Source organism: Nannobrachium achirus, assembly GCF_963921795.1.
Source record: "Nannobrachium achirus genome assembly, chromosome: 10".
Lineage (NCBI taxonomy): Eukaryota > Metazoa > Chordata > Actinopteri > Myctophiformes > Myctophidae > Nannobrachium > Nannobrachium achirus.
Window position 1 is genome coordinate 1507972 of NC_137819.1, and position 144179 is coordinate 1652150.

General features: G+C 42.5%; 6 protein-coding genes across 15 annotated transcripts; 2 read left to right on the forward strand and 4 right to left on the reverse strand.

The window, feature by feature from the left end:
• Positions 1–36279: 36279 nt before the first annotated feature.
• On the forward strand, positions 36280–50724 carry LOC308292345 (uncharacterized protein; the record flags this gene model as incomplete). Its single annotated transcript, XM_080734658.1, has 10 exons — positions 36280–36291; positions 36801–36946; positions 37629–37763; positions 38506–38563; positions 47485–47556; positions 47746–47883; positions 48279–48341; positions 48896–49201; positions 49616–50151; positions 50647–50724. Exons 2-10 carry the CDS (start codon positions 36863–36865, stop codon positions 50722–50724), a joined length of 1470 nt encoding a protein of 489 aa, XP_080590784.1. The 5' UTR covers positions 36280–36291; positions 36801–36862.
• Positions 50725–54571: 3847 nt separating this feature from the next.
• Positions 54572–55903, reverse strand: LOC308292346 (zinc finger protein ZPR1-like; the record flags this gene model as incomplete). The annotated part of the gene is made up of 1 exon (XM_080734659.1): positions 54572–55903. The coding sequence occupies one exon, from the start codon at positions 55901–55903 to the stop codon at positions 54572–54574; it is 1332 nt and encodes a 443-aa protein (XP_080590785.1).
• A 9823-nt stretch (positions 55904–65726) lies between these two features.
• Positions 65727–66170, forward strand: LOC308292644 (ubiquitin-conjugating enzyme E2 D4-like; the record flags this gene model as incomplete). The annotated part of the gene is made up of 1 exon (XM_080735040.1): positions 65727–66170. One exon carries the CDS (start codon positions 65727–65729, stop codon positions 66168–66170), a length of 444 nt encoding a protein of 147 aa, XP_080591166.1.
• A 7858-nt stretch (positions 66171–74028) lies between these two features.
• On the reverse strand, positions 74029–94509 carry LOC308293241 (UDP-glucuronosyltransferase 2C1-like). 8 transcript variants are annotated; one of them, XR_013962441.1, is made up of 10 exons: positions 94124–94506; positions 93102–93410; positions 91774–92079; positions 91310–91609; positions 90297–90602; positions 87076–87393; positions 86225–86530; positions 80255–86126; positions 76595–76670; positions 75694–75835 (listed from the first exon to the last, which is right to left on the reverse strand). XR_013962441.1 is itself a non-coding variant. In XM_080735678.1 (9 exons), exons 1-9 carry the CDS (start codon positions 94203–94205, stop codon positions 80314–80316), a joined length of 2226 nt encoding a protein of 741 aa, XP_080591804.1. In that variant the 5' UTR covers positions 94206–94506; the 3' UTR covers positions 76471–80313. The 8 variants fall into 8 exon arrangements, 4 of the variants coding, with proteins under 4 accessions (XP_080591806.1, XP_080591804.1, XP_080591805.1 ...); XR_013962443.1 differs by lacking the exon at positions 75694–75835 and having other exon boundaries at positions 76471–76670; positions 80255–80318; positions 85833–86126; XR_013962442.1 differs by having other exon boundaries at positions 76595–86126.
• Positions 94510–95953: 1444 nt separating this feature from the next.
• Positions 95954–106197, reverse strand: LOC308293317 (scavenger receptor cysteine-rich type 1 protein M160-like). The gene is made up of 13 exons (XM_080735779.1): positions 105987–106197; positions 104804–105124; positions 104208–104513; positions 103745–104044; positions 102797–103102; positions 101803–102102; positions 101111–101416; positions 100717–101010; positions 99649–99954; positions 99255–99566; positions 98804–99109; positions 98422–98721; positions 95954–96706 (listed from the first exon to the last, which is right to left on the reverse strand). The coding sequence occupies exons 1-13, from the start codon at positions 106054–106056 to the stop codon at positions 96681–96683; spliced, it is 3453 nt and encodes a 1150-aa protein (XP_080591905.1). The 5' UTR covers positions 106057–106197; the 3' UTR covers positions 95954–96680.
• A 6960-nt stretch (positions 106198–113157) lies between these two features.
• LOC308292423 (microfibril-associated glycoprotein 4-like) lies at positions 113158–120048 on the reverse strand. 3 transcript variants are annotated; one of them, XM_080734754.1, is made up of 3 exons: positions 120004–120048; positions 117723–117897; positions 113158–114031 (listed from the first exon to the last, which is right to left on the reverse strand). In XM_080734754.1, exons 2-3 carry the CDS (start codon positions 117880–117882, stop codon positions 113394–113396), a joined length of 798 nt encoding a protein of 265 aa, XP_080590880.1. In that variant the 5' UTR covers positions 117883–117897; positions 120004–120048; the 3' UTR covers positions 113158–113393. The 3 variants fall into 3 exon arrangements, with proteins under 3 accessions (XP_080590880.1, XP_080590878.1, XP_080590879.1); XM_080734752.1 differs by lacking the exon at positions 120004–120048 and adding an exon at positions 119445–119535; XM_080734753.1 differs by lacking the exon at positions 120004–120048 and adding an exon at positions 119438–119486.
• Between the last annotated feature and the right edge of the window lie 24131 nt (positions 120049–144179).

Sequence of the window (144179 nt, forward strand, 5' to 3'; positions counted from 1 at the left end):
AAACAAACAGCCTTTGCGATATTATCGGCGAGGTGGCTCTGAGTGGTTTATGATAGTCAGTCACTCATAAGTGATAAAGTCTGTTTCTGGCGAAAATGTAACTAACATTAGCGTTTTCTCACCATCAGTTGATTCTTCATATCCATATGAGTCAAACCGCTGAGATAATTTGTTTATAATTGGAACACAGTTCTTATATGAAAAAGGTCAATGGGAATTCAGAATGGGGGAAGAAAACCGCGAACCAGGTAGGATGTGTAAATTACGTCACACTTCACTAGTCTTCCAGAGTGACTTACAATAAGCAAGGACAAGGAATTGAACCAGAGTTGAACCTTAATTATGAACTTATTATTAGCTGCTTAATATTTGCACTCTGTTGTACCTTATCCTCCCTGCAGGCTTGGAGCACCTGGTGGAGTGCAGCTGTGAGGACCAGCCTGACAGACGCTTTTATCTCTGCATCATCTGCAAACTCACTCTGAGCCACACTAAGATCATCAAACATCTCCTCAGCTTTGATCACATCCACGACTACATTGTAATTTGCTACGACACTCTTATTCCTTGCGCCAGCAGAGCACATAAGTCAGGGACGTGCTGGGCCCCTGATTCAGCCCGGGAAAAAGAGTTGCAGAGGCCCTCATTGCGCGCTATAGAGAGAGATCTCTCTCTATAGCGCTGCTGCTACTCAAAGATTTGCAATTTCAGATCACGACAAGTGACAAGCCAGTGGGCCAATTACATGAGTTATATTTCGTCGTTGTCGGGTGGAAACCTTGTATGTCCAAAACCGTTTGTGTTGTATTAAACTAGTGAAAACAGCTGATCTACAAGCACACAGTGCTTGTAAATCGGCTTGTAGATATTTTGATTTTTTTCCTAATAACAGGCCTATACAGGCAGCAACTCAAACAGCATTTAAGGGTTGACTCCTGGCCTGCTATGACCCTATTGCAGCGGTCTGCAACGTTTTCAGGCCAAGGACCCCTTAGTCGAGAGAGAGATGAAGTAGGGACGACTGTGTGCTACAAACCAGGCAGTTGGTTTATATTAGCCTACTAGTAATGTAAACCAACTGCCTGCTATAATTTACTACCATAGCCATACTTGGGCAGATGGGTCGTTCCTTCCCGTACAGTATGTACACGCACAAGCATAAGGAAATCGGTCCACAGTCCACACTCCACAGCCTGCACACCACAGATAGAGATGAAGTAAAAAGAAAAACACACAAATTCACCCCAATTGTGCTTGAAAATCCGATTTTTTGGTTTGAACAACCATGGGCTCAGTTGAAATGATAATAAATGAAGAGGAATTTCTGGACGTCAGCATCCAACACTACGATTTAAGGTGAGAAACGGAGAAGCCTGGCCTAAACCACATCTCATCACATCACATACATCTCAACGATAATGTATTACCTTTTTGTGCTGTTATATGTTTAATATAAAAGTAGGCCAGCAGACTAGATCTACAGTAGGCTAATAGGCGGCCTATCTTCTTAAAGTCTGACTCTGAAATGACATGTAGGCCTTTGTAAGCTATTGCATTTAATGGGCACCATCGGCACATAAAGTTTTGTATTAATCATTTTGAAAATGATTTAAACTAGTGAAAACAGCCGATCTACAAGCACACAACGCCTCGCACCGCAAGGCGTTGTGTGCTTGTAGATCTGCTGTTTTCACTACTTTTGTGCGACAGCCTTGTATGATGAAGCAGAGCTTTGCTTTGCGAAAAAAAATGTACAAATTTGAAACTTGGAGATACAAGGTTTCTGCCCGAATGGCCGGCCTGGACCAACCGGGAATGAACCGGCCGTTCGGAATTTATCAAGGGTCCTGGAAGGTCCTGGAAAAAAAACATGGACCAAATTGTCAAATTGCAGAAATTGTGAAAATAGCCGATCTACATGCTCACAACGCCTCGCAACGCAAGGCGTTGTGAGCATGTAGATCTGCTATTTTCACAATAGAAACGTGTTATGCAAAATTCCTCAACTCTTAGTGCTCGTCAGGGTGCCGGGGTCCCCAGTTAAAACATGATTATTTCGGGGGTCACGGCCTGAAAAGGTTGAGAACCACTGGCATACACTACCTGTCGTTGGGCATTGCGCATAGGAGTAAGCGACCTGTTATTGAGCTGAATTATTGTTATATAGTCCTGGAAATCGGGTTAAATATTCTGGAAAAGTTTGGGAAATAAATTTGTAAAAATGTGTGGGAACCCTGTAAATAACAAGGTGCAAGTTGGCATCGCGTCCGGCTGCACCGGCGATATTTACGCGTCTGCCACCCACATACATACAGACAACAGTACTTGCAAGCTCTGCTGGCGCACAAGTAGGCCATACATGGCCACGAGTGCACATGGTGCAAGTTGGCACCTCAACAGAGTGCAGTCTAGTTGTCTCCTATAGTTTCAGCAATTACTATTTCTTACCCTGTCCGCCGCCTGTCTGTGATCTATTGAAAAATAATGTCTGGATTGCCATGAAATTTGCTGCCCAACAAGGAGAAATCTATTGATTTTGATGAGCCTTTCCTCTTGTTCCATCACAGGCCACTGAGGCCAGACTTTCAAGTGAGCAAACTGGGGAGATTCTAAGGCCTTGGAAGAATTCGTACTAAATTAACCTCAATGTTGTTTGTGTTTCCAGAATGCATGGCATCCCCGTACTCTGATGTACAGCTGCTATGAATACGACATCATGTTTCACGACATGATGCAGGATTTAGCAAAACAGATGGAAGGAATCCATGGAACGACCATCACTGATATGAAGGTAGGTGGAGGTCCCAATTAAATGTGTCGTTACACCCCTAGTAGCCTGGTAAACCATCTCGGTCTAGGTGAATTCACATTGCCATGTCTCTTCTTCATACTGACTGGCATGGGTTTCCTGGCTACAGGTGGTGTCTGATATTTGTAATAATTGTAAGGACTTCTGTTGTAGCAAGTGATCCTGGAGCCTGCTTTGTTCTCATCAGTGGAAGGGACTTCATACGTAGAGGGTAAGTTTTAAATACAATATGTTGGGCGACCAAATTGTGGGTTCACACGGGATGAATACTGTACCTGATGAATTCCGTTTCCAGTCCAGTTCCATCAACCTTTGGATTTTTGGGGTGAATGGCTGTCCAGGGGTCCTTTAGGGTGTTCCAGGGTTCCTTTAGGGTGTTCCAGGGGTCCTTTAGGGTGTTCCAGGGTCCTTTAGGGTGTTCCAGGGTGTCCCCATGCAGCTAAATGAAAGTTTGGCCTGTAACTCAAGACTCAAGAGTGTAGAAATGGAACCAAAAGGAACCAAATGGACCCGTTCCATTTGTACATTCTCTGACTTAAATTAAACATTGCTTTTATCATATACAGTTAACTGGGCACCCAGAGATAGAAGTTTCATTAAATGGGGGTCCGTAGCCCATTTCATGTCAAACTGGGGGTCCTTGAAATTAAAATGGTTGAAAATAAACAACTCCTAGAGCTGTAAAAATCTTCTTTGAAAATAACTCCAAGAGCTGTAAAAATCTTCTTATATGAGGGTCCCTGGCATATCTTTTCAAATGGGGGTCTGCGGGCTAATAAGTGTCAATTTCACATGAAAACGGTTTTCATCCATGGCACCCCTGAATTACACTGTGAATTTTTGGAACCTTACATCATATTGGAGAAATATCTGTTTCCATCAGAACTGACTGAAAATTACGTTTAACCACTTGAACCCCAGCATCCCTATTCTGGGGGGAAAGTTCACCAAAAATAGCCGATCTACAAGCTCACAACGCGTCACATTGTGACGCTTGTAGATTGGCTATTTGATGAACAGAGTTGGTTTTAGATGGAAAAAGTACTCTTCTTATTATTCTGCGGCACCCCTGGAATAGCATTAGGGCACTCTTTGGGAGACCCTGCTCTAAAAGATGTCAATATCATAGTTATATGTTATACTTTTTGATTAACTGACCATTTTTAGCCTTGGAGATGCTAGAAGACTGGAGGAAGGAACGCAAGGAGAGCAGCTTGATAACTAGCATCACACCAGGAGAGAAGCTGGGTAAATATTACACTTTAGGAATAATATGACATTATGCTTTTTTCTTTATTTTATTTTTACGGTTTTTGCAACCCATTTTTTTTCACCCGGTGCCAACTACCTAACCTGTAGTCCTGGTTCCCTCGCTCTCCCCCTGCCGCGCCAGGGGAATTGGGGAGCACCTGGCTGGCTAGGGGGAGATAGTATAGAAACCAGGACTACTGCATGTTTTTGTGAGGGCATATATACCCAAGGAGACACGGGGAGAACATGCCAAACTCCACACAGAAAGGCCCTATCGCCAACCCCACCTAGGGTGTGGGCGCTGATGACGCGGGTGGAGGAACGCGCCCCCAGCGCCCACAGCATCCCCCGTGGGCATTATGCTTCTGTAAGGATCTGTCCCGTGTGTTCTATGTAAGGATCATTAGTCATAATCACTGAGTATCCATTGTATCCATGTGACCTTTGAAGTTCACATATATTATATCACACATAATGGTGTATGATAAATGCCTTTATCATACTCAAAACATGATATTGTTTTCTAAACCTTTTCTATTTGCCCTTCTGCATTTGTTACTATTATTTTCCTATGTACCCACACACATAATAATAATCAACCTACACATACATGTGCAGGTGCTCGATCGAATGTTTTCACCTGTTTAATCATACCTTGTCACCAATAATGTTTTCATGTGTCAAGTTGCGTTGTCACCAATAATGTCTTCATGATTATCAAGGTGCGCTGTCACCAAAAATGTTAAAATCTTTGCCAATGTGATATTTTCTACAATTTTTTTTTAAAGTTTGGGTTAAAGTTCACCCCCAAAAAATACTTATTTTTTATAAATCACTCACCCATTATTACCAGCTTGCAAAGGGCAAAATCCTGGTATTTCAATGTCCCGCTGTTTCAAATCCCCAGTACTCCGGTTAGGGTTGGGTAAGGGTTAGGTTTAGATCTTTCATGTAGATCTGCTATGTTCACAATAGAACCGTGTCATACAAAATTCCTCAACTCTTAGTGCTCGTCAGGGTGGGGGTCCCCAGTTAAAACATGATTATTTCGGGGGTCACGGCCTGAAAAGGTTGAAAACCACTGGCAAACACTACCTGTCTTGCGCATAGGAGTAAGCGACCTGTTACTGAGCTGAATTATTGTTATATAGTCCTGGAAATTGGGTTAAATATTCTGGAAAAGTTTTGGAAAAGTTTTGGAAATTAATTGGTAAAAATGTGTGCGAACCCTGTCAGTAGTGTCTTGTTAACATGTCAGTACATGTATATGCCATTTGACTGGCTGTGGTCAGGAGTTATTATTGATGGTCAGTGATTGGATGTGGAGTTTACAGTCCTTCCACACACCTCACTGATACTACCTGGACACTGAGGGAAGCAGATGTGACGACATCAAGAGTGACAGCCAGGATGCCACCAAGATCTCACCAATCAAAGAAGACATGAGATTGTTTGTACCAGACAGAACTGCACTGTTACTGCAATGTTATTAATATTATTATTATGTATTTTTATTTATTTTTGAAGCGATGAAAGCCGCTTCCAAGGAGTGGCTTTGTGTGTCCCGTACATGTCCATATATGGTCATTCCAGTCCAGAATGAACAGGTTTTATCTGTCCCGTACATCCAGAATATGTGTGTCCCGTGCGTCCAGGATTGAGGATTGGTCAAGCTTCACATAATAATTTGGCCCTCCAGATAAAATCAGTCATTCATTCAGAATTCATAAAAAATATAGAACTGAAGCACATAGAAAGTATAGATCTAGAACACAGAATATATAGATCTAGAACACAGATTTCATAGCTCTAGAACACATAGAATTATCATTCACCGCTTCACTTCGAACCGAGGTTTGATTTTTGATTTTATCCCATGATTTTTGTAACCCATTTGTCCTGCCCATTGTCCTGCCCCTCTCCACACCCATTGGTTGCTGTGTCTTGGTGGGACATTCGGTGGGACATTCCATCCACTGCCATGTTAATTCTGTTGCTTCATACTGTTATTCTGTGTGCTCAATTCTAATTTCAAACTTTGTTTCAGTCAATTGGAGCTGTTCAGTGGCAGCATAGTGAATCAGCATGTTTTTAAATGTTTTTATTTCTCCAAAAATTGTGTTTTAGCTAATTCAACATAAAAAAGGCGGAACCAGGGCGGGACAAGGCAGATAGAGCCTGCTGGTTGGTCAGTCAGGGACCAACCAGGAGGCTAACAAAGGGTGTAATCCTGGCTGCTACACTCCCTCTGCCAACCTGGGCAGACCTCATGCTTCCTTCTATGCATGAGTCCAAGCCACTTCCTTTTCACCTGACAGGTGAAACGCGTTGTGAGCTTGTAGATCGGCTATTATCAAATAGCCTAGGTGTAAAATAGGGCTAAAGTATGCTTCCTTACTATTACATTTGTTATACATTTGCTATATAAATCTGTAACAAGTGCTTGGAGGTAGGGCTGTCACAATTATTACATAATCGTCTAATCGTGATTATTTGACATTATCGCAATTATTTTGTCATAATCGTTATAATCGTGAATGTTGAAAAATGTCAGAAATAGTGGAAATAGCAGATCTACAAGCTCACAACGCGTCGCGATGCGACACGTTGTGAGCTTGTAGTTCGGCTATTTCCACTATCAATGTTATTTTTTAAGTAGTAAGTTGTCAAATATGTCAGTAATTTCTTTGTATATTTAGGTTATGTGTCATATGCAACTTCAAAGCCTAAAAGCCAAAAAGAAATGTAATTGCCAACGACAAAAACACAATTAAATCGTTAATCAGTGACAGAGTGACAATTAATCGTCATGTAAAATGTCATATCGTGACAGCCCTACTTGGAGGTGGTCACCTTCACTCTACCAATGGAAAATATACCCTACTGGTGTCGGCTAGAACAAGTGGTACTGTCTGAAAGCCTCTGGCCAATGAGGGATCGCCTCTTGGATGAGCGGTAGATGTTCTCACTTAGGGTTTGAATCCCGGATAGGACATTAAACAGCTTTAACTCTGTAATCACAATTTGTCAATTGTTGATCATGATTATTTCTTTCTTTTTGTTTATTTATCTTTTCAATGGTTCAATGAGTGGAGTGAATATATACCGTATGTGTATCTACATGAATATATGCATACAGTATGAATATAATATAAATGTGTTAATATATATATGAATGAGTTGTACTCTATCTATCTATCTATCTATCTATCTATCTATCTATCTATCTATCTATATACTGATATAGGCAAACTTTAATTAAATGTTTCACAATTACTTAATTGTGAAATCCAGATTTTCGATTTACTTGATTGTGCATCGCTAACACACGTAACAAGAGAACGAAGTGAGAGAATCATCACACAAACACACACACACACACACACACACACACACACACACACACACACACACACACACACACACACACACACACACGCACACACACACATTCCCTGTTCTCAGATCCTCTCCTTTGGGGAATTGTTTGGGTCTTTTGTTGTTTTCTTCAATGTTGCCTGCATTCTTTTCAGTTCATGTCCCTGGCAAGTTGAAAAGCACCTCTCATGACCCAGTGTCCGTGAAAGAACGTGTTGTTGCAACAGAGAAGGAAGTGGCAGCACAGCGCTCTCACATTGAGACAGGTAAGACTTTTGAATTTGTTTTATTTGGGGGTCTGAGGCCCCCAAATAAAGCAACTTTATTATTATTGCGGGATCGCTATAAGGCGATCCCACTACTGTTATTCCCAGGCAATTTTTCGGTCCTGTTTTTTGGCACCTTACTAGTCCTTCATACTTTCACATATTATTATTCACATACAACCACATATTAGACCCTAGCAACCGTCTATTAGTCCCTAACAACCTATATATACGTATATATATATATATATACGTGTATATATATATATTTCTAAAACGGCTAGTTCCATTCCTTGATTCTGATTGGCTGGGTGCCATGGTATACCTGAGACTGTAACCCATACCTTGAATCAGTTTAAATCAAAGCCAGGTGCGTTATTTCTTTCCACTGTGCCGTGAGGCTGAACTAGAGAAGCGAGCGTTTGATTTCCTCTCAAATCCTGCCGTGCGGGTGCTTCTAAGCACCGCCCGCATGCATAGGACAGTGACTGAATGGCTCCGGGCGGGGCTTGTAGAGGCAACAAGCGCCCTCTATTCTCCAGGCACCACTCGGCTGTTTAGCTTAGGTTGCTATGCTAGCGTTTTTGATGTGATACATAGCAGCTAAATCTGGATGAAAATAAACATGTGTATGGATCGAATATGGTTCTTAACTTCTTAACATGAGACTGATCTAACACAAGTGTTGTTTCCCTATTTTTTTTTTTTTGCAAAAAGAATGACGTGACTTTGTAAACACACACACTGGCTTCCGTAAGTCCCGTTCCTGCTGGTAAACGCAAGGAAATGTCTCTTCCTGGTGGCGGAGAAGTGTACTTTTTTCTTTAAATAATGCAATGCTATGATATTCATGTTGCAATATTGTGACCGTTTTAGAAAAGCAATAAGCCACGCGAGGCTTGTGGTTACCGGGGGAGTATACACCGGCTGAGAGGGTCGAAAACACTCGGCTGCGCCTCGTGTTTCCCAACGCCTCTCAGCCGGTGTATACTCCCCCGGTAACCACTCGCCTCTTGTGGCTTATTGCTTTAATATATATATATATATATATATTTTTTTTTTTTCGGACCCGGACCTGTTTCAAAAAAATATTTGTGGACCCTCAAGATTTGTGTTTGAGGACCCCTGACCTAGACCCTAGCAACCACCTATTAGACCCTAGCAACTGAATATTAGACCCCAGCAACCGCCTATTCCCCGGAGTTTCCCCGGTAGGACGTAGCGTGTGGAACGAACAACACGTTATTCCAAACAGTTCCTTTCCCCTCCATCAGGCTGACCAGGGGGAGGCAGTATAGAGACCAGTATTGCTGCATGTTTTCTTTGTGAGGGTACCTACCCTAGGGGATACAGGGAGAACATGCAAACTCCACACAGAAAGGCCCTTTTGCCAACCCCACCTAGCGTGTGGGCACTGATGATGCGGAGGAAAGAACATGCCCCCAGCGTCCACTGCGTCCCTTGCAGTGTTGTTTTTGACAGCAAATTTTGATTTAGTTTTAGTCATAGTCTTTTGAATAAAATGTCATTTAGTTTTAGTCATAATTTAGTCACCTGAAAGGTTTTAGTTTTAGTCTAATTTTAGTCGACTAAATATAAGATTTTAGTCGACTAAATCTACAGTTGATTTAGTCAACTGAAATGTATTTTGGCAGGCCTTTATGACATTGTAATGACTGATTTTACTCTTGGTTGCGTGCTGAAAATAGCCGATCTACAAGCTCACAACGCTGCGACGCGTTGTGAGCTTGTAGATAGGCTATTTTCAGCACGCAACACCTGAGAGCTACCAAACATAAAATTACTCTCTTCTCCACTAGTCCCTCCCTAACATCCCCGTCTAGTTTTTATTTTGTTGACGAAATTGTCAATATATTTAGTCTTAGTTTTAGTCATCACAGCTTAGTTTTTATTTTGTTTTTATTTAGTTTTCGTCAGTGAAAAGAACACAGTCGACAAACATTTTTAGTCATAGTTTTAGTCGACAAAATCAACACTGGTCCGCCAACGTTTAAAGAGCTCTACAGAAAAGCATGAGTGTGCTTTTCTATGGGGGTTCTATCAGGGAGGCAGGCGTCAGGATTTAAAATGAAGCAACACAGAGCAACATGTTCTCCATAGGATTCCATTCTATTCCCCCAAACTTTTACGTTCGATTTTCTTACATTAATAAACATTGTCAGAAGTACTTTATGTCGCTAGTTTAAAGCCTCGTTGCAATCACCATGATATGCGTTTTGTGAAAATATGGTCCAATTTATGTTATATTTGATGTTAAAGCAGGGTATGCTGTAGGAGGGGCTTGTGATCATAAGCTTGTGATGGTTCTTTTTCGTGTGCTTTATTTGGCAAGCTCAACACCACATTCTCCCAAGTATGCCTGCGGTTGCATGTGACCGTTGGCAGCCAATAGCATTCGAGATGGTACCATTTCTACCAAATGAACGTTGATTTCTACAATGATGGCGGCACCCGTACAAGGGACAAAAAAAGCGACATTTTCGCAGCATATAAAAACCAATGGCTTAACACCGTCCATATTTTTTTTACAGTCTATGGGTTCTATACGTAGCCTAGGTGAGCTATCCTTAGTCTGACCCCTCCTCCGAGACCAATTTGCCATGGGAGACCCTACCCTATTTGTGTCTTGTCTGTATACTGTATTTGTCCTTTAGCTTTCTGTCATCCAGTTAAGAGAGAGCGGTGTGAAGGGCCAAATTACAAGAGTTGGTCAAATGACATCAACGCAATCAAAGAACATCATATGAAATCTTTAATACTTTTCTCTTTTTATTTTTATTTTTTTTGCACAGCAAAGCGTCCAGTAAGGTTTTGCAAACTAAGCTGCCAGGTGAATCTGAATTATATTATCTTTACCACATTGTACTTGCTTGCTTCTTCCTATAATACTGTACAATCAATGTAATAATCCGGTGGACTAACGATGATGCTAATATGATCTTATTTTGACTGTTTGATCAGGTCTGCCATGTGAAATTAGAGACCACATCGCAATATTTTGCTCACATGGAAGGAAGAGAACACAAGCAGGTGAGCCATACTTTCATAATGTTGTGAATGTACAATATATATAAAAACATAGTCTTTAAGTTACCTAGTTTCCCTTTAAGACGGAACATACGACAACTCATCAATAGCTCAGCAGTCACGTACACACAATAGATGGTCTCTTGAACAAATGTCAAGTGCTCGTTACATGTTGCTCAATAATCTATGCACAGAGACATTTATGTGACTTCTGTGATGTGTCCAAACCAAGGGACGTCTTCTTGGAACCAATGCAATATGGTTCCTTCAAAGTGAAACACTACACCAGCCAAATGATCACTGTACTGTGTCTGATCATAACACCACAAGTGAGAATTATTATGAATGAATTGGCTTGTGTCTGTCTGTCTATCCACAGAGAATGAAGACAATCTTCATGACAGAAGGTACTGCAGTATATTATACCCTGTTATCTCATACTGTATGTGACCTTAATGTTATATTATCTCATGATCTGTTGTTAACCACATGTAATGTATGTGACATTAATGTTATCTTGTTTATTCCTAACCCTCTGTTCTACTATCACAGCAGATGAACTGGATAAACCAGGTATTTATTTATTATTATTTTATTTGTTCTATTCTATTTGTTGGACTATTATCAGAGATACTGTGGAGAGGATTCCAAAATGATATATTGTAATAATGGAGGAGTGCTGCTTAAACTAGCCGCCAATCAGATGTCTGAGTTTAATTGATGCTTGCTTTTGTCTTAGTGGTACACAGTTCTGTATTGATGAATGAATGGCGGTTCATCGAAAGAGAAGAACGGTCTGAACCAGTCATCGGTGAGTTGGGCTGCATTATGTCTTATTGGTTCATTTCATGTGAAGGATCCCACATCATTTTTGTGTAGTTAAATTGTTCCACAGTCGGAAACATGCGTTACTTTTGTCCTTGAATAATAATGAATACAAGTATTTTCTTTTGACAAGGCCTTCTTCATATTGTGATGTGTGTCACCACCCGTGCTTCTTACATGCCTCTTTGCGTGTGCACGGTCTGCCAGTGCACGTTCCCTGCATTCAACCTCAGAGACCATCTGGTTGATCCACTACACATCAAACACACTCTGGTGAGCCCTGCTGAACCCTTTACTGTACCTGGACAATTGTTTCTGTTGATCTTTGGTTGCATGAACAAAGTTCATTTTGCACAAGTTTATTTTGGTGTTTTTTTTATTTATTTTTTTAGAAAATGCTACCTTACTCTGCCAGATGGTGGCCACCTTCTGAGCTAAATTGCTTTTATGGCAGATTTCAGACCCCCGCCCCCAGATTCTGCTTCAACCATCGTGCCGGGGGTGGTATTACCTCTATCTTTCATACTCTATTTGATTCAATGTGTGCTCTAGATGCACCAGAATCCTGCTCGTCTACCATTTGCCTGGAAGGGAAGCGAGTGTGAAAAGCTCCTAACATCCTTGGCCTGGGAGGAGGAGAAGGCTCAAGGACCTGAACACATGGTGCTCAAGGTGAAATGACAAACAAAGCACATTGAAAGTCATAGATCCTTATGTAAGGCTGCGCTTAACAAGTGCAATGTATAGTCAGTGTATTTGACACTTTTTTTCCCCTTATTTTTTTTCTCCAGATAATTGATATACCTACCGTTTTTATGCTGTTAAGCAAGGACTATTCACATGGTGAGTACTGAACTTGTAATCAAACATACTGGGATTAGTCAGGGAGGGACTATTGGATAGCAACTTTTCACGTATTCCACATACAGTATTTCGGAACTTTTCACTTATTTCACAACTTCCTGCAATTTCACCTCATAAAATTACATAAAACCCCAGCATATTTCATTGCAAAATCAAGGATTTTAGCTCACATAATCAAGGATTTCTGCCTGCGTTTTTCTGGAGGGTCTAATATTGGAGGCCCACATCCACCCACCCTACTGACACTCTTCTAGTACACTGTTTTCCTCGTCTGTACATTGAAATGTTTTATTTTTTTATTATGTTTCTTGGACAGTCTGTGACATGCTGGATGAGCACTTCTGCTATGAATGGCTACTGGAAGGTTAGTGTTGTGCACAACATGCCTCCCTTTCATTCCCATCTCGTTCAGCTAAATACTGTTTGTTTTCTTATGATATTTTCTGTTTTTGTGTGTATGCATAGTCCCAAAGTTGGTCACAAATCTCACAGTGAAAGGAATTTCCACACTTTCTTTAGTAGTTTCTTATGAACTTTTTGAATAGGTAAGCACAGCAGCAGTAGTCTATCAAGGGAAACGGATGCGTTTCAGCAGGTCGGCCTTCCTCAGCGTTTGGAACTGGGCCACAGGCCTCAGCTGGGTGAGTAGAACCTTCACTGACAGCAGCAGTGAGTGATTGTGTGTGTTGTGTATGCCAGTGATTCTATCCTCGTTAATATAGCTTAATGCTAATGTTTAACCACTGTAAAACTACATATGAGCCGGCAGTTTACCCATTGCACAGTTTGACATGTAATGTATAATGCATAAGCAGTGGCATCAGTTCAGAAAAAGTCTCTTGCACACGCGCGAAGGCGCGCATGCAAGACACCAGTCATGTTGCCATACCTTAGCAACAGGCATGATACAATTATTTTAAGATAATTTTTTCCCCATTTCTACGGTTTCTTGGGCTGGATATGGCAGCCCGGAACGGTTGTTCAAGTGCAGCTAAACTTTGCATGTTAGTAAACGTGCCACAATTAACAATAATGCTGCATACCCTGCCATACCCAATTGACGCCCCGGTGCATAAGACAAATTAACTAAATAGAACACCCTTGTACACTGCACAGTTGTTATGTGTAGACCACGTATTGATGTAATGGTATGTCTTTTTCCCTACCAGGTCTGCAGTTCATGGTTCTTATCCAAACCAACAGGGGGCCCCCGTCAGGATCCCTATGTTTACTCTGTGAGAGGAAACTCCATAAAGTTGAATTGTCCTCCCACGTATTCCGTTTTGAACACATCAAAGCATTTCTGGTGAGTACAATAATCAAATAGCCATGTTTCTCCTTTTTTAAGAAATAGTGCCAGAGGAAAATGTGAAGGTCCCACTCCACAGCCTCCACAAAAATTCCACAATGTATTTATTTATTTGAAACATAACAATCGTTAATTGACTTTTAAATAATTATGGCACTTATGTTGTTGGTGTGTGTGTGTGTGTGTGTGTGTGTGTGTGTGTGTGTGTGTGTGTGTGTGTGTGTGTGTGTGTGTGTGTGTGTGTGTAGAATTATGCCCACCCAGGCTCCCTGGATAGTGACATAGTAGATAAACACTCTGACAAGTTGCTGGACTTGGCAAAGCAGGCAGAGAAAATCCACCCCACTGGTTGCATGCAGGTATGCTAACCCTATGGACACAAATTACATGCAGCAGCAATGTAATGATCAGTTTCAACACACATGATTGTGTCTCTATTTTCTGTCTTCCAGAGAGTGGCACTGAGGGGCCCCATCCGTCCATACACCTATAGAAACGGTACTGGAAGTGTGGTTTTGGCATAGGGAGGGAAAGCTGTCACATCGCCCTCTGCTGTTTGCATTCAAAACGTGGGTCAACTAGAAAATGTGCTGAGTAGAACACAGACCTCAAACTACTGGGGGTCCGCTCACTATCCCGACTGTCCGCTGTTCCGACTAGCGTCGACAGGTTAGTTACTTAGCGTTGGCAGGTTAATTACTTAGCGTCGGCAGGTTAGTTACTTAGCGTTGGCAGGTTAGTTACTCAGCGTCCGCAGGTTAGTTACTTAGCGTCGGCAGGTTAGTTACTGAGGTAAGGTTTACTGAGGTTAGGTTTAGGGTTGGGGGTAGAGTTAGGGTTAGTTTTAGTGTCGGAATATCGGGGGATATCTTTAGAAATAGTGTCAAATCCTGGAATAAATTCCTTACCAAAAATATTCCTCACCAATGTGTTTGTAAAGGTGTCTAGTAACACATCTCACAAAGACTGAAATTCAGTTTCCCTAGGAAAATCTTTGACAGCTAGGGTAATTCTGGGTCTCATTCACTCACTATACACTATACTATAGGGGAAAAAAATCACTCCCAAACAATATGCTTTAAGTGGGATGTGAGGGGTCTAACTAGGTGTTTTTAATTATTCTGGATCCATTGCAAGCATTTGTTTTGCACCAAAAACATTCCTTGGGCTAGAAATGGACCCCCATACCACTGTGAAAAGCGATGACTCATCACTAAACCATCATTTTATGGGCTGTTTTTAGCAGCAAGAGCCGCTGATACAAACGACCTACGGCCTGGTCGCGACTTAGGCCACGACTTGGAGGTCGTAGGTCCCGGTTCTGGAGGTTTTGCGCGATCTCGGTCGTAATTCAGCGACCTGGGAAGTCCGCGATCGAAACTCTACGCTTGCTAAGGGAAGGGACGCGAGTTTAGAAACTCTACGCTTGCTAAGGGAAGGAGCGCCGCGATCGAAACTCTACCCTTGCTAAGGGAAGGGACGCGAGTTTAGAAACTCTACGCTTGCTAAGGGAAGGAGCGCTCGTTTTCAACAGCGTCGGCAGGTTAGCTACTCAGTGTCGGCAGGTTAGGGTTAGGGTTAGGGTTAGGGTTAGGGTTAGGGTTAGGGTTAGAGTTGGGGTTAGGGTTAAGGTTAGGGTTAGAGTTAGAGTTGGGATTAGGGTTAAGGATAGGTTTTGGTGCACCTCGCGCGGTCCAAGTGACTACAATGGAGCGCTTCCTACCTCCGGTTCAGCCAATCACAAGCTTCAAAAGGTTGAATAGCGCTGCTGCTCTAGAATATTCTGCAAAAAGACCTTTTAAATACGACCGCGGACTTCCCAGGTCGCTGAACAACGGCCCGATCGCGCAACAACGGCCCGGGGACGACCGAGGTGGCGCAACCACGGCCGGGGGTCGCGAAACTAGACCGGCCGCGACCTAACAAGTATGTACCGCGAACTACGACCTCCAGAACCGGGACCTACGACCTCCAGGTCGTGGCCTAGGTCGCGACCAGGCCGTAGGTCGTTCGTATCAGCGGCTGTCTCTCGTTTTTAGCCCAATGAATGTATTTTATGCAAAACAAATGCTTGCAATGGATTCAGAATAATTAAAAACACCTAGTTAGACCCCTCACATCCCACTTAAAGCATATTTTTTGGGAGTGATTTTTTCCCCTTTAGTATAGTGTATAGTGAGTGAATGAGACCCAGAATTACCCTAGCTGTCAAAGATTTTCCTAGGGAAACTGAATTTCAGTCTTTGTGAGATGTGTTACTAGACACCTTTACAAACACATTGGTGAAGAAATGTTTTGGTAAGGAATTTATTCCAGGACTTTTTAAGATATCCCCCGACTATAGGTGGCACCTTGGTTTAGGAGGTTAAGACCATCTAGCACCATGTGCCCTTTGGGCCAGTATAACTTCATGGGTCTACAACGAACCCTTTCTCAAAGTATTTATGTCAATCTATTCGACAGTTCTGTGACATGCTATGACCTCTGGCAGTTACACTGTATGACTTTACAATTCACCCCGAGTACTCAGATGGCTATCAAGTTGTGTCTAACAACATACTGTAAATGCACTTAAGACACATTGTAGATAGATTGACATTTGATTGCACATATCTACCACTTTTAGATGTGGTATTATCTTTCTTTTTTTTAATACTTTTTATTGCAATGTTTTCAATTCATAATTCACATTTTATATCCATAGTTGCAATAATTTTCTTTTCTTTTTTTTTACATCTTTTTTAACACGTGCAAAAACCCACCACCTACATAACAGCACAATAAAAATACAGGAAATAAAATAAAAATAAAATAAAGAGGCTTTTTTTTTGTTTGATGTCTGTGTCTAGAACACCCTTGGTCTGAAAAATATATAAAACATAAAATGGACCGCGGTATTATCTTTCTATATTTTATCTTATCCCTTATTGTTCCTATGTGGACATTTAGCCTTACATTAATTCGCACCTGTAGTAGCTTCTGCATTGATGACGTATTGGCTACAGGAGCGTCTTAACGCTTTGACAGACAGGTCGGGAGTATGGTCTGCAAAACTGCTACTGCGGCTCTACACATGCAGTCCGTATTTTTAAATAAAATGAGTTTTTACCAAGTGTGTGTCTTTTCCAAATCTAGCATCTCTGGTTTGGTTAAAGATGGCTGCACTTATCACGTGACGTTCATCCATTCCCCCATTCGCTCATACAAGGACATGACGTAAGTGTATACGGAAGAATGCACAATAATGCTTCCAGCCACCAACGGGCGCTGTTGCAGCTAACGTTGTAGCAAACGAGGAAAAGTTGACACTTGGTAAAAACTAATTTTATTTAAAAATACGGACTAATACATTAAACAAGGCTTCCGGACAAGTCGCATACATCTTGCAGAACTTCTGCGATGTGCTATATTTCGCATTTTTGTGCATGTGTAGAGTCGCAATTGCAGTTTTGCCGACCATGCCCCCGACCTGTCTGTATAGTCGGTAAGACGCTCCCTGCAGCCATCCTAAAGCCAGAATGCGGAAGCCACTGCAGGAACGTCTTAATGTAAGGCTAGTGGACATTCATTAAACAAAATGAATAAGTTAATGCAACCAGCAGATGGTGTGAGTCTGCACTTTCCGTCCCTATAGAGTCTTTCATAGTGTACAATGTTGTGTAATTTGTAATTTATGATAGAAGTAGAGTTGGTGTCTTAGCTACTCATGTCTGTTCCAGCTTTCAAGATCCTGCAAAGACAAAAGAAGATGGATGGACACGGTCAGCTTATTCCTGTTTTTCCAGAGGGAGAGAAATTGGGTAAGTCATGTTTTTGTCCTCGGCACATGTGACTGTGTTAAAATCACTTTGATTGTTCAATTGTTGTTCAAATGTATAATAAAAACTGCACTCTGTCGAGGTGCCAACAGCAGAGACATCACCACTGGCATCACCAGGAATTCTGGTCCTTCATTGGCTGTTACTGTTAATGATAGCGTTGCCAGAAATGCGGGTCCCTGATTGGGCTACGGGCTTAAACACACCTACTACATACCTACCTACATACACAGCTGAACGCAGTACTTGCGCGCTCTGATGGCACAAGTGAATATACAGCATGCACAGAACACATTGACACACACTAATGAAAGATTCCTCAGCTACAGCATCCTGTGATCAATCACATTTTGGGGGTTTCTGATCCGGTCGGGATCATTAATAACTTAATGGTAGTTGTAGTTTGTTTTAGTCATCAGGCGGCCTGAACCACCGGTGCCGTGCACCTTCAAAATTATAAAAATTTGATTTAAATTGGTATCATCGTTTTGTTTCTTTTTGTATAATAATTGTTTGGTTAAGTTGAGGTTAAATACTATGAACTTCTGTTATAGGTCATCTCTACATTATTCTATTAACTGGTCCATATCCATTTTTCCCATAGAGTATATATAATAATAATATAATAGAGAGCGGACCAGCCCCGCCCCCAGCTATCATTTCAATGCAAGTGCTCAGTGGCGTTTTGAAGCATGCGGAAGTAGCTGAATCCCAGTGCATTGTGGGTGAATCCAAGTGCATTCTGGGGGAAATTGGAACCAAATTAGGTTCCAAAATATTTGACGTCGAGACGTAATGACGTCACGAACGACGTCGACGTCCATTGAACCCTATTGTAGACCCCAGCGGCGCGCTCTTATGCTCGTGCATGTATGTTTCACCCCGCCTGAAATTCCAGCTTTGGCCAGTAGGGCGGCCGCTTCAATGTTTACAAGCCGTTCTGGGGGCTTGATTTTTCCACACAGCATCTGTCCGGTCTATGGGACCGCAACTACAGATCCCATAGCCTGCAGGGGAAATTCTCCTCACTCCATGCATATGCCAAAGATCAATGCCCATGTATGATTTCAGATCGATTGATCAATCCACCGGGGAGAAAGATTTGTAGTTTGTGAGATTCACCAGAGTGAAATTGAAGGCAGTCAGTGAATTGCTCTGTCATGCTGTTCCTAGTATCAAGCTCAGTTGAGTCTGTGTGACAATATTTAGCGTCAACGGACCAAAGCATTTTGGCTTCACTGGAGATGGTGGACTAATATTTTAGGGTTGAGATTCAGTCTACCAGGAGTGTGGTTCATCCAAGACGGTGTGGTGGCAATTTCTGTGATAAAAGAGCTCACAAACTAAACAACATGTATTGCTTCAAAGCAATGTTAATAAAAGCCTCTCCACTGTTAAGAGCATCTCTTTTAAGTCCATTGTATGTTCCTCTAATTGAGTTAGTCAATTATGAACTTGTCCATTGTGTTCTGTGTGTGTTGACAGACTTAAGCCACTAAGCACGCCGTCTAAAAGTGGTCTAATAGTGGTATAGATTTGAACGTTTTTTTGTTGTCTAAACTTAAAGTTATACTATGTAACTTTTTTTATAAAACAAATCTTAAAATTGTCCTAACTGTTAAATCGCTAAAGTTTTAGAACCCCCACTCTGTTATTTTCAGCTTCTGAAGCCTTCTCTTTATATGTTTTCTATGAGTTGTGAGGGGGGGAGAATTTCCCGGCAAAATGATGTCATCTCCCACATGATACACTACCGGCCAATCACAGCACCGATCATACACCACCGGCCAATCACAGCGAGTCTTGCTGTCTCTTCAGAAAATAGCTTCCCTTAGCAACTGTGTTTACATTGGTGAAGGAATCTTGCATGCTACTCCCTCAATCCTGGTCTAAAAATGACGGGAGACGGCTCTATGGATTCGTATCGACGAGGCGGAGGCGGTCGCGGGGGTCACGGCGGCCGCGGTGGTCCGCGGACCCCCGTTCCGGTGGTCCGCGGCGAAAAACGGCCAAAAAAAGCAATACCGCTACTGACCACTAGTTGAGCAGCTTCCACAGTACAGCTTTAAACTAGACGACTAATAGACGTCTAATAGTCGTCTAAATGCAGACCGTCTATATTTAGACGACTATTAGACGTCTATTAGTCGTCTAGTCTAAGTTTAGACGACAAAAAAACTTTCAAATCTATACCACTATTAGACCACTTTTAGACGGCGTGCTTAGTGGGAAGGAAAGAGAAAGAGCTTGTTGCTGAACAAGAAACATTGAAAGAACTCCAACCAAACACTGCTCCTCAACCTGCAGACGCCCCGGCTGTCTCTGAGGTGACCCACAACATCCAGGTCAGCCCCACGCATCCCCAGGGCCTCCAAACCCCTCCGTCCACATCTGACTGTCAACCCCGGCCAAGTCCACTCATCTGTGATGTCCAGGACAAGGATCTCCAGCAGCCCCAAGTTGAGTCACCAACCGACAGGTGTCACCTCCAGGTCACTCCAGATGATGTTGTGGACCCCGCAATTAAAAACACAGCCCTGTGGAAATACTGCAAAGGCACTAAAGGAACAGAGCCACTCATTGGTCAGCATACTTTAAAAATGTTTTGTTTTCTTAAATGTTCTTACTGTGTTAGCAACATGCAAACATTGTTAACATAGCAATACAGAGTAGCTACAATGCTAATAAGACTATTTATGGTTTTGGTTCAGATATCGTGTGGTGGGCATTGACGATCATCATCTACAGCGCTTGCTGTTTTGTTCAATATGTGTCTGTTCTGTGTTGTCCAGGTCTGAGCATGATGAAAAACTTGTCTGCAAAGCACAGCACCGTCATCCGTTTCCATTGTCAGTACTGTTCCAGTGACTTCCCCCGTTCCGATCTCTTCAGTCACGTCACATCTGCCGAACACCGCTACAACTACATAGTGAGTATCCCACTGAGCACAAAACCCATTCTAGACGTCTGGTTTATGCTTAGCCTTAATTTCAACTGGCTAGATTACGTCTTTATAGCCTACAGACCGATTCTAGCCGACTGCATTTAATCCATTATTCCATACTTATTGATTAAAAATACAGCTTTAATTTGCACACCTGATTTTCAAATTGGACTAAAGTAATTTTAAGAGCTAAAGATCACTATAATAGTCTAGTTTAGTTTTAGCCGTCATTTGACATTTCCAGTTGAATGATATTTCAACGTTTGGATGAAAACGATGTTTAGACCATAACATATGTTTTACATTTTTATCAAGTTGTTCATTATCGGATGCTAACAGTATAGCTTGAAATTATTTGCATCCACTGAGCAGTTTTCTGGCCATTGCACGTCTTTTAGCCGTCTAAAAAGCTGGGCAATAAGTCCTTTGAAAAATTCTAAAAGTGTAATAAATAACGGCATAATGCCGTGGTGCTGCTCATGACAGCATACTTCTCTGAGTTACATTATTCATTCTGACAGCAACACACACAAACACACAGCTATCTCCCCAAACCACTGCCCCCACCATTATTCAATGAATATTGAATAATATATAATATAAAATCATTGAAATAGCTATTCATGAAGTTAGTTTGCTCTATCAACAAACAATACATTTCACTAACCCGAAACGAATCAATCATTCTGCTAAAATCATCATTCTGCTAAAATTGAACTGTGACTTATGATGTATTTTTGAGTTTTTTGTTGTTGCTTTTTGCAGAAAAAGGTGCATCCTCATCTGATCCATGATTGGCCAATCTGTGTGAGCCTTGATAAACAGGATTGGGCTATAAAGCTGCGAGACCTGGCCCAACGGCTGGTGAAAGATGAGGTAAGAGTTCAGGTAATATATATATATATATATATATATATATATATATATATATCAGTGCTGCCAAAATGTTGTGACTTCCCGAACAAATTCCAGTGCTCAGCGGTGTCTTCTCATTCATTCAACCCAGCTTCAAGTTCATATTTTTATCTGTGAAGCCAAGGAAATACCGGCAGTTTGAAAGGGACACAAGCCGACTTCCAAATGTGCGTGGCCGTGTAATGAGCATCGCATAGCGGATACATGCAGAAAGAGAGAGGCACGGGATATAATGTGAGCTTGTAGGTTAGATATTTTCGATAGTGTGACTCCAGTTCTCTCTCCATTTTCTGCCCATCTGGTGCAGCTGGAGTTGCTGCGCACTGGACCTCCGGTCAGCATGCAGCCACGAGGGCCAGTCAGATCCGCCCTGCTAAGCTCATTGATCGGCCACACACACGTTTTCATGCCAAGGACCTCCAATAATTTCAAGCGACTTTGGCACTAGCCGCTAAGAGAATATGAATTGACTCTCCCCGAACCAAAATATTTTCAGTTTTGTGGAGCCCTCCCGAACCTAAATAGGTTTGGCTCCTTATTGGACTATGAATGGCCCTTAAAGTTCTCTGTCCTGGGGACTGATTCCATCGAGGCTATTTCTGAGATCAGTGCAGATGGGAAAAAATAAATAATTAAGCGATAGCCGCGGCATGAATGACAAAGTCATCAAAAGGCTAGTCAAGTGATCTCTAAATTAAAAAGCAGTTATAATTTCAAGATATGAGTATTTGAATTTGTCAGACTGGCATAGAATACAGAACTTCAGAAGATACAGTTCTTCTAAAAAATATATTATTTTATTAATTGCACACACACATTCAGTGAAGTCAGTTCAGAACTTGAGGGAAACACCCCAAGTTTGGTGTGCGCTACGCACACCATTTTTTTTTTTTTTTTTTGGTTGAACCCCTGTGCTCTAAGGATTTAGGAAGCGTGCCCAGTGACTCCTCAGGTTCATCATTGTGACCAAATCTAATAAGGCCACCATCTCAAAACGGTTTTGGCTCCAACTATTAAACCTAGATGAGCTAAAAATGCAAACTCGGTTTCTGCCCTGTGTTACATCTGATCAGTGCAAACTATGTCCCTAAGGCCCTGGACAACAATGAGTTGACAAGTAACTAAGTGCATACATATCTTTGCCAGGTCCTAGACACTTTGCATGGAGTTCCTCAACCTGAAGAAGCCCCGGCTGTTTCTGAGGTGACCCACAACATCCAGGTCAGCCCCACGCATCCCCAGGGCCTCCAAACCCCTCCGTCCACATCTGACTGTCAACCCCGGACAAGTCCACTCATCTCTGATGTCCAGGACAAGACATCCAGCTCTGATCTCCAGCAGCAAAGAGTTGAGACACCAACCGACGGGTGTCACCTCCAGGTGGATCCAGAGGACATCATGGACCCCGCAGCTACAAACACAGCCCTGTGGCGCTTCCTCAACAGCACTGAAAGAACAGAGCCAGTCATTGGTCAGCGTACTCTCTAATATTTTGTATTTTCTTAAATGTTCCTACTAACTATGTCTTGAAATATCTGGTTCATTGAGACATGTTCCTCACGTCAGCAGGTGTATTATGGTGTGATATTGTGCTAGATGGCTTATTTGAGGTCATGATCTTATGTCCGTCACATGCATGGATGGATGCGTTTAGTTTCTCCTGCATAGGCTTAACCGTGAGTTATGACGTTATTAACACAGTACTTTCACGCTCTGCTGGTGCACAAGTAGGCCAAACATGGCCACGGGTGCACAAGACTCAAGTTGGCACCTCGACAGAGTGCAGTCTAGTTAAGCCTGTCTTGTTTGGGTTCAGATAACGTGTGATGAACATTCACTGTCATCTTCTACTTGCTGTTGCTTTTTGTTCACTATATGTGACTGTTCTGTGACTCTGTCCTCCAGGTCTGAGCATGATGACAGATTTCCAGTGGCCAGAGCACAGCGCCCGCAACTGTTTCCGGTGTTTTTGCTGTTCCAGAGACATCCTCCATTCCCAACACATGTCTCACATGGTCTCTGCCAGTCACCGCTTCAACTACATAGTGAGTATGTGAGCCTGTGATGGTGGCAAGGACACTATTTCTAATAATTCTCACATGCCAGCACTGATGGAGGAGAAAGGGGCCGGTTGGAATAACGTGTTTCTTCCATGAGCTACGGGCCTACCGGGCAAACTCACCCTATCAGGTGATAAGAAGCGACCTGCTCACTCCTCATGTACTGAAGGAAGCATGAGCTGTTTGGGGTTCTCCCCACTTTGGCACAGGGAACGTAACGCTCAAGATTGCAGTTTAGCAATTTACAAACTCGTCATAAATGACAGAAAAGAACTATGTTCTAACCACCTACTACTTATGTCACTACATTGTATGCTTGCTTTGTGCATCAAGGGGAAACTGACAGAGGAAAGGCTGCTCATTCAGCTCAAGATTCTATCGGAGGTTGGTTTGCGTCCATGCACTTGCGAGTGTTTTTGAATGAATAACAAGGGGGACTCTCGTATATGGTTACTGTAAAGAAGATGATCCAAACGGAACAGTGACTCTTCCTATTTTATTTTTTGTAGAAAAAGGTGCATCCTCATATGGTCCATGATTGGCCAAGCAGCGTGGAACCTGGTGAGCGTCCTAGAGAGCTGAGAGACCTGGCCCAACAGGTGGAGAGAGATGAGGGATGGGGAAGATTAAAGGTACATTTTAAACTTAAATGTTTTACTGGTTCCTTGGTTACTGGAGACAATGCAGTGTTATTCTAACTTCTGCCATTTGAAAGGTGTAAAATAAACATTCACTAACATAATATCATTATTATTTTAAAGGTGAAGGTGATGGGGTCGTCCAAAAGCCAGGCCCTAAAAGCTACTACCAGAACCCCTTTGACAGCAGACGGCAATACATCAGATGTTTCTCTAAAACAAAATGAAGACCTCAAAATGAATGTCATATCCATGTCTGTGGCTGAATTAACAGAACTGTCCAACAGCTGCCTAACTGACGATACAGCCAGAACTGTTTCCAAAGGCAATGTTGTCACAACCACTTCACACACTGATGGTGAAACTATGACAACCTCCAATGTGCTTCCAACATACTTAAAACTTGAACTTTGTTCCACATCCACTGCAGCCATCTCCAATCCTTCTACATCTATGGGAGTTGCGTTGATTTCAATATCTGCTATCTCCAAATCTACTGGAGCCATGTCACACCTGACCCAGACTACCTCCAGTGCAACTCCAATCATCTCACAAACCACAACCAACTCTGACCCGACTGCACACATGTCCAGTGCAACTCCAGCCTTGTCTGTATTCTCCACAACCATCTCCAAACTATCTACAACCACTGCTAAACCAAGTAAAACAGACTGCCATTCCGCTACAGTCATGTCCAAGCCTACTGCAACCATCTCAAATACAACTCCAGAGATCTCCAAATTGTCCAATTGCGCTTCAGATAAACTTGCTGCCACCCCCAGCCCGATTGTCACAGGGGCCTGTGATACTGCAGCCACCCCAAAAACCAGAGTTGCCTCCAAAACGAAAATGGCAACCAAACAACAACTTATGACAACCTCCAATGTGCTTGCAACCACATCCAAATCTGTAGCCCCATCTCATGCTGCAACCATCTCCAGTGTAACATTCACCATCTCAAATTCTACTGGAGCTAAGTCACACCTAACCCAGACTACCTCTAGTGCAACTCCAGCAGTGTCAAGTTTTACAGCCAACTCCAAACCCACTGCACACATCTCCAGTGCAACTCCAGTAATGTCTGAGTCAACCACAACCATCTCCAAATTTAATACATCTCCAAACATCTCCAAATCTACTACATCTATGGTAGTTGTGTCTAAACCTATGAGCGCTGCAGCTACCCCAAAAAACGACATCGCCTCCAAACCTTCAGAATCCACATCAAAATCTGCAACCAACCAACAACTTACGACAACCCCTGATGTGCTTGTAGCCAACACAAAACCGACTGACCCGACTGCACACATGTCCAGTGCAACTCCAGCCTTGTCTGTATTCTCCACAACCATCTCCAAACTATCTACAACCACTGCTAAACCAAGTAAAACAGACTGCCATTCCGCTACAGTCATGTCCAAGCCTACTGCAACCATCTCAAATACAACTCCAGAGATCTCCAAATTGTCCAATTGCGCTTCAGATAAACTTGCTGCCACCCCCAGCCCGATTGTCACAGGGGCCTGTGATACTGCAGCCACCCCAAAAACCAGAGTTGCCTCCAAAACGAAAATGGCAACCAAACAACAACTTATGACAACCTCCAATGTGCTTGCAACCACATCCAAATCTGTAGCCCCATCTCATGCTGCAACCATCTCCAGTGTAACATTCACCATCTCAAATTCTACTGGAGCTAAGTCACACCTAACCCAGACTACCTCTAGTGCAACTCCAGCAGTGTCAAGTTTTACAGCCAACTCCAAACCCACTGCACACATCTCCAGTGCAACTCCAGTAATGTCTGAGTCAACCACAACCATCTCCAAATTTAATACATCTCCAAACATCTCCAAATCTACTACATCTATGGTAGTTGTGTCTAAACCTATGAGCGCTGCAGCTACCCCAAAAAACGACATCGCCTCCAAACCTTCAGAATCCACATCAAAATCTGCAACCAACCAACAACTTACGACAACCCCTGATGTGCTTGTAGCCAACACAAAACGTGTCATCACTACTGCAACCACATCCAAACCTGTAGCTCATGCTGCAACCATATCCAGTGCAACATCCACCACCTCCCAAACTACTGGAGCCAGGTCTAAATCTATGAACACTTCAGATAAACTTACCGCTACCACCCCCAGCCTGACTGTCACAGAAGCCTGTGATACTGCAGCCACCCTCAAAACCAAAGTCGCCTCCAAAACGTCCGAATCCATTTCAAAAATTGCAACCAACCAACAACTTATGACTACCTTTAGTGTGCTTGCAACCAACTCAAAACTTGCCACCAGTTCTCCATCTCATGGTACAACCATCTCCAGTGTAACATCCACCATCTCCAATTCTACTGGAGCCAAGTCACACCTGACCCAGACAAACTCCAGTGCAACTCCAGCAGTGTCAAGAACTACAGTCAACTCCAAACCCACTGCACACATCTCCAGTGCAACTCCAGCCATGTCTGAATCCACCTCAACCAACTCCAAACCTACATCTACAACCAACTCTAAACCAAGTACAACAGTCTGCCATTCCGCTACAGTCATGTCCAAGCCTACTGCAACCTTCTCAAATGCAACTCCAGACAACTCCAAACCTCCTTCATCCACAACCACCTCAGCCTTCTCTGAAGCTGTCTGGCAAGTTCTCTGGCCAATCTTGAAGGCTGCCGTCAATGCTTCAGGTAAAGCTGTCAATGCCACTCCGACAGTCACAGGGGCCTGTGATACTGTAGGTTCCCCCAAAAACAAAGTCACCCCCACTTTAACCATCTCCAAACCTACTATGTCTATGGGAGTTGCATCTAAACCTACCAGTGCTTCAGATAAACCTGCCACGACCAACACCTCAAGCCTGACTGTCGAACAGTCCTGTGGTACGGCTGTTGCCCCCATAAACAAAGTCACCTCCAAAACATCGAAAACTGAGACCAACCAACAAGTTAGGACTACCTCCAATGAGCTTACAACCAACTCCAAAACCATGGCATCCACATCCAAATCTGTATCCCCATCTCATGCTGCAACCAGATACAGTGTAACATCCGCCATCTCCAAATCTTCTGAGGTTAAGTCACTCTTGACCCAGACTACCTCCAGTGCAACTCCAACCATATCAAGGTCTACAGCCAACTCCAAACCCATTGCACACATCTCTGGTGCAACTCCAGCCATGTCTGAATCCACCTCAACCATCTCCAAATCTACTACATCTATGACTACCTCTAAACCAAGTACAAACGTCTGCCATTCTGCTACAGTCATGTCTAAGCCTACTGCAATCTTCCCTAATACATCTCCAACCATCTCCAAACCTTCTACATCTATGGGAGTTGTGTATAAACCTATGATTTTTGCTTCTGCAGCTACCCCAAAAAACGAGGTCGCCTCCAAAACAACCAAATCCACATCAAAATCTGCGACAAACCAACAAGGTACGACAACCTCTGATGTGCTTGTAGCCAACTCAAAACTTAACATCACAACTGCTACCACATCCAAACCTGTAGCCTCATCTCATGCTGCAACCATCTCCAGTGCAACATCCACCATCTCCAAATCTACTGGAGCCAGGACACGTCTGACCCTGACTACCTCTAGTGCAACTCCAACCACCTCAAGAACTACAGCCAACTCCAAACCCACTGCATACATCTCTAGTGCAACTCCAGCCGTGTCTGAATCCACCACAACCATCTCCACATGTACTACATATACAACCACCCCTAAACCAAGTACAACGGTCTGCCATTCCGCTACAGTCATGTCCAAACCTACAAACACCATCTCAAATAAAACTCCAGAGATCTCCAAATTGTCCAAATACACTGCAACCATCTCCAAACCTACTACATCTATGGCGGTTGCGTCTAAATCTACAAGCGCTTCAGATAAACTTGCCACCACCACCCCCAGCCTGACTGTCACAGGAGCCTGTGATACCGCAGCCACTCCCAAAACCAAAGTCGCCACAAAAACGTCCAAATCCACTTCGAAAATGGCAACCAAACTTGCAACCGCATCCAAGTCTGTATCCCCATCTCATGCTGCTCCCATCTCCAGTGCAACATCCGCCATGTCCAAATCTACCGGAGCCAAGTCACACCTGACCCAGAATAACTCCATTGCAACTTCAACCATCTCAACAATTACAGACAATTCCAAACCCACTGCACACATCTCCAGTGCAACTCCAGCCATGTCTGAATCCACCACAACTATCTCCAAACCTACATCTATAACCATCTCCAAACCTACTACATCTACGTCCACCTCTAAACCAAATACAACTCCAGCCTTCTCAGGATCTATGAAATCTCTCTGGAAAAGTCTGGAAGCTCCCATCGTAACTGAAGCTGCTTCTAAACCTATGAGTGCTTCAGGTAAAGCTGCCACCACCTCCAGTCCAACTGTTACAGGGGCCTGTGATGCTGCTACCTCAAATCACGAAGTCGCCTCCAAAACGTTCAAAACCACCGACCTCAAACTTACAGAGACCTCTCTGACTGCCACCAAAACACACTGCACCTTGACCACCGGTCAAACTACTAAAGAAGACTCCAAGATCGTCCGTACGCAGACCTCCATGATGTCAAATAGAGATGATATAACCCTGAAGCTTCTTCTCTCACTGGCCACAGCCGTGTCTCCTGCATCTACCTGTGGGAGCAGCCCTGTAGAAACATCAGAATCCACCAGGAGATCCAAATCCAAAATAAATGGACCCGCAGTGGGTCAGTATTATCTACACTCCATACTTCTGGGGCAAAGAATTATTCTAGAATCTTTGCAATCTCATAATGCATCTTTCTTTTTCATTAAGTTTTAAACATCAAATTATAAGAGCAATAAAACTGTAAAAAGACAGTAAAAGAACAAATAAATAACAACTTGCCTTGGCATGCCAGTACACTAATCAGAACCTTGTGTGCTTGCTTGTGGACCTTTCAGGTTTGAACTTCCTTGTTTGCGTCAGCTACAAGAAAAGGATCGCAATCTATTGTCAGCTGTGCAAGACCAAGGCTGGAAGCAAGCACCACAGGTTCGGCAGCCAACACCGATCAAACTACGTGGTGAGTGATTTAAAATGTTTATTGGTCTATGATGGTTGGTTTCCCACATGTTAAAGATGAAGTGCACCCCCCCCCCCCCCCCCCAAAAGAAGAAGAAAAAAACCATGATTATCAGTTATTATGATTATACTAGAAGGAAGGACTTTTTTTCCCCAAAAAGTGTACTGAAAGAGTTAAAATTAGGTTTTTATTTGGCCACACCCGCCAGTTGGCCTGGTTGTCAGGTGGTGGTGACGCGACCGCGGTTTTCCCGGTGAACCTAAGCGCAACGGTGGGGGTGTGGGGGTGTGGGGAACGTAAAGTCAAAGCTGGCGTGGGGAACACATCACTGATTATTGCCGATGATGGAGAGGTTATAGCCTATAGCTTTATGTATTGAGAGGCACTCTTGCCGATTTCGTAAGAGACTCGTTGCCAATTGCAAGATATTTAAAAGTTATTTGGGGCCATAATGATGATAACCCCTTCTTCCCACTACTAGACTAATAAGGATTTATATTGTCTGTGTTATTGTTTACAACCACAATTATTCACATGTGGCAAGATCGCGGTTCCACTAGTTTTACTAGTAGGTTAGTGTAGGCTTAGAAGCCTTTTCAGAAATTAATTTAATGTTTTCCATTTAATGATTTCCTTTATTCTCATCTAATCTTGCACTATTGCACGCAACTGTTTTCGTCAGGTTTTAAAGCCTAGTAAGCTTTTCAGAAGTTAATTGAATGTTTCCATTAATGATTTCCTTTATCGTTATCTTGCGCTAATGCACACAACTGTTTTTGCCAGGTTTTAAGGTCTTATTTTAGGTGTTTCTCATAAGCTTGTGACCCTCCTTGCCCATCGGCCCCCACCGTTGCGCTTAGTTTCACCGGGAAACCCGCGGTCGCGGTGGTGACCCAGCTGAAGTTAGCCACACCCACAGTGTTGGGTGAATGGTAAAAGGGGAGGGGGTGATTATATGATGTCACTCTATCTGTGTTTTTGGATCTGCACTTTTGACCCACAAGGTGTCAGCCTCCAGGAAGAAACCCCAAATACAAAAGGAATACATAATTGCTCACAATAACCACACCAGGGGATCTAAAGGGGGTTCCACGCGGTACGCGGTCACTGCCTGCTAGTAATTCATTTGCAATGAGAGGCGGGAGGCTTTTTCGGCCGTGCAGCGAAGTTTTGGGGCGGCGAGGCGAGCGGGCGCGGTCCTGTGAAATCCACCGCGAGCGTGCTCGTTTGTGCATGCGTACGCGGGCGGTGAGAGATGGATTGTGTTCATCTTTGTGAAATACCACGCGGTGTTTACTCACTGAGCGATTTTGTGTTTCACCGTGGTGTGGCCACCGCTGATCCTAGCGGGAGCCCCGCCCCCGCAGCAACCGCGCCTAGTGTGGAGGGCACCTAATGAAGTACTGTCAACCTCCTAGACACATGAAAACCAGAAAAACTACAAAACTATGCCACCGCCTCTTTAACTGTGTGTGTTCTGAATGATTCATTTAGAGGTTCAAGCGTCCAGAGTTGACTGAAGATCTATCAGATGCAGAGCTTTTGAAGATAGCCACTGAATTGGCTATGAAAGACACGGGCGACACTACACAGGTAAATCACACCAGAGGTTATTTTCATTAGTCCATCCATGGACCCCTGTTTAAAATGATTTTATGTCCGTGGTACTGTAAAGTGACATGAAAATATGTTTTGTTTTAAATAAACTAAACCAAAACCTTCTAAATGTCATATTCGTACCCGAGGAACAGGTTCATAGTGGTGATATTGAAACATATTGTATTGTGAACATTTCAAGTGAATTGAACACACACACACACACACACACACACACACACACACACACACACACACACACACACACACACACACACACACACACACACTCATATATATACATATATATGTCATAGTATATTAGAGAAACAGCACATTCGAGACGCGGAGCACTCGTGGTGCGGCACGGGGCGGAGCAAGCGGTCGCCACACCAACGTACTCCAGGCGGTGCGCCGCTCTATTGTCCACGACACTGCGAGCGGCTACCGAAGCCCCCCTGTATCCACGAAGCCCAAACGAGTTACGAGGCCCCCCTGGGTCCACGAAGCCCCAAGCGGCGCGAAGGCCAGCGGACCTTGGTCCTGCTCTTCGCCCCCGAGCGCCGCAGGCGCGAGTGGCCGCGAAGAGCGGGCCAGGGCCGCGCGGCCGGCGGAGCGCCGCGCGAGTTACGAAGCCGTGGTGAATGCAATCGTTATATTTATGCCCAGGCCGTAAGGCCTGGGCAAGCGCACGTTAAACGCCCTGTCCAAGTGACTACAATGGAGCTAATGGCTAGGCTAGGCTAGGCTAGGCTAGGCTAGTAAATAAAGAGTAAACACTTCCGGTCTGCGGCGAGTTCAAAGCGTGACGTAACTCTCTTATCCAGTGGCTGACGTCGCCATCTGGTGGTGATTAGTGTGTGGTGAACGTCAAAACGAGTGCTCCTTGACAACTTTTACTGGTTTCTTGAACATACTGTAACATATATATACACTGTATGTACAGACAGACATGATGGTCAGATCACAGATGATCAAAGTGTGTCTCTTTTCTCTTTGCATAGATGGTGAAAATGAAAAGTGAAAGAGAGTACGAAGAGTTGACTAAAGCAGAAGTACCAGAAGGTAAAACATGTGAAAGAAACATTGAATGATGTTATAAATTGATCAATTATGTCATCTACAGTATTTTTTCGGCACTCTGTCTGGACTGGTCCGGTTAGCAACACTGAAGTGTTCTGTAACCCTCATCTCTCTCTTTTTTTTCTCCCAAAGTTTTTTTTTTCACCCATTGTTCAACATTTCATTTATTTATTTGTGTTAATATTTTATTTTTTATTTCGACATTTAGCGGTTTGAGATCAGAATAAACAGAGTGAGCACGAACACTAGTCAGTAAACAACAAGATAAATAGTCACACCACCAAAAATAGACAATCTCACAAGTTTGATTTTGTAAAACTATTTTGGTTATTTAATTTCGAGCGGTGCTCCTGGAAGGAGCTGAGCTCCTGGCTTTCACCAGGACCTTATGCGGCCTGGGATTATTGAATGCTTTAACTATTGAAAAATAGCAGATATACAAGCTCACAGCACGGCACAGAGTGCCACACTGCGAGCTTCTAGATCAGCTATTTTTTGAAAAAGTCATGATATTTTTTGCAAATCTTTGACTATATATATTTTTTAAAGCAAACGTTTGTAACTAAAATTTTGCTTCTGGGTCGTCCCTGGAACTAAATATTTTGAGATGGGGGTCTGTGGCCAAATACATATCATTTTGGGGGTCCTTCACATGAAAAGGTTTGAGAACGACTGACATAGTAGTCTCTCAAGAACAGACCTTTTCTTTGACAATTGCTAGCCAGATTGCTGACATAGAAACAGGTTTTTCAAAATTAAAATGTTCACGATTCTTTTTAAAATAGCAGATATACAAGCTCGCCGCGCTGTGAGCTTGTAGATCTGCTATTTTTCAATAGTTAAAGCATAAAGTAATAATACGCAATAATATGTACCCGGTCTAAAATGGGTTAATGAAATGAACTCGTAAATAGCAGCGCTCACTTCACACTAGGTGTGTTTTTTCTTTCTATTTTATTTAGCCTATGATGGCATGCCCAAAATAGGTACACCAGGTGGAAAGTGGCTAACATAAGACATTTAATGTGAAACTCTTCAGTCTCTTCAGTGCATATTCCTATGCGCTGATATTCCTGATATTCCTATGCATATTCCTATGCATTTGTTATATTGTTGTTAATAATGTACTGACATATTATCTTGATTATTATAGTGATGTGTATTACCTGCTTATTGTAAGTCGCTTTGGATTCAAAGCGTCTGCTAAATGCCTAAACTGTAAACTGCATGGGGTCAGTTTAGGGGACAGGTGAAATGTGTCATGCTGTGATGACAGCTGATTCACTACTAAGGACCGCAGTCCATTTGTCCTATTCTCAGCTTAACCATCTCAAGTGTCAATGACCATCTAGGGACGCTAATTAGCGATGCAAGAACAGCAGTTTTCCATTCAGTGTGTGCCCCTCCTCTCACACTCTGTGTGTGTGTGGGGGGGGGGGGGGGTGGCTATGAGACATCTCTGCTTTTTGAACTAGTAGAACTTGGAGGAGAATGTTAGAGTGACACAGGATGGACGTCTACTTGGAAGGTTATTCTGCTCTTGAATGCCTCAATAAACATTTATTAAAGCAACCATTTTTACCCAGTGTGGAATAGCATCTGTCTATTACAGTTATTATAGTTATAGTTTGTTATACAGTATATAGTGTTTTATGTCATTGTAGTCTAAGGCTTAATTGTTTATAGATGCTGAAAAGGGTAGTACTACTTGAAATAGTGTTTTAGTTTAAGTTGTAATTAACTATAATAACCCATGTCTACTACGAAGGTGTTTAGCACGGAACTGTGATGTTTGATTGTGGTCTTTCTCCTTCAGCCCTGGCTAAAATAAAAGCCATCCTGAGACAGCAGAGAGAGTCCCAGGATTCACCTCCTGCAACTAATCCTCAACCAGAGAGCCTGAAACACCAGGACATGTCAACTGGTTTACGTGAACCTTCACATCACACTGATGGTAAATGTACCAACCATCCTAATGTATGTAGTTTAGGGGAAATAGACTAAGCCCCCATGCGCCCCCCACCCGTTTTTCTGCCTTTGTATTTGATGTTATGCTTTTGTAACTGATATTATCCTAGATAAAGTACTATGTTCTATCCGTCTGTCTTTCAACGTTATATGAGATACTTAAAGTGTGGTTCCTGTGGAAATAAGCTTCAGCTTTCTAGGATCTCCTTTTAGTTGACCTTGTACCAGTGATTTGTACTGTCATGGTGTACTTTTTTCTATTGCAAACTTCTAATAAATTCTTCAATCAATCAATCCTCACTGTGACGCCTCAGCAGGGACGTGCAGAGAATGTTAGAGAGGCAGGGGCTGCAATTTCTCAAAGGGCCTGTCAGCTTAGAGGTCAGTTATTTTTGGGGCTTGATACCACACTGAACTAAGCATAAGCAAGTGAATACCGGAGATGTGGCGTAACGGCATGGATTTATATACAGAGAGGGCAATTCATTCAACATAAGATGCTGCATTAAAGTTCAGGAGAGTTTGGACAAGGCAATTCTCTTGAATGCTGCCTTCAGGTATGGCAAAAGTAAAAACTGCATTCATTGTCTGGAGAGGGCACTTTTTACAGGCAGATAAAAGGGCAGGGGATCAAGCCCCCTTTGATGTCTATGTGTGCACGTGCATGCCCCTCAGAAATGCTTCCCCAATTGATTGAGTCAAATCATTTTACATAATCCAAATCACTTATACAAAATACAAATAAACATCACTATGTCAACACATTCATGAAACAAGAATGTATAAATGAAAAAAAAAAGAAAGAAAACAACTAGTAACTGCCATTTCTTTTAGGGTTTATTTTTTTTTAACCAAAAATCTAATGTTTTATGATCATGATTCACCAGGAGGAGCCTGGGTAGCTTGGTTTCACGCCTAACCATTTAGGCGTAGAATTATTGAATGCTTTAGCTATTGAAAAATAGCAGATATACAAGCTCACAGCCTGGCACCGAGTGCCGCGCTGCGAGCTTGAGCTTGTAGATCTGCTATTTTTGAAAAAACGTGATATATACTGTATATATATATATATATAGTTTTTTTGGGGCAAGTCTTTGAATAAATCTTTTTGAAAGCGAACATTTGTAACTCAAATATTTGCTTCTGGGGGGGTCCCTGATACAATATTTTGAGATGGGGGGGGGGAGATGGGGGTCCGTGGCCAAATAAATGTAGTTTTGGAGGTCCTTGGCATGAAACATTTTGAGAACCACTGATAGAAACATAGTTAAAAAAATTATAATAAAAAAACCTTAGAAGGATTTAGAAGACACTTCGGGTCAAAATATTCAAAGATTTTTCAAAAATAGCAGATCTACAAGCTCGCAGCGCGGCACCTGGTGCCTTGTATATCTGCTCGGTGGCTTGTATATCTGCTATTTTTTTAATATTTAAAGCATAAATTATTGCGTAATAATTTGTTCAGGCTTCAATGGGTTAAAATGAATAGTTTTGGAAATATCTATAGGCTGAATGAATAGACTTTCTATCTGTGGAACCAGAGCCAGTAAACAAAATGGCCACCACTGCTTTGCTTTATAAAGGAGATATGTTGATTTTATCCTGTTCTGTTTCCCATCTCGTTTATTTCCACTGATCCACCAACCATCTCTTCCATCCATTCCCTCCATCCATAGGAAATAAGGCAAATCACATCCCAGATCCTTTGGCCACTGGCTCACAATCCTCAACAATGCACACCTTACCCACTGACACCCGGCCAAAAAGTCCACAGAGCTGTGATGTTCAGATAGAGATTTCTGAGGACACCAGGACACAGCATGACACCAGGACACAGACAATGACTCTTCATGACACCAGTACACAGCCAATGACTCCTGAAGACACCAGGACACAGCCACAGCCAGTGACTCTTCAGGACACCAGGACACAGCCAGTGACTCTTCAGGACTCTATCAAGCAGCAAGCAGGTCCTCATTGTTCCAGGGAACATCAGGAGGCTCCTCCAGACCCTGGAAGAAGACAACAGGCTCCTCTGGATTCTGACACACCAGCCATGGCTCCTCAGTGCTCTGGTACAAGTCAGAAAGCAGCTCAACACCTTGGTATACAACCACAGAACCCTGAACCTAGGGAGAGAAAAAGAATAAAACTAGAGGAAAAGCAGAAGCCACTGGAACGCCCAGATGGACGGACTTTCTTGGACTCAGACAGTGGACACCAGCAGCCTGTTTTCCAACCTCTGCACCAAAGCAATTCAGGAGGTATGTGTCTGTGGGTCGAGTAAACGTGTTTTATTTCATGTTCCACTTTCTGTGTAAGTTTGTATTTAACGGTTGACTTGTCTGTCATTCACAGGGGAACTGATTACAAGCCGTGTGTCTTCTTGTTACCTCAAAGTGAAGCTGTCAGAAGCGGAGAGAAATCGTGTCGTAGGTGAGTGTGTATTTTAACAATTTTACGTTGAGGTGCCCAGTTGTCCCCAGTGACTGACTTGTCCCTGCTGATTGATTGTTTAGTTTTTTCTACTGTTGAAAATGATAGGTTCTTGGCTTACCTACGATCCTAGATTACTATTGCTATGCATTTGATGTATTACCTTGTACTGTCAGTGCTGTTCTATCTGTCATGCGGGTATACGGAGTAGGCTGTGATTTTTTTCTATTTTTTTTTTATCTTTTTAAGCGTATGCCCTTGTGAACCTTTCAAAGTAGCGTATCTGATTGGCATTATGCACTGGCATACGCCACGGGTCATAGTTTATAGTAGCTCTCAAAAAAGTCTAGAACACACCACTTTGTGCTGTCCTTGTGTATTGTAAGAAAGTCTCTCTGTATTAAGAGGGTCTGCTGAATTGTACATGTAAGGTGAGGTTATAAGAAAATAAGAAAAGGCTACTGAAGATGTATGCAAGTTTTTAACAAAAGAGTGTTTGTTTGCCTCAGGTCTGAGCTCGGTGCTGGAGTGTCAGTGTGGAGACGTCACTGAGAGACTCTTCCCATTCTACATGTGTCGTAGCTGCCAAGAGACTGTCCAACTCAACCACATCTGTAGACACGTCATCAGCACCGATCACCAGGTTAACTATATGGTCAGTGGACTCTCCAGTACTTCTCACATGATAACCTGATAACCCTCCAATACTTCTCACATGACCCTTTTTTAACCCATTTAGGCATAGAATTGTTGAATGCTTTAACCAGTGAAAAATAGCAGATATACAAGCTCACAGCGCGGCACCGAGTGCCGCGCTGCGAGCTTGTAGATCTGCTATTTTTGAAAAAGTCGTGAAAATGTGTGCAAATCTTTGAATATACAGTATGTATATTCAAAGCGAACGTTTGTAACTCAAATTTTGCTTCTGGGTGGTCCCTGGAAATACACATTTTGAGATGGGAGTCCGTGGCCAAATACATATCATTTTGGGGGTCCTTCACATGAAAATGTTTGAGCACCACTGACATAGTAGTCTCTCAAGAACAGACTAACTGAGCTCCAGTTGAGTGAAAAGGACCTTTTCTTTGACGATGGCTGGCCAGATTGCTGACATAGGTTTTTCAACAAAAAAAAAAGGTTTCAAAAGACTTATAGAATCGGGTCAAAATTCAAATGTTCACAATTTTTCAAAAATAGCAGATCTCGGCTGTGAGCTTGTATATCTGCTATTTTTCAATAGTTAAAGCATGAAATAATGTTACACTATAATGTGTACCCATGGGTTAACTAAAAATCTGTGTTGAGCTACAGTTTGAAATGCCTTCTGTTTGTTTTAGTGGGAGAAGTGCCACGGTTTAATGGCCGAAATCAGGAATCAGAAGGACTGGAATGAGAAACAGAAGATGGAAGGCTCTGAGATGGTCGCCATCAAAGTTGCCGAACGGGAACAATTTCTCCAAATGGATGCTGAGGTAATGAGTTGAATCGTTATGGTAAACCATGAAGTTAACCTCTGCTGTGGGTTCCCCGTTGTGTTTCAGGTGGTGATGAAACTGTAATGGATCTATTACACGTTGGAAGGGAAAAATACAATGATGCACCTTTATTGTCTAATCCAGGGGTCTTTAACGTTTTCAGGCCAAGGACCCCTTAGTTGAGAGAGAGATGAAGTGTGTAAATTGTGTTGCAGATTAAAAATGTACATGGATTATTTCTTATACAGTTTAGACTTGACAGCACTATCATCTGTGTAGGTTGGATTAATGTGTATTTTCTTATATTTAACCACTTGAACTGTCATTGCCTACTAGTCTGCACTTCTTTTCCCTCTACACCAAACCTCTGTGCCAAAAAATAGCTGATCTACAAGCTCGCGGCGTGAGGTGTTGTGAGCTTGCAGATCTGCTTTTTGCTAATGTTACACTAATAATTGGGATGCTAGGGTTCAAGTGATCAAACATGATCACACAAAGATTTGGCGGACCCCCTGTAGTAACTCTGAGGACCCCCTAGGGGTCCCGGACCCCCTGTTGAAGACCTCTGGTCTAATCTTGTAGTAGTGTTGATATGTTTGAGATTGGAGAGATTAACATTTTCCTTGTGCGTGATGCAGACTTACTATCTGCTTTGATTTTAAAACTCTCAGTCGAGTAGGGCCTCTACTATAATGTTTGTATTTATTTTTGACCTATTGTAATGTTTTCTCTCGTCAAGGTTATAATGCTTGACAAGAACTCATATCATCGTATCCAAGCGGCTCCATACAGTGAAGGTACAGTAGTTATTTTTGTTTTATTATTATTTGTACTACTTTTATATACAGTATACCACATGTTATATATGACAAATAGGTAAAATAGCTGACATACACCACTTTTCTTTCTTTCTTTCTTTCTTTCTTTCTTTCTTTCTTTCTTTCTTTCTTTCAAATAACATTTGTGACCTATAGTATTATACGTAGACTATATTAATATAGGGATGCCAGGGTTCATGTTGTTAAATGTCTATATGGATATCACTATTGTCTATTCACAGGGTTCATGTAAAAAGAGAACTTTTTTTCTTTTCTTTTTTTCATATTTCATATTTTAGAAAGTAGCCTATGTATAGCAACACAATTTTGCAACTGTTAATTGTCATTCATTTACTGCTTTACATCGATTTTAACCATTTCAGGGGGTGGGGGTGTAACAGGTTTTTTTAGGGGAGAGTTGTTACGACTCTATGTTCGGATACCTCTTTTCACCAATACAGATTTGAATGTCAGACACAAATGACTGTATAAAATATATTCCTTTTATTACAATATCTAGATAAAATACAATACAACAACTCAATGCAATGAAGGGTACCCTTTTCAAAACAATAAAATGCAAGCAACCTATTCAATTCATCAATGCAACAACAATAAAACAACAAGCAACATTTGATATAAAACTGGGGGGAGGAAAGGGGCAAGGCAAGGTTCAAGAATACCGACAGTTCAGTCCGGTCCGGTTATGACTCCTGTCCGTGTTTTGCGTCTCGCCACGGCAGTGACGAGGCGCACAGTGTAGTTCAGTCCGATCCGCAAAGTCCAGTGCGGGACCTCCGCGTCGCCGCTCGCCGGCGTCCTGCACGGCCGTGCACGCAGCCGCTCCGCTGTAGGAGGAGGAGGAGGAGAGCGGTACAATAAGTGACAGCCCTTTAAGTAACCGGCACTTTCAAACTGTACAAACACACGCACGCTGGCGTGATCACTTTCCTTTATGAGGAGTAATGTAGGCCCATCAATAAATCTCAGCCACTGCTGCTCTGCCCGTCTGCCGTCGTCACGTCACTCGTCTGGCCCAGCAACACCTCGGACACACAACAGGACTCGAATCACTCTCCACAATAGTGCTCATAAAGAGCCTTTTAAACACGCCAGAGATGGAAAATAGTTACTTTCCTTTATCTGGACAATAGAGAGCGTTGAACACTGCAGATATCATCGGCGATGGGAACTGGAGGAGACGGTCGGACCCACGGCTCGGTGAGGAGTGAAGTTTGGTCTGGTCCACTGGTACAGCGTGGAGAATAGAAGTTCTTGCCTACGACAAGTAGGGAGAAGAGAAGCGGCCACAGCGTGTGACCGACGGCAGCGGCAGCAGGAGTCTGTCTGGGTGGTGAGAGAGCCAGAGGTCGGAACTGACGTTGCTTTTATTTGGGCGTGAGTTTTCACTGGCGAATGAATGCCTTGCTTTCTGTCCCGTGTCTGAGACTCTGCACACGGCTCTGTCGTCACACCTGACAGGTAAAGAATATACTGTGGCATAAAAGTTCATTGTCCATCGCTGTCATAGCGCACAGTACACGTCAAAATATAACACACAGAAATCAATAAATGATAATCAAAATCACAGCAAACTATAATAACTCACAATATAAAATAACCAAGTCAGAATGCTTAACATTGGCCCGGTGCATTATCTGTGACACTTAAGGCATTATTCATCCTATGACACACCTCCCCCCTTTGTCAGTTGTCGTCCCGACAACTCTAATCACCAAACCTGACTGGAGGCCTACCCCTCGTGGATCTCTGTGACCTTCGCAGAGGCTCTCCCTGACCTTGCTCCCGTCTATCAGCTGGGGCTATAGGTTGGTTTGCCTGGTCATCTTCTCTCGGACCTGTAGATGCTGTGGGCACAAAGGTCAGAGGTAACAATATTGGCCTATAATTAAGAACATTCGGATACGAGGGGCCGATTGTTTCAGTCTCTGGGGCTTGTTGTACCACTTCGGGGGGATTGAATGGACATGGTCGAAGGTGGTTCCGATGGATCGTCCTAACTGGTCCTTCTTTTCCTTCCGGCCTGATCTGGAAGACCGGCACACCAGGGCGTGATTGATCGAGGACAACATAAGGTTGAGGCTGCCAGTGGGGTGCCAGCTTACCTTGCTCTCTGCGGCGGAAGTTACGCAAGAGTACTCGCTCTCCAGGCAACAAGGGGAGGTGTTTTGCTCTCTCGTCGAACCTGTCCTTGTCCCTCATTCTGTTTTCTCTCGTCTTAGCTGCCACCTGTTTGTAGACTCTCTGGAGCGTCTGGCTATGTTGGTGAACCCAGCCCTCTAGGTCATGTCTTTGGGGCAGTGTTGGTGCTCCTACAGCCGTCTCCACCGGCAGGCGGGCATGTCGGCCAAACATGACATAGTGTGGGGTCATTCCGGTGGTCTCGTGGGCGGTATTGTTGTACATCTGAAGCAGAGTAGGCAAGTGATCTGGCCAGTGTGCTTGGTCTTCCTGACTCAGTGATCCTAGGAGGGACAAAAGGGTCTTATTAAACCTTTCACAGGCGCCATTTCCCTGAGGCCTGTATGGTGTGGTTCGGATCTTTGAGCATCCGTAGAGGCTGCACAGCTGCGCTACCAGGTTGGACTCGAACCCCGCCCCCTGGTCAGACAAGATGCGTTCCGGGCATCCCCAAGCCTGGATGAGGTGGCGCCAAAGGACACGGGTCGTGGTGGCTGCCGTCTGGTCCTTCGTAGGAATGGCCCACCCATACTTGGAGAATAAGTCTGTTATGACCAACAAATACTGGTACGTGTCTCCGTGCCGGCCGAGAGACAAGTAGTCGATGGAAACGGTTTCCATAGGGTAAGAGGTGAAGATGGGGACCAAGGGTGCTCTTACTTCTGGGCCTCGTTTCTGTTGGACACAGCTGGCACACTGGGACGTCCATTCCTGCAGGTCAGTGGCCATCCCTGGCCAGTAAAAGTTCCTCCTCATCAAGGCTTCCATTTTGGCCACACCCATGTGGCCGGAGTTGTGGTACTTCTCCCACAGCTCTTTGGTCTTGCTTGAGGGTACCACGGTTTGGGAGAGGTTCAAGCCTGTATTGCGCTCCTGGGCTGTCCTCTTCAACACCCCTCCCCGGATGTATAGGCGGCTCCATTCTCTCAAGAGGCGTCTCACCTCGGGGAGGCTGTCCTTCCGCTCGTCCGCTCCTGGGAGACGTTCTTCTGCAACCCACGCCTTCACTTGGGCCAGGGTTTGGTCTCCCTCCTGCCAGTCTCTCCACTGGTCTTCCGTGTCGGGGGTCGTCTCCGACTCTACTGCTCCGGCCGCAGCTTGAATGCATCCAGTCTCCTGTGGTAACCTGGACAAGATATCAGCGTTACGGTTGGCAGTACCTGGGCGGTATTTCAATTCAAAGTCAAAATTTGCAAGCTGGGCTGCCCAGCGCTGTTCAAGGGCACCTAAGCGTGCTGTGTCTAAATGGACAAGGGGGTTGTTGTCAGTAAAAGCCAGGAACTTATTGCCCCACAAGTAGTCCTTAAACTTTTCTGTAACAGCCCACTTGAGGGCCAAAAACTCTAGTTTAAAGGAACTATAGTTTTGGTCATTTCTCTCTGTTGGGATTAAGCTTCTGCTGGCATAAGCAATTACCCTTTCTTTGCCATCCTGTACTTGCGATAACACGGCCCCCAAACCCCCTAGGCTAGCATCAGTGTACAAGTTAAAAGGCTTAGAGAAGTCTGCGTAGGCTAAGACTGGAGCACTCACCAAAGCAGTCTTCAGGGCGTCGAATGCGGTCTGGCAGTCCGGTGTCCAGTCAACACTTCTCCCTTTTTGCAAACCTGCAGTGCCTACTAGGAGGGCATTAAGGGGTGCAGCTACCTTGGAGAAGCCCTTGATATACCTCCTGTAGTACCCCACAAACCCTAGATATGAGCGAACCTGACTGACGGTTGAAGGGACGGCCCAGTCCCTTACAACAGCCGTCTTACCAGGGTCAGTGGAGATTCCATCACTGGAGATTACATGGCCAAGGTAGGTGACCTTCCTCTGGAACAGGTGGCATTTCCGTGGTTGTAGCTTCAGGCCATGGGCTACCAACTTTTTGAAGACCTGCTCCAGGTGTTCAATATGGGTGTCGAAATCTGGTGAGTAGACTATGACATCGTCCAGGTAGATTAGGAGAGACTCATTCACCTGTCCGCCCAGGCACCGCTGCATCAGACGCTGGAATGTTGCAGGCGCGTTGCATAGGCCGAAGGGCATCCTCTGGAACTCATAGAGGCCCATGGGGGTGGTGAATGCAGTCTTCTCTCGGTCCTTCGGGTCCACGTCTACCTGCCAAAATCCACTGGCGAGGTCGAGAGTAGAGTACCAGGCCGCTTGTTTTAGACTGGTGAGGGACTCTTCTATCCTGGGTAGGGGGTAGGCGTCCTTGTGGGTGAGGGCGTTGAGCTTCCTGTAGTCCACGCAGAAGCGCCAAGACCCATCTTTCTTCTTCACGAGGACAATTGGCGCTGCCCAAGGGCTGGAGCTTTCCTTGATGACATCAGTGTCCAACATGTTTTGGAGGAGGCCTCTCAGCTCTGGATACAGGCTCGGTGGAATCGGCCTGTAGCGCTCCCTGCTGGGTGGTGCCGAACCTGTGGGGATCGAATGGAGGACTGCATCAGTCTGTCCAAAATCTTCTTCTCCTGCTGCAAAGGCGCCCTTCCATCGCTGCAACAAGGAGTCCATCGTCTGCTGCTGCTCTGCGGACAGACCTTCGCCTTTCAGCAGGGTGACTGGGTGCTGGTCTTCAGTGGTGACCTGGTTCACCTGGACATCAACTTCAACTACACCTGGGTCTGAAGCCTTCAACACCAGGTCCTTCTCCCCTCGCACTTGGCTTGCATCGACCTTGAAGACGTTAGCTAGGGGGCGCCGTTGGGGTATCAAAATGGGGTATGGATTCAAGTTGCGTAACCTTATGGGGAGGCGTCCTTTCACCACCCAGGCAACGGTCCGAGCCACCTGCCATTCGTCATCTCTCTCTGGGCCCTCCACCAGAGCGCAGAAGTTGGACCTGGTTCTGGTCCCGTAAAGATGTGTCCATAACACCATTTCGCTGTTGGGAGGGATGTAGACTGGATCTTGGCGGGTCAGCCGGGCCACTCCAATCTGTCCGTCTGATGGTTCAGCCTGCGACACCTTCTGACAGACAGCAAAAGCGCGTTCCCACTCTCCTTTGGCTTGTGACGACATAGTGGCACCAAACGCTGTCATCCCCGGGTGGACTCCCTGGAACAATTCTTTCCAGAAGTGTGAGATTACATTCATTCCTAGAATGCCCTTCTCTGCATTTAGACACTCGTCTTTGACAATAATGACCCCTTTACCGGAAACAGTGACCCCTCCCACTGTGAAATCCAAGATGGCGTACCCGGTGTAGGGGATCTGTAGGCCATTGGCGGCTTTCAGAGTCAGCCAGTACAGATCTTGTGGATCTCGTGTCTGTTCCCCACTTAACCATTTCTGAAAGAAAGTCTCGCTGAACAATGTTACTTGTGAGCCTGTATCGAGCAAGCAGGGCAATTTAACACCTGCAACAACAATTTCCACCCCTGGACATGTGCCAATCATAGCGTTCTCATCTGCTCGGTTTCCCTGACTCCCCTCCCCAACCACTTGGCTCCCAGTGGCGGGGGCAATTAGTTTAAATACCTCCTCTCTTGTGGGCAGCGCCTCTGGATGTGGCCTGCCTGTCCACAGCCTTTACAGATGGGCTGGCCATGCTGGTCCCATTCAAATGGCTGGTGTCGCCTAGGGGAGGGTGTGTAACGGTCCTCCTGAACTCTCCCTCTTGTAGCTGGGCGCCTGTGCTCCTCTGGGGCGTTCTGTGGGGAAAGTTGACGTTTAATTTCCTCTTTCAGAGTTTCAGTAAGAACGGACATTTGATCTTTCATTTCTTTTCTAAGTTCAGCTCTTACAGTCTCTCTCCACTCATTTAAGCTAGAAGTTGCTGGGGTCTGCTGTTGCGGAGGCACTGAGACACGTGCTGCGCATGCAGATTCCATCCTCTGTTCAGCTTCCAATGCTCTGGCTTCACTACACAGTTCACTGAAGGATAATGTAGGGTTTCTACGCACCTGCCGTTGGAGCTCTTGCTGTACTGTGCTTGGCCTCAAACCTAGGACAAGTTGGTCTCGAATGGTCATTTCATCTTGAGCTGAGCCATTTGGTTCATGCTCTCGCCATATGGAGAATAGCTCCCTCAACCGGAGAATGTAGGCAGCAGCAGTTTCTCCTTCCTGTTGATGGCATTTAAAGAACTGTGCCCGGAGCTGGGCTACTGGGGTTACTTGTCCATACAATTTCACTAGCTCCTGTAAGATGGCTGCACTAGTTGCACGTCTGGTTGGGTCTAGTAAGCGTATTTCTCGTTTTGCTTCACCTTCGAGTGCCCCAAAAATAAAGTCTATTTTCTGTTCCTCATTTAAACCTTGTGCCCGCAGCATAGCCCGAACCTGCCCATTCCATTCTGAAAATCTCATTTTACTTGGGTCACCATTAAACTTTGGGATCCATGGGACTCCCATAAACCATGGCATCATCATTGCATTTATCAATGGCTGGCTTGCATTAATATTTTCTGACCTGGCCCCATTTTCTGGTGGTGCATTAAGGCCTGCATCTTCAGGGTGTAATGCATTTTCATCTTCCATTCTGCTCTGTATGGTGTGAAAGAGGTATCCTGCCGACAACGCCACTTATGTAACAGGTTTTTTTAGGGGAGAGTTGTTACGACTCTATGTTCGGATACCTCTTTTCACCAATACAGATTTGAATGTCAGACACAAATGACTGTATAAAATATATTCCTTTTATTACAATATCTAGATAAAATACAATACAACAACTCAATGCAATGAAGGGTACCCTTTTCAAAACAATAAAATGCAAGCAACCTATTCAATTCATCAATGCAACAACAATAAAACAACAAGCAACATTTGATATAAAACTGGGGGGAGGAAAGGGGCAAGGCAAGATTCAAGAATACCGACAGTTCAGTCCGGTCCGGTTATGACTCCTGTCCGTGTTTTGCGTCTCGCCACGGCAGTGACGAGGCGCACAGTGTAGTTCAGTCCGATCCGCAAAGTCCAGTGCGGGACCTCCGCGTCGCCGCTCGCCGGCGTCCTGCACGGCCGTGCACGCAGCCGCTCCGCTGTAGGAGGAGGAGGAGGAGAGCGGTACAATAAGTGACAGCCCTTTAAGTAACCGGCACTTTCAAACTGTACAAACACACGCACGCTGGCGTGATCACTTTCCTTTATGAGGAGTAATGTAGGCCCATCAATAAATCTCAGCCACTGCTGCTCTGCCTGTCTGCCGTCGTCACGTCACTCGTCTGGCCCAGCAACACCTCGGACACACAACAGGACTCGAATCACTCTCCACAATAGTGCTCATAAAGAGCCTTTTAAACACGCCAGAGATGGAAAATAGTTACTTTCCTTTATCTGGACAATAGAGAGCGTTGAACACTGCAGATATCATCGGCGATGGGAACTGGAGGAGACGGTCGGACCCACGGCTCGGTGAGGAGTGAAGTTTGGTCTGGTCCACTGGTACAGCGTGGAGAATAGAAGTTCTTGCCTACGACAAGTAGGGAGAAGAGAAGCGGCCACAGCGTGTGACCGACGGCAGCGGCAGCAGGAGTCTGTCTGGGTGGTGAGAGAGCCAGAGGTCGGAACTGACGTTGCTTTTATTTGGGCGTGAGTTTTCACTGGCGAATGAATGCCTTGCTTTCTGTCCCGTGTCTGAGACTCTGCACACGGCTCTGTCGTCACACCTGACAGGTAAAGAATATACTGTGGCATAAAAGTTCATTGTCCATCGCTGTCATAGCGCACAGTACACGTCAAAATATAACACACAGAAATCAATAAATGATAATCAAAATCACAGCAAACTATAATAACTCACAATATAAAATAACCAAGTCAGAATGCTTAACATTGGCCCGGTGCATTATCTGTGACACTTAAGGCATTATTCATCCTATGACAGGGGCATGCATGCAAGTTACTTTTCTGTCCGTTTACACAATAAATCACAGATTTCTTTAATACCACTTACTGTTGATCTAAACAAGCTCTCGGGGGTGGAAACTGGAAAGACTGGTGATGCGAGGTTACACTCAGACAGAGTGAGCTCAGGCAGCAGACAGTCATCCATGAATTATTTTCCATTTGAATTGAAACAAAGAACTTTGTTGTTTGTTGTTCCTGGACAAAAGGCAGTTAGTGACCCGTTAGCGCGCCACATTTACATTTTAAGTATGAAAGGAGTCAAGTAGATGCGTGTGAGTCCATTCTCCCCAGTGATCAATGGACTGGAGTGAAATCAGTGAATGGGCAGTAATGAGCAAACTTAGCGCTGCATAATTTACTAAGGCAGGCACACGCACACGCACACGCACACACACACACACACACACACACACACACACACACACACACACACACACACACACACACACACGCACCGGACCGACCGATAAAGCGCTAAATGAAAACACTCATCTTTTAGTTGCCATAAATACTTTCTAAAATATGAACCCTTGTTGAAAAGTTAAAACAAGTTGTCCTTTAAAGGTCTATATGGATGTCACTACATACACATGTACCTGTATAGTCCTTTAACCACTGACATCCTCAACACTTAGTCAATTGGACCTGAGTTGGCTCTGTACTTGGTCTGCTCTTATTTCCCTCTACACCAGATCTCCGAAATAGCTGACCCACAAGCTCTCAACATGCTGTGTTGCAACACATGAGCTTGTAGATCGCCTGTTTCTGTCAAATGTTCCCCCAAGAATAGAGGGCGTTGGGGTTTCACGTTTTGGACGTGTGCTGTTGTAACTGTAGAGTATTGATTGTTGTCTGCAGGCATCAACATACTGGAGGACATGTGGAGACAACAGACCTCCTCCTGTCCGCCTGCTGACCAACAACCACCAGGTGAGAACCTCTCCATCTACACACAAGCTTTATGTTCCACTAAAACACTGTTAGAATGAGATGGACATGTCGTTGTTCTGCCTTCTGTTGAACAGACCAGCAGAGATCACAACACCCTCCTCACACAGAGGAGTCATCCAGGCTCTGTTGAAGTTGATGATCATCTTATTATCATTGTTTCCATTTCAGAAGTGACGGACAACAAAGAAAATGTACGTTTGAATAAGAGTCTCATTGAGACGACTCCGATCGCCGTGGCCATAGTGAAGACTGAGCCGATCCCAGAGCCTCTCACAACCCTGAACACTCACAGCTCAAACATAACAGGTGTGTGAGGTCAACATTACATTTGAATATAGATATAAATTGTTTGGATTTACCAGACTGTAAACCACAAACTAGAAGTTTTTTTTTTTACTTAACTCATATCTATTAGGAATTATAACAAGACATAATACTTATGGAAAGTGGAAAAACAGTATATCTCCAACAGTTTGTGGAACAACAAGCAATATTCAGCAGACAAAGGGAGCTGATAACATTAAAACAGACAATTGAACAAAATGAGGGGGGAGTGCATTAACAATTTAACATATTAAAAATGACTAGTTTGTGGTTTACAGTCTGGTAAATCCAAAAATATCTATATTAAAAAAAAGAAATCAATGGACTTACAACTGTTATTCGTCTCGGGCACTCAATTGTCTCTCTGCTGTTTACAGCGACCATTAAACAGGAGGTGAAACAAGAAGACCATGCCCACAGCTGTTTCTCTAGACATACTGGTAAATACTGACCCTTACTGGAACAACCCTTGTTTTGTTTTCCTGATAATCCTGCTGTTTTGATTAACTGTACTGATACAGTTACTGCCAAGATGACAGCCTAGAAACATAGCCTACTTTTGTATTGTGTGGCCATAACATATCATGATGATTAAAAAAAAAAAAAAAAACTTTAAACTAGCGATTGAAAACAAAGTGTTTATGAAAAGGTTTAGTAAGTAAATCAAGTGTTAAGTTGGCCAAAACCTCAAGGAGATACATTGAGATAAAAATTTCTTGACACCAGTAGAATGTGAAATGGCGACATCTACTGGGCTTCATTTCCAGCGAACAAAGCTAGCCCCTTGGTGCAGCTGCCCCCTTAGCATCCATACTTCCCGCTGCCATACGATCAAAATGTACTGTATTTCCCCAGACAGTCTTTTGATTTCTGCGGTTGTAGCTGTATGGAAGTCATGTTTGACAAGATGTGCTTGTGTATTGAATTTGTCACCAGGTGCGTGACAGTCTGGTCTTAACATACAGTATTCGTCTTTTTTTTCTCTCTCCACAAGAAATGAGGAAAACTGTGAAACATGGTTTGGATTACGTGTCAATGAATGGAGATTCAGAGGCGGTCAAGCGGAGAAGAATATCAAAGTCTCCCGATGGCTGCGGCACACGTGGCAGCCCTTCAGGTCCTTGTTCAGACACCTCGTCACCTGCCGGACAGTTTCCCTCTCCCCAAAACCAAGAGGTCCGAGTGAAAGTAGAACCCAACCAGTTTCCTTCTCCCCAAAACCAAGACATGAGAGTGAAAGTAGAACCCAGTCGGTGTCCTTCTCCCCAAAACCAAGACATCAGAGTGAAAGTAGAACCCAGTCGGTGTCCTTCTCCCCAAAACCAAGTGGTCGGAATGAAAGTAGAAAACAGCCGTTGTCCATCTCCCCATCACCAAGAGGTTGGAGTTAAAGTAGAAACTACATCAGTCCCTACAACTCTGGTTTCTCAAACGCCACACTGTGAGCCTTCACAAATGTGGCCTCAACCTAAATTACAGCTGGTCTTGAACTCACTTAAAACATTAGCTTCCTCTAACTTTATGCTTGAATGCTCTCCAATAAAGCCGGCCTCAGATGCATCTGCTGAGCCGTCGACCACGCCTTTGTTCATAGACTCTTCGCTGACTAAACATGAGTCACAGCCTGTCCTTCAATCCACAATCTCCGAGGTTAAACCAGCCTCACCAACGCTGACGTTGAACTCTGTGATCTCTGTCCCCCTGTCCCCTCCAGTTAACATGCCCTCTAGTGAACCGATAACATCCATCGTGAAAAGGTTTAGACACACATCTTCAGTGGGAGCCAAGCAATTCTGGAAGGATGTCTCTCCTAGACAAGACAAACTGTTCTTCTTCAAAAAGAAGAAGAACAAAAAGAAGAAGAAAAAGATCACTGAGATTGTGGCCATGACTTCAAAGTCCACCCACATCTCTGTAGGTCGTGTAAAGCCCAGGATACAACTGGACTCAAAGTGTCAAATTCCGATCACCAAACCAAACCAAAATATCAACGTGCTGAAGTTTGAACCTGCCACCACTATGCCTACAGACAACACCATGAATTACGAGAACCGGCAGTTCATGCCAGAAAGCGTGGCCGCCAAAGTCGTTGATGAAGTCCGGTCTCCAGAAAGCCGCTACACCACAGCCATCCAAACAAACACTGCTCAAGTGTTGCAGCATAGCAACTCCGCAGTCTCTCCTCTTCAGCCAGCTAGCCAGCAAGTTAATGATGGTGATTACAGAATCAACCAGCCCACCATAGCAACGGTAAGACCCTGGCACTCCCTGCCATCTCCAGGCTATGGCACCCCAGTTGATCCTTACGGTCAAGTCACTCAGACCCCTTATTTCACACGTGGATATCCCTCTGGAACTGACACCCAGAACAATTATATGACACATGGATATCCCTCTGGAACTGGCACCAAGAACAATTATATGACACAGGGTCAGGGATATCTGCCCTCAACTGGGACCCAGAATGCTTATTTCGCGCATGGATATCCACAGGGAACTGAGACCCAGAACAATAATATGACACATGTATATCCATCTGGAACTGCCACCCAGAACTATTATTTCATGCATGGATATCCACCCTCAACTGGCACCCAGAACAATGGATATCCATCCAGAACGGGGAGCCAGAACAATAGTTTCACCCATGGATACTGGACACATGGAAGTGCTGGTATTCACAGAGCTCCAGAGCAGCACTCTGTGTTCTCACAGTATGTAAACTACAGTGTTCCTCCTCCGCAGATGTCTGGAGGCGCCTGCAATACCACCAACTCACCTGCAGGAGGAGCCTGGCCTGACATGCAAAGACAACAGCAATAATGTTCTGGGAAACGGTGTCTCTTAAAACGCCCACTGGTGCTTTGGTACTTACTGTTGACCTGTAGAGTTACCTTTCGTTGTTTGGTTTACTCTCCTCTTGTCTTACACTTTGGGCCCTATTTTGATTGTCAAGTACCAGGTCTTTTGACTTAAGGCCTGGAGGCATGGCCAATGCTGTTTGGCTGTTTTGAGTGACCAAACGTCATTTTCCAAGCCACCAGGTGTCATAAGACCTGGTACTTGGGGGGAGATCATGGCACTGCATCTTTAAGACAATAAAAACAGGGCCTGGGTACTTTGTCATTGCAATTCCTCCCTGACCATAAGCACTGTGGAGCCTTGCGTCATGTCAGCCGCACATTGTTTTTGTGTTTTTTAAATTATGTATTTATTATTATTTATTTTGAATACACTACCAGCAAAGTGTCCCCTGAGATTATAGCACTGCAAATTAATTTGGATATGTTTACAATGTTATGGAGGGGGACTCGGCTGCTGGACTTGTTAGCTTGTCAGTGATTTTTGGACGGACCGTCCACTTGAGCATTAGCGGAAAAAGTCGACAAGTCGACTGAGTCGACTTCATTACACAAGTCGACTTCCACCAGAGAAAGTCGAAAGTTGAAGTAGATTTGTTTTTTCTATCATTATTTTTGCTACAGCATTCAAACAGTAGGATTGCTTATTGTCAAGAACGGAATGATCAAATATTACAGTAGCTACATTACATTTGGTATAACATGGTTCAATTGTGAAAATAGCAGATCTACATGCTCACAACGCCTCGTGATGCGAGGCGTTGTGAGCATGTAGATCTGCTATTTTCAAAATTTCTGCCTCTAATATTTGACAATTTGGACAATGTTTAATTTGTCATTTTAGAGGTATTAAAAAGTCCTTAAATTGGCACTTTAGAAATGTGAGGATACCCTCTATATACTGTTTCACATTAAGTTAATCATCTGGGAACCCCCCAAAATAATTGGGAGGTTGTTTGTGATGTGATGACATCAAACGATAAAGTTGACTTCAACTTAACTTTTTACTCAGTCAACTCGACTTGCAAAAAGTTGTTAATGCCATACCGTCCACTCAGGTTAATGGAGGACTGTAAGGGAAGGACATACTGTGATGACTCTTAATTTCTTGTTGAAGTGTTAATGGACGACAGCCATATCATTGTCTTAAGAAATGACCCAGTACTTGTTATGTCATGTCAGGGGTCCTGTTATTGTTACACTCATGTGTTTTCATTTGTGTTCATGTCCATATCACTGAAATGTTACTGTGAAAAAGACTGTTTTTGAGCGGTGTTAGCCGCTCCAGCACATGACTCTGTGTGTATGTCCATGTGTGTGTCGGTATGTCCATGTGAAATGGACAGTGTATCAAATACTTAATACGTATCCATGATGTCCATTTTCTGATTGGACAATATAATGATGAGATATCAGCAGCAGCAGCAGCACCGCGCACTTCACACGGGAGTGATCTTTTGTTTTGTTTAAGAAGAGAATTGTTCATGCCTGAGAGGAGAATTTACTTTTACATTCACTAATGTTCCAATTTATACAAGGATTGTTTCGTTATTTTGTCTGGGTTTAAATGGGGAAATACTCGGTCACTTAACCACACATATTGTCACAACATTTGAACATTTAAAATGATCAAATGGATATTTGAATGCATTATTTTTAATGTGAACAAAAATGTCATTTTGTTTGTATTTTGATACCTTTTTCTTAATAAAATTGGACAGACACACAGACTGCTAACGCTTATTTTAGATGTCTCATCAGATATTGAGTTCCTTGTTATTTGCGATGAGTTGTGAACTTGTAGATCAACTATTTTTGCCAAAAGACATTTTGAGTAGATGGGAGGGGCTCTAGTATTGTGGTGGACTCCGGTCAACTAAGAATAGGGTTTGAGTGATTTGTAAATGAGTAAATGTTAGCCCATACGAGTGCAGAGTGATTTGTTCCAGTTGGATTAGAGCAATGGTTCTCAAACATTCTTGGCTCAGGTCACCCCTGTAAATACCCGTAATTGCCGGACTATAAGCCGCAGCTTTTTGGAGCTGTGTGCAGCTCCCTATACGTGGCTGTGTGGGTCTGTGTGTCTGTCTGTGTGTCTGTGTGTATGTAGCCTGACTTCGGCGCGTAACTAGTGCCGCACCATTTACGCCACTCGCGCAATATATACATCAAAATGTGCGGCTCGGCCGGGAATGGTGTTCTATTACCTTTCGTTCCGATCCGCCTTACCATGCCGACGTAATCGGCAAAAAACGACGCTTAATTGTCCCCATTGACTTATAATGGGACAATGCAAGAAATCACTTTCAAGTATTTTTCTCTCGTAAACCATAGGAGCTACAGTTTCAAACCTCGGAGAGGAGATTCATAATGATTTTAAGAATGAATCGAAAAATAATTACATCACTCGGCCTCATGGTGGCGCTATAACGTCCCACTTTACGTTTTGCCCCGTAACTCTTGAACCGTAGATCGGAAAATTAAAATTCTTTTTTCCCTGGATTCCTTGGGTCAAGACGCATCTCCCCATATAGGCCACGCCCATTTGCGCCAGGATAGATTTTCCGCCATCTTGAATGGCGGAAAATTGAAAACACACTTTTTGCTCCTTTTCCTACATATTTTCTTCAAATGTCACAAAAATCGGTACACATGATCTACACACACACACACACACACACACACACACACAGCTCCACTTCACACGGGTGTGATTTTTTCCCATGTTTTGAACTCTGCGGCTTATACAGCGGTACGGCTTATATAGAGATTTTTACAGCTAACGGCCAATTAGTTTGTTTTACAATGCAAGGAAGCAGGATGGACACCTGTGGCTTATAGTCAGGTGCGGCTTAAATATGTAAACATTTGTTTTTTGTTCTAAATTTAGCTGGTGCGGCTTTACGGTAACTTTTTATTCCATGCCACCCCTGAATTACATTGAAACTATTGCACCTCACATTTACGTCATATTACTGTGAAGTGAATTATGTCAATCTTTCCCCTTGAGATCCAGAATAGGCTATTTCACGAGGAAAACATGAGATCCTGTTTCCATTATGATTTTAAAATAATTTATACATGACATTGAACCAGTTGGAACTCCATGTATCCCCCCTCATACCTATTCTGGAGTATACAGTGGTTAAAGAGGTGGCACTTTTTCTGTTTTGTATGTGTCTATGAAGTTAACATTACTCTAATAGACCACCGGGTGTGGTTATAATGTGCAAATAGGTCTTCCCTGTGTATTTTTGGTTACTTCCTGAAAGCTGAAAAGCCAAACAGAAAAACACTGAGTTAATGACATCATAAACTCATCCCATCCCCTTTTACCATACACCCAACACTGTGTCGAACTTCAGCTGGGTCACTACCCACCTGACAACCAGGCATACTTGGTGAACAGGTGGGTGTGGACACATACAAACCTAATTTTAACACTTTATGTACACTTTTTTGGAAAGAAATCTTCATCCTAGTTGAATCATAATACATGATCATGTTTTAGGGGGGAAAGAAATCATGGCACCCCATCTTTAAGCTCCCATTTTTAGCCAATTGTGCACTTTTTGAGTGTTGCCAACCGCTCCTACTGTACATCTTTGTATGTATGTATGTCTGTCCGTCTGTATGTCCGTCCCATAGTGCTTGGCATTGGCCAAGCTCTGTGGGCCGTTTAATGAAATTAACTAATACTAGGCCTACTACACCAAGTTCACAGACAGGTGCCCATAATAAATGTCATGATCCAACCTAAAGCTTCAGATGAAAAAGTTATTTGTGCCACAAATGTTGTGGTTCACAATTCACCGTGTTTCATAACCCTCTGTTTTCATATCATTCAATCCCAGATCTTCGTTCTGCTCAAAGGTGCGGGTGTATTTCTCGATCTTCATCTCAGGGTCCGGCTCTGGGGCGTAGACATTCTGGATGTAACTGTTACCGGTCGGGTCGTCGAGAACCAAGTGGATCTCCATTTCTCCGGCAATGATCTTGTCAATCTTACCCCCGAAGAGCTTCAGCTTGTCCTGTGTGTCCCCAGAGCTGCTGTCACCACAGATGAACGGGTTCTTGGAAACAATCAGATCCTTGATGTCAGTGAGCAGCCCTTCCAGGGTGGTGAACTTGCCTCCCAGAGCCGCCATGCCCAACTCGAACTCCAGCTCAGGGATGAGCACACTACATGTCTCGGACTTCAGCAGGTCTCTGGACATGTCCGAGGGGTCGGTGAGGTGCAGGGTGATCCGTGTGCCCAGGTCCTCCGTGGCTCCGCCGGACTTCACCTCGTTGGTCCTGTGTCCGCATTCGCCACAGTTGGTGGCCATGATGATGACCTCCTTGAAGTGGGGGATCTGCACCAGCTTCATGTTGGTGGAGGCGGGCGCGTTGCACTCTGGGCAGTTTGTGTTGAACTTCAGAACCTCGTTGCGCATGCTGTCCAGGTCGTTGCCAGCAGGCTCCTCCTCTTCCAGCTCGTCTCCAGCTTGGATGCCCAGCTGCTCGTCCTGCTGGGCGGTCCGCTTGAACCGGGCGACGGTGAGAGCTTCATCCTTCTGCGGGGCCACCGGGTTCTCCACAAAGCTGTTCCCGGACGGATCCTCAATGATCAACGTGAACTCGTCCTCCGCCTCTTTCAGCGTCTTCAATTTCTCGATGAACTCGTCAATTTTCTGGGCGACTTCGGGGGCCGTGGCCCTCCGTGCGGGCTGGTCCTGCTCCAAGCCGACCACCGCTCGGTCCAGGAGGCCCTCGATGGTCGACAGGGAGCCTTTCTGCGTGAACGCGGGGATTTCAAAGTCAACGTCAGGTATTCTGGTGGTCGCGCTGTCTGCTCTGACCACCTCCCGGTTCAAATCCTGCTTGGACCGCACTTTGAGGGTGTAGCAAATGCCTTGGTCCTGTATCCGCCCCGCAGACTGGATCTCTGTGTTGGACCAGTTGCAGTTGGCACAGCAGAAGGAGCTGATGATGACCTCTTTGAAGAAGGGGATCCTGGTGATCAGCAGACGGGTGACGCCGTTCTGGTAACAGTTCATACACAGACTCTCTATCTCGTTCGGATGCGAGTCCTCGTCGTCCGCACTGATATCCTTGATTACATTTCTGCCACGCACGCTGTCCTCGGTTATCACCGACATTATTACTTCTGTCCTCAATAACAAACAAACAGCTCTAACTGCTTGAAAGCGCCGCCTGTTTTTCCTCGGAGTCGGAGATATTTTATCTAGCACGTTCTAGTCACAGACGCTCGCCTTCTAAACACGTTGCTTGAACTGACAGCTTCCGGATATACCTCACAGCCCTGATATAACTTTTCGGCAACGGAACGCTTCTTGACACAAGGTTGCCTCTACTACGGAATCACTCCTAAATGTATTGTAATGTATTAAAGTAGCTGGAGACTGAAAATGGTTTGCTAAATACCATTTTATCCAATCTTGTATGTATACTGTATTATTAGTGTTATTACCAGTAGGGCAACCAGACTATTGTTCTAGTCCGGAACACAAACATTGCGTAAACATAGCCAATCAGGATGCAGCATTCTCGATGCTAGCTCGAGGATTGGTCAAGCTTCACATGACAGTTTGCCTCCTGCAGAATATAGTCATGGCAACCACACTTGCGATTTCCAATTGCATCTTTCTAGTTAGTGTGATTGCCAGTAGGGCAACCAAACTATTTTTCTAGTCCGGAACACAAACATTGCGTAAACATAGCCAATCAGGAAGCAGCATTCTCTGTGACGTCACCATTATAGAGTAAGTCCATTGATTTCAATGGGGGAGTGGTGAGGATTGAGGATTGGTCAAGCTTCACATGACAATTTGGCTACCCAGACAAATGCAACCACACTTGCAATTTCAAATTGCATCTTTCTAGTTAATATCTGTTTTAGTCTCTTGAATATCTTATTTTACTTGTATTCTGTCTTCTGATTTATATTACTGTACGCAAACCTTTATATTCCCTGGCAGGAATGCATGTGTCGTGTTGTGAGCTTTTAGATCTGCTGCTTTTTAACAGGTCTGTGGTGCTTTTCTCCATTTTGCTGTTGGTTAGTCATGGTTAAAAGTTCCCACCTCAAGTTGTGTGGGAGTCCTGACCACCTCAGACCATACTGAATAAACACTACTGTGCATAATGTTTTCAGGGTAGGATTTAAATCTAACAAACATCTTTGTCCCAATGATGGTGGCGGAGTGATCTGATGAAGCAGGCGGTGAATGCCTCTGGTATTAATTAAAGACCAGACCATTGTCGTGGTCAGCTGGGTGCTTCCTCCGTATTAGGTATAATTTCCAACTAAAGAGGGATGCATTTTCATTCGCTGATACCAGATTTCAAGGAAATACATTTAGGTCAAGGTCAAGGTAATAGTGGGGCAGGGGAGAGGCTTAGGGTTGCCAACTCCCAGAGTTTCAAATTGGCGCCGCCAAAAAATCTGGTATTTTCGGTTATAAAGTTGGCTAAAACAGGTATAGGTTTCCTTTCACAATATTAATTCGGGTGTCTTTGGGCCACCTAACCTATTTTCCTTAAAATCATAGTAGTGTAGTCCTATATTTTATTTCTCTCAATTTTCCAAAACATATAGGTCTACCTGGTTCTTATGTGCCCACTCTCTGTTACCCAACACTAGTTTAATCATATTGGCATACAGTAATAACCATTAGGTTTTAAAAACAAAATCAACTCATGCTTATATTATTTCACATACCAGCCAGTCTGGGGTCGCTTTAGTTGGCAGACAAGACTAGCCTACTGTAGTGCTCCCAGGAATACCATCCCATGGCTTAATTTCTGCTTGCTTGCCTGCTTTTTCACCTTCTCTATTACCTATCATGGATTAATTGCGACCGTAAGGTCGCAGTTTAGTATGAAAACCTCCACCGGCCGTCCGTCGGTCACACGTGCGGTCGACCGCACGTCACACGTGCGGTCGACGTGTGATGAGGTCACGATGAGTCATCTATGCCCAAATATAGATTTCTAGGTCAGATGGCCCATAGAGTTTGTGATGTCAAACCTAGCAACCCAATATAAACAAACCTGATGTCAGACCTGAAGTATCCTTTTATACCCATATATGGAGATACAGAGATCTCCATATATGGGCATATTAGAAAGCCCATATATGGGCATATACGGATGACATCAGGGATATCCATATATGGGCATAAAAGGGACAAGGGCTTACAGTTAAGAGATCTCCATATATGGGCATATCAGAAAGCCCATATATGTTCATATACTGATGACATCAGGAATATCCATATATGGGCATAAAAGGGACAAGGACTTACAGTTAAGAGATCTCCATATATGGGCATAAAGGGACAAGGACTGTTACAGTAGATATAGAGATGTCCATATATGGGCATAAATGAACAAGGACTGACAAACACTGAGATCTCCATATAACCTATGGGAATATAAGGGACGAGGACTGTCAGCTTGTAGACCTATTTTCTAAATATTGTTGTACATTAAAAACTTGAAATGGGTCGTTCTGCATAGTACTTGGGATTTGTTGATGTAAATGTTCACATAGAGTGTAATAATTGGTAAAACAAACTTTTGGCCTATTTGTGGAGATAAGCGACCAACGGTCGCTTATCTCCCGATTAGGGAGTCTTACTGGTGTCTAATCTGTTTGTACACAATCTTCTGTCACACGTTTTTTTAAGACATTAAACAATGTTCTGAGCCGAGCACTGTCGTATGCTCGCAGGCAACTTGTGGACTCACTGAACCTACAGCCCATGGGAAGGGATTGGTGTAGGGGACGGAGACTGTGTCTTAGCAACACTGTTAATGAGCCAATGAGCTGCCTACAAACAGCGCAGCACCTCACACAGAAATGGGATGCAGCACTCAGAGGAGAGCAGAGTGGAAGCTCACTGACAGGCAGAATCGCTGTCATTTGTCAATTAAATCATCCCGTCATTCATATTTAACCCCCAACCTTAAAATACAAGACAAAGAGCGTCTCGTATCAGTTCAATACGGGACACGTCTTTTAGTTTCCAAAAACGGGACGATTGTGTATTTTACGGGACGGTTGGCAACCCTAGAGAGGCTCCTATAGCACACCAACAGTTAGTTAAGAATTACTCTTGTTTCCCTGGTCAACTAATGTCCCATGAGGTCCCGCTGCATCCTCAAAGCCAGCATGCTATGAGGACAGAACCGCAAAACAAAGTGCCAGAGCGAGCACAGACAACGACCATTCTCTTAACGGCGCCGCCACCTTTGATCATGAACCTTTCCGACAAGGCCTGTGTTTTCCCATTGTTTGAGGACCTCTGCGACATAATCTCTCTTGGAGGTTGAACTCGCTGGAGGAGGGATGCTCTGCATCCTCTGAGCCCCTGGCAGGGGGTCGCGGTGGGCAGCTGCAGCAGGGGAGGAGGTATGGGCTGCGAAGGTCAGGGCCACGCGCTCACTACTGGTGGTGGCAAGGCGGGGGTCTAGGTCCATGAGAGGCACGCGTGCTGCTGCGCTGCTCAGGGTGGAGGCTGTGGGCAGACGAGCTGCCAGGTAGCTTGTTGGCATGCTGGTGCCCGGCAAACCTCTGGTTGAGCTTGAGGAGACGGTAGCGGCTGGGACTTTAGTGGCAGGAGCCTCTTTGGACATAGTTGGTTCTCTGACTGTGGCCATCCTGGAAGATTTTACGGAGGAAGCATAATAGCTGGGAGGCTGGGTGTACAGCGGGATTCCCAGCTTGGTTACGAATTGGTACTCAGAGGCCGAACGCGCACTTCCTCCTCCGCCGTCGTTGCTTCTTTTGCTTTTCTGGTCGACTGGAACGGTTCCGTTGTCGTTGTCGAGCACCGTCTTGAGGATCTCTTTGAGCAACTTGTAGTCTGGCGAGGTTATCTTCGCAGTGGCAGATGGGAGTCCCAAGGATCTTCGAGGACAGTGAATCTCCCTCTGGGCCAGAGGCAGGAACCGCAGTGAAGAGTGCGTGATCCTCTGCAGAGGATGGCGCGGAGGGGCGATGGGGAACCTGTTCTCTGGCCGTCTTTCTGGACTTTGGTCCACTTCTTGGTACAGCTGGCCCGGTCCTCTCCCAGGGACGATGGGGAACGTTTTCTCTGGCCGTCTTTCTGGACTTTGGTCCACGTCTTGGTACAGCTGGCCCGGTCCTCTACTAGGTAGGTGATCCCGAGGGCAAAACGAATCGCCAGTGGCCCGTTGAAGACTTGAGCCAGAATAGACCCCTGATGCCGGGGCAACGAGTGTTGCGAGGTTGCCGTGGCAGCTTCTGTCTCTCTCTGCCGTGGGAGACGGGACTCCGTTCAACCGGCGCCAGAGCGCGGCTGCAGTGGTCAGTACGCGCTGGGTGTCGGGGCCTAACATCACATACAGCGATTCTTTTGCATAACGTGTCATACCAGACACTACGAGGATGAAGCTGGCGCGTAGAAAAGTGGGAACATCACACAACATCACGTACAGCGGCTGTCTGTCATAACAACTACACTTATAACACAACAAGAGGATAATAAGGCTGACATAAAGTACAAAAGGAATATAATAAAGAGCTAGAAAATATACCACAAGAGAGATAGCAGACAATATGAACCGTTTCTTTTCCCTTGGGGTCATGGCTGTCCCTAAGGACCACGCCACAGGAAGGACCATTTGAATAAAACTCTATTCTTACTGGAGGGAAGGTGAACTGCAGGAGGGTGTTGCGGCGGCTGGTGGAATCCCACCTCTCGCTGTGGTTCTATACTCTTTGGCAGGGATGGTAACATCCCGGTGACGTCACAATAAGTCAGCCATGTCCATGTCCATATTAGGAGGTGCAGGTCAGCCAAATCCAGCCTGAATCTGATTGTATAAAGATTGGAATCCGATTTGCTTACATAGTCTAAATGCAGACAGGTCACATGCAGGTCAAATGAAATCCGATTTCTACCAACCACATCCAGAGGTGGTTTCAAATCTGATTCAAATCTGATTTCTAAAGATGTGTCACAGTCTGAACGCAGTAACCTGATCTAACGAGCCAAGTCACATATGAAACTGATAGAAAAATTAAATCAGATTTAGGCCACGGCCAGACGAATCTGGATATTTCATATATCCCAGATTTTCAGATATCCACACACACACACACACACACACACACACACACACACACACACACACACACCACGACAAAGATATCTAGGTCTAAACTAATCTGAGTCCCCAGACCTCCAATAGGGGGAGGTCTATAATGAGTCATCGTCTTCAGAGATATCCGTGTTCCATGCCTATACGGATCCAGTGAATTGGATATGTTTCAATGTCTTCACATTTTTATCCGCTTTCAAAAATATCCAGCTTCGCGTACGAAATATCCAGCTTTAAGTGGCTGCAAGCCCCAATCACACAAAGAAATGTCCAGCTTCACAAATATCCAGATTCGTGTAGCTGGCACCTCAGTACTCTATTGAAGTGTTTCAATCTTCAATACTTTTACGCCTACTGTCACTACATCTGAGAGACATAGCCTATTGTACTTTTACTCAACTACAATTATTTGAAAACTTTTCAAATAATTACAAAACATATAATAATACAAAACAAACATTAACTGTAGGCTCTGAATGCAACGCATTGTGAGATTGTAGATCTGCTATTTTCAAAAGATTTTTGAAGCGGTGAAAACCGCTTCCAATGAGTGGCTTTGTGTGTCCCACGCCCATATATGGTCATTTCAGTCCAGAATGAACAGGCTTTTTCGAAAACAAAATGTCTGTCACCTCATGTCCATTCAGTCCAGAATGAACAGGTTTTATCTGTCCTGTACGTCCAGAATATCAGTCCAGAATGAATAGGCTTTTTCAAAAAGCAAAATGTGTGTCCCATGTCCATATATGGCCATTTCAGTTCAGAATGAACAGTCCAGAATGAACAGGTTTCATCTGTCCTGTATGTCCAGAATATGTGTGTAGTGTCTCTCCCGGTCTGATGATTGGATACTTTGAGGATTGGTCAAGCTTCACATGATAATTCGGCCCTCCAGATAAAATCATTCATTCATTCAGAATATATAAAGAATGTAGAATTCAGAATATATAAAGAATGTATAGATCACAGAGTTCATAACTCTAGAACACATAGAATAGAAGTTCACCGCTTCACTTCGAACCGAGGTTTGATTTTTTATATCTGAAAACTTCTGATTTAATGAGGTCCTACTTTTGCTATTTTAACACATTGACCGCCATTTTAACATTCACTGTAGGCTCCCCTGCCATTTTGTTTAAGCATTTTCTTCATATTTAGACATTTTTCCTAAATTCCCTGTTTGCACGAAAATGTCATACAGTGCATGGATTAAAAGAGGACATCCTCTAGTCTCTCCAAAAAATATTTTTTTGTATGTACGATGTAGCAATCTAGAGTTTTGGCCATTTCAAACCCCTTGTTTTTTCAAAATCCAGGTGGAAATTCAAAATAATTGGAGTTATTGACCTTTTTGTGAATGATCTGTTTTCAAGTGGATAACTCACTTGAGATGTGTCTTTATGGCTTCAGGCATTATCAGATAAGTGTACTAATGTAATTAAGTAATAGGATTTATTTTTAGAATTTTCTGTTTAGAAAAATGCAGAGAAAAATATTTTTATTGGCTATATCTGACCAAAAAACTCACATACTATATTGCAGTATTTCTGTGAGTATTTCTGTGAGCCCCCACTTGGGGGCGCTTTCTCTCTGTCTCTGTGTGTCTGCTGGTTGTCTTTTGCTCTGTACAGGTGCACACACACAAATAGACATAAAAGGGGGCATGAGTCTTTTTTCTAACATGTCCTAGAATGTGAAAATAGCAGATCTACAAGCTCTACAAGCTCAACACATCGCTCTGAGACTGTGACACATTGAGAGCTTGTCATTCAATTTTATATGAGATACTTCAATGGTTTCCAGTGGAAATAAGCTTAGTCTTTTCATGGATCTCCTTTTAGTAGACCTTGTACCAGTGAACTGTACCGTCATGAAACTGTACCTTTTCCTATGCAAACTTCTAATAAAGTCTTCAATCAATCAATCAAAGTCGAGCTTGTAGATCTGCTATTTTCACATTCTAGGACATGTTGGAAAAATGTCTCCCCCTGCTCCTAAAAAAATCCTCTGCACTGCCCTGCTAAACAGCTCCTCTGCGTCTTTGCTCGTTAGTAACGACACTAGTTGATCTCTTGCTTTTTGGGAGGAGCGTGGTGGGGGAGCGTGGGAGTTTTAGTGGTGGTCCGTGAGAAGTGTTGGCTGGAGACCAGGCAGGGTAATGAGAGGACGGACCCCCTTCCAGGGACCACTTCACTTGTCTCTGACTCAACTGGATCGCGTCGTGAACTTTATGTAATCGGGCAGTTTTATTGATTGATTTTGTAAGAGTTGATTATCGTGTTCCCACTGCTCTGCGGAGCGAAGCGTTGGGCCCGCGGACCCCCTGTTAGAAAGCCGACCAGGGACCCCCCTTTGCAAAGGACCGCCTGGCGCCAATGGCCTGCTTGGCTGCTTGTGGACCATTACAAAACAATATATTATAGCCTGGATATATGGATTATAACCTGTGGATTCTAATCAACCATCATCATTCTCAGGTATGTTTTAGAAGCATTTATATGGCGAATTGGCGATAATTATTTTGTATCTAGAGAGAGAGAGAGAGAGAGAGAGAGAGAGACAGATCTCTGAATCAGAGACTCTGATAGCACTGTGCTGATCAGGACAGGGGGACCACTGAAACAGACAGTGGTCCGTGGACCACCAGCCAGCTAAGAGATGTTCACACACACACACACACACACACACACACACACACACACACACACACACACACACACACACACACACACACACACACACACAGCTGTTCTCACACTTTTTTTTTCTTCTCTTTTTTTTCCGCCAGCCTTGTGTGCGCAAAATGCGTCACTGTGCCAGTTCACTGTGGGTTATGGGGAGATTTATATGCATTTGTATTGCAATTTATACATTATTACAGTCTTTTTTTCAAACACACTTACTTTGATGTGTGATATTTTAGGTTCTCTGTAAGATAAAAGGATAAAAATTTGTCACGAGCTGGGGGAGAGTGTAATTAAACATTACATTATATAAAAGCAAATTCTCGGGACTATCGGGCCTGGCGGGGAACGACATTGGGATTTTCTCGGGACTATCGGGGGAGGCGGGGAATGAGTTAAGTACATTTTTACACCAATACTTTTGTAGCCTGATTTCAGACTCAGCTCACAAAGAGAGTGGGCGGGTCTATGGGCTGGAACCAGGCAAATGCTTTTACTCAAGTAACTATGAGGAAAAAGGTTTGTCGACTACCCTTATTTCACTAATGAAAACGAAATAAGAACAAAATAAAATCTAAGCTACAATGACTAAAACCAAGACTGAATATAATTATTGACAATTTCGATGCCATCAAGGTCCACCAAAATACATTTTTGTAGACAAAATAAACGTGTTTAGTCAACTATAATTTTCTGATATTTAGTCGACTAAAACTAAAAAAGAAATCAGATGACTAAAATATGACTAAAACTAAATCCCATTTCATTCAGAAGGCTAAGACTAAAACAAAATCAAACTAGAAAAGATGCAATTGGAAATTTCAAGTGTGGTTGCATATTTATTGCCTGGATATATAGCCAGAACCTCACCACTCCCCCCATAGAACCACCATAGAACTCAACTACACTAACTACGCCAGTCAGAATATACTAGTAAGACGCCTCAGGGCTGCATGCGAGTTCTTGGCCATCTGGCCAGTAATGTATATCGGACCAGTTACCCATATATGGAGACCCCTGCATGATAGTCAACAATGTTATGTCAAAACATGCCCATATTATGAGCATTACCAAATATGGGCATTCCCAGATATTGATGACATTGGGACAGGGATCTCCATATATGCGCATAAAACGTATGTTAATTAGAGTTAGGAGTTAGGGCCTGGGTTTGATGCCTGGGGATCTCCTTATATGGGCATAAGGGGTACCCTAACAGGGCATCATCTGCGAATGCCCATACTGTATATGGACATTTTATTTATTTTATCCTTTATTAATATTTATCCATATACATATGGACTTAATATTAACGTTTTCGGGGAAGGTAGGGTGTAAATCAGCGTAAAGCAGGCTCTGAATGTTTCTGGGAATGCCCATATATGGACTTTTTATTTTATTTTATCCTTTATTAATAATAATATGTATCCATATGCATACAATATTTTTTATGCCCATACATGGAGATCCCTATCTGAACCAGTCACACAGATATGGGCCATGGCTTGACCATCTGGCCAGTGATATATATCGATGACATCAGGGATCTTCATATATGGGTATAAAAGAGATTCTGGGGAATACCCATGTATGGACTTTTACATGGTGATGTCACCTGTGATATCACCTGTGATGTCACAGTGACAAGGGAACCAACCAATAGACAGTAAAAATGTGTACTGACTGACTGACACGGAGACAGGCTGCAACGTTTCTCATGGTATACTGCGACCTTGGTCGCAATCCGACTTGTTGATGATGACGTCACCAAGAATGCTGGTCCCTCATTGGCTGTTAATGGTGACGTCACCAAGAATGCTGGTCCCTGATTGGCCACTGGCTTAAACACAAACAGATACGCCACATACAAAACGCAGTACTTGTGCGCAGTGCTGGCGCAAGTAAATATGCTGTCAAAATCAGCACTTGCCTATACGTGATGTCATCATCATGACGTAACTTCTGTGACCTAACAGTGACGTCACAGTGTTAATGAATTTTGACCCTTTAAAAGCAGGTCACACGGACCGCTCTGAAAACAACACCTACCGTAGCCGAGTCAAAGAATTTGGCGTGTTTGGAGTTTAGCTGTTACTGAAAGCAAATCAAACCTCAAACGTACCAGACTTTCAACAGCAGGCTCGACATGGCTTTGAGGAGGATAAAGAAGGAGTTGCAAGACTTGCAAACGGATCCACCCGCCCAGTGCTCGGCCGGTCCGGTCGGGGAGGACTTGTTTCACTGGCAAGCCACCATCATGGGGCCGACGGACAGCGCGTACCAAGGAGGGGTGTTCTTCCTCGCCATCCACTTCCCCACCGACTATCCCTTCAAACCTCCGAAGGTAGCCTTCACGACAAAGATCTACCACCCAAACATAAACAGCAACGGTAGCATTTGCCTCGACATCTTGAGGTCACAGTGGTCACCTGCCCTCACGGTATCAAAGGTGTTATTGTCCATATGCTCTCTGCTCTGCGATCCCAACCCGGACGACCCTCTCGTCCCAGACATTGCACACATCTATAAATCCGATAAACAGCAGTACAACACCTTAGCCAGAGAATGGACTCAAAAGTACGCAATGTGAAAGACTGTGAAAGTTTGGCCATATTGGAAATAGTTTGGGTGCACGTCTTGCTGGTGGACTCCTCAAAAATAAGTAGTAATAGGTCAGAGTGGCTTATTGTCGGTATCGGGCCAAGAAGTGTCTGTCCCCTTTTCTCCCCCTGTGAGATGGATTGTGAGGTTGAGCACCTAGCCATCAGTACTTACTGCACGGCTTATAATTACCCCAAGCCGTGCTACTCCGACACGCAGTTGTCGACGACCGGGATCGAACCCAGAACGTTGTGGGCCAAAGTGAGTGCTGTACTGACTGAGCTACCCGGATAGAACCAAAAGACTGGTTCTAGATAAGGTGTTTTTTTTGCCTATGAGAACTTTCTTTACCAGATTGAACAGATTTTATCCTTTAATTAACATTTGCCTCTTTTGGTTTGATATTTGCTATTATTGGGATGCACTGCATAAAAGAGAAAAAAGAGCAACAGTGATTTAATTTCCCCAAAAGTTCTACTTTTCTCTCAAATTTTAAAAAGAACTACATATTATCATTTTGCATTAAAAGGCCAAAAAGAAAACTATCAAAAAACGGCAGCAGGAGATAGCCATACAATTGCCAGCCAGCGTGCATTCGACAGAGGCACACCGCATCAGCAAGTTGGCAGACTTGCCAGACAGTGCAAACATCGGACAAATGACCCTATGTTAGACAGTTAGTTACCAGCCATGCTGGAGAACAGACACCTCTACTCTCGGCAGTAAAACGTAAACTGGCCTGGTATGGTCATACGTCTCTGTCAAAGACCATCCTACAGGGGACAGTAGACAGAAAGCGGAGAAGAGAAGAATGGACTGGCTGCAGCTTCCAAAACCTGCTTCTCACAGCAGAAGATCGAGAGCGTTGGAGATCCCTGACTGCCCAAGCGTCCACCATGCCACCGCTACGGTCCCCTAGGCCGGTGGCTCTCAAAGTGGGGTCCGAGGACCCCCAGGGGTCCTCAGATAAATGATGGATAGTCACACCGTTGGTTTTGCACAGGCAGTAGAAAGTCTAGAAACATAACCTACTTTATCATTAAATTTACTAAACGCATATCATGATGATTTAAAATATACATATATTTATAAACTACTAAGGTAATAAAATCAAGTGTAATAAAGTTAGCTCAAAACCTCCCATTGAGATCATAAAAAAGGCGACATATGCTGGTCCATGAAGAGGAACAGCAGGCTCAATGAGAAACCTGGAAGTGGCTTCAATTCCAGTGAATTAAGCTAACCCCCTTGGTCACAACATGAGGACAGGTGGCCCTTATATTAAAAGGGCTGTTTATTATTTATTTTTTCATAGGGTTTTTTGTTATTTATTTGTTTATTTTACCATAGAGATGGTCCTTATGAAGCCATTTGGGTTCTTTTTGTTGCCTCTGTGAGACAGAACATCTACAAATGGGTCTGTGAATCTCTCTCTCTGAGATAATCCTGCAAAGCGCTGTGTTTGTGTATAGGCCTTCTGTATATTTCTTGATGGGAGCATAGCTGTGACTATAGTAGATGTTTTGTTTTGCGATATTACTCTTTGTTGTTTATTGATTATATGATGTATGTACCATGAGCCAGATGATATTTTGTTGTTGTGCTGTCTTTGGGCGTAAGACATTAAGAAAATAAAATTAACAAAAGAATAATACAATTATACATATAGTTTATTCTGGAAGTGAATAGCAGTGGATCAGATATTCCTTTGTGAACTAAACCAACTCTCCCTCAAGGCAGGTGAGGTTATATGGTGTTCCCTAGTTCCTCCCTAAAGTTCTCCCACAGTAAATTATTCACTTTGATTCACATTTTTAATACTTTAATAATAATAATAGCTGTGATTAGCAAGTACCCAAAGTCACTTTTACATAAAAGAAAAGAACCAACGTAAGATTTATTTCTGAACATTTGCTGCTGAATGTTTATTAGATTGGCAAAGATTCCATCGTTGAGAAAATGTTTATATTTTGTGATATAATCCTGTGAATAACGTCTCATCCACCGTACTGCTCACATCAACATGACATCATCAATGTGACTGTGAGACTGTGAGATTCACAGGGAGCCACGCCGTCTCGTTCTTCTTCACACTCATAGGGGGACTGAGCCAACCAGTAGACGGTCTGTGAGTGGGTCTGTGGAAAGTCCACAAGGCTTAGATCAGGCTGAAACCACAGGACACATCCTACCCTGACGAAGGCCGTGCTCGCCGCCACACGTGGGATATCCCAGTTTGTAGACTTCTATGATGAACTAGGGGTGGCAGTGGCTCAGGGTAGAGTTGTTGTCTTAGAACATGGAGTGTTCCCAGTTCGATCCTGGGCTCCCCCAGAGTTGATGTTGAAGAGTCCTTGAGCAAGACTCTGAACCCCTAGCTGCTCCCGGTGACCAGGTTGGTGCCTTGCATGGTTTCCTCTGCTATCAGTGTGTGAATGTGTGAGTGAATAACGGTGAATGTAATTAATGGACACTCTCTGTAATGCACCATTTACCATTTAACTAGCCATTCAATTCAATAGGCTTTTTAACTTATTTCACCAGAGGAGTGCCTTGGTTTATTTTTCCTTAGTTAGAGCTTAGGTAAGTAAGCTTTCTTAACTTTGTAAGAGCACCTTCGCCACGCTTTTGTTTTTAACTTCCAAGACCCTCTCCTTTTTTCAGGCTGAGATCAGCTGAGTCATGTCACACCTCATGACATCATACTGTTAGACATGTCATCTGGCCACATTTAGTCCAAGATAACCTCTCATCAAGATGAGAGGTTACTGTATGACGTTATTAGATGAAACTCTTGTTTTTTGGGCCCGTCCCATGCACCACCCCAAGATTTCACCAGTCTTTTCCGTGTTTCTGTCGGGGAGTGGAGCGCTGGAATGTGTCTTGAGAGATTATTCTGTGTCCGCTCTTGCAAACCGCTGGGCCGATTCAGGACAATTTCTTGTGCACAGACAGAGTCAGTACCGCAAGGAAGTTCCGTAACAGATGGCTATACGTTGTAAGAGCTACCACGTGAAATTCGACATGTTCCCGGGCAATTCCTACTTTATTAGTTACGACTGAGAAACAGTTAACCAAGGTTAGAGAGAAGGCAAGAATACAACACGAGACACGTTAGGAGTACATGTTTACTTTTTGTGTTGAAATCGCCATAGGTGAATCTTAGATCACATCATATAAGAACTGTGTTCAAACAATAAACAAATGCTTGAGTCGAAAACTACACTTCCGGGTTTGAAGCAATGAAAATAAAAAGAGAAAGTTCATGGGGGCGTGGTAAGGCACATGCATAGTGTAACATGGAGCTGCGATGATGGAGTGTTCCAGCAGAGATGTTAGATAAAAAAGCTTGTGATCCATTCTCAGTCAATCGAGGTGAGTGTTTGGTTCTCTCCACTCAGCACCTAAACAGCTGCAGGTTTGTAATTCTCATCCACAACACAGACATAGTAATAAGGAACGATGAAAGTGACACAAACAGCACAATGCAACGGGGGCTTGTGCGGCATTGTGTGCTCTGGCTGCACATCTGAATCTGGAGCACATTTCAATAACTTTGAGCTTACAGTATATTCATTCAGGGATATGTGACACAGTTGTGCCTATCCACCTGTTTCCGCGAGAATTTACTTTAACCCTAACCCAATTTACATTATCTGTGGGACACTTCCGGAGAACAGCTGACATACAAGCTCACGTCGCGTTGCAGATGCAACCGCTGTGAGCTTGTAGATCACATTCGGCTGTGGCGCCGGAAGCTGCCGCACGCCTTCTGCGCAATGCACGACGGGACGTGGGAAAGTTGTGGATAGGGCACCAAATAGGTCTAGTTGTTTTGGCATATGAACATTTAATTTGAGCAAATAAAGAGCAAGTCCCCAGCGGGCACTTAAGTGAGACGAAACAAACACTATTTGATGCTCACACATCCACCATCTACTGAGGCTTTGTGTAGGTGCAGGCCAGACTTTACTGCACATGTGCAATACCCCGGCAGAAGGCTGTGACATGCCCAAGTGAACTTATTTCCCTTGGTTCGAAGTCTCAGGTACCTTCTAGCCGCGTTCATGGGAAATGTAGTCGTTGGGTTTTGTTTGACTCGTTTCTAGAGTTTAATGCATTAAGGTTGTTGCACACTGCTGCGTTTTTCGGGCCGAATATCGGAGTGAATTTCGGAGTGCGTAAATAAAAAAAAATCAACCTCACGTTATGTCAATGACGTTTGCACACTGCCCCCCGTTTCTACGGTTTTTTGGGCTGGATATGGCAGCCTGGAACGGTTGTTCAAGTGCAGCTAAACTTGGCATGTTAGTAAACGTGCCACAATTAACAATAATGAATTGCACCTGTGCAGCTGACTTGCGTGCGGATCCTGGGAATATACCATTTTGTCAAGATGGGGAGAATACAATACCTTGTTAAAGTGACCATTTTGTTAAATTTGGCATTTGTTTATTTTAATGTAATTTAACAACATAATAACCAGCACAGATAGACAAAGAGACATTCATGGATTTATATTTAAAAGTAACTTTTATTTTGCCCCTGGACCCAGGGTATGGCAGCTGCATACCCCTGCCATACCCAATTGACGCCCCTGACCTGGACCGTGTCCATCTTCCATCTTCTCCATTATCACTTCAAACATGTCTAGTGCTCTTAACAATCGGTGCTCAAAAGCAAAAACATTTAATTCGTGTAAACACTTCACTTTGCCAGCCAGACTCAAATACTCTTCCGCAAAGACGCTTCCATGCCAATGACCCTTGCAGAACATAATGATATACTGTATCTACTTCCTCTTTTCTGAATATCAAAATCTAAGCCTGTGCTCTATAAAGTACTGGCACAGAAAACATCATCAAGCAGGCCATAATAAGTTACCATATCCTACCATAGTCATACATGTCCATTGTTGTGTTTTATCAGATATATAGCACACAACAACCGGTCAAACTGTTAACCATGAACCTTTTGTTCATTTATGTTGTCACAGACGTCACGTGTGTCCCCAACTTGATTTTACAATTGTGGCCCTCTAGTTGAATACCCCTGGTCTAGAGTCTAGACTAGATTCTATAGACACTTTGAAAAAAGAAAAACAGGTTCCTACCCTTATAGCCGGGGACCAAGTCACCCAAAATGTGAGAAGACCTGTGATGTCTTGCCTTTTTATTTCTTTTTTATCTATAAGTTTGGTCATTAAAGTCCAAGGTATAGTGGAGTCAATGGGACAGTGAATATACAAATGGCCATAACTGTTTTTTCGCGATGTTTCCACCAGAGCAGGCCTCTCATTCTGTGGGCCTTAATGACCAAACTAATAGATAAAACAGAAATAAGAAGTATGGCAAGACATCACAGGTTCAACCCCTATTCCTTGAGCTTTTTGGCCTGTGGGTCCCTGACTATTAGATGTCTTCCTGGCTTCATCAGTTGGGTACAGTGATGTCCAGGTTAGGGTTAGTCTCTCTCTCTCTAGGTCAAGCCCTCCAGTGGTGTATAGAGCAGGGGTTTTCAAAGTGGGTGACGGGGCACCCTGGGGTGCCGTTACGGCAGTCCAGGGGTGCCGCGAGATCATTTGATAATATTTGGAATTTATTTGGACACTTGAAAAAATATTTAGTTTCATTTTAAACTTGAAGTACAAAGTTATTTTCAGTCAGTTCTAACCAAAATGGCTATTATCTTAACGTTTTCCTTGCAACATAATCACTAAAATATTGTCACTGTCGGGCAGAAACCTTGTATCTCCAAGTTTCAAATGTGTACGTCTTTTGGTATAGCAAAGCCCTGCTTCATCATACAAGACTGTCGCACAAAACTATAGTGAAATCAGCCGGATATGCTGTTTTCACTAGTGTAGTACATTTTATAGATGATAAATAGAAAACGAGCAGTTTTGGACATACAAGGTTTCCACCCAACAACGCTATAAGGTGCTGGGAGTGAAAATTATAATGTAGGGGTGCCTCGGATTAAAACAATATAAGTTTGGTAACCCCTGGTCTAGAGTCATCATCTCCATCCTCCTTGCATCATGGTGTGTCCTCCCCTGGGGGGACTGTGTGTGAAGTGAGTTTGGTCTGTTGAGCTACTCTAGGCCTACAGTAGCTTCAGTTTCCACTAGATGGCAGCAGTTGTCTTTTTGACAGGTTGTAGTAGTATACACTTTACTCTATACATTATCACTGTTTGCAGAGATATGTCGATGCTCTTTATTCAGAGGAACTTACATGTGAGGGTTTAATAACTGTGAGTTTTCATATAAAGACATTTGGTGCTGTGACACTGAGTGACACCACGTGTATAATTATTATAGTGAAAATAGAGCACATTCAAGCACCTAAATAGTAATACTAGCCTGTTATTACTTTTAATAATAGCCTACACATATTATGTATTATAAACAAAATTATTGGTATCAAAACGTAGTTAAAGTACCAAAAGTTAAAAGTACTCATTAGGCAGAGATTTCAAGTTTTCATGCAGGCCTATATGTATAAAAATCTTTTGAAAACAGCAGATCTACAATGCATCACATCACGAGCCTGTAGATCGGCTATTTTCTTTCAAAATCTACAAAGTAACTTGAAACAAAGTTTTCAAATAAATGTAGTGGAGCAAAAGTAGCCTACAATATTTGTACCGAGATGTAGTAGAAGTATGGATTTGGAGATAGAGGTGTGGCCTTGCCAAACAAGGTCAATCTCCGTCCACTATCTCTCTTGGATACAAGGAAGAAATGACCGGAGAACAGCAATGACAGTTCACTGGTTGTAAACAGAAGATGGATTGGGCAATGGAAATGTACTCTATTACAAGTAGAAGTCCAGTATTCAAAAAAAGTATTGGTATAAACCGATCTTTATTTCCAAAGCAATGGATGAATGTGATGGCTGTTCTGATTCTGCTTGTGCTCTTTCTGCGCTCATGCACTGAGAGCCGAAGTTGTGATATTTAGCGTGATATATTTTTATTGGGAGAAAATAACTGCTTTGGAAATTAAGATCGATTTATAATAATATAATATTCCCTATAAACAGTAAAATGTGGGTGATCATTATGTTGATCAAATATGGTTTTATTGAAATGCAATCAAAGCCTAGAGCAATTGAAAATCAGCCCAAAATAAACTAATTAGGGTCCTGCTTAACCTTCCCTATCAGACTCACCTCACCGCTACTCACCAGTTAAGAGTGGGGTGGCTCAGAGTAGATGACAGAGTACAGCAACTTGCAATGGGCCTGGTGTACAAGATACACTACACCATTATGACCTGTCAAAATACTTTATAAACATTAAGGATGTCCATAATTACAACACCAGAGGCAGCGCCACAGATCACTTTCAACCCAGAGTCAAAACCAACAATGGGTCAAACTCTTTTTTCTGCTATACCACCAAAATGTGGAAAGCCTTACCGAAGGCCATAAAGGAGTGTGGATCACTAGCATCCTTTAAAATTGCCCTGAAAAACCACTTACAGGCAGCAGCTGTTCGCAACTGGTAAAAAAAAAACTAACCTAGCCCAACCCTACCCTCCCTTGCCCCTATATACTTACTTACTTACTGTTTAGACTCTTTTTTTTTGTTCTCTCATTTTTCTTTTCTTTATATATCTACTGCATAGTACTGTGTTCTATTCGTCTGTCATTCAATGTTATATGAGATACTTAAATGGTTTCCTGTGGAAATAAGCTTAGTCTTTTCATGGATCTCCTTTTAGTAGACCTTGTACCAGTGAACTGTACCGTCATGAAACTGTACCTTTTCCTATGCAAACTTCTAATAAAGTCTTCAATCAATCAATGAAGTAAACAATGCAATATAAGAAGATTCTGGGACAGGATGCAAACACATTTATTAAAACCACAACCACAAGGTAATTCACACCAATGACTAAAAATAGTCTAATTACATGGTGCATAGAGGAAAACAAGTTATGTCTCATTGCTAGACAAAGATAGAATATAGATGGAAGATGACACTGTCTATACACAACTGTCAAAAATACCGTTGCTTGCTCAACAAGTAGAACTAGTACAGACTGATCTTGATGCATCAAAGACTTAACAATTAAGATTAAGCCCCGAAACTTACTGTGTCGTCACTAAGCTCAGTGTCCATAGTTATGAGACGAGTATCAGGAAGTTCTCTAGGACTTAATGCAGAGATGAGCTGCACTTTCTAATACAAATAATAATCTTTTGTAGAAAAGACAATCCAAAAACAAAACAAGAACTGGGCTCTACAACCCCACTTGAAGTCTTGATTATAAGTTAAGCATTTTCAGTATTTTCAGGATATCATTTTCATAAAATAATATTGAAATGTTTAAAGGACAACTTTGTTTTTTTTTTACAACGAGGGTTCATATTTTAGATAGTCATTAGAGAAAAGAAAAGCTGAGTGTTAAAATGTTTTCATTTACTTATTTCTATCATTTTAGTGATTTTGATGATTTAGATTTGCATGCATGCCCCCAGCTAGGGGGCATGCATGCAGGTGGCTAAATATGTATTTTTAGACACAATAAGCCCATTCCCAAGATGCACCACAATCTTTCATGAGCAGATGTGACTTATGGGGGCTGGTGTAAATACTAACAAAGAAATTTCCAGCTTATTGTGTCTAAAAATACATATTTAGCCACTTGTACGCATGCCCCCAACCACTGAAATCAAAATACTAAAATCGCTAAAACAATATAAAGCAGTAAATGAAAACATTTTAACACTCATCTTTTCTTTTCTCTAACTGCAAACTAAAATATGAACCCTTGTAAAAAAAAAACTAAGTTGTCCATTAAATCTTCCACATTTTAGTCAGATTTAATCTTTCTTCTAAAACATACCCTGACACATACACACTTGATAAAAGCAGCAAATAGAATCACAATAAGAAGTGCCACGGTTAGTAAAAACAACATGACATCTACAGAGTGGTAAGAGTACCAGGGCATTTTGTAGGAGTCTGTGCGGAGGTGAGCGGCACCTTTGTGTCTCATAACAAACTCTATCCAGAAGAGGGCGCTGTCCAGCGGCTTCATTGGCGTGTCTCTGTGCAGCCTGGAGAGTCTCTGCATGTTCATCCTGTAGGAGGGCCCATGGAGGACCTCCTGCAGGACATTCCCAAAAAGGTTCTGATCTAACATGGAAATATCCACAACCTTTGCCACGCCCTTTGCTTTCATCCTGGCGAGGTTAGCTGCCTGATCAAACACAATCGGAACGCCTACAATTGGAATGCCATGATATATAGCTTCATAAATACCATTTATTCCCCCATGTGATACAAACACTTTGGTCTTTGCGTGTCCTAACAGATCGTTCTGTGGCAGCCAGTCAACCAGTAAAGTGTTGTTGCCCAGAGTAGCAGGCCTGTCACCTTTATGCCTCCAGATGACCTTCTGAGGCAGTTGGGCAAAAGCTGCAGCTATCTGATCAGCGAAGTCATGGGGAAGTTCTCCAACTAGAGTCCCCAAAGACATGACGATGACTCCATGTTCCCCAGAACTCTGGACAAAGTCCTCCAGGTGTTGGGGAAGAGGTTTAGCAGGTTTACACTGGAACCCACCCATATAGATAACATTAGGCATGGTGGGGCGAGGGAACTCAAACACAAAGTCAACGGTCATCAGCCACAGGTCTGCTGCTTGAAAAAGAGAAAAGTAGTCTGTATCGGGACCAAAGTAGCGGCCACATAATGTAGAATAATGGGGCCCCACAACCTGTTTGTATAAATACATTCTCATTGCATAATCAAAGACATTTTTTACACGTTCTAAAAAAGACATGTTATCTGTTAATTCTGAAACTGGTAATGGCACATATGAAAGTGGGGAGGGGGCAATCGCAAAATGGGCTTCGCCATGAACAGTGAATCTGGCATCGAACACGAGTGGCAATTTTAAGAAGTGTGCCAGGATCACTCCTCCCCCGTTAGCGGGGTCAGTCAACACCATGTCATATTTAACGTCTCTAAGAGACTGCATTAACTCCTTATTCTCCAACATTTTCGCCACCATCTCGCAGATCTTCCTGTGCATTTCAGAAAACTTTTCCTTTAACTGCATGTCCAAAGCAAAACGTGTCCAAGCTGACCCGGCCCTCTTTATCTGGATAACTTCAGAGATGAAAGAACGGTAGAAATCCTCGTCAGCACCCCCGCTCGCATCCACGGTAATTGAACTGTAGAAGGGAGAGCTCTCACTGATGTACCAGCTGTCTGAAGCTCGCACTACTGTCACATCGTGGCCCCTTGAATGCAACTCCTTCACAAGCACCTCCATGTTCACCCAGTGGCTGCCGTCATGCGGGAAAACCAGGACTTTCCCACCATAGGCAACCGTGTGGGTGAAGGTAAAAAACAATATGATGGGAGCAAAATGAAAAAACAATTTCTTCTTACAAGCGTGTAGTGGCATGTTGGTCAATCCAGAAGTTAGTCCTGCCATGAGCTCCCACGGGAGATTTCAATGGGATTTCTGTATTGGGGTTTCAAATAAATCGAGAAAATTAGCTCTGTTAGGAAATAAAGGCATGTTTGACATGTTTTGCTCAACAAGTTGGTTTCCACAAATCATGACATCAACAAAAAAAAGAACCACACACACTTTATAATGTCATATGTGGCAATTCATGTGTGTGTTTGACAAACTGTACAGAAGTGTTTAGAAGACAATTGGCGGAAAATGTAGGCAACATTGGCATGGGAGTTGCATTATGAAGCAATCAGGGAAACAGTTTGTGTTCCAGACGTGTAGTTAAAATAGTCCCACCGTGATGCCAAAGAATGTTAATCCGTATTCAAGATTAACCACGGACCCACACACAGATAAACAGATGGACAGACAGACAGAAAGGGCCAAAACAAAACATTAACTCTGGCCCCAGTGGCGTCAGTTCAGAAAAAGCTAAGGTATGGCAACATGACTGGTGTCTTGCACGCGCACCTTCGTGCAAGACACCAGTCATGTTGCCATACCTTAGCAACAGGCACGATTACAGTACATTTTATTATTTTCCCCTGTAGCCAAGGTATGGCAGCTGCCATAGCTTGCCATACCCAATTGACGCCTCTGTCAAAGTTCAGCGAGGGCGAAGAGAAGTGTGTCCTAACTTGGCAACTGCAGGATATTGCAAAACTTACAACACTTCCCTGTTGTGTTCTGCAATTTATGATAACACTAAAGTTTTACAGAACCAAATATGTTTTATGTGCCTTGCCATGTTGTTTTGCATACACACACTGCAAAATGCAATACATATTTTTTAATACAGTACCTAGAAACAATCACTGAAATAATTCTAGTTCATTAATGCAATAGTTCTCAACCTGTGGGTCAGCCCAAATTATGTTGGGGGGGTCCCCAGATGATTAACTTAAAATACAACATTGTTTTCTCACTCAACATTAGACAAAGCAACATAAAGTTTAAAGTGCATAGACGGTATCTGCACATTCCTAAAATGACAAATTAAACATTGGCCAAATTGTCAAATATTACAGGCAGAAATTGTGAAATTAGCAGTATTGTATTGTGAAAATAGCGATCTAAATGCTTGTGAGCATGTAGATCGGCTATTTTCACAATAGAACCGTGTTATACAAAATGTAATGACTCCACTCTTAGTGCTCATCAGGATGGGGGGTCCCCAGTTAAAATGTGATTATTTTGGGGGTCACGGCCTGAAAAGGTTGAGAACCACTGCATTAATGTACAAATCTCACTCAAAAACACAGCCTTGTGCTATTAGAACAAATAACAGTTTAAGAAAGAGACTATCTATCACCATGCACAACACAACAGTGGAGTGACAAGGTGACAACGGGAAATGGGAATATGTAACATACTTCTCCCTTGACGGGTCTTGTGAGGGCAAGGGGGATAACACATCCAGACAGATGTAAATGAATACATGAGGACTGAGTGAATAATATGCTCACTAGTAGGAAGCAGGTTTCATTTGCAGGGCCTTGTGACGGTCACCAGCACTTTCGCCTAAAACATATTCGCCTAAACGCAGTCCTTTCGCCTGGCATTTTTGCAGTGGAGGAGAGTCTTTTCACCTACCCTGTCTGAGCCATTTCACCTACGCTCAATTCTGCTGTCAGACTGTCCATGTTTGCATATTTATTATCCCTTTGTCATTTAAATATTAGAGTGACTGTGACAGTGGTGTTACCTGTCAAACGCTGACCATTACACACGGCTAGCCTATGCACTCCATAATCACATCAATACAGATGCCTCAAAAAAGAAAAAAAGTGATCCAGGCACTCAAGTTTAAAAAAAAAACAAAAACAAAAAAAACAGCTTTATTTTTAATACTATGAATTAAAGCTGTTCCTCCTTTTTGAGCGGTGGTCACACCGTCTCCATAGCGTGGCCGTGTGTGTATCCGTGCGTGTGTGTGTGTGTGTGTCTGTCTGTAGCCTCTGGTGTATGTAGCCTGAGTACCCTGGGTGACCAGAGAGGTGCTGTTGAGTCTAGCCTGGCCTGTGCATCAACTGCAACACACACACACACACACACACACACACACACACACACACACACACACACACACACACACACACACACACACACACACACACACACACACCCCCCACCGCTCAGTTCACACGAGTGTGATTTTTAAACTTGAGTGCCTGGATCACTTTTTTCTTTTTTGTCTGTCTGCCCACAGACGGACCCTAGAACATTTAAAAAGCGCCTGTTGACAGACGAGGTTGATTCTATAGGCTATTTAGGCTTGGTGTAGCATATATCTTGAATTAACTAGAAGCAGTGCTCTTCCGAGCACAGGTCTCCACCAAACTGCCCGGCCACACAAATTGCCCTGTTATAGCGCCACCATGAGGCTGATTTGAAGTGGCATTTCTTCCTCTACCTAGTGGGAACGTGCACGCCCAATTTCACCAAGATTGCACGCTGTGTTCATGATTTGAGGCATTTTGTTCAAAACGGAGCAATCCTTCAAACTTTGGAAGCCAATTGTAGCCAATCAGGATGGAATATGGAAAATCGGACGTATCCATGATGATCACATGACTGCAGAGATACTGTCTACCGATTTGTAGGATTTTTGGACAAAATCTGTAGGAGTAGTGTACAGAAATGTGTTTTGCAAACATCAGCCTCATGGTGGCGCTAGAACAGGGCCTTTTGAAAAATGTGGGGCAGAGGTTCTGAATTGGCATCCAGCTCAGTTTGGCAGCGATCGGCGCCAACGGCGCCGGAGATTAGCTGGTAACAAACTCGGAGGACGGACACACGCACGGACATGGCACGGACGGACGCACGGACGGACGCACGGACGGACAGGGGCGAAAACATACTCTCCCCCTGCCTTCGGCTGGTGGAGACAATTAATTATTTGGACCCAACTGATTCCAATTAGCTCTAATCTGTATTACTATGGAGTGCATAGGATAGATGTGTGTAATGGTCATTGGTCACCATTGATAATATGCAAACATGGACAGTCTGACAGCAGAATTGAGGGTAGGCGAAATGGCTCAGACAGGGTAGGTGAAAAGACTCTCCTCCATGGCGAAAATGCCAGGCGAAAGGACCAAATGCGTTTAGGCAAATATGTTTTAGGCACCTTTGTGACACAGCCTATATCAAATTTCAGGGCAACACCCTAATCAACCAGTAAGACTCCCTAATCGGGAGATAAGCGACCGTTGGTCGCTTATCTCCACAAATATCACAGCCTCCACCTCTCACGTCATACGGGCAGCCATAGTTACACCTGGAATGTTGAATCTCCATATATGGAGATAACAAGAGATCAGAAATGGGGAGGAGTAGAAGGATCATAATGCCAAAACAAATAACAAAACCAAAGCTCTACAAAACTATAATACAAAAGGCTACATTTAATGATGCACAAGTACAGTGAGAATCAGTCAGTCACAGACCACTGGGCAAGGACTCTTAAAAATACCAAGAGGTAAACGTATTTGTCACTTTATTACTCAGTAGCTACAAAGTTCAAATTACACATACTTTACACAAATAAAACTCATTGTGTGCTGTGTGCTGTGTACCCCACTTACCTAGTCTAGTCTGTTGTAACAAGATGTGCTCGATTGTAGAAGCACAGAGAAGAGAAGTTTCAGCCTAAAATATAGACAGCAAAGGAGTGCAACAGAAGAGCAGTTCCACTGGTATCAGTGTAGAGTGAGGAGGAGCTGAGTGTCTAGAGATGAATGATGGATGCAAAGACCAATCATACTAAGGAGTAGCAATTGAAAGAGCCAATCGGGAGAAACAGAAGAGTAAACAGAGAAAGAGAAGGAGGGCAGGCAAAACAAGAAGCTTGTGCAATGTTATGGCACAGCACAGGACCACTTGGGAAAGCATTATCCTTTTTGCGACATTGTAATTGTACCACTATTTGCAAACTGTATTCAATCAATCAATACTGTGGAGTCTTAATATTTACAATTAACCATATTTCAGATATTCCCATAAATTACACCGGTTATGGTTTGAAAAAGTCTGCTAAGGGACAAATGTTATTTTCATTTGCGTGAAGTTGTCAGCAGCAATCTGGCTTCAGGGCAAAGTGTCAACATTATTAACATTCCTTTGTTAATCTAGTGGTTGGAAGACAGTGACCAATTGAGTTGCAGACCTTTTGTTTAGACAGGAGAGTTGCTAATCTTATCTCAAGGCAGACAAAAGTCTGGGGTCTCTGATCAAATCGAAAGATTGGATCAGAGACACAGCAAACTTTGAAACCGCTTGAAAATGCATGTATTGTGTACCACACCTATTATTTTGGCTACCGCACATTACATGAAATCGTTATTGTTATGCCAGTGTTTACCATACTCAATCAAGCATTTTAAAAGTTTCAGGTGTAAACACATGGTTGCAAAAATGCAAAGCAAATATATAAAGGTAAAAGCAATTTTACAACAAAAAACAGCTGTGAGGTCCCTATTAGTGCAAAAGTAACATATAGGCCTAAACGTAAATCGAATTAAACTATTAGGCTACAAAGTCAGCAAACACCAAGAAACAGAATAAGAATCAGCTTGATACGTGTGTTTACTGGTGTAAATAGTGGGTGACATCCGTCTGTCTTTCAATGTTATATGAGATACATAAAGTGGTTCCTAAGCCGTAAAGCTTACTAGGATGTCCTTTTAGTTGACCTTGTACCAGTGATTTGTACTGTCATAAAACTGTACTTTTTTTCTATTGCAAACTGCTAATAAACTCTTCAATCGATCAATCAATCAATCAATCAATCAATCAAAAGATTCGTTTAATTTCAGAAAGGAGGTATCAGGCTGTTTTAGTATGTGAACGGTCACATCTTGTCCGTATCTCTGTCTATAGCACCTGACACTGAGGTTCCCCTGACACATCACTGTGACATCATATGTGACATCAGAGCCATTCCTCCTGGTGCCGTTGCGTTCGCATGTGCTTCTGCTCTCTGTGTGGCCTTGGTGGAGCTGACTACCATCACCATATATGTAAGAGTCCATATATGGGTATTCCCCAGAATACGGCCCATGGCCCATATCTGTGTGGCTGGTTCGAACAGGGATCTCCATGTATGGGCATAAAAGGGATTGTATGTTGTGATGTCATGGGAACCGGTCTAACAGAATACCTTTTATGTCCATATATGGAGATCCCTGATGTCATCAATATTTAACAGGACTTCGTAGGGGAATGCCCATATATGGAGGAAGACAGCCCATATCTGTGTGGCTGGTTCAGACAGGGATCTACATGTATGGGCATAGAAGGGATTGTATGTATAATGTCAGAAGTGATAGACATCATATGATTTTCACATAAGGAATAACTGAGTATGCATGTTTGGATCTCCATATATGGGTACCAGGGGTCTCCATATACAGTATGGGTAAGTAACTGGTCCGATATACACTGGCCAGATGGCCAAGACATGGCGCGACCTCTTGTCGCCCTGAGGCGTCTTACTAGTTTTAATTAAATTCATGTATTAAAATTCAAAACAGTTTGTTCTGTCACCAGGTCATGGTGGTATGATGTTCCTTTTTTGTCCACTTGGTGGCAGCAGTGTCACATCCTGTGGGCGTGTGTGTGTGTGTGTGTGTGTGTGTGTGTGTGTGTGTGTGTGTGTGTGTGTGTGTGTGTGTGTGTGTGTGTGTGTGTGTGTGTTTAGAATTCCTTAATCCAGCCTGATATATTGTTTTGTAACTTATGTATGAGTGAGCAGACACCATATTACATGGGCACATATCTTAATAATGACAAGGCAATCTAGTATCACTTCCCCTTCTTGAGATTCGAATTCCCTTCTCTGTGGAAGGGTTTCTGAACGTGTGGTCCATGGAACACTAGTGGACCATAACATGGTTAACGGGTGGTCCATGTCTGTCTCTTCTTGGCTGTAGTGGAGTCTCATGTTTCATTTCATTTTGTCAAGGCCCATGCAGCCTAGGGCTGTGTCCCTGCTGCGACAGACAAGCACCGCTGTCTGCATACACCTCAGTGTTATAACTGGACAGAGGAACAGCCCTGGACCCTCTGGGCCACATTGATAAGCAGTGTTGGGCAAGTTACTGAAAAATAGTAACTTGTTACCGTTACTAGTTACTTAATTTCAAAAGTAACTCAGTTACTTTACTGATTACTCACACCAAAAAGTACTGTGTTACTGTGAAAAGTAACTTTTTAGTTACTTTTTAGTTTTTAGTATAGCAATTTTTAGTAATGACCTTGTAGCCTAGTTAAACTTTATAGCTTGTAACCCAAAAGAGAAATTAGACATTTGCCCGTGACCCAAACTAGTGAAAACAGCAGATCTACAAGCTCACAACGCATCGCTTTAAGCTGCCTTTTATGAGCTTGTAGATCAGCTATTTTAACTATTTCTTAAATATTTGTGTTATAATTTATGGAATTTCTTCGATTTTATTGATAATTCATTCATAGATTTTATTTTTAATTTGCAAGTAAAAACACTGGCTACAAAAAAAAACAATAACAATTTTCCATTTATGAAATAACGTGCAATGCCTTACAAGCAAAAAACTTGAGGGAAAATTAATTACCTTATGACCACAGGAAGTTTATAAGCAATGCCTTACAAGCAAAAAACTTGAGGGAAAATTAATTACCTTACGACCACAGGAAGTTTATAAGCTTTCTTTCTCTAACAACAAAATCATGGTTTGATGAGCCTTAATGAAATAGACCCGACAACAGATTTTACCGTGAGTTGGGACCATGGAGTTATATGTAGCCTAATAGGTCGACGGGACACATGCATGGATTTACAAGACGTTGTCAATCATCTCATCAATAACGCACAGCTGTCCACCACTCGCAGCGGAGACGTGAGAAGTCAGCTACTGTAAGTGATCCCATTCTATCATATTGTACCTAGTGGGGGCTACAGTATCTGTAGTCACATTCTATCATATTGTACCTAGTGGGGGCTACAGTATCTGTAGTCACATTCTATCATATTGTACCTAGTGGGGGCTACAGTATCTGTAGTCACATTCTATCATATTGTACCTAGTGCGGGCTACAGTATCTGTAGTCACGTTTGCAGTCTATACTGTATGTCTGCACTAGTCTGTTGGTAAAGCACAAACATGCCCAGAGCGCACCAGAGCGCACCAGAGCGCACCACAGCGCGTCTCAGCACGGCTCTGTCTGGCATTTGTGTCGTTGTCTCCCCTAGCTCCCCTCTGCCTGCTTGTGAGTGACAGAGGAAGATTCAGCTCAGCTCTAGGTGCATAAAATAACTCAAAAGAACGGAGGAACGCACCATGTAGTTAGGGTAACTGAGTTACTGAAAAAAAGAACGGCGTTACAGTAATTATTTACTTTGTAACGCGTTAGTCCCAACACTGTTGATAAGTCACTCTGGGGGCTACTGGTCATATTACTGGTCTTAAAAAAATACCAGTCACTGACACTCTTGTGAGCCAGTCTGACAAAGGGACACACCTGTCTGCCTGACACACAATCATGCACTGGGAAACATTTTTTTTTCTTTGTGGAGACTGCCAACCCAATTGCCAGGAAAAAAAAAACTTTGGAATTCGACTATTGCAATGTACCACAAAGAGGCCTAAGAACCACCACTACCAGGAACCGACAAGTCCCATTCTCCCTTACCGCTTATGGGTCCTGGGCTTCCAAGTGCCCCACTACAGTACATAGCCCGATGGGTCATGTCTGAGCAGTTGTTGGGGTTTTTCAACTCAGACATGGGAGAAGAGAGAATCTCTGGGCCTCCTTGGCTCACTCTCCAAGTGCCCACGGAGCTATCAACTGACCCCCACCCCATACTCTACACCCTATACAGGCCTGCTACACTTCTTCACCACCTCTGCCTATTGTACCCAGTGGATAGTTACAGTATGCTCAGACAGCTCTGTATTATACCACCACCACCACTCTTTGCACGCTCACACTGTTCCTAATATAAACCTTCCTAATACATCAGTTAGAAAATCTATTTGCTCCCCTACAAGATAACACTGTGATTGTCTGTGAGAAAAAACGTTTTTTGTTTGTACAGTAGGGCAGGGGTTTTCTTTTCATAAATCTTTTCACTGACTGTTAATACTTGCTATGCATCCCATGTCTATAATGCATTATAGTCAGCTAATAACCATGTATGACAATAGTTATACGAACTAAAATACACACAATCCTTTATAAGACTGTTTCTCAACCAATTGCTCATGGACAAATGTTCTTAAATAATGACTGACATATTCCGCTAGTGCGCAGAGAATCTTTGAGTGATTGAGTGTTTTATTTTTTAGAGCCTATAGCCTACTGTTTTGTCAACCTGATCGCTGGGAAAATCGTACAAATAGCACGGATTGACATATTGCCTTTCCGTACATAGAATACGAGAAAACTCCCCCAGTCAAAGGAGGCCAATCATTCCCCCTTCTTGAGATTCTAATTCCCTTTTCTGTGGAAGTTCTTGACCTCCTACTTCCCAGTAACAACTGGTGTCAGCTACATCTCAGGTCACCAGGTCATTGAGTGAAGTGTTTCTCAACTTGTGGTCCATGGAACACTAGTGGACCATGACATGATTAATGGGCGGTCCATGTCTGTCTCTTCTTGGCTATAGAGGAGTCTCATGTCTCATGTCATTTTCTGGCTCAAACCTCGTCCTGTAGGCTACATTATTCTTCAGGTATGCCAGCATGAAAATACTACTGTCACAGAGATACATACTGTAGTTACAAAGGTTAAAATTTAGCTTTCACTGTAAGCTCTGGGAATTCTGCTGGACAACTCATCCAGAACTTCACAAGGGACTGTGCTTCATGTGACTCTGGAGTCTGTGGACATGGCAATGAGCTGATCCTCTTTTGTTACTCAACTGCAAATATTGTCACCTGAATTGCTGAAAGTTGTTACAATTAATTTTGTCTTGTTTAGCTGTTTTTGATAGAGAGAGAGGAGGGGGGAGTGCAGAGAGGGGGAGACAAAATGTGGAAATAAATCATAGATAGATAGATCGATAGATCGATAGATAGATAGATAGATAGATAGATAGATCGATAGATCGATAGATAGATAGATAGATAGATTACATAAGATAATGTAAAGATTGTTGCTATTTTTTAAATCATTGTTTGTTACCTGAACAGATTACCTCTACTCTGTATTTTCCATAATAAGGCTGAGTCTTTGCACACTCCACCAGTGAGGACTCAGAACCAACACAGGTGGATGTAATCATCCATTCACTTTCACTTCTAGAAGCAGAACTCTGTTCTGTTGAAACAGCAGAACCACAGCCCAGCTGTCTACACACTACAGCTGCTGACTTCAGGTTCCAGTGAAACCCGCCATCCACTGGTCTCCACTCTCCCTGGTGTTTCAACTCCAGTATGCCAGTACAATTGTTGGTTCCTCCCACCAACCTTACAGGCTCTGCACAGAGAAAAGAGAATAAGAAGTACACAAGTAATATGACTTAAGTATAAAATAATAATCCCAACCTACAATTTATGTAAATGTGTGTATTTTACCTGAGCAGGTGAGTCCAACAGTCTTGGCAGGTGAGCAGGTGTTTCTAGTCGAGTCTGAGGTTTTACAGTCCAGGAGAACAGACTCATTGCCTTCACACTGGAACTCTTTGGTCCAAAATGGAGCCTTCGCCTCTCCATAGAGCGCTCCCTGGAGGACTGAAGGAGCCACACAGCCAATGTCCCTACAGACCACATCTGCATCATGTTGGTCAAAGTCACCTTCACATACTGAGACCCACGACTGATTAAACTTCACCTCCACTCTGCCTGAACACAAACCAGTCCCATTCACCAACCTCACAGACTCTGGGGAGAGAGAGATAGACAGACAGACAGACAGACAGACAGACAGACAGACAGACAGGCAGGGCGGGCAGGCAGGCAGGCAGGCAGGCAGGCAGAGATTGAATTGCATTAGGAAATAAATCATCATCATCATCATTCTATAACTAAGACCTAAACGCCTCTTTTAGACTACCTTTCTTTGGTGTGAACTGTGAAGAACAACGTCTCAAATGTTGTATCCTCCAACAATAAATAGTTAGTTAGATAGTTACATAGTTAGATAGATAGATAGATGGATAGATGGGTAGATGGATGGATTGATTGATGAAATGAGAGTGTGTTGGGGTACCCGCTGGCCTACTGGTCCAGGCGCATACACTTAGGCACTGTCGCATAGGCATGGATGCATGGCGGTGTCGCTGGTTCGATTTCCGAACCGGACGTCATTTGCCGCATGTCACTCCCTGTCTTTCCCCCCATTTCCTGACAGTCTACTGTCCTATCAATAAAGGCATAAAAGCCCAAAAACAAATCTGAGAGTATGTTGAAGTCATTGTTTATGTTACCTGAACAGATCACATCCATCCCGAAGGAGGAACGATCAGACTTCTTTGTTACACACTCCCTCAGTGAAGACTCAGACCCAACACAGGCTGCCAGAGTCTTCCAAACGGGTTCAGGTGGGGGGTAATTCCTGTATACAGGTCGGTCTTTTGTGGATACAGCAGAACCACAGCCCAGCTGTCTGCACACTACGGACGATGACTTCATGTCCCAGCCACGATCACGACTGGAGAAAACTGGTCTCCAGTCTCCCCGGTGTTTCATCTCCAGTTTACCGTTACACTTACTGGTTCCTCCCACCAACCTAACATCACCAGGCTCTGTACAGAGACAAGAGAGTTAAAACACATTTAATTGAAAATCGCATTGGTGCTCCAGATGAGCACCAATGCGATTTTCAATTAACGGAATCAGATCCGGTTCCCAACCAGAAACAGATGTAGGCGTGATCAAAAATACAAATCTCCATTGCCTCCCATGTTTCATTTTCCTGCCTATAGCGTTATCCGGTATACAACGCTAGCTAGTTGGGTTGTAGCTTTGGAGCCGGAAGACGTACAAACATGGGGTCTGGATTAACGTGTTCAATGTCTCAGTGTGGTTCAGTAGTAGTCTGTAGGAGCAGTGCCCAAAAAGGAATCCGCCTCATGGTGGCACTAGAAAAGGGCCATGTGAGAAATGAGGGGTGGAGGTTGAGGTTTGGCAACAATTAATGTGTGTGTGCAAAGTTTGGCATGGTTAGGGGCAGCGGTGGCGGAGACATGACGTTACGTTACGTTGCGTTGCGTTGCGTTGCGTTGCGTTGCGTTGCGTTGCGTTACGTTACGTTACGTTGCGTTACCCACAAGGTCTCTGTCTGGTAGAAATGAGGCCTTATCTACTGCCATGGAGCCTGTAACTAAAACAATGAGAATTGTTTTGGGTTATAAGGCTCAGCCTGGTGTCATGCAGACACCAAATGACGGAAGGACATCCCTTCAGGAACCTATGAACTCTTTGCCACGTATGTGGAACCCACTTGTGGACAAGAAACATCCTATGAACTGTTGAAACGTCATCCATTGACTGACCAAATTACCATACTTAAACTCATGTCAAAACATTATTTGTCAGAGAGAGCACGAACCATAGAACCATTATTTCTGTACTGTACCTGTGTTGAATTCTCTCTCTCCAGTAAACATTCCATTCTCACTCTGAATCAATCTCCTGTCTTATTTCTTTGTGATGGATTAATGTATCTCATAGGGGAATAAGAAGGTGTTGTTTACAAATAATATATTTATCAGTAACTGCGACCTGACGGTTGCAATTATGCAATAAAAATTTTGAATTCTGAATAGGAAAATGTCTTCATGACTTATCTATCTATAAATGCGACAAATCTCTGCGTGTGTGTCTGTAATCCGCGTATCTCGAGAACCGTTCGTCCCACCGGCTTCAGATTCGGCACGCGCATTCCCCGCCGTGGCGCGGAGTGCAGTGCCGGGCCTCGACCCGACCCGATGTGCGGTTTTCCGAAACCGGCGCAAAACGTTCGGAATCTCCTTATGCAGAGCTTATTGTTGACATCAGGCTGTTCCGGAGGAAATCGGCGCAAGCGCTGACTCATTGTGACATCACTTCATAAAAGGCTCTGACATCACGTACACCACATGACCCCACACTCCTATGACAGAGATCTACATATATGGGCATATGGGCATTCTGACATCACTTCTGCTGACTCAAAGACAAACAGGCAAACAGATGGTCGCTGACTCATTGTGACATAAAATGGACGCAATATATATGGGCATAAATGGACGTATCGGCACAAGCGCTGACTCATACAGAGATCTCCATATATGGGCATATGGGCAGATCTCCATATGGGCTACATATATGGGCATATGGGCATTCTGACATCACTTAAAATGGACGCAATCTCCGTATATGGGCATAAAGGGGACACAGATACAGAGATCTCCATATATGGGCATATGGGCAGATCTCCATATATGGGCATATGGGCATTCTGATATCACTCCTGTACTTTGCACGTGTTGAATCTCTATGTATGTAATCCGCGTATCTCGAGAACCGTTCGTCCCACCGGCTTCAGATTCGGCACGCGCGTTCCCCGCCGCGGCGCGGAGTGCAGTGCCGGGCCTCGGCCCGACCCGACGCACGTTTTTTCCGAACCGGCGCGAAACGTTCGGAATCTCCTTACGCGGAGCTGATTGTTGACATCAGGCTGTTCCGGAGGAAATCGGCGCAATCGCTGACTCATTGTGACATCACTTCATAAAAGGCTCTGACATCACGTACGCCACATGAGTCAACAAAAAATCTCTGTGAATGTGTACAGTATGTATGTATGTAATCCGCGTATCTCGAAAACCGTTCTTCCCACCGGCACGCGCGTTCTCCAGATATGGGCATAAAATGAATGCCTGTATGCGGAGCTGATGTCTGACATCAGAGTTTTCAGCAACCGGTACTGTGTGTGCAGAGATCTCCATATATGGGCATAAGGGGACAAAGGCAACCAGATGGTCAAAACGGGGCCTATGACAACAGGTATATTGGGGTTTGCATTAAAGGGTGGGGCATGGGGTCTGCTCCAAAAAAGAAAAAGAAAATAAAAGAGACAAAGACAAACATAAGACAAGCAACAAAGTGTGGGACTGGGAGGATGACTTGAATGATGCAGATTTAAGCAGGCTGCGTATTCTGCTTAAAGAAGAAACAAACAAAAAGAGATATCATATATGGGCATAAAATGGACGCAGATAAACAGATATCTCCATATATGGCACATGGGCATAAAATGGACGCAGAATCACAAAGATCTCCATACAGGCATAAAGGGACACAGACAGACAGATACAGAGATCTCCATATATGGGCATAAAATGGACGCAAATAGACAGATATCTCCATATATGGGCATATATGGGCATAAAATGGACCCAGAACTATATCTGCAGTGATCTCCATATATGGACATAAAATGGACGCCGACAGATAGATACAGATATCTCCATATATGGGCATAAATGGACACAGGCAAACAGATGGTCAAAACGGGTCTTATGACAACAGGTATAATGGGGTTTGCATTAAAGGGCGGGGCATTCATTCCCTATTTACATCGTTCCCGAGTTGGCCAGGTCGCCGACTAGACGCAGCTTCTAGTAATCTATAATGATACAAGCCTAAAGTTTAGTGTGTATTTTACCTGAGCAGGTGAGTCCTACGGTCCTGTCAGGTGAGCAGGCATTTCCAGTTGAATCAGAGGTTCTACAGTCCAGGAGAACAGACTCAGTGCCTTCACACTGGAACTCTTTTGTCCACATTGGAGCATTCACTTCTCCATAGAGCGCCCCCTGGAGGACTAAAGGAGGCCCACATTCAAGCTCCCTACAGACCACCTCTGCATCCTGCTGGTCAAAGTCACCTTCACACACTGGGACCCACGACTGATTAGACTTCACCTCCACTCTGCCTGAACACAAGCTAGTCCCATCCACCAACCTCACAGACTCTGAAGGGAGATGAGAAAAATCATTATCATCATCAATATAACCAAAGAGTTCCTTTCTGCCACTGTAAGAAAAGACACCACCGTCTGTCACAACACATACAAACGCATGCACGCATGCACACATGCAAACACTACAGAAATGTTTAAGGAAAACAGGTTTACTTTACGTGAACAAAAAATAAGTTAACTTTATTTTAGGTGACAGTAGTCTGGTTGCCTATAATAGCAACCACACTTGTGACTATTCCCCCTGGTCCTAGCCCCCAGCTGACCAGTTCCGCCTCACATCTCTGTCCACTTCTAACTGGGCTCGGATCAACATTTCAAATAAATAGTGCACAGGTTCTTGACGTTTTTAGGACAAATAAATCAATCAAGGTTTTTACCTTGACCTGTTGGGCATTGTTTTATTAGTGTTTGCCTGAGATTTTATTTATTATTCTGCATTTCTCTTTTTGTATGTTGGCCAGTCTTATGTTTGCTACTTGAAGTCACTGTAAACTGAAGTTGATTGAGGAGGTTTGGGAGAAATAAAAACCCTTGGACTGTTAATGGAGCCTTGGCCGCTCCGGCAACTTTACAACACTAATCAGAGATAATCATCCCGTGTTTATCATAAACAGCAGGTCAGACAACAGACATATAGAGTAGATAGAAATCACAAGAAACAACATTGCTGTCATTGTTTAAGCATTTTGTTGTGTTACCTGAACATATCACCTCCTGTCTGTCGTGGGAAGTATCAGAATATTTTTTGACACACTCCCTCAGTGTTGACTCGTACCCAACACAAGATACAGATCCAATCCGCCATACCTGTCGATGCTTAGAACGTATATGTTGTGTTGAGACAGCAGAACCACAGCCCAGCTGTCTACACACTACAGATGATGACTTCAGAGTCCAGTCATTACGACCAATCACTGGTCTCAATTCTCCCTTGTGTTTCATCTCCAGTCTACCAGTACAGGCATTGGTTCCTCCCACCAACCTGGCATATTCTGACTCTTTACAGAGACAAGAGAGTAAGGAATTATAAAATTCATCACTAAATCATTTTTAAACTGAACTTAGTGTGTCTGTATTTGTGTGTGTGTGTGTGTGTGTGTGTGTGTGTGTGTGTGTGTGTGTGTGTGTGTGTGTGTGTGTGTGTGTGTGTGTGTGTGTTTACCTGAGCAGGTGAGACCAACAGTCTTGGCAGGTGAGCTGGTGTTTCTAGTTGAGTCTGAGGTTCTACAGTCCAGGAGAACAGACTCATTGCCTTCACACTGGAACTCTTTGGCCCACATGGGAGCCTTCTCGTCACCATAGAGCGCCCCCTGGAAGACTGAAGGGGCCCCACAGCCAAGCTCCCTACAGACCACCTCTGCATCCTGCTGGTCAAAGTCACCTTCACACACTGAGACCCACGACTGATTGGACTTCACCTCCACTCTGCCTGAACATGAACTAGTCCCATTCACCAACCTTACAGACTCTGGAGAGAGAAAGGAGCAGGGGCACAGAGGGAGAACATTTTAATTTATGTATAGAAGAAATATATTATTTAAAGCTATACTGTGTAAGTTGCTCAACTAATGGTCAGTAGCGGTATTGCTTTTTTCGGCAGTTTTTCGCCCGGGGTTACCACCGGAGCGGGCCGCAAAACCACCACGACCGCAGCTCGCCGATACAGTTTACAGTTGAGGCATTTAGCAGACGCTTTTAATCCAAAGCGATTTACAATAAGCAGATAAAACATCACAATAATAAACAAGATAATAATTATGTCAGTACATCAACAGCAATATAACATATGCAAATGAATATCTATCTAGAAAACAATATAATCAGTCAAGAAAAAAGGTTCTAAAAAACCTAAAAACAAATGCTAACTAGCTTCATATATGGTCATTGATACGCATCCGTAGAGTGGTCTCACGTTCCTATGCGACCAGGCGTTGGGGAGTAACAGGCTAGACTCCAACACCAGCGTAAACACTGCTGTTGAAGCAAGCTACTTCCTGAAAATACGGCAAGACGCTCTGTGATTGGCCGGTAGTGTATGATCCGCGCTGTGATTGGCCGGTAGTGTATGATCTGGAGACAACGTATACAGATGACGTAATTTTGCCGCAAAATGCAGCCCCTGTCACTGCTCACTGGCTCAGTAAAAAACATATAAAGACAAGGCTTTCGGGCCTGAAATTAACTGAGTGTGTGTTCTAAAACTTTAGCGACAAGTTAGGACAATTTTAAGATTTGTTTTATTGGAAAAGTTACATAGTATAGCTTTACTCCAGTCCCCTTCTAAAGGTCCTTAGAATCCTAAATCACAGAGAGTCATGAATTCATGGATATTTTTTAGTTTTTGTCGCAAAGCCAATAAAGCCCCCATTGATTCCGGTAGGGGACCCAAAGACACGCCATGAATTCAAGTCTCCATGGCGTGAGTAATTAACAGAAAAAGTCATTTTGGGGGTGAACTACTCTTTTAAGTTATTTAAGTCATTGTGTTACCTGAACAGATCACCTTGATTCTGCTAAGATCTGACTCAATTTCAGCCTCAATTTCACACTCCCTCAGTGAAAACTCAGCCCCATCATAGCAAGATGATATCAACCATACAGGTTCACGTGTGGAATCAAAAGTCCTTTCTGTTGAAACAGCTGAACCACAGTCCTGATGTCTACACACTATAGATGATGTATTCAGGAGCCAGTCAGAGTCCCTGTCAGACCAACCACTCACTGCTCTCCACGGTCCCCAGTGTTTCACCTCCAGTATACCAGAACAGGGACTGGTTCCTCCCACCAACCTGACAGAGTCTGTACAGAGATATGATGGACATACAAAAATTACAAAAAGAATGTTTTCATTTTACTTATCAATTTAATTTACAGTGTAGGGACAATAGGACATTCATATTATGTACAGATTCAGAACATATGCAAGTATACATCCACAACCACCTACTAGTCCTGTCACTTATTTCCCCCTTTTTGGGTACACGAGCTACCTCCCCTTCACTTCCTCTCTCCAACCATCATGACTACAACTACAGACATTACACAAAACAATGACAACAGGCTATATACAGGCTTGTGATGACAGCATAAAAATGTAAACAAATTATACTGTAAGTGCGATTTGATCTTTTCCATGGCATGTTTGAGTGCATTGATAGATTGCCCTTTGGCCCCATTTGCTCTTAAGATTTATACCTCCAACCCTAAAGCACTCAAAAAGGATAGTTTCCATTTCTTTTTTCCAGAAAGAGAATGTGGAGGTTTCCACCTAGACACAAGGAGTTTCTTTGCAGCAGTAACTCCAGCTAAGAGTAATTGTTTTTGAGTGACTGGTAAGGAGAGTGTGCGATCATCATTTAGCAACAGAATCTGAGGCAAACGTGTAACCATTGGATATTGTGATTGACAGATGTGTGTTGTTAATTTGTGATTTAAAAAATAAGAAAATAAAGCGAAAGAAAAAAGACAAATACTTAAAATATAATCTGCTCATTAAAGGAGAATGTTCTTACCTTCAGCACTCACTAAATTCAGAGTATACGCCCATACTAGAAGGAGACAGCTTTGCGTTATCACATGCATTTCGTTCTTCATTTTAACTGCACAGTTTTTACAAAGAAAACTATTTCTCAACCATTTAGACAAGTGTGTGTTAGAGTCCTTCCACCACCGGAAGGGGACATTATGCTAACAGAGGTTGTTGTGACGCATGATGAAGCCAGCTGTTTTTATTGGCTTGAGATTGAGATGTTTCAACACGCAGTGGCATCTTATTGGCGGGGGGGACTGCTCTGCTTTGGTCTATGTCCATAAATCCCTTGCCAACTGGTTTTATTCACTGAGCAATAGAAATGTTTCAACAGACTTACCTCGCTAGCCAGACTTACTCATCTGCGAAGTGAAATTCAACTTCTGTCATAAATACATTTATATCAGCAGTCTAAAAAAGGTTGTTACAATGTTGCATCCATCCATCTTCAACCGCTTATCTGGAATCGGGTCGCGGGGGTAACAGTTATAACTGAGATTTCTAGACTTCCCCTCCACGAGTATACAGAAGTGTTCCCAGGCCCGAGTTTTGCTATTTGGTCTGCCATGGGGTCTCTTCCCAGTGCAAAGAGGACTAGGAAGGTGCTCGGGAGGCGTCATACTACCGTATATGCCCAAACCACCTAAGCTGACTTGTTTCCAAGTGTAGGAGCAGCAGTTCTACTCCAAGTCTCTCTCGGGTGACTGAACTTGTCACCCTATCCATGAACCTAATATTGGGAGCCATCCTTACATTTTTTTTTCTGAACAAGGATGAAAAGATAGAAGCATCACCCCATTTACACAAAAAAAAAAAACGTATTATTGTCAAGTAAGAGCCTGTACTTTAAAGACTAAATTACTATGTCTTAATGTAAATCACTCAAAGTGTACTTTATATTGAAAGCGTGGCAATACGTATGCCTGTCAAAATAATGCATTTGGTATAAATTGACTTAAGTACAATCCCAGTTTTGTGTGTGCACTTACCGTACTTAGATTACACTTTCAGAACATAATCAGTATACGTAAGGTTCATTACATATTACACACATTGCAAGTACACCCTCAAATGAACCCAGCTGTATATAAATAGAAAAAATATGCTTGTTTTTGCATGTGTGTGCATAAGGTGAATGAACAGGGCATGGAGGAACTCAAACATCATAGTCCACAAACACTCTCTTATCTCTGAAGAGAGTCAACATTTATGAACATAGACTCTGACAACCGTGACACCGGGACAGTCACATAACCCTGTTTCGGCAAAATCGGCACATACTGTAAATGGGGTCAAATTTGTTCTATTTCTATGCCACCAGAATGAGGAAAGCCCTACCAACAGGCATAAAAAAGTGGGGCTCCTTACCCTCCTTTAAAACACTCTAAAAGAGAACCTACTGGTGACTGCAAATTGTAAAAATTGGCCCCTGTAAAAAAACAAGTGCATTCTCCACTTTTAGAGCCGAGTTTAATTCGGTTTGGTTCGGGGTTCGGTTCAGGAGGTCCCAACATCTCCCCCCCAGAACCTCTGAATGACGTCATATTGTAGTTTGGACAAAGCCAAACCGAATTAGACTTGTCTCCAAATTAGTTGAGTAAGCCTATATGCAAGCTTATCACCGGGAAATAAAAATAAACATAATGTTGTGCCACTTTTGTTGTATGCAATGTTTACAATTGTTATTACTATTACTGCTATATTGTCTGTGGCATCCTTGAAAACACAGTCAACACAACCCATTACCCGAATCAAATAAACCTGGTCAAATATTACTGCCCTGCAAGGGAATGATGTTCAGTCAGTTCTGTACTTGAGTTTAAGTACCGTTGTTTATTCCAAAGTATTCCATCAAAAGTACATTCACTTTTTAATATCAATCCATATCTGTGATTTGTTTTCACAAACCATATACAGTACCTTGTAAGTAACACTCTAAAACATAATTAATGCTGTGCTAGACATTGCTTATAGAAACACCTTTAGCATAAGAGAATAAAACATCTTAAACACTAGCCTATGAGGTTATAACATTTTCTTGCGGTCCAGGCACCTATAGGCTGCTGACGCAACCTAACCTAACAGATCCTGATAACCTTTGCTGGTCTTAACCAACAGCCTATGAGGTTTAAAAAACATAACCATTATAGCCTAAGAATGTTCTCCTTTGAGCACAGGTCTCCACCAGGTCGGGTTGTCTACCCAAGGCCATACACTTTGGAAGACAGTCCTAGCCACTTGGAATGTAACTTTCAAATTGTGTAATGATTTGTGTGAGACATAATCCGTAGGAGTAGTATCAGTAGTCGTAGGAGCAGTAGTTCATGGTAGGCTGTGTGACCTGGCGGAGACAAAAACAATGATGTGATGAACACAGTTATAGTTCCCTTGTGGTCTGGACACAGGAAGTTGTCATAGTGATTGACAGCTGGCTGGATGTGGTAAGGAAGGTGGGTGCTGTGGCTGGATGGCACAGCTGAAGGTGAAGTTGGAACTCTCAAACACCTGCAGCCCCTGCTGTTGTCCCTCAGAAACCCTGTTCATGTAGACAGTGATGTTTGCGGACCTGTAACAAGACAGATGATTGGCTGAACCAGCAGATATGTACAGCACTGACAATGAGGTGAAACTAAAGTTATCAGATATTTTACGGTTTGTACCCATCACTTTGCCACGTTATGCATCCATCTGTATTAAGTGACCACTTTGGCCATTTTCAACCTCATGTTCATAACATTCCGTCGCTAATGTGGAATTTAGATAGTAATATTATAGACTAATGCCAGGTCATTGTTGAGCACTGATGAAAATAAATTAGATTTGAATTTTTAGTTTTTCTACTATTAGACTGATGATTGGTTGAAGGTTCTTAACAGTTCTACTGACAGATTTATAATTTATTTATTGGGGCTGGTGCCAGCAAAAAGCAGATTACGTTTGCAATGTTATAGAAAACGATCTATTGATTATTTCCAAACAATCTTTTTTCATTGGACATATATGTGTACTTTAGCCAAGCTGGTGGCAGAGGGTATAGCCTCATGCAAAGAATGAATGTGAATTGGGCCGCTCCGCTTGCCGTCCATTCAGAGCATAGAAATGCATTTCTATATCAGATCCACAGAAAACAGCCAGGAAGTGATTTGGAGTCCCATTATTGTTTACGTGCGGTGGACATTTTAGAGCAGCGTTACGGGAGATGTTTTTACTGTACACGGCGGTGCGACCAGTTATCAGCCTACAGTCATCAAAAGTAAGTAAATGAACGAGCGTTCGTATTGGCAACGAGCTAGGGTCAAAATTGGGGCGAACGGGAACGTCCCAAGCAGTAAAAGAGTTAATGGTCTACCTATGTTTTTAGATGACTAGTCTATTTCTATGCATTTAATGTATTACCATGTGCTGTCCTTGTTGTAAATTGCACTGGATTAAGAGTGTCTGCTAAAAACGTAATGGTAAATTGTACGTTTCCAACAGATAACCTAATCGACCTACCAACTCAAGAACATGTCTAGGCTCCGTCCATCACTCTCTGACTCTGTGGCTGAGACCCTCATTCACACCTTTGTTACACCCCGTCTGGACTACAACGACGGAGTCCTGTTTGGGGACCCAAACAAATACCTGGATAGGCTCCACTATGTCCAAAATTCAGCCACCAGGGTTGTCAACCGCACCAAGCCTTGGCAGCACATCTCCCCCACCCGTAAACAACTGCACTGGCTTCCTGTTAAGTTACGCATCAATTACAAACTCCTCCTTCTCACCTACAAGTGTCAAAACGCTGTGGCTCCACAATACCTCTCAGGCCTCCTCCAGGATAAACCTACTCTGCCATGGACCCTGCGGTCCACAGACTTGGACCTCCTCTCTGTCTCCAATGCAAATAAGCGAACCTTCGACCGATTCTAAAGCATTAAAGGAATGTTTATAATGCATTATAAACATGGGATGCATAGCGAAAATTCCTTCCTATCAGACCAGTCTCTTACGTTTGAGGTGTTTACATGAAGCATTTATATTCTGATGTAGCTATCATTCTAAACATTTGTCCTTGGGCCTTTTTTGCCTTTATGGATAAGACAGCAGACCGACAGGAAATGGGGGAGAGAGACGGGGAGCGACACGCGGCAAAGGTCGTCCGGATTGGGAATCTAACCGGCGATGCCGGCAGGCATCCACACCCAGGCGGCAATGCCCAAGCGGCACGTGCCCGGACCAGCAGGCCAGCGGGCGCCCCAACTATCATTAGTGGAATATTAGGGACCATGAATTGTTTACCTGAACAGATCAACTTCCAGCTGACAAAGTACATTTCAGCCTGCTTTGTTACACACTCCCTCGTTGAAGACTCTGACCCAACACAGGAAGACGAAACCTTCCATTGAGGTTGTTCTACGGAAAGATAAGCCATTTCTGTTGAAACAGCAGACCCACAGCCCAGCATTCTACACACAACAGATATCAACTTCTGGTTTGAACTGCCTGGTCCGTCGGAATAAACGGGCCTCCACTCTCCCCGGTGTTTCATTTCCACTATACCGGTACAGTTTCCTCCCACCAACCTGACATCATCTGGTTCTGTACGGAGAAAAGAGTTCATGATGAATATAACTTCATTGTAAAATAAGAATCAATACCAATTGTGTAGTTTGTCTTTTACCCGAGCAGGTGAGTCCAGCAGTCTTGGCAGGTGAGCAGGTGTTTTTAGTTGAGTCTGAGGTTGCACAGTCCTGGAGAACAGACTCTGTGCCTTTACACTGGAACTCTTTGTTCCATGTTGGAGACTTGGATTCTCCATAGAGCGCCCCCTGGAGGACTGAAGGAGCCCCACAGTCCATTTCCCTACAGAGCACCTCTGCATCCTGCTGGTCAAAGTCACCTTCACAAACCGAGGCCCACGACTGATCAGACTTCACCTCCACTCTGCCTGAACACAAACTATTCCCATTCACCAACCTCACAGAGTCTGTAGAGAAATTGGGACAGAAACATAGAGCGAGAGATAGACCAGTCCACATTTAAGGAGCAAAGAAATGTTTTTTAAATTCCTTAGCACAGCAAATATTTTGAATTGTTAACAATGGGAGTGTTGAAGACATTAGTTGTGTTACCTGAACAGATCACCTTCAGTCTTGCATCGGAAGAACTAGACTTCTTTATTACACATTCCTTCAGTGAGGACTCAGACCCAACACAGGAAGACATAGTCCTCCATACAGGTTCATTTGTAGAACCAGAAATAATTTCTGTTGAAACAGCGGAACCACAGTCAAGCTGTCTACACACTACAGATGATGACTTCAGGTTCCAGTCAGAGTCCCTCTCAGACCGACCAATCATTGGTCTCCACTCTCCTTGGTGTTTCATCTCCAGTCTACCAGTACACTTACTGGTTCCTCCCACCAACCTGACGTCACCAGGCTCTGTGCAAAGACGAGAGTAAGACTAGAAATATAATAAATGGCAAAATAACCGTCCAAAGCAATAGTGGAGTGTATATTTTACCTGAGCAGGTGAGTCCAACAGTATTGTCAGGTGAGCAGGTGTTTCTTGTTGAGTCTGAGGTTCCACAGTCCAGGAGAGTAGACTCACTGCCTTCACACTGGAACTCTTTGGTCCACATTGGAGCATTAACTTTCCCATAAAGCACCCCCTGGAGGACTGAAGGTGCACCACAGCCAAGCTCCCTACAGACCACCTCTGCATCCTGCTGGTCAAAGTCACCTTCACACACTGAGACCCACGACTGATTGGACTTCACCTCCACTCTGCCTGAACACAAACTAGTCCCATCCACCAACCTCACAGACTCTGGAAAGAGAGGGGTTGTGGGGAGGAATAAAGCATCTTAATCATTCCACATCTAAGAGTCCATAGATACGTAGATAGATACAGTAGACAGATACTTAGACAGGCAGACAGTCAGACAGACAGACAGACAGACAGACAGACAGACAGACAGACAGACAGACAGACAGACAGACAGATAGCAGGGACGTGCTGGCCATTGGGAAAAGCAGGACAACTCCCGAAAGGCCGGTCCGTTCCCTCTCTCATGATCTGAAATGGCCAATCTTTGAGTAGCAGCAGTGCTATAGAGAGATCTCTCTTTATAGCGCTGAGTAGCAGCAGCCCACAGAGCCATCACATTGGCCCCACTGGCTTGTCTATCATCTGAATACCAGCCCCACCGGCTGGATGGTCTACATAAAACATCATTAGACTGTCTTTATACCAGAAAGACCTAAAATAACAGTAACTGCTCATTGATTAGTATTTTGGGCCTCGCGGCGCATCTGGAAGGCGGAAAAAATTGGTTGGCTGTGCGCAATGAGGAGCTCTCCAACTCCTTTTCCCGGACTGAATCAGGGGCCCAGCACATCCCTGATAGACAGACAGACAGACAGACAGACAGACAGACAGACAGACAGACAGACAGACAGACAGACAGACAGATAGATAGATAGATAGATAGATAGATAGATAGATAGATAGATAGATAGATTAAATGAGAGGATGTACAGATTGTCATTGTTTAAATTATTATTTTTTTCTCTTTTTCTTTTTTCTTACCTGAACAGGTCACCTCTACCTGGAAACCGCCATAGACATGCCGATTTTTTCCACACTCCCCCAGCGAAGACTCAGAACCATCACAGGTAGGTGTAATCCCCCATCCATATCCATCTCTAGAAGGAGACATCCGTTCTGTTGAAACAGCAGAACCACAGCCCAGCTGTCTACACACTACAGTTGCTGACTTCATGTTCCAGTGAAACCCGCCATCCACTGGTCTCCACTCTCCCTGGTGTTTCAACTCCAGTATGCCAGTACAGTTGTTGGTTCCTCCCACCAACCTGACAGGCTCTGCACAGAGAAAAAAAGAATAAGGAGTAAACAGATAATTTGTCTTTAGTATAAAATAATGATCCAAACATACTAATGTATGTGAATGTGTGTATTTTACCCGAGCAGGTGAGTCCAACAGTCTTGGCAGGTGAGCAGTTGTTTCTGGTTGAGTCTGAGGTTCCACAGTCCAGGAGAACAGGCTCACTGCCTCCACACTGGAACTCTTTGGTCCACATTGGAGCCTTCCCTTCTCCATAGAGCGCCCCCTGGAGGACTGAAGGAGCCCCACAGCCAATCTCCCTACAGACCACCTCTGCATCCTGCTGGTCAAATTCTCCTTCGCACACTGAGACCCACGACTGATCAGACTTCACCTCCACTCTGCCTGAACACAAACCAGTCCCATCCACCAACCTCACAGACTCTGAAGAGAGAGAGAGAGAGAGAGAGAGAGAGAGAGAGAGAGAGAGAGAGAGAGAGGGGCAGACAAACAGGCAGACATAATCATCATCATCATCATCATCATCATTATTATCATCATCATTATCACTATCATTATCATTAGTCTAAATAAAGTATAAATAAAGGTCTATAGAAGCCTAAAAGCTGTGAAAGGAGGAAAGTTCATGGTTTCATAAATGGGAGATCAGAGTAAAAACATTGGCTCGAACCCGGCCCTGATCAACTCTGTGTCTGCGTCCTGTCAGGGCCCAGCGGGCTTACAGACAGACAGACAGACAGACAGACAGACAGACAGACAGACAGACAGACAGACAGACAGACAGACAGACAGACATTCAGTCATTTTACCTGAACAGGTCACATCCAGCCTGATGGTGGAATGAGAAGTCGATTTTGTTACACACTCCCTCAGTGAAGACTCGGACCCTACACAGGCCTTGTTCGTCCTCCATACGCGTTCAAATGGGGAAGTAGAACTCTGTTTTGTTGAAACAGCAGAACCACAGCCCAGCTGTCTGCACACCACAGATGATGACTTCATGTCCCAGTCACGATCACCAACCACTGCTCTCCACTCTCCCTGGTGTTTCATCTCCAGTCTACCGTTACACTCGCTGGTTCCTCCCATCAACCTGACATCGTCAGGCTCTGCACAGAGACAAGAGAGAGAAACAAGAAACGTGTTTTTTTGGATACATTTTGAACACAGTTATATCATATTAACAACTTGGGAGCCAAACTCGTTCAGTGACGAGTTAAGGCCACTAGGTGTCCCCCTGCCAAAAGGAAGTTATCTCGTTGACAGACGAGGCAACGAAGAGTTAACTGTGCGTGCCTGCAGCTGCCCTCTGAATGACCTGAGTCCATTACGTCACCCCGCAGCTGCAGGCAGTTAGACAGGGGGAGAAATTGCGGAGGCAGTTTACATTGCTTTAGATTCTACTTTGAAACATAAGAAGGGCTTTATCTATGAATGAGATGAAAACAACACCAGGGAAGCAGAGATCTGATTGTTTTCACGGCGACACTTTACCGCGATGGTCGGTCCCGGTTTGGATTTTAGTTTCGCGAGCGTTTGTAAACAAATGGATTATCCTCCTCAATCGTCAATGGACACTCACGTGCACACACACAAAGCTTCCGAGGCTCTTCAAAATTAAAGCGTAAGTGAACGACGGCAGCAGCAACAGCTAGAAATGTTATAAACCTTGGCTTCCCATGTGTTAAGCAATACAAAAAGTCTGTGGCAGTTTCGAATAGGAAAGATTCTTCATGACCCAGGGGCGATGGTTTTAATGTCAGGGACTTCGGGAATCCAAACCTAAAGTGTAGTGTCTTTTACCTGAGCAGGTGAGTCCAACAGACTTGTCAGGTGAGCAGGTTTTTCTAGTTGAGTTTGAGGTTCTGCAGTCCTGGAGAACAGATTCACCGCCTTCACACTGGAACTCTTTGGTCCACATTGGGGCCTTCACTTCTCCATAGAGCGCCCCCCGGAGGACTGAAGGAGGCCCACATTCAAGCTCCCTACAGAGCACCTCTGCATCCTGCTGGTCAAAGTCACCTTCACACACTGAGACCCACGACTGATCAGAGTTCACCTCCACTCTGCCTGAACACAAACTAGTCCCATTCACCAACCTCACAGACTCTGAAGAGAGCGTACAGAGGGGGGAGAGAGATTACATTTTTGAATACATGAGAAAAATCATCATCATCATAACCAAGTTATCCATATCTACCACTGTACGAACAGACACCACCAGCTGTCATCACACACACACACACACACACACACACACACACACACACACACACACACACACACACATGCACGCACGCAATATATACTGTATGCAGAGTGATTACAGAAAACATACAAATTCTGAGATAACCATCCATTTACAGAGCAGAAAGACAGAGTGTTTAACATGAACAGCAGATCATACAGAAAATCTATTATCTTTCACTGAGCACCGGGCACTTTATGGGCATCTAAAAAGTCTCAGTCTAAGGAGTATTCCTTAAAATTCAAAGCAGTGAGCGAGTCCTTTCTGCCAGCCTTCCGTCACACAGACAACAAATATATTCAGTAAATACAATGCTAGAGAGATAGATACTCTACCTCCTCAGCCACTGCCAATGCGGCAGTAGATAGAAAGCATAAGAGACAACATTATTGCTATTTGTTAGCCATAAATTGTAACGCTTGGAGAGAACTTTTATTTTCCTCTACAAGCGTTATCATTTATGGCTACCTTATTGTCATTGTTTAAGCATTTTGTTGTGTTACCTGAGCATATCACCTCCTGTCTGCCGTGGGCACTATCAGAATATTTTTTGACACAATCCTTCAGTGTAGACTCAGACCCAACACAAGATACAGATGAAAACCGCCATACAGGTTGATGGGAACCTCCTATATGTTGTGTTGAAACAGCAGAACCACAGCCCAGCTGTCTACACACTACGGATGCTGACTTGAGGGTCCAGTCAGCATAACCAATCATTGGTCTCAATTCTCCCTTGTGTTTCATCTCCAGTCTGCCAGTACAGGCATTGGTTCCTCCCACCAACCTGGCATATTCAGACTCTTTACAGAGACAAGAGGGTAAGGAGTAAAAAATAAGCTATATTAATTCATCATTAAATAATAATCCATACTCAAAGTGTAGTGTGTGTGTGTGTGTGTGTGTGTGTGTGTGTGTGTGTGTGTGTGTGTGTGTGTGTGTGTGTGTGTGTGTCTGTGTTTTTACCTGAGCAGGTGAGTCCAACAGTCTTGGCAGGTGAGCAGGTGTTTCTAGTTGAGTCTGAGGTTCCACAGTCCAGGAGGGCAGACTCGTTGCCTTCACATTGGAACTCTTTGGTCCACATTGGACCCTTCTCGTCACCATAGAGCACCCCCTGGAGGACTGAAGGAGCCCCACAGCCAAGCTCCCTACAGACCACCTCTGCATCCTGCTGGTCAAAGTCACCTTCACACACTGAGACCCACGACTGAGCAGACTTCACCTCCACTCTACCTGAACATGAACTAGTCCCATTCATCAACCTTACAGACTCTGGAGAGAGAGAGGAGGGAGAGAGGGAGGTAGTTTTAATCTATAGAAGTAATATAATATTTAATTATATAAAATAAAAACAAATCATCGTAAAGAAATCCTCCTCATCACCAGTCCTCATATAAAAGTCAATAGAATCCTAAATCTCTGGGAGTCACTCCATACTCCCCTGTAAGACATGTACACACGCACGCATGCACGCATAACTGCAGGCAGGCAGGCATGCAGGCAGGAACGCAGGCACGCATGCACACATTTACGTTTAATAGTTATTTAAGTTATTGTGTTACCTGTACAGATCACCTTGATTCTGCTAGAATCTGACGATAATGAGTCTGACTCAATTTCACACTCCCTCAGTGAAAACTCCCCTTCAGCTCGATCATAGCAAGATGATACCACCCACGTAGGTTCACGTGTGGAATCAAAAGTCCTTTCTGTTAAAACAGCTGAACCACATTCCTGCTGTCCACACACTATAGATGATATCTCCAGGAGCCAGTCAGAGTCCCCCCTGTCAGACCAACCACTCACTGCTCTCCACTCTCCCTCGTGTTTCACCTCCAGTATACCAGAACAGTGACTGGTTCCTCCCACCAACCTGACAGGTTCTGTACAGAGACAAGATGGAAAGGAATGGGGGGAAATGGTTATATTTAACATATTATTTAATAATAGTCCAAACCTAAAGTGTAGTGTGTCTTTTACCAGAGCAGATGAGTCCAACAGTCTTGGACTCATCTGCTCAATGAACTCCTGGGAAAGAGTCCATTGAGTATTGTGATTGACAGATGTGTGTTGTTAATTTGTCAATAAACAAAGGAAAAAAACACACCCAATGTGAAGTGAGCGGTGGTCGTGCTTGCATAACGTCTTCAGACTAGGATATAAGTCTAGGATGTACAGGCTACAGACACACACACATTGCTATGGCAAAACGCTGAGGAGTACAGGCTACAGACACACACACACACACACATTGCTATGGCAAAACGCTGAGGAATACAGGCTACAGACACACACACACACACACACACACACACACACACACACACACACACACACACACACACACACACACACAGCCACGCTATGGAGCGGTTTACCACCGCTCAAAAAGACCAGTGGTGGAAAGCAACTAAGTACATTTACTCAAGTACATTTTACAGGTTTTTTACAAGTACAATTTTCAGTACCTTTTCTTCTACTCCACAACATTTTACTAGTTACTTTTGATTATTATTACAAAACAACCATTTCAGCCCCATATACCGAAATATACCCCCATGTACATTTCAGCCATTTGAAAATAGTCAAACAAACAGCTATTTTCAAAAGATTTGTATACATTTCATACATTTGAAAACTTGTGAAACAGGATATTCTTTATAATGATTATTTTCTGGTTACTCACACACTAACACACATACTTAAAACACCTTCAATCTGCTCTGTAAAGGAGAATGTTCTTACCTTCAGCCCTCACTAAGTTCAGAGTATACAGCCATATGAGAAGGAGACAGCTTTGCGTTATCACATGCATTTCGTTCTTCGTTCTCACAGCACTCAGAAGTGTTTACACAGAATAACTATTCCTCGACGATTTAAAGGGAGTGCTCTCGTCCCTCCACCACAGGACTAGGTCTTTATGTAAACAGAGGTTGTTGTGACGTATGATGAAGCCAGCTGTTTTTATTGGCTGAGAGAGTGGAATGTTTCAACACACAGGCAGTGGCATCATATCATAATCATAAGCCGCTTTTCCGTTAATCTCTCAAAACAGACTAACTGAGCTCGGCAGTTAAAGGAACAAAACAGTTGAGGGAGCTGTTTTCCCTTTTCTTTGATTTGACGATGGCTAGCCAGATTGCTTTTCCACTGACATGGCCCAACACCACACCACCCACTTGTGCCAGGTTTTCCACTAATTAAGGACCTGGGTAGAGTGGTGTGAAGGTGGTGCTAAACGTGGTACTAAAAAGTATCCACACTTCATAATGACTGATCACTCTCACTGACTTTTCATTTAGACCACCAGGATATAGTTGTAATACATGATAATAGATTCTATTGTGTTACTTATACACTATTATAATCTATTATAGTGTATGTATTATAGTTATCATAGTAATACATACTGTACTTACTATAATCACAGTTATAATCCATTATAGTGTATTATAATTAGGATAGTTGTAATACAAATTTATATTGTATTATAATCATAGTTATGGGTCTGTTCCAAACCAAATACTCTGTTGCCACGCACATTCATTTGCCCCACAATTTTTTTACATAATCTTAGTTAAAACCATTCCATGATTTATTTCTGTCATAGTGACATTGTCCTGCATCTGATCATGTGTCCCTATCCAAATCAGCTTCACCAATAGCTGGACTGCTTTGGTCTACAGTTTGAAATTCAACTTGTGTCATAAATACATTTATATCAGCAGACTAAAGATGCTGACACATCTTTTTCTTGACAAAAACGGAAAGATTTAGCATTAGATTAATAATTGTCAAGTGTAGGAATGTTTATGTAGGAGCCTGTGCTTTAAACTAAAGACAAAATGACTAAACTTTTAATCAAAGTGAACTTTATATTGAAAGTGCAGTATTAAAGTTGTGCTTAAATAGGTTTGCCTATCAAAATAGTACTGTACATTTAGTATAAATTGACTCAAGTACAATATCAGTTTTGTGTGTCTACTTAACCCATTTAGAACGGGTACACACTATTGTGTATCATTATTTTATGCTTTAACTATTGAAAAATAGTAGATATACAAGCTCACAGCGTGGCACCGAGTGCCGCACTGCGAGCTTGTAGATCTGCAATTTTTGAAAAATCGTGAAAATTCGAATTTTGACCCGATTCTATAAGTGTCTTTTGAATCCTTCTAAGATTTTTTGAAAAACCTGTGTTTCTATGTCAGCAATCTGGCCAGCCATCGTCAAAGAAAAGGTCCTTTTCACTTAGCTCAGTTAGTCTGTTCTTGAGAGACTACTATGTCAGTGGTGCTCAAACCTTTTCATGTGAAGGACCCCCAAAATGATATTTATTTGGCCACGGACCCCCATTCAACATTTTTAGTTCCAGGGACCCCCCAGAAGCAAAATTTGAGTTACAAACGTTTGCTTTGAAAATACATATATTCAAAGATTTGCACACATTTTTACGACTTTTTCAAAAATAGCAGATCTACAAGCTCGCAGCGCGGCACCGAGTGCCGAGCTTGTATATCTGCTATTTTTCACTGGTTAAAGCATTCAATAACTCTAGGCCTAATTAGATTACACTTACAGTACAGAACACAAATGACCTCTGATCCTATGAAATGCATACAATGGAAACGAGTCCCCAGGACTTGTTTTTGTTATCCTTTTAGCCTAAATGTCTGACTGTACCTCATGCTGTTTACACTTATGTCTAATAAGGTATCAATCAGCCAGCCAGTAGGCCAGGGGTTCCCAAACCTTTTTGTCTCAGGGCACCCCATGAATATTTTTTTAATCCGAGGCACCCCTACATTATAATTTTCTCTCCCAGCACCTTATATTTATAGCATATTGTCGGTGTCGGGTGGAAACCTTGTATGTCCAAAACCGTTAGTTTTGTATTTATCATCTATAAAATGTACTAGACTAGTGAAAACAGCAGATCTACAAGCACACACACAAGCGTTGTGTGCTTGTAGATCTGCTGTTTTCACTAGTTTTGTGCGACAGAGGTTTCTGCCTGACAGTAATGATATTTTAGTGATTATGTTGCAAGGAAAACGTTGAGATAATAGCCATTTTGGTTAGAACTGACTGAAAATAACTGTGTACTTCAAGTTTAAAATGATACTAAATATTTTTTCAAGTGTCCAAATAAATTCCAAATATTATCAAATTATCTCGCTGCACCCCTGGACTGCCGTCGCGGCACCCCAGTGTGCCCTGTCACCCACTTTGAAAACCCCTGCAGTATGCAATGATGGTAAAAGTTGCATTAAAACACACATTGGAATTACACCCTCAAATGAACCCATCTGTATATAAATATACTATTAGAAAAACATACACAATTTAGGCCTATGTTTTTGTACATGTCTGCATGAGGTGAATGAACTGGGCAAGGAGGAGACTCAAACATCATAGTCCACAAACACTCTTTTATCTCTGAACAGAGTCAACATTTAGGCCTCTGACACCGTGACATACCCTGCGACACATGAAGAAACCTCCATCCTTGAACACAAAGTCAACACAACCCTTTACCTCAGGGGCCTTCAACAGGGGGTCCGGGACCCCTAGGGGGTCCTCAGGGTTACTAAAGGGGGTCCTCCACATCTTTGAGTGATAGAAACTTTCCTTTTTTATATTAACCACTTGAACCCTAGTGTCCTGTGTCCATGTCCCTCGCAGCGCGAGGCGTTGTGCGCTTGTAGATCTGTTATTTTTGGCAAAGAGCTTTGGTGTATTGGGGAAAAAGAGCACACTAAGTAAAGAGTGATAGGTCTACTAACATATCTAACAAAGATTGAAATTCAACATCCCTAGGAGAATCTTTGACAGCTAGTGTAATTCTGGGTCTCATTCACTCATACACTGTACTATAAGGGGAAAATCGCTCCCAAAAAATATGCTTTAAGTGGGATGGGAGGGTTCCAACTAGTTCTAACTAGTTCTAACTGTTTTTAATTATTCTGAATCCATTGCAAGCATTTGTTTTACACAAAAAAACAAGCAAAAAAAACATCCATTGGGCCAAAAAACACCCCCAAAGAACGATGGTTTAATGATGAGTCATCACTTTTCACAGTTGTATGGGGTCCATTGTTGGCCCAAGGAATGTTTTTCGTGCAAAACAAATGCTTGCAATGGATTCAGAATAATTACAAACACCTAGTTAGACCCCTCACATCACACTTAAAGCAGAATTACCCTAGCTGTCAAAGATTCTGCTAGGGATGTTGAATTTCAATCTTTGTTAGATATGTTACTAGACACCTTTACATACACATTAGTGAAGAAAACGTTTGGTAACAAATTTATTCCCAGGTTTTATTAATAATCATCATCATCATAATAATAATCTTAAAATAAAATAAAAATAATAATTAAGGCAGTTCAAGTACTTGAGCAGCTACTTTTTGTGTGGCGCTATCTATGATCAAGCTTTATAATACGGGGAAAAAAGAAAGACAAAGATGAGATATAAGAGGAGATAAGAGGTACGTTTCTGCCCTTATATATATTAATCAGCAATATAATTAAATATATTTTCAAGTGGAAGTGACATGACATGATACAATCACCAGACTGTCCACACACTGCGGAAAGCGGTGGGTGGTGCGTTCGTTTTTTTTTATTCATTCAAGCAGTTAACTTATTTTACAACTTTTTGGGGCATCACAAGTAGTCAGTTGTTCTCAAACAGTACGCCAGTAGTTCTCAAATGTTTTTTTTTTTTTTTTTTTTTTTTGTGACACAGACCCCCAAATTGATGTGCACAACATACACCCATCTGACAAGGTTTTGTGCCAGGGATTTGTGTCAAAGTTCAAGAAATTAAAAAGGATATTTTTCCAACACTTTCAAGATTCTTCAAATAATGTTCAAAATTAGCAGATGCACAAGCTTGCAGCGCGGCACAAAGTGATGCGCTGGTGAGCTTGTAGATCTGCTATTTTGGAATGACCAACATATAAATGGAGAGTGGTTAAATGATTGCATTTTAGCTGGGCCAGAGTTGGTGAACTGAATACAGTGTTCCAGGAGGTTGAATCGAAAGCAAGGTTAAACCCCAGGAAGGATAAAAAAAAGTAGTAAAAACGTAGTCTACAATATTTACTTCTGAGACGTAGCCTATAGTGGAGAAGTATAAACTAAAGTATTGAAAATGTGATATACTATACTATAAGTAAAAATACCTCAACATTCATTCATGTTTCAGTAAGTTGAGTGACCAACCAATGAAATGGACAATGGAACACAAGGCCTCCTTTCTTTGAGCCCTTTTTTGTGTTCATGAAAGCGCCACAAGGTGGCACTGATGGCCTTATCGTCTTACTCCAGGCAAGAGTTTGTGAGGAGAAGCTACTTACAATGTCATTTACATAATTATACAGTACCACCCCTATGCAATGTGAGGTGTTGTGAGCTTGCAGATTGTCTGTTTTTTCCCCCCGAAAATGTATATGTATTTGTAGTAATTTTACTTCATGTATATTTTGATGCCTATAGATGCCTTAATGGTCCACGTCACATTGATATAAACCAGTATGCGCACGCTGGTCGGCACAAAATGAACCCCACCGTTCATAGGATGCAATGGATGGCACTCGTGTTTAAAAATGCATTCCATCAAACTTTCAGATGCCGTTTTTCTCCCAGTGTGGAGGAAGAATGCTTAGGATTTTTACTGTAAATTCTCACTCTTGAAATATATAATCCTTAGTTTCTGTTGATTGTAAACAATAATAGCGATTCAAAACAGTTGTCCTTCAAACCCCACCTCCATTCACCGTCATCAGAACAGAGGGAGCGCTCCTCATGATCACCTACCGATCCACTGGATCACCAGAGCGTCTACTGCTCGCCCAGCTGCAGTCCATGAAGCATCATTTATGCTCCGTCCTGCGACGGTGTCGCGCGCAGACCTCCAAGCTCAGAAGGGTTGCATTGGTGACGTGATGTGAGTTTGTATATCAGCTACTCTTGACGCGGAATACCGTTGCGCAATGAAGTATATATGTCTCGATAAGGGCGCTCCCATGGGAGCACCTCACTAGCACACAAGAGGACGTTGAATAACCAGTGCTCCCCAAAACAACAGGTTTGGGGATCTGTTGGGAATTGATTACATGATACAGTCAGCTGTGCATTCAGTCTCAATGTTTGTAAACACATAATTGGTCTATACTTTTAACAGAGTATTTTTTATATTGTGGAATTACTACTAAAAAAAGGAAGAAAAACTTCCATTTTTATATCATCTCTTTTGGGTGGAAACCTCATGTCCAAAACTGTCACTTTTCAATATTCTCATTCAAAAATAGCAGATCTACAAGCTCAAAACGTGTCACTTCACGTCATGTTTGAAACTTGTGGATCTGGTGCTTTTGATGCTTATGTGTGACTCTGTAGTCTGATTCAAGAAGGGCTTTAATATACAAAGAGCACAACAGTGATTGCGACCGTAGGTCGCATTTACTACCAAAACCTCCACCGGCTGTCTGTCCGTCCGTCAGTGAGTGAGTCAGTCACACGTCATACGTCACACTTTTGCCCTGCTCATATCTCCACAACCGTTGCCCCCATCCATGCCAAATTTTGCACACACACTCCTTACCTGCCAAACTACAACCTCCAAGGACCCTCGGAGCTCCAGGGACCCCCAGCTCCCTGGGGGACCCCCAGGTGTAAAAAAATATCCCTCCGTGAGTGACACGTCACACGTCACACTTTTGCCCTGCTCATATTTCCACAACCGTTGCCCCCATCCATGCCACATTTTGCACACACACTCCTTACCTGCCAAACTACAACCTCCAAGGACCCCCGGAGCTCCAGGGACCCCCAGGTCCCTACAGGTTTTGGTAGTAAATGCGACCTACGGTCGCAATGACTGTTGAACAAGCACTGATCCTTCCTGTCACCAGACTGTCCTGCTGACACACCATTATTATTCTGTCTATGTCACTGTTGTCGGGCAGAAAAGACTTATCTTCATATTCTATTTTCATGAATTATCTTCCTCCTACTTGATCATAACTGCAGTGCCACACAAAAGCATCAAAAGTATCAAATGCACAACAAGCTCGAAATACAGCGCAAAGACACATGTTTTAGAAGGTTGTTCTGCTATACTTGTTTTGCTACTTTTGAATTTGAATCCTGAAAGTTAACATGCGGTTTTGGACATATGAGGTTTCCACCTGACAGAGACGATGGTAGTAGTAATGACTATGTGACTGAAACGATTTGTTACTTTAAACTGACTCATTTTTTCTTCCTTAAACCATGCACGTTATGTACATTATCTGTTATTACGTCTAACTGGCTGATGCCACTGCTAGTTTTCACCACACACCCTAATGCACCTCATGTAAATGTCACCTTGTCATGTTGATATCTAACCTGTTCTTTTTGTTTCTTCCTTGTTCTATGTCAAATGCTTTTTTGTTTACACCTGAAAGCCTGTTGTGACATTATATTTGAGTTGAGCTACGCATTAGATCACATGCAACTGAACTTTCCATTTGAAACTTTTAGCAATGTTTAGTTGGTGTTGATTTTAACCCCCTTTAGTCTCCTGAATTTTAGGCATTATGCAGATTATTTCTAATTCCTCCCAACACACATTTGTTTGTTGTCATTGCTGTTGTATGTGACTCACCTGCTCTCAACGAACACTATCCCGGCTGACAAGGTGCCGCTAATAACGTTGTTCTGCTGAGCTTAATAATGTAGTATGACCAACACTTAATACTTCATAAACCTTGTTATAAGTTGTTAAAAGAATCATTATAAACATTTATAAAGAGTGTTATGAACCCTTATAATGCACCGTAAATGTGATTATAATGCAATATAGACCAGTTATTTAAGTAAAGTGTTACCAAGTCATTAAATACACATTGTGTCTGTCTTTATCTCTTTATTCTTTTAACAGCTTGGATTATTTATTGATTTAAGAGCCATAGATGACAGGTCACCACAGTAATAATACTGCATGTATGTGATACACTACAGATATCTACTGTTTGAGTTTAGGAATAAACAGAGTCCCAAAGAAAATAAAAGACAACCTGAAGAGAAGTAAATATTGCATCATGCCTTTTTATACCACGGCTGTGCTTTTCAAAAATCTATGTGAACCTAAAATGTTTAAGGAGCGCGTCTGATCTTCATCGCTACAGCTTTCAGGGAGTAATGATAACCCTTCCAGTGCCTCCAGACTACACTTGTTGCATAATGAGCCGTCTGTCCCCACAGGTAAACACCATTGATGTTAACATAGTGACAGTCGTTGTACCAAAACGCACCGTAATAAACACTTGCACAGTTGCCGCCATTGTTGTCCTGATCTTTGTCAAAGGTTGAGAATTTACTTCCATTGTGATAGGTCAGTGAGTCTCCTGCTCCTCCATCAGTGAAGCCAGCAACCTGCAGCTTGTAGCCATCAGCCTCAGAACCCACAGAGAAAGAGGAGTAAGAGGCAGACGCTGTGCTCCCCACAAAGTCTTTGATGTCCACCCTCAGCTGATACTTTTTGTCCTTGGTAAGGAGATGCATGTTCTCCAGTCCCAGCCAGTACTCACCTGATGGGTCTCCAAAGCCAGTCTTGTACTGAGCCCAGGGCCTGTAGAAGTTCACAGTGCCGTCCACTCTTCTCTGGATGACTGTCCAATTCCCTCCATCTGTGTCCATGTCACAGTAGACATTGACAGGTGCAGCAGTGGGGTTGATGGTGTACACACCACTATGTGTGGCGATTCCCTCACAGTCCAGGTTGAGCAACAGAACTGCAACAACAAGTATCATCTTGAAGTCTTAAAGCTGTTATGACACGCACAAAAAAAGGTAAATCAGGCTATCTTTTTGGCTAATATTGTTGATGACGTCACGCCGTAAAGATTCCGCAACTTCATGGCATATTTACCGCTAAATGGTTTTTAACAAACTAGCCGTCAAAAAATAGTATTAGAGGATATCAGAATGAATGAATAGACAGGGAGGCATCAGCTTCCAGCTGGAACTCAGTCGACAAATGAACTGAGATAGATTTATTAATTGCGCTCTTATACTGTATACAACAGGGTAATAAGGACTTCCGGTAAGCACTACAAAGTAAGAGTTCATAAATACAATTGAGAGCATATATTATCTCCACAACTTATGTTATATGAGCGGGTGGTACAAATACAGGGAACCAGGGGTCCATTTGGTTCCATCTGTACCCTTGAGATTGTTTTCCCCGATCGCGACACATTACCTTATTACTGAGTCTCACAGACAGACGGACAACCAGACCAGTTATCGAGAATTGGATCACGGAATTCCACTGATTCTACGCTAGAACGACCGGTTGCAATAATGTTAAGTTGCGAGGGTGCAAACACACGCCCTCCGCGGGCGTGTGTATTGTGTATTGCCAGTGTTGGAAAAAGTATGGAAGAAGACAGTGGTGTAAAGTAACTAAGTACAATTTTGAGTTACTTGTACTTGGCTACTTTACTTGAGTATTTACAATTTCCAATACTTGAATTTCTACTCCACTACATCTCGGATCCAAATATTGCACTTTACTCCAATACATTTATTTGAAAACTTAAGTTACTAGTTACTTTGCAGATATAAATTATAATATTATAAAACATACATTAACAACTTTAGCGGCTATTTGAAAATCGGCATTACGACGTGTTGTGAGCTTGTAGATCTGCTATTTTCAAACATTTTGTACTGTTACTTTTGGTACTTTATTACATTTTGATGCTTTTGTACTTTTACTCAAGCACATTTTGAATTCCGGACTTTTACTTGTAACAGTATTTATTTTTATTTTTTATTGATACTGTTAAAACATTTGAGTACTTTTTCCACCACTGGAGGAAGAATACTTGGAAAAAGTACTCAAATGTTTTACTAAGTAAAAGTATCAATACTGCAATGTAAACATAATCTGTTAATGTAAAAGTCCAGAATTCAAAATGTACTAAAAATTAAAAGTAGCCTACGAAAGTATTGGCGTCACTATGTACTTAAAGCACCAAAAGTAAAAGTACTCATTATATGCTAAAGTCCCATTTCACAAGTTTTCAAATGTATACTGTAACAAGCTGGCAATGCGTTGTGAGCTTAGATCGTCTATTTTCACCCCATAGGTCGAACTCCCGTTGGGTCGAACAGCAAAAAGCTGCTAGAAAAAAAACAAGCTGCTTTTTTTTATCAGTAAATGGGCGTGTTAGAATATTTTTGATATTTACTAGTTAATATCATATCGTTTTTATTGACGCATACTGTATATTGTCACTGTGACACATGCTTACCCTCAGGCCCTGGGCTGGCCACGGGCCGATCTAGAAGTTCACAACGCATGCAAAGTGACTTGTGAGCTTGTAGATCTGCTATTTTCACTACTACTAGTTTAGGTCCCCAAACGTTTAATTTCTCTTGGGTCATGGGCTAAAAAGTTTGGGAACATGTAGACAGTGGTGTAAAGACTTTACACCACTGTCTACAGCAAGCATGGTTTTGCTGCCGTGTAGAACCGTTTATATTAGGGCATTCACCGAATATTCGAATATTCGAATATCAGATCACTATTCGATTACTGTAATCACTATTCGAATATTCGCCGAAATAAATTTTAATATTATTTAAAAATCCAAAAAAAATATTGTTTTTTTTTTTGTTTGTTTTTTTGTTTTGTTTTTTAGCCGTGACAATATTTCTACATCAGACATGCAGCTGTGAGCTCTGGTGTTAGTATTTCTCCTAATCCATTCATGTTTGATTGTTGTCAAATCCAACCACACTGTAGTGGCTAGCCTATGTGATTGATGTGCCGACATACACGGCTGGCCCGTCCATAGAGTTGGGCCCGTCACTTAGTGTAGGAGGGGAGGGGCGCTCCAGAACACAACAGCACTCCAGAACAAGCAAGCTCAATGCTCAGCTCATTGCTGACAAAGGTGTGCAATACTTTAAGCTACTTTACTTTATTGCTGCTGAGTTTCGTTCCTCTTGCCGAGTATATCCAGTTTAGAGGACACCCTTCTCTTTACAGTAGCTCTTTTGGACCGCGCTTCACCACAACCGCGTTGATGTCATGCTCCATATTCAAATGTATCTCATCTTAAACAATAAAGGTACAAGCGTCCAGCGTTTTATAACGGGTCGAGAGTTTCGCGACACAGATTGGAGTGGAATTGATGATCTTGTAAAGCTTGTGTGTTACATACTGTATAGTATATACTATAGCATGTAATCATAACCCATCTTAGCCTTGTCTGTTGTACTGGTCGAGACTCGAGTCACACGCACCAGCCTTCGTTAACATTGGAATGAGTCTCGGTACTGACGGTACATACATATTAATGGCCTGCTAAGTAGCGGAGGTGTTAACGACATGCGTGTGAACAGTTTACAGTTTACAGTTTAGGCATTTAGCAGACGCTTTTAATCCAAAGCGACTTACAATCAGCAGATAACATCACAATAATAAACAAGATAATATGTCAGTACATCATCAACAATATAACAAATGCAAAAGGATATCTATCTAGAAAAACACCATATAATCAAAGTTCTAAAAAACATAAAAAACAAAACAAATGCTAACTAGCTTCATGTATTCATTGATTTTTCTGTAGTGCTAAGGGTGCTAAGGGTAGTGAAGTCATTAACATAGCGTGCATATCCCATCAAATAATCACGAAATGCCTGAATCCCGAGGCTAAACAATTCACAACACAACACTGCTTGTAACGAACAAAGGATGGACAGTATAAATGTGGTTGTTGTTGAACATAGATAGGATAGGCTTGAACAGTTATTTTCAGAGTTTTCCTAGTAAAATGAACTTGTTTTTCGTCGCAAGTTTCATCAGCATGTTTATGCTATGTTCAGTCGTAAGACAGTGAAGCGTGTCAAAAATAGCAGATCTACAAGCTCACAACACGTCTATCCGCGACGCATTGTGCATTGTAGGTCTGTTCTCTCTCTGCTGCTTGAGTTCAGCATCCACCAGTGAAAACCTCTCACAGCCAATCGATGGCTGTTATTTCACGAACCCCGCATTTTGTCCCGCCTACAAAAGTTAACCCGTTAATTGCTGGTTGTTTTTAAGGCTCGCAAAGGAGCGTTTTAATGATTTATTAGATTACAAAAATATTACATTTCACCCGTCGAATACCCGAATATTCGAATAGTTGGAGGTCGCATAATTCGAATTCTAAAAATCACTATTCGTGAATGCCCTAGTTTATATATATATATATATATATATATATATATATATATATATATATATAATCACTGAGAAAACTGATATGTGAAATACAGTAATGTTACGATATTCAAAGTCTTTATTTCATTCCCAAAATATACAAATGCGAAAAGGAAATCAACATGGTGCATGTGATCAAATGCATATCAAATGTATCTAAATATAAAAAAGTATAACAGTGTTTGAAAGCTAAGCATCCTAACCTGCATCTTGTTCTCCCAGGCAGCTCTTCAGCCGTTCTTCCAGGCTGCTCAGCCTCTCCTCCAGGCTGCTGTTCATCTGTTTGAACATGGCCCTCACCTCCCAGCGGATGTCATCAGCCTCAGCCAGACACAACAGGACAAAAAGGAAAGCAGCCTTCATGGTGACGCTCAGACTCTGTAAGACAACAAGCGCGACACCTTGTATTTATTGGATGTTCATATATTGGTTCGTTCAGGGGAAAATGGAGATGTCTTTATTTGGCTTTCTAAGAACCCCAAAAATCTAAACATACCACTCAACAAAGATAAATAAGTCACACGCGGACGGACCTGGGCAAAAACATAGTCTCCCCATGGCTTTCGGCCTGGCGGAGACAATAATATATATATATATCAGTGCTGCTGGGGAAACTGGATGACAGAGTAAATTTGGCTAAATAGACCCCATAAGCCAGTTCCCAAATAGCGCCATCTTGGATATCGTGCAATGCATTGCTGAAACAATGCCCAACTGACATCACTCACTGACATCACTGACATACATCACTACAGTGCCCAAATTTGGAGATGACATCACAGACTGGCCTGGACACGGAACACCATATGGACATAAAAGAGAGCCAGACAGACTGACAGACAGATGGATACAACAGGTATTGCACAACTGGACATCAATGGTGACTATTCTGCCCACGGGCACCGGTCTGGGTTCTCCAGTCCAACATTACTTCAGCATTAAATCGGCATTCAAATCGTACTTAAAGTACAGAAAGTAGAAAGTACTCATTGAATGAATGAATGTCCCATTTCACAAGGTATCACAGTCATGTACAGTATGTATTAAAATCTTTTTTAGCAGATGTACAAGCTCACAACGTTGTGGACTAGAAGTACACGTGCAGAACAATGAAAATACTCCAGTAAAGTAAAAGTACCTAAAAATTGTACTTAGTTACTTTACGTCACTGCCAAATTCTCTCACATCATAACCACTATAGCAGTGGTTCCCAAACATTTTAGCTCGAGACCCAGAAGAGTAATTAGACCTTCACACTGGACCCAAACTAGTGAAAACAGAAGATCTACAGAACCTTTAGATCGTCTATTTTGACTGCTTTTTAAACATTTGTTTTCAAATTTATGGAAATTCTCAGATGATATTGCTTAGTAAAATAATTCATATTACATTTTGAAATAATAATAAAAATAAAAAAATAAAAAAATCTATGAAGCAAAAAATTGAAAATGTGTGACTTGCCTACCCAGTGTTTGGGAACCAGTGCACTATAATCACAAATACAAATACAACACAATACAACACAAAACTGCCAACCACACAGAAATTGTTCACACACTTTTCTTTCTACCTGAATGATCCCACAAACACAGACTTGGGGAACCACACTTTTATTCTACCTATGGGTGGATTCTCCCAATGCATGTCAATGGGAATGGAGTGGATTGCTGCCAAAAACTTTACAAAAAAGATGCTCCATACCCATTGAAATGCATTGGCAATGCAATCCGCACTCATAGTTAGAATAAAAGTGGTGTGACCATGCCCTAACACAACATATTATGTGCAAATACTGTAGGTCAATCATTTGTTTGTCTCTTTGGCCTATAAAAACATAGAACTTTGCACAAAAACATATTTCTTTCTTTTCCTACTCCTATGAGTAAATAAAACTGATTCTCATCCACAATGTGTAGACCTCTCACCACAAGAGAAGATGCTGTTGAAATCCTCCTTCTGCTCACACTGTGTGTGTGTGTGTGTGTGTGTGTGTGTGTGTGTGTGTGTGTGTGTGTGTGTGTGTGTGTGTGTGTGTGTGTGTGTGTGGGTGGGTGGGTGTGTGAGTGTGTGTGAGTGGAGCTCTAAACATAACTCCACCCTAATGACCTTTGATACAGTGTCATATTATCCCCTCAATACACCCATTTTGTACACTATGAGGATTACCCGTAAGGGTCCATTTGGTATTTGTATACTCTCAGATTTACAGACCAGTAAGGGTCCATTTGGTTCCATGTGTACACTCTCAGAGTTAAAGACCCCAAGCAGAGCCCTGAGGATCCCTGGACCACACTTTAGGCACCTTTCCATTACCATGGCACCACCCCACCCCACACAGGTTTTCCTTTTTAAATAAACTTTATTGAGATTTGCAGGTTTTCATGTTTCACAATCATTTTAAGCATTTGCATTACAGTAATTTGCATTAAATTAGGTATTTAAATACAAGAACATACAATAGAAGATATTAGGGCAAAACAATACCTTTTTTTGTAGGTTTTCCACTACAAGGAACTAACCTGACTTTCGCCAGATAGTTGCAGCAGTGCGTAACGCTCTGCCTTACATCTGGGCTCTCTCGGACAGACTCGATGTAAGGGGCGGGCCATTTTTTGAATTTCGGTAGCAGGTGATTGGATGTGGCCGTTTCTATCACAGTCTGGGAGTGCCAACTCCAACCACTCATATTGGCCTGTCTGCATGACGTTGCACCCAGAATCCGCCTCCTGGGTTTCCACGTGGTCTGCAATCAGACTCTATTGGCTCAGAGCCGCTCAGAGCCCGCCCATAGCTGCCGCTGATTGGTCCGGCCCGGGACTTTACGAGTGTTATCAACTCTGGCCGAGCAAGCCCAGATGGTAAAGCAGAGCGTTATATACGCAATGCTGCCACCATCTGGCGAAAGTCAGGTAACAAGGAACTAGAGTGGTGTGAAAGTGGTACAAAACGTGGTACTAAAAAGTATCCACTCTAGATTAGGTCCGAGCTCAGCTCAGTGGGGCCAAAGCATCTACTGCTGATTGGTCAGGGAATCCTCACAGCTGAGCTGTGTCTGTCAACACAACAAGGTGAAACAGATTTTACTCTGTGAGTCGGGGCTGCAAATCAAGTAAAGCCTGTTTGTTTTTATATGTGTATCTTTGTCAGAAAAGAGGTTGATTCCACCAAGCACCAAGAACATACTGTGTAACCAATTGGTCCCGATCCAGAGACCACCCCAGTAGTCCACAACCTTCACTGACTGATCAACACCTACAGTACAAGGCACTACCTCTGCCCTCATCAAACACCATGTCCCCTCACGCGCTATCAGGTCTGCTGATGCCGATTCACCCATAAAGCTAGCTAGCTAGCTAAATAAATAAATCATTAAACAAACAAACAAACAAACAAACAAACAAATAAATAAAATAGTCATATATATATATATATATATATATATATATATTAGTACTGTGTGTGTGTACAGTGTGTGTGTGTGTGTGTGTGTGTGTGTGTGTGTGTGTGTGTGTGTGTGTGTGTGTGTGTGTGTGTACACTGTGTATACATAATACCTGGGGTCTTTAGACTTGCCTTCCCTAGCTGCCTAACTCTACTCTCCCTTTCTGCTCCTTTAATCTTAGCCTTTTGTTTTTATGTCCCTGCTAACATTTTAGCTCTTTTATCCTTTTAATTATTATCTCCTAAATAAAGTAGTTTATTTTATTTTTTGATTTGTTTTTTAAAGCATCTTCTTTGTTTTGTAAAGCAGTTTCTTTCCCCAGGCAGTCAGACTCTTGAATGCCAATCTCCCTAGGAGACAATAGCCTGACCCTATATGAATTGGAGGAGTATATGAACTTGATGAAGGCATGCATCGCTAAAATGGATGAACTTGAATTCATTCTGTTTTTTATACTGTTTTTATTGGGGGTGATTTTTAATGACTATAGTTTTTAGGATTCATTTATATTTATTCATATTGGTTATTTAGAGTATTTTTAAGGTAGAGAATTATTTCTGCATTGTTTGGTTTTATTCTTTAATGAATTATTGCTGTCTCAACTGGGAGAAACATTGTTTTTCCTAACGCTGCTTGCAGACAGAAAAATGAACGACAAATAAAGCAATCTTGAATCTTGAAATCTTAAAAAAAGTGGCCATACACAACGGCCACTGTTATTTTGGGCTGCTGGGGTCTCACTGAACAAATACATTTTGCAGGTCCTTGAGAACTACTGCCCTAATATTGCTGGCATGAAGAAAAGTGAACAAAAAGAAAAGAGTAAAGGGTCTAACTAGACATGTATGAAAAAAACATGTTTATATCACCACAAACAAAATTTGTTGCGGTGATATAAACTATTTAATAGTGTAGCTATATGCTTATGGGCTCCACTCTATGCTGTGAAGGCTTCTGGGGAAACTGGATGACAGAGGAAATTCTGCTAAACAGACTCCATGGCCAGTCATTTGGGATCAATATGAGTAGGACAATGACCCTAGATATCATTTATTCTGCAGTTAAACTTTGAGACTTGAGTCACCAGGAAAGCTGAACTTTGTTGTGCAAATTAGATACAAAGAAAATAACAGCGTGTGCGTGCGTGAGTGTGTGTGTGTGCATGTGCATGCACAAGTGTGTTTGTGTGTGTGTGTGTGTATGTGTGTGTGTGTGTGTGTGTGTGTGTGTATATAAATACAATTCAACATAAATATAGCAGATTTAGCAAAGATGCTAATTTACATGCACAGTCCCCACCATAAAACAATGCACAGCCCCCCCATAAAACAAAACAGGCAGACAACCAGGCAGGCAACCAGTGGTACATGGAACCAAAATTGTTTTTAAAGGACAACTTTGTTTTTTTACAACAAGGGTTCATATTTTAGATAGTCACTAGAGAAAAGTGTGTTAAAATGTTTTCTTTTACTGCTTTCTATCATTTTAGTGATTTTAACGATTTTGACTTGCATGCAAGTGGCTAAAGATGTCTTTTTAGACACAATAAGCCCATTCCCAAGATGCACTGCAATCTTTCATGGGCATATGTGATTTATTGGGGCTGGTGTAAATAGTAACAATGAAATTGTCAGCTTATTGTGTCTAAAAATACATATTTAGCCACTTGTACGCATGCCCCAACCACTGAAATCAAAACACTAAATGGCTAAAACGATAGAAAGCAGTAAATTAAAACATTTTAACACTCATCTTTTCTTTTCTTTAATTACAATCTAAAATATGAACTTGTGTTGTAAAAAACTAAAGTTGTCCTTTAAATACAAATAAAAACATTTTAAAATACATTTTATGCCAGTGGAGTAACCTGTTGAGTTTAAAACCGGGTGTAGAGGCATGAAAGCAAGATCCATTATTCATTACAAATAGCTTAAAACGGTTTTAATCTCATCAAATGGTGGTCTGTGGCTCAAATACTGAATAAATAATGGATCTTGATGTGAAATGGGTTGAATACCACTGCGATAATTGAAGGTAAAACACTCCTGACATGCAGAGGTACATTCAGTTGTTATGCATTTCGTCTAGGTTTAGTGGTCGCAACATAACGTAAAAGATGGAATAAAAAAATGGAACGTATATTTATTACAAACAAATAAAAAAGGTTACACATTATGACAATGTACAAAACTACAAGAAGCTACAGACAACTTGAAAAAGGTTATTTGCCTGGCTCCAGCCCATAGACCCGCCCACTCCCTGAGCGGACTGCTGAAATCAGGCTAGTTAATATCCAAACACAGAATCTCAAAGGCCTTTGTTTGATTCTTTTATTGAACAAAAATGTAGTACACAGGTTGGCATAGCAGTCTCTACCAAAGTCCTTCGAAAGTTGGAACCACATGGTCTGTGAAAACTAGCCCAAAAGAAGTGACTATAGTACTGTACTTGTGGCCTAGTGGTTCTCAACCTTTTCAGGCAGTGACCCCCAAAATAATGATATTTCAACTGGGGACCCCCACCCTGCACAAGCACTTAGAATTGTAGGAGTTGGCATTACATTTTATTGACTCAATCTATTCCATTGTGAAAATACCCAATCAATCTACATTCTCACACACAAGCATGTAGATGTCTGCCTCTAATATTACAGTACACTGGCTATTTCACAATATGCGTCGTGAGCTTGTAGATCTGCTACTGCCTTGGGAAAATGAAACATTTTAACATCACTAATCATTAATCTGGTTTTGTTTTTGCTCCATTCCCGAGCCATGCTTTGACATAATTTGCTGACCGGGTCATCAGCCACTAGGAGACTCATTCCGGTCATCAAATTATTGGCCCAGGAATGTGACAAAAACAAACGTACGGTATCTCAATGAGTTTAAGGCCACATGGGGTGTGTAATTGATAGAAAATAAGTAATTTCTTTTTACCTAAACTCCTAAAGCTTTAGGAAATACTTCCCATTAATACAGTTGCAGAGGTATTAATTGGTCGCCTGAGTCCTGTGGACAGATCTTGTGGTCAGTTATTGCTGAATGAGAAGTAGTTCCAGTGATTTGGCCGTTCTTATTATAAACAAATCCACAAAACGGCTGTCATTTGTATGGTTGACATATTTCTACTAAATAAGGTGAGCTTCTTTCAGATTTGACCCCTTTGTTACATGGTACTGTAAGCAGTTGCCTGTATTTTTACACTGTTACTGTGAAAGTAATGCAACTCAGTAGGCATAATTTACTGTAAATTTACATTTTAAAAATTAAGTAAAATATTGTACATTTGACTTTAACTGTGATTTTAACATACATACACAAACATGCTAAACATGCTAAAAATAAAAGAAAAAATACTTTATTAATTTAAACTTTTTATTGTACAATTCCAATGCAAAGTGCAACATTTCAAATGGACAAAGAACCATTTAAAGCCTTTTTTTTTGTTTTGCTCAGTTTTAAGTCTACAAAAACTCATTGAGTTTGGTCTGGTGTCTGGAGACACTTTTTTCACCAGTTTGAAAACTGGTTGTCATAGACTTTAGTTATTTAGAAGGAGGCTGCAACACTGTTATCCTGTGAAACTCCAGGAGTGGTTTTGTGGACTAAAAAACCTCACCTGACTTTGTATCAGCATGGTGTTGAGTAAAAAAAAACTGGGTGAAATGTTCCTTTAAAGGAACAGCCAAAACTGTCATCTACTCACCCTCATGCCAGTTGGAAAAGAGGGGAAATGTGTCCATATAACACACAGGGAGGTTGCCTGCACAACTTGGGGAGAAAATAGTGACTGGTTTAGCTCTGGTTCCCAAACAATAGGCTACAGTAAAAGGCGTGACCTCTGTACTAATTTATTATTGTGTATGTCCATGGCAAACATATTTGACAAACCTGTCCCCCACAAGCCAGCATCATAATGGAGTCTGTTTTGGAATGTACAGTATGTGACTGTATGTTAATTGATTACTAATACAATACTAGATTATTAATAATCTAAAGTTCAAGTTAGATAGATAGATAGATAGATAGATAGATAGATAGATAGATAGATAGATAGATAGATAGATAGATAGATAGACATGTATATGGGGTCCTTGATATGAAAGGATTTGGGAAACACTGGTTTAAAAAAGACACACTGGTTTTAAAGACACAAATTGCTTAATATAAGCAGACATGGTATCACTGGTTAATTCAGAGCCCAGAACGCCAACTACAGACACTTTAATGCAAGGACACAGGAAACCAAATGATCTTTTTCAGGCCAGCCTTTTCAGCCAGGAATATGGTGAATAGGAACTTGAATGGATGAGAGACTCTCTTTCACAGGCGAGGACATTGAGAGTTGTTTAACATGTAAATGCAGGCATAATATTATCTGATAGTGTATGCTTGGGAAACTTCTCATTTTAACAAAGAATCATTACATAGCTTTAATTGATTTAAACAGAGCTATGTGTTTGTGTTTCTTTACACCCTTGTGGAGGGTGGAGGAGACATACATTTATGTCAAAGCCAACATTTACACCTGCAGTTTCTGTTGGCTAATGTGTGGCCACTGTTCTCACGTTTCAGCTACAGATCACCACTAATAGGTCGGGTGGGGGGTGGAGTTAACAATCCATTGTTCACACGCCTTACTTCTTCAAATATTTTCAGATTTCAATGAATGACACATCATTTGAAAGCTTAAATTCTGTTTCTGTACATTCATAATCAGCAACAATCTAAAAAAAAAAAAAAGACCAATGCCCCGGCCCCTTGTGCCCTATAAAGCACTGTATTTCCATGCCAGGCTTTCTAGTGTAAGAAAATTCTGTCTGTTACACTGTCTTATTCAGAGTCAAATGACACAGACATTTTGCTGTAGATAGAAATAAACACATCTCAACATAATGTTCCTTCTCGCATTTCTGTGTTTCTGTGTAATGACTTGTAGCTTAGTTCAAATGTTTTGTTGCTTTTCTTTCTATATAATCTTATTTGAATTAGGCAAAGTAAGTAAACACACTAACATTGTTTTCTCAACAGTAAACAATCCAACATAACATTTAAGTTCATTGAGAGTATCTGCACAATTTAAGGACTTTTTACACATTATGTTAAACTGATTGACGGAGAGATGGTTCTATTGTTCTCGTTGGCCAATCATTCATAGCAGTTAGGGGTTTCACCCCAGACTCTCTAGTATAAGAAGAGATGGTCTGTGTCATTTCTCCACAAGTCTTCCAGGATATCCATCATTTCTGATCAGATCTTACAGTGGACTCCAGACTTCAGGGGACGATGAACTCTCTCAACCTCAAATCTGCCGAACAGGAGGAAAACAAAGACTCTGGTATGTTACTTACTCTACTTCCCTTTTATTTAGGTTGTTATTTTTTTTAATAGTCTCAATATTACATGTATTCTCAATAAAACATGTATTACGTTTTGAAGGTAATGTCTACATCGCAATGATCTTTCCTTTGTTTCCAATCCAGTGTTGCATCATCAGCCTGGCTTCCCCATCCTACCAAAGGTTAACGAAAAAAGAAGATCGGCTAAGCAAACACAACACTGCTGTGATCAGTGTGGGGAAAAATTCCCAAGCATCTCCAAACTTAAAAGACACCAGAGAATTCATACTGGAGAGAGACCATATGGATGTGATCAGTGTGGACAACGCTTCTCTGAAACGAATAGCCTTATAACCCACCAGATGGTTTCACACTGGAGAGAAACCATATGGTTGTGATCAGTGTGGACACCACTTCTCTCAAATGGAAAACCTTAAAAGCCACCAGAGAATTCACACTGGAGAGAAACCATATGGATGTGGACAGTACTTCTCTCTAATGTACATCCTTAAAAGCCACAATAGAATTTAATAGAAACCCCAATTCAACCAAAACGCTGGCAGTCATCTTCCCATTTTACGACCAGATTCCATGGGAAACGTGCTTGGATCCATCCATTTTTGAAATCCGCATGCACAAATACCCCTGAGTGCAATTTATCCATGCTTTCTGCCAGAAGTGAACTACTGAGCCTATTTTTAACCACCCTTTCTTTAGTTATGTTATACTGTACTGTCTTTTTGGATCATGTCCCACATACATTTTGCTGCATTCTTTTGATTTGCTGTCTGTTTCACTGTAATTTGACCTGTAGATTTCATGTAGATTAGATTTAGACAAAGACTCATACATTGTCCATGCTTTATATTAAATATTGAATACAGGGTAATGTACTAAATGACATGTATGTAGTGACATAGTATTGTGTGTTATATTCCTTTATTGCTTTGTTAAATGTAAATAATGGTTGGTACAGGTTGAGCAGTCACAAATAAAAGCAGACAATTCAAAGTTTTTGTTGTTGTTTTTTAATCTTTTGTTTATAGTAGTAATGGGTGTCCTCTCAGTCCCTTATTCTGATCTGTCCTATCTCCTACAGGAAGTAGAATGTGGTCCTGTAAGAGGTTTCTATAGGAACTTGAATGTGTCCTAAATGCTCTGCTTAATAACAAGATGGGGATGAGAGACTCTCTTTCACTGGGAGTGCATGCTTGGGAACATTCTCATTTTAACAAAGAATCATTACATAGTTTCAATGTATCTCTAAACAGAGCTGTTTTGTGTTTCCTTGCACCCTTCTGGAGGGTGGAGACATACTTTAACATGTCAAAGCCAACATTACATCTGCAGTTTCAGTTGGCTAATGTGTGCCTATTGTTCTCATGTTGCAGCTACAGATCACTACTACAGGTACTTAGGTCAGGTGGGGGCTGCTGTTAACAATCCATTGTTCACACGCCTTACTTCTTGAAATATTTTCAGATTTCAATGAATGACATCATTGAAAGCTTACATTCTGTTTCTGTACATTCATAATCAACAACAATCTAAAAAATGACCAATGCTCCCTTGTGCCCTAAAGCACTGTATTTCCACCCCAGGCTTTTTGGGTAAGAAAGGTCAGTCTGTTTCACGGTATACCGGTACGCTGTTATAAACTCATTACATCCATGAGCAATTTGATTCTCGAACAGAAGGCTGGGGATGTATTGCATGGCACCACCCCACCCCACACAGGTTTTCCTTTTTAAATAAACTTTATTGAGATTTGCAGGTTTTCATTTTTCACAATCATTTTAAGCATTTGCATTACTGTAATTTGCATTAAATTAGGCATTTAAATACAAGAACATACAATAGAAGATATTAGGGCAAAACAATGCCTTTTTTTGTAGGTTTTCCACTACAAGGAACTAGAGTGGTGTGAAAGTGGTACAAAAAGTGGTAGTAAAAAGTATCCACTCTAGATTAGGTCCGAGCTCAGCTCAGTGGGGCCAAAGCATCTACTGCTGATTGGTCAGGGAATCCTCACAGCTGAGCTGTGTCTGTCAACACAACAAGGTGAAACAGATTTTACTTTGTGAGTCAGGGCTGCAAATCAAGTAAAGCCTGTTTGTTTTTATCTTTGTCAGAAAAGAGGTTGATTCCACCAAGCACCAAGAACATACTGCGTAACCAACTGGTCCCGATCCAGAGACCACATCACCCCAGTCCTCCACAACCTTCACTGACTGATCAACACCTACAGTACAAGGCTCGACACTACCTCTGCCCTCATCAAACACCATGTCCCCTCACGTGCCATCAGGTCTGCTGATGCCCATTCACCCATAAAGCTAAATAGCTAGCTAAATAAATCAATCAATAAATAAACAAACAAACAAATAAATAAAATATGCCTATATATATATATATATATATATATATATATATATATATATATATATATATATATATATATATATAGCACTGTATGTGTGTGTGTGTGTGTGTGTGTGTGTGTGTGTGTGTGTGTGTGCGTGCGTGTGTGTGTGTGTGTGTGTGTGTGTGTATACATAATACCTGGGGTCTTTAGACTTGCCTTCCCTAGCTGCCTAACTCTACTTAGCTGAGGCCAAACTGGTCAAGAATCATCAATTTGGTGCACTTGGTGAAGAGTTTATGATTTTTGGTATGGTGTTAGGTATGGGTATAAGGTTTTCAAAAACCATCGCAAACAAGTTGGGCTCGCCCCCTAGTGGATGGTGCAAACCCCAAATAATTGATGAAAGAGATTTTTCAATGGATTCTGTTACTATTGGGTATGATAAACAACATACTAAAAATTCAAGAAACAATAACTACCGGAAAGGCACCATTTTCAAGATGGCGTCCACGATGGCTGCCGGGAGCTGAAAATGCCTATAAACTGGGTTTTAATGTGTAAAAATTCATAAAAAATCTGCACTTGGTGAAGAGTTTTTGATTTTTGGTATGGTGTTAGGTATGGGTATAAGGTTTTCAAAAACCATCGCAAACAAGTTGGGCTCGCCCCCTAGTGGTCTGTTTGCAATGAATCAAATATTAGATACGTCAGTACATGGTGCAAACCCCAAATAATTGATGAAAGAGATTTTTCAATGGATTCTGTTACTATTGGGTATGATAAACACCATACTAAAAATTCAAGAAAAAATAACTACCGGAAAGGCACCATTTTCAAGATGGCGTCCACGATGGCTGCCGGGAGCTGAAAATGCCTATAAACTGGGTTTTAATGTGTAAAAATTCATAAAAAATCTGCACTTGGTGAAGAGTTTTTGATTTTTGGTATGGTGTTAGGTATGGGTATAAGGTTTTCAAAAACCATCGCAAACAAGTTGGGCTCGCCCCCTAGTGGTCTGTTTGCAATGAATCAAATATTAGATACGTCAGTACATGGTGCAAATTAATTCTGTTTTTTATACTGTTTTTTATTGGGGGTGCTTTTTAATGACTATAGTTTTTAGGATTCATTTATATTTATTCATATTGGTTATTTAGAGTATTTTTAAGGTAGAGAATTATTTCTGCATTGTTTGGTTTTATTCTTTAATGAATTATTGCTGTCTCAACTGGGAGAAACATCATTTCGTTTGTTTTTCCTAACGCTGCTTGCAGACAGAAAAATGAACGACAAATAAAGCAATCTTGAATCTTGAAATCTTGAAAAAAGTGGCCATACACAACGGCCACTGTTATTTTGGGCTGCTGGGGTCTCACTGAACAAATACATGTTGCAGGTCCTTGAGAACTACTGCCCTAATATTGCTGGCATGAAGAAAAGTGAACAAAAAGAAAAGAGTAAAGGGTCTAACTACACATGTATGAGAAAAACATGTTTATATCACCACAAACAAAATTTGTTGCGGTGATATTAACTATTTAATAGTGTAGCTATATGCTTATGGGCTCCACTCTATGCTGTGAAGGCTTCTGGGGAAACTGGATGACAGAGGAAATTCTGCTAAACAGACTCCATGGCCAGTCATTTGGGATCAATATGAGTAGGACAATGACCCTAGATATCATTTATTCTGCAGTTAAACTTTGAGACTTGAGTCACCAGGAAAGCTGAACTTTGTTGTGCAAATTAGATAAAAAAACAACTACAGCGTGTGCGTGCGTGAGTGTGTGTGCATGCACAAGTGTGTTTGATCATGAATTAAGTAACACAGCAGTACAGATGTTTGATAAAAGCTGTGTTATAGAAATAAAATCAGATGAATCAGTGGTTTTCAACTTTATTTGTTTATTTAGATGGGACAATGCATATTAATGAACATTAAATACAATTCAACATAAATATAGCAGATTTAGCAAAGATGCTATTTTTTTTTATATGTGTATCTTTGTCAGAAAAGAGGTTGATTCCACCTGGCTATTTCACGATATGCGTCGTGAGCTTGTAGATCTGCTACTGCCTTGGGAAAATGAAACATTTCAACATCACTAATCATTAATCTGGTTTTGTTTTTGCTCCATTCCCGAGCCATGCTTTGACATCATTTGATGACCGGGTCATCAGCCACTAGGAGACTCATTCCGGTCATCAAATTATTGGCCCAGGAATGTGACAAAAACAAACGTACGGTATCTCAATGAGTTTAAGGCCACATGGGGTGTGTAATTGATAGAAAATAAGTAATTTCTTTTTACCTAAACTCCTAAAGCTTTAGGAAATACTTCCCATTAATACAGTTGCAGAGGTATTAATTGGCCGCCTGAGTCCTGTGGACAGATCTTGTGGTCAGTTATTGCTGAATGAGAAGTAGTTCCAGTGATTTGGCCGTTCTTATTATAAACAAATCCACAAAACTGCTGTCATTTGTATGGTTGACATATTTCTACTAAATAAGGTGAGCTTCTTTCAAATTTGACCCCTTTGTTACATGGTACTGTAAGCAGTTGCCTGTATTTTTACACTGTTACTGTGAAAGTAATGCAACTCAGTAGGCATAATTTACTGTAAATTTACATTTTAAAAATTAAGTAAAATATTGTACATTTGACTTTAACACATCTGTTGCCATGGCTTATTTCTGTCTGTACTGTGCTCTTGCCATGTTTTTGACCAACTTCGAAGACAGCCTCCGCATTCAGTTTTATCGTGACAAAATCACACAACACATCGAATGAAAGAGGAGATTCTCTAGTTTCACCCGGTCCAAGAACCATGTTTCTACGATGTTCGCTTCTGTATTTATAGGCCAGACAAAAAAAAAAAACGGCCAAAAATGACCCCTTTTTAGACCTTGTTTTGAGAAAAACAGCTTTTAGTGAATGATACTGTATCAGGCTGAAAACTCACTTGATCTTTTTAGCTTTGATTTCAATGACTTCAATATTGTATTTACAGTATTTTTCCTTCAAAGAAATACAAAAGATTAAGACAAATAAGTGTTTTTTATTTTGTTTCTTTACCGTTTTCAATCAAGTGTATTCTTGCTAGTTCAGTGTTTCTCTGGCTTGTTCACATTGTTTCTCACATTGTGTGTCTGCGCGCGTGCATGCGTGCGCCTGTACGTGTGCACGTTCACAGTTCAGAGTCTGCATGCATGCTCGTGTGCGTGTGCATGTGCATGTTCACAGTTCAGAGGCTGCGTGCGTGCACGTGTGAGTTGAGATGAGGCCGGTCAGAAACAGCAGGCAGGCCAAGGAAAGTTTTCAGTTCTCCAAAGGGAAGTCAGCAGGCTCCTCTGCACGAACCACTACCTATAAATATAGAAAAATAAAATCCATTTACAATACAATACAATGTGTCTCACACGCACGCACGCACGCACGCACGCACGCACGCACGCACACACACACACACACACACACACTATTTCTCTCTCCCCTCCCTCTCTCTCTCACACACACACACAACAATAAATACTTTTTCTCTCTCTCTCTTCCTCCTTCCTCTTTCTCTCACACACAATACATTCTCACTCTCTCACTCACTCACTCACTCACTCACACACACACACACACACACACACACACACACACACACACACACACACACACACACACACACACACACACACACACACACACACACACACACACACACACACACACAATACATTTCTCTCTAACCCTCTCTCTCACACAATCAATCACACAGTCAATTCAATGGAGCTTTATCCTCCCTCCCTTTCTTTCTTTCTCTCTCTCACACACACACACACACACACACACACACACACACACACACACACACACACACACACACACACACACACACACACACACACACACACACACACACAATAAACACATTTATCTATCCCTCCAGCCATCTCTCTCTCTCCCCCTCCCAGATGGGAGGAAAAAAAACACAAATCAATTTACACCTTTAGCCTAAAAGTTTTAGCAGACACATTTATCCTACCCAGAGCGATTTAGATTATAAAAAATAAATTGATTCATCTGACGATTATATAGGCTATATATATATAAAATACAAACTCACTGGAAAGTTGTGGTCTGGGTCTCTGGGAATGGGATGTGTGCCTTTGATCTCGCTGTGGTTTCCACTCTTCACCGAGTCAGTCAGGGGACTACACAACGCCTCCCCATGCGAGGCGTTGTGTGCTTGTAGATCGGCTGGCGTTGTGTGCTTGTAGATCGGCTGTTTTAGACTGCGACTTCTGAGAGCTGAATGGACTCGCGTTAGCGACTGGTTCCGCGCACCACCGCGACCAGCTGCTGTTGTTAGCGCCACCGTCTTTGAAGGAGGTGACATTGTTGTAATGAAATAGAACACGTTTTTTTGTCACAGTGACCCACTAACAGGACATTCACAGCAGCCCGTGATAGACTAGAGTGTGTTGTGATGATGATGATGATGATGATGATGATGAAGAATATGTTGTTTGTCACCGCGACCGACTAATTCTTGTGGGGGTCCGCTCACTATCCCGACGGGCCGCTGTTCCGGCTAGCGTGGGCAGGTTTTTAGTTACTGAGGTAAGGTTACTGAGGTGATGATGAACCACAATCGTTTGGAGTGGACCAGGAGGAACCATGACATCACGGCGTGCGGACAATCGGTCCGGCCGACGGCTAAGCAGCGTGAGGACCGGGACATCACGGTGCGTGATCGGGACATCGTGGTACGTTGACCAGGACGACTTGACGGCGACCCGCGAAGGAGCCGTATCACGGCGTTTGGAACCGAACCGGCCCGGCTCCGCGTCACCGTTTGGAAGAGCCTGCCCGCTTGGAGTTGATCGGCGTCTAGAGAACCGAACCGGCACGGCACCGCGACGCCGCTTGGAGAAGACTGCCCGTTTGGAGTTGATCGGGGACGGGGAGAAGAACCGGCCCGGCGACGCGGCGGCGGCACCGCAGCCAGCACGTTTGAGCCACTTACCCAGCGAACTATCACCGTTTGCCGTTTGGAGCAGTCTGCACCGTTGGAGTTGATTGAGCAGCGCTCAAACGGTGATCATGATGATGATGAGTAAAATGGATAGTCCCGCTGCTGTTGTAGCGCAGCGTCGCCATCTTTGATGGTGAAGTAGAAATTACAGCGACCCACTCGTTTGTTTGATGTGATGATGAAGCTGCAGAATAATGTAACGATAGGCAGGCAGACTAGAATTGTTGGTGGGTGATGATCACAACACAAGTAGATAGTGTGTCACAAACACACACCCTGGCTGGCTTGCTTCAGTCCATTGGTTTCACTTCAGCAGGGGGTACACTAATCTGACAATGGCGCCATCGTGTGTAATAAAGGTGAAATTGACTAGCCTGGACCTTTTATATATACTCTATGGCCTGGACGCACTGAAAAGCATTTCGTCATAGCGAGTTATTATGAATTTCATATTTGAGCCATTTGAGCCATGGTTTAGCAATATTGTGGTTCATGGGAAGCATTTGTCTTTGTTTTTGGTCACATTACTTGTTGAATATGTGATTTCTGACTTATTTTTTATCACAGAAGCAACAAACTTTGTCACAAGATGGGTGAGAGTGTAATTAACCTAATTAAGTAATTAAGGCCAAACTCAGGAAACTCTGGGTTGGCACAGCGGTCTATTTGAAAACAAACTCGGGAAACTCGGGGTTGGCACCATATGTGTTAACTGTGAAAAAATACTTTATTAATTTAAACTTTTTATTGTACAATTCCAATGCAAAGTGCAACATTTCAAATGGACAAAGAACCACACCAGTCTCTCTTAAAGCCTTTTTTTTTGTTTTGCTCAGTTTTAAGTCTACACAAACTCCTGGAGTTTGGTCTGGTGTCTGGAGACACTTTTTTCACCAGTTTGAAAACTGGTCGTCATAGACTTTAGTTATTTAGAAGGAGGCTGCAACACTGTTATCCTGTGAAACTCCAGGAGTGGTTTTGTGGACTAAAAAACTTCACCTGACTTTGTATCAGCATGGTGTTGAGTAAAAAAAAACTGGGTGAACTGTTCCTTTAAAGGGCCTACACCAGGGGTGCCCAACCTTTTTTGACCCAAGGTCTACTTTGAAAATGTGCCACCTAGCTGAGGGCTACCAGCCCAAAATGTACCGTAACACCCATTCAATATACATGTAAAAAACAGAAAATATTAATAGATATTATAACATTGTACTCACTGTACTGTACTGTAATCATACTGTATAGTAGGAATTGTAATTGAATGAAACGATTGCAACTTCTCACATTGGGCATACAGACAGCATGACCATTTATTGCACACTCTGCATATTATGCACTGACAACACAGTTTAGTTTTTTTTTCTTTTTCTTTTTTTATAGTTTTTTTTATAGTTTTTTTATAGTTTTTTTTTTGTCCTTTATTCCATGTCAGTCTCTCTACCTTAGTGGGAAACCTGGCACTGGGAAGAGGAGGCTAGCTTGTCAAAGTCAGGGTTGTATGAGCTGGTTGCAAGTTTTAGGCAGGCCACAAGGTGCTCATCTGTCATTGTGGCTCTGTACTTTGACTTGATGAACTTCATGTGAGAAAAAGCAGACTCACACAGGTAGGTTGATCCAAATTCAAATGGGTCTGAGCGGCTTTGGAGCGAGGAATTTCCTCCGCTCCATTCCTCCGCTCCGCTCCGCTCCAAGCCGACCCTATTGGGGCCGCGCGCCGCATGTTTCCAACAAAACAGAGCCGTGCGCAGTAGCCTACTAGTGCAGTGAAGCCTTGTTGGCACCGCGGAGATGGAGAGGAGAACAGACAGAGAATTCCCTTTATCACGATTTCACTCATCCACACACGTAGGCTATGTTTATAATACATAGCCTACCTTGTGTCAGTTAAGTTATATATCACCAGCCAGTCAACGGATACGAATTCAAGTGAGACTGATTGAAAAACACACGCCACGACTCGCCTCCGTCTCTCGGTTGTGGTGATTAATCAATAACCAGCTGTATTTAATATTGCCCGTCTTATTAAAAAATACAATGCCTTAGATTAGATGGCGTCTTTTGTAACAGTGAACGCAGGTCTCCATCAAGCCGAGGCTCACGTAACGTTACCGCAGGCATTTGTGTTGGGAACACTTGTTGTGCAAAGCAAAGGAGAAAGTGTTTCGCATATGGTAGCAAAATCCTTTTTTTATTTTGGCTGGTGACTCTGATTGACGACCCTGAGCGGAGCGTGGAGCGAGCGCGGAGCGAGAAATGCGAAAATCAACGTGACGGAGCGGCGGGGAGCGGAGCGGTGCGGTGGCCGACCAGAGCGATGAGCGAGCGGGACAAGAGCCCTCTGGAGCGCGGAGCGGCTTTAGTTGCCGCTCCACTCCGCTCACATGCTCTGCTACACGTTGAGTTGAGTTCAGTCAACATCATCCACTCGCTCGGAGTCGTTTCACTGAAACGCCCGATGTATGTCCTCCCCCCCCGAATTAATAAATTATTTCTTTGAAATCATCTCGTGGTCCACTGGTAACCAGCCCGCGATCTACCGGTCGACCGCGATCGACTGGTTGGGCACCCCTGGCCTACACCATGCTTTTAAAACTATATTTTTTGTATAAATATATGCTCAAAATTGAGTCTTAGACAGGTTTTAACCCTCAACAAACACTCTGACCATTCTTTTTGTTTGTTCTAGCTCTACTATAATGAGGCTCTCCAGCTGCAATACCAAAACGGCCTCTGTTTGCTCAGGGGCGCATCTAGTGGGGGTTTTCCAGAAAAAAAAGGAAGTTTTTTGAAAAAGAAAACGTTTTTTGAAAAAAAAAAAGTTTTTTGAAAAAAAAAAAAGTTTTTGAAAAAAAAATTTTTTTTGAAAAAAAAAATCTTTTTGAAAAAAGTTTTGAAAAAAAAACGGGAATCCGTGTGACGTCACACGGATCAACTCTCAGAACAGCACTGTTCTGAGAACCTGTGGAAAGCTTTTCATCTCTGTTTTCCCAAAACCAGAGAAAGACAATGTACAGAAATAGGACTTTGTGAGGATAGAAGGTGCCAGTGGGACCCCAAAAAAAGGTTTTAAAATAGAAAAAGTGAAAATTCATGGTGTAGGTCCTTTAAAGGAACAGCCAAAACTGTCATCTACTCACCCTCATGCCAGTTGGAACAGAGGGGAAATGTGTCCATATAACACACAGGGAGGTTGCCTGCACAACTTGGGGAGAAAATAGTGACTGGTTTAGCTCTGGTTCCCAAACAATAGGCTACAGTAAGAGACGTGACCTCTGTACTTGGTAATTTATTATTGTGTATGTCCATGGCAAACATATTTGACAAACCTGTCCCCCACAAGCCAGCATCATAATGGAGTCTGTTTTGGAATGTACAGTATGTGACTGTATGTTAATTGATTACTAATACATTACTAGATTATTAATAATCTAAAGTTCAAGTTAGATAGATAGATAGATAGATAGATAGATAGATAGATAGATAGATAGATAGATAGATAGATAGACAGACAGACATGTATATGGGGTCCTTGATATGAAAGGATTTGGGAAACACTGGTTTAAAAAAGACACAAATTGCTTAATATAAGCAGTTATACTGTACTGTCTTTTTGGAACATGTCCCACATACATTTTTCTGCAGATAGAGATAAACAATGTTCACTATTCTTTTGATTCGCAGTCTGTTTCACTGTAATTTGACCTGTAGATTTCATGTAGATTAGATTTAGACAAAGACTCATAAATTGTCCATGCTTTATATTAAATATTGAATACAGGGTAATTTACTGGTACTAAATGACATGAATGTAGTGTATGTAGTGACGTAGTATTGTGTGTTATTCCTTTATTGCTTTGTTACATGTAAATAATGGTTGGTACAGGTTGAGCAGTCACAAATAAAAGCAGACAATTCAAAGTTTTTGTTGTTGTTTTTTAATCTTTTGTTTATAGTAGTAATAGGTGTCCTCTCAGGCTCTTATTCTGATCTGTCCTATCTCCTACAACCTAGCTCCTACAGGAAGTAGAATGTGGTCCTGTAGGAGGTTTCTATAGGAACTTGAATGGCCTTGAATGTGTCCTAATGGCTCTGCTTAATAACAAGATGGGGATGAGAGACTCTCTTTCACTGAGAGTGCATGCTTGGGAACCTTCTCATTTTAACAAAGAATCATTAAATAGTTTAAATGTATCTCTAAACAGAGCTGTTTTGTGTTTCCTTGCACCTTTCTGGAGGGTGGAGACATACATTAACATGTCAAAGCATGTTAAAGTATGTCATTACATCTGCAGTTTCAGTTGGCTAATGTGTGCCTATTGTTCTCATGTTGCAGCTACAGATCACTACTACAGGTACTTAGGTCAGGTGGGGGCTGCTGTTAACAATCCATTGTTCACACGCCTTACTTCTTGAAATATTTTCAGATTTCAATGAATGACATCATTGAAAGCTTACATTCTGTTTCTGTACATTCATAATCAACAACAATCTAAAAAATTACCAATGCTCCCTTGTGCCCTAAAGCACTGTATTTCCACCCCAGGCTTTTTGGGTAAGAAAGGTCAGTCTGTTTCACAGTATACCGGTACGCTGTTATAAACTCATTACATCCATGAGCAATTTGATTCTCGAACAGAAGGCTGGGGATGTATTGCATGGCACCACCCCACCCCACACAGGTTTTCCTTTTTAAATAAACTTTATTGAGATTTGCAGGTTTTCATGTTTCACAATCATTTTAAGCATTTGCATTACATTAATTTGCATTAAATTAGGCATTTAAATACAAGAACATACAATAGAAGATATTAGGGCAAAACAATGCCTATTTTATTTTTTGATTTGTTTTTTAAAGCATCTTCTTTGTTTTGTAAAGCAGTTTCTTTCCCCAGGCAATCAGACTCTTGAATGCCAATCTCCCTAGGAGACAATAGCCTGACCCTATATGAATTGGAGGAGCATATGAACTTGATGAGGGCATGCATTGCTAAAATGGATGAACTTGAATTCATTCTGTTTTTTATACTGTTTTTATTGGGGGTGCTTTTTAATGACTATAGTTTTTAGGTTCATTTATATTTATTCATATTGGTAATATTTAGAGTATTTTTAAGGTAGGAAATTATTTCTGCATTGTTTGGTTTTATTCTTTAATGAATTATTACCTCTGCCCTCATCAAACACCATGTCCCCTCACGCGCCATCAGGTCTGCTGATGCCGATTCACCCATAAAGCTAAATAGCTAGCTAAATAAATCAATCAATAAACAAACAAACAAACAAACAAACAAATACATAAAATAGGCCTATATATATATATATATATATATATATATATATATATATATATATATATATATATATATATATATATAGAGAGAGAGAGAGAGAGAGAGAGAGAGAGAGAGAGAGAGAGAGAGAGTAAGTACTGTATGTGTGTGTGTGTGTGTGTGTGTGTGTGTGTGTGTGTGTGTGTGTGTGTGTGTGTGTGTGTGTGTGTGTGTATAAATACAATTCAACATAAATATAGCAGATTTAGCAAAGATGCTAATTTACATGCACAGTCCCCACCATAAAACAATGCACAGCCCCCCCCCCATAAAACAAAACAGGCAGACAACCAGGCAGGCAACCAGTGGTACATGGAACCAAAATTGTTTTTAAAGGACAACTTTGTTTTTTTACAACAAGGGTTCATATTTTAGATAGTCACTAGAGAAAAGTGTGTTAAAATGTTTTCTTTTACTGCCTTCTATCATTTTAGTGATTTTAACGATTTTGACTTGCATGCAAGTGGCTAAAGATGTCTTTTTAGACACAATAAGCCCATTCCCAAGATGCACTGCAATCTTTCATGGGCAGATGTGATTTATTGGGGCTGGTGTAAATAGTAACAATGGAATTGTCAGCTTATTGTGTCTAAAAATACATATTTAGCCACTTGTACGCATGCCCCCAACCACTGAAACAAAACACTAAAATGGCTAAAACGATAGAAAGCAGTAAATTAAAACATTTTAACACTCATCTTTTCTTTTCTTTAATTACAATCTAAAACATGAACTCTTGTTGTAAAAAACTAAAGTTGTCCTTTAAATACAAATAAAAACATTTTAAAATACATTTTATGCCAGTGGAGTAACCTGTTGAGTTTAAAACCGGGTGTAGAGGCATGAAAGCAAGATCCATTACTCATTACAAATAGCTTACAACGGTTTTAATCTCATCAAATGGTGGTCCGTGGCTCAAATACTGAATAAATAATGGACCTTGATGTGAAATGGATTGAATACCACTGCGATAATTGAAGGTAAAACACTCCTGACATGCAGAGGTACATTCAGTTGTTATGCATTTCGTCTAGGTTTAGTGGTCGCAACATAACGTAAAAGATGGAATAAAAAAATGGAACGTATATTTATTACAAACAATAAAAACGGTTACACATTATGACAATGTACAAAACTACAAGAAGCTACAGACAACTTGAAAAAGGTTATTTGCCTGGCTCCAGCCCATAGACCCGCCCACTCCCTGAGCGGACTGCTGAAATCAGGCTAGTTAATATCCAAACACAGAATCTCAAAGGCCTTTGGTTGATTCTTTTATTGAACAAAAATGTAGTACACAGGTTGGCATAGCAGTCTCTACCAAAGTCCTTCGAAAGTTGGAACCACATGGTCTGTGAAAACTAGCCCAAAAGAAGTGACTATATTAGGCCACAAGTACAGTACTTTAAACCAGTGGTTCTCAACCTTTTCAGGCCGTGACCCCCAAAATAATGATATTTCAACTGGGGACCCCCACCCTGCACAAGCACTTAGAATTGTAGGAGTTGGCATTACATTGTTTTGACTCAATCTATTCCATTGTGAAAATACCCAATCAATCTACATTCTCACAAACAAGCATGTAGATGTCTGCCTCTAATATTTGACAATTTGACCAATGTTTGACCAGAGGTACTAAAAAGGTCTTTAAAGTCCTTAAAAATTGTCACTTCAGAAATGTTCAGATACCCTCTATACACTTAAACTTTGTGTTGGTTTGTTTACTGTTGAAAGAGAAATCAATGTTGCACATTAGGTTAATCATCTGGGGACCCCCCAAAATAATTTGGGGACCCCCCTGGGGGTGGTTGAGAACCACTGCCTTAAACATATACAGTACACTGGCTATTTCACGATATGCGTCGTGAGCTTGTAGATCTGCTACTGCCTTGGGAAAATGAATCATTTCAACATCACTAATCATTAATCTGGTTTTGTTTTTGCTCCATTCCCGAGCCATGCTTTGACATCATTTGATGACCGGGTCATCAGCCACTAGGAGACTCATTCCGGTCATCAAATTATTGGCATGTGACAAAAACAAACGTACGGTATCTCAATGAGTTTAAGGCCACATGGGGTGTGTAATTGATATAAAATAAGTAATTTCTTTTTACTTAAACTCATAAAGCTTTAGGAAATACTTCCCATTAATACAGTTGCAGAGGTATTAATTGGTCGCCTGAGTCCTGTGGACAGAGTTGTGGTCAGTTATTGCTGAATGAGAAGTAGTTCCAGTGATTTGGCCGTTCTTATTATAAACAAATCCACAAAACTGCTGTATGGTTGACATATACAACACAGCTCTTTAGAAACTGTATGGGTGGAAGTGATTCTTAAGAAAGCTAAAAACATACTAATCGGTGCCATCTATAGACCGCCCGACCAAAATGATTTCTGTGAGTTACTGGAGGAGAGCCTTGCACCGGTGGACAATGTTGAAAATACATTTTTGGAGATTGGAACATAGACATGCTTCGTAAAGAAGCTCCTCTATTCAAAAAATTCAATAAGCTTTGTAATCAACATACAGGGTTTCACTCAGCTCATCACCAAGCCAACTAGGGTTACAGATAACTCTCAAACCACCATAGATCTCATTGTAACCACAGACAAATCTAAAGTCTCCGCGAGTGGGACTATTGAATGTGGTGGCCTAAGCGACCATGATATAATTTACTGCACCCGTAAAATACATAAGTCCAAAGCTGACGGCCACAAAACAGTTGAAGCTAGAAACCTCAAAACCTACTCTAGCGAAGCCTTTAATCACAAACTGGAGAAATCTGACTGGTCCCCAGTACTAGCTAGCACTCAGGTCGATGAAGCCTGGCTGGGCTTTAAATCCATTTTCAACACTACCCTAGACGAAGTGGCTCCTTTGCGTAGGGTCAGGGTTAAAGCCCGCTCACAGCCATGGTGGAATTCGGAAATCTGTGAATCAATGAAACTCAGAGACAAAAAATACTCTGAGAAACACAAATATAATCACAAACTCAAAAAAGGCCCCAATAAACACCTTGAAGCCAAATTAGAAATAGTCAGTTTAGAGGCTAATAAACTGAGAAATCGGACAACCTCCTTAATCCTTTCTGCCAAAAAACACTACTTGGATGAGAAAGTTAAGGAAAACATCCACAAACCACGAGACCTATGGAAGCTATTTAAAACCCAACTAGGCTGTGGTGCTAAACTTAGATCCATAGCCAGCAACATATCCATCCAAACTCCCATAACCCTCCTCACTGACAGTCTCGATGTAGCCAAAAATCTCAACATCTATTTCACCTCCATGGCCAAAAATCTGGTCAATAAACTGCCCGCTCCATCTGGGCTGTTTGGTGTTAGGCACATCTTGAAATTCTACAGGAACCTTGGGGTATGCAAAGACAATTTTAAACTTACCACGGTGACAACTGATGAAGTGTTTAAAAAACTTCGCACCCTACCTCAATTCAAGGCCGCTGGCCATGATAAAATCGCCCCCAAATTTGTCATAGACTCAGCTGCCACCATTGCCCCAATCATTACCCATATTATTAATCTATCTATCAAGCAGGGTTATGTCCCCCAGGACTTCAAATTAGCTAAGGTAACCCCCCTGCACAAAAAAGGCAGTAAACTTGACCCTGGCAACTACAGGCCAATCTCAATCCTTAGTTCCATCTCTAAGGTAATGGAAAAAATTGTCTATGAACAGGTGGCTAAATATCTTGAAGAGAATAAACTGATCTACGAGTTCCAGTCTGGCTTCAGAGAGTCCCATTCCACAGATACATGCCTCATCTATTTGAATGATTACATCAAACGTGAAATTCACGATGGCAAATATTGCGGCATGGTCATGCTGGACCTCCAGAAGGCATTTGACACCGTCGATCATTCTATTTTGATTGAAAAACTCAAAGCTATTGGTCTTGATAGCATAGCAGTGAGATGGATGCACTCTTACTTGGTGGGGAGGGAACAGATGGTGGAAGTCAACGGAACCCTGTCCCCCCCCCTCCCAGTAAACTGTGGAGTACCTCAAGGGAGTATACTAGGACCACTGTTGTTCTTAATATACGTAAACGACATGTCATCTGCTTGTGACTGCAATCTATTTCTGTTCGCGGATGACTCGGCTCTCCTAGTCTCCGGCAGAGACTTATTGCAGGTTGAAAAGGCCCTTAACTGTGAACTTAACAAGATCTGCACCTGGCTCAATGACAACAGACTCTCAATTCACCTAGGCAAAACTGAATGTATCCTCTTTGGATCTAGTCAGAAACTTAGCCTAGTTGAGAACTTCACAATTAAAGTAGGTGACACTGTGATAGAAAGAAAAAACTACATCTGCTACCTGGGTTGCATCCTGGAGGCTAACCTATCCAGTGAAAAAATGACCACCAAGGTAATCAATAAAGTCAACCAACGAATTCGCTTCTTGCAAAGGGTTGCCCCGCTGATCAATACTAAATCCCGAAAGACACTAGGAGGAGCTCTTATTGGGCCCCTCATTGATTACGGAGTCCTTGTCTGGTATCGCGACGCCCCAGCCGCCTTAAAGTTAAAGCTTCAAACAGCCCAAAACAAACTAATTAGGGTTGTGCTTGGTCTCCCTCCTCTGACCCACCTTACCGATCATCACCACAAAAGCGTGGGATGGCTCAACGTAGCTGACAGAGTACAGCATCTTGCAATGGGCCTGGTGTACAAGATACACTACACCTCCAAGATTCCCATGTACCTGACAAACTACTTCTTAAAGGTCAAGGATGTTCACGACCACAACACCAGAGGCAGCTCCACTAATCATCATCAACGTAGATTTAACACTAAACAAGGCTCTAACTCGTTCTCCTGCTACACCATCAACATGTGGAACGCCCTTCCTCAAGCCCTAAAGGAGAGCAAATCCCTAGCCTCCTTCAAAATTGGTATGAAAAGTCACCTTCAGACAGCTGCTACCCGTGACTTGTAAATAGACTAAGTCCCCATGCCCCCCCCCCCTTTTATTATTCTTTTTTCTGCCTTTGTATTTGATGTCATGCTTTTGAAACTGATATTATCCTAGATAAAGTACTATGTTCTATCCGTCTGTCTTTCAATGTTATATGAGATACTTAAAGTGTGGTTCTGTGGAAATAAGCCTCGGCTTTCTAGGATCTCCTT

Bases quoted from the DNA above. Each gene is read 5' to 3' on its own strand.
- LOC308293317 (XM_080735779.1), bottom strand. From the start codon at position 106,056: ATGCATGTGATAACGCAAAGCTGTCTCCTTCTCATATGGCTGTATACT. The intron at 104,514-104,803 runs GTAACACAATAA...CTCTCTCTCCAG, and splicing joins AATCAAGGTGATCTGTACAG to AGTCTGTAAGGTTGATGAAT. The intron at 96,707-98,421 runs GTAAACAATTCA...GTCTTGTTACAG, and splicing joins CTGGAAGTTGATCTGTTCAG to GTCCGCAAACATCACTGTCT.
- LOC308292423 (XM_080734754.1), bottom strand. From the start codon at position 117,882: ATGAAGGCTGCTTTCCTTTTTGTCCTGTTGTGTCTGGCTGAGGCTGAT. The intron at 114,032-117,722 runs GTTAGGATGCTT...TTGTTGTTGCAG, and splicing joins CCTGGGAGAACAAGATGCAG to TTCTGTTGCTCAACCTGGAC.
- LOC308293241 (XM_080735678.1), bottom strand. From the start codon at position 94,205: ATGAAGAACGAAATGCATGTGATAACGCAAAGCTGTCTCCTTCTAGTA. The intron at 86,531-87,075 runs GTAACATAAACA...CTCTCTCCCCAG, and splicing joins GATGGATGTGATCTGTTCAG to AGTCTGTGAGGTTGGTGAAT. The intron at 86,127-86,224 runs GTAAAATACACA...TTCTCTGTGCAG, and splicing joins TGTTGGACTCACCTGCTCAG to AGCCTGTAAGGTTGGTGGGA.